General features: G+C 39.7%; 1 protein-coding gene across 5 annotated transcripts; it reads right to left on the bottom strand.

Moving 5' to 3' along the window:
• Nucleotides 1-29,096: 29,096 nt before the first annotated feature.
• Nucleotides 29,097-133,518, bottom strand: LOC110948487 (protein shisa-6). Of its 5 annotated transcripts, none has more exons than XM_022190031.2 (9): nt 133,052-133,518; nt 131,760-132,643; nt 126,094-126,251; nt 113,956-114,051; nt 113,460-113,528; nt 44,586-44,648; nt 43,647-43,667; nt 40,076-40,228; nt 29,097-33,893 (listed from the first exon to the last, which is right to left on the bottom strand). In XM_022190031.2, exons 2-9 carry the CDS (start codon nt 132,314-132,316, stop codon nt 33,286-33,288), a joined length of 1,725 nt encoding a protein of 574 aa, XP_022045723.2. In that variant the 5' UTR covers nt 132,317-132,643; nt 133,052-133,518; the 3' UTR covers nt 29,097-33,285. The 5 variants fall into 5 exon arrangements, with proteins under 5 accessions (XP_022045723.2, XP_022045725.2, XP_051797074.1 ...); XM_022190033.2 differs by having other exon boundaries at nt 40,100-40,228; nt 133,052-133,517; XM_051941114.1 differs by lacking the exon at nt 40,076-40,228.
• Between the last annotated feature and the right edge of the window lie 10,661 nt (nt 133,519-144,179).

Genomic DNA, 144,179 nt, shown 5'->3' with positions numbered 1-144,179 from the left:
CAGACTGGAATTTGCAAAAATGCATGTTGACAAGCCACAAAGCTTCTGGGAGAATGTCCTTTGGACAGATGAGACCAAACTGGAGCTTTTTGGTAAGGCACATCAACTCTATGTTCATAGACTCAAAAACCAAGCATACGAAGAAAAGAACACTGTCCCTACGGTGAAACATGGAGGAGGCTCAGTAATGTTTTGGGGCTGCTTTGCTGCATCTGGCACAGGGTGTCTTGAAAGTGTGCAAGGTACGATGAAATCTGAAGACTATCAAGGCATTCTGGAGAGAAATGTGCTGCCTAGTGTCAGAAAGCTTGGTCTCAGTCGCAGGTCATGGGTCTTCCAACAGGACAACCATCCAAAACACACAGCCAAAAACACCCAAGAATGGCTGAGAGAAAAGCGTTGGACTATTCTAAAGTGGCCTTCTATGAGCCCAGATCTGAATCCCATTGAACATATGTGGAAGGAGCTGAAACATGCCATTTGGAGAAGACACCCATCAAACCTGAGACAACTGGAGCTGTTTGCTTATGAGGAGTGGGCCAAAATACCTGTTGACAGCTGCAGAACGCTCATTGACAAATACAGAAATGGTTTAATTGCAGTGATTGCCTCAAAAGGTTGTGCAACAAAATATTAAGTTATGGGTACCATCATTTTTGTCCAGCCCTATTTCATTAGTTTGTTTTTTTAAATAATTATGTTAATCAACAATTCAAAAGTGATGGCTGATTTTGATTATTTAATTTTCAATAAATTTTTATTTATTGTTACTTTTGTGAGTTTCAAGTGATTTCAGTGAGAATTGTGGGTTTTTCCTTCTTTAACTGAGGGGTACCAACAATTTTGTCCACGTGTGTATATGTCCTAGCAGAACTCTGCATATTCTTGGACGTATATGCACAACAATGGCCTGAGGTGGAGACAGGCACTGCCAAGATGGCAAACCCAGAACCACCATACTGAGCTTCAGAACTCCTCTTTAGGTAACCTACAGGTGACATTATGGAGGGTCTATCCAGCTAAAATACACACGTGGACAAAATTGTTGGTACCCCTCAGTTAAAGAAGGAAAAACCCACAATTCTCACTGAAATCACTTGAAACTCACAAAAGTAACAATAAATAAAAATTTTTTGAAAATTAAATAATCAAAAACAGCCATTACTTTTGAATTGTTGATTAACATAATTATTTAAAAAGCAAACTAATGAAACAGGCCTGGACAAAAATGATGGTACCTCTATAAAAGATTGAAAACTATTTGACCAGAGTGACATGATTAACTCAGGTGTGTCATTTAATTGACATCACAGGTGTTTCCAAACTCATAATCAGTCAGTCTGCCTATTTAAAGGGAGACAAGTAGTCACCCTGCTGTTTGGTGAAAAGGTGTGTACCACACTGAACATGGACAACAGAAAGCGAAGGAGAGAATTGTCCCAGGACATCCGAAAAAAAATGATAGACAAACATCTTAAAGGTAAAGGCTATAAGACCATCTCTAAACAGCTTGAAGTTCCTGTGACAACAGTGGCTCATATTATTCAGAAGTTCAAGACCCACGGGACAGTAGCCAACCTCCCTGGACGTGGCCGCAAGAGGAAAATTGATGACAAATTGAAGAGACGGATCGTTGGAATTGTATCCAAAGAGCCCAGAGCAACCTCCAAAGAAATTAAAGGTGAACTCCAAGGCCAAGGTACATCAGTGTCAGATCGCACCATTCGTCGTTGTTTGAGCCAAAGTGGACTTCATGGGAGACGACCAAGGAGGACACCACTGCTGAAAAAAACTCATAAAAAAGTCAGACTGGAATTTGCAAAAATGCATGTTGACAAGCCACAAAGCTTCTGGGAGAATGTCCTTTGGACAGATGAGACCAAACTGGAGCTTTTTGGTAAGGCACATCAACTCTATGTTCATAGACTCAAAAACCAAGCATACGAAGAAAAGAACACTGTCCCTACGGTGAAACATGGAGGAGGCTCAGTAATGTTTTGGGGCTGCTTTGCTGCATCTGGCACAGGGTGTCTTGAAAGTGTGCAAGGTACGATGAAATCTGAAGACTATCAAGGCATTCTGGAGAGAAATGTGCTGCCTAGTGTCAGAAAGCTTGGTCTCAGTCGCAGGTCATGGGTCTTCCAACAGGACAACCATCCAAAACACACAGCCAAAAACACCCAAGAATGGCTGAGAGAAAAGCGTTGGGACTATTCTAAAGTGGCCTTCTATGAGCCCAGATCTGAATCCCATTGAACATATGTGGAAGGAGCTGAAACATGCCATTTGGAGAAGACACCCATCAAATCTGAGACAACTGGAGCTGTTTGCTCATGAGGAGTGGGCCAAGATACCTGTTGACAGCTGCAGAACGCTCATTGACAAATACAGAAATGGTTTAATTGCAGTGATTGCCTCAAAAGGTTGTGCAACAAAATATTAAGTTATGGGTACCATCATTTTTGTCCAGCCCTATTTCATTAGTTTGTTTTTTTTAAATAATTGTTAATCAACAATTCAAAAGTAATGGCTGTTTTTGATTATTTAATTTTCAATAAATTTGTATTTATTGTTACTTTTGTGAGTTTCAAGTGATTTCAGTGAGAATTGTGAGTTTTTCCTTCTTTAACTGAGGGGTACCAACAATTTTGTCCACGTGTGTACATGCATATGGTTCTGACATTTTTGCTCTGGTTAATATTTGTATATATATGTGTGAAGCCTTGCAGTTATATTTTGTACATTTAAAAAAAAACTCTAATATAAATTTCCATACATATACAAGAATCTGTGCAATATTGTGTTTTGCATTTCCAGTAAAAGATGTGCAATCTAGATAACGTCTGTACAATACCAGTGTTTTTTATATTAGCACTTATACTTTTAAAAGAATCTGAGCAATACTACGGTTTTTCAATATATAGATTTGTGCAGTGTTACATTTCACACCCCCAGTCTCAGACAAATAAACTAAGGTTATTTACAGGTGAAACAAACAAAAAAACTGCACAAACAAACAGAAAATGGGGTCTGTGATCTAAAACAGGATAGGGTATGGTTAAATCCCACTATCCCCCACTAAATCTATCAACAGTGGTAAAAAAAACAAAACAAAACTGAAACCCCTCAAAGAAAAAACATTCCCCAAAACAAAAAGAAGTGCTGGGGTCTGGGCATTAATGACACAAAGACGCTTAGGTTTCTGGAAAGCAGGCTGACTGATGGTGTCAAACCTTACAGGTTGCCTACCCACAACCAACTGAGCAGCTGGGAGATCCCTCCTTATATCCCCGCCCAGCTGCTTTTCAACAACACACAGCTCAATCACACAGGTGCTGCAGATTGAGCCTGATCTCAGTCAGGCTGGGAAATTTCTAAACCCATAACAACAGTACTGCTGTTTCACCTCCAGAGGAATCTGTGCAATGTCTACATTTCGACAAATAGAAGAATCTATCCAAAATCAACCATATGTACGTCTCTTTCATTTTATACTGATGTATCCTAAATGGTTGTATTTATATAGCGCTTTTTACATGATATGTCACATTTACCCATTCACACACACATTCACACACTGATGGTGGAAGCTGCCATGCAAGGTGCTAACCACAACCCATCAGGAGCAATTAGGGGTTAGGTGTCTTGCTCAGGGACACCTCGACATGAGCACAACGGGCCAAGGATCAAACCGGCAACTTTCCAGTTACAAGACGGCCACTCTACCCACTGAGCCATGCCGCTCCTAGACATTTAGATTGTCCCTTATGTTGCTATGACATTGCAAAATTCCCCACTGTTGGATTAATAAAAGCTTATCTTATCTCATCTTATCTTAGTTTAGGCAGGCACACATTCAAGCCCCTTTCACGTCCAATCTTTTGGAACGTCAGCCCAGCCAGCCCACTTAGCTTTTTAACAGCATTCATTCATTTTGCTCTGTGTTCACCACATTGCTGCTTCACCAGCCTCTACAAATCTGGAAATCAGCTCCTTCTCCTTTAATAGTGTCATAACTTCCCAAGAATGTTCAAATTTTAGCTCAAAATACTGCTCAGATTGGTAATTCTACGCCTGTAATACCCCCGGTTTCAGCTCTGTTCCAAACAAACTGCCTCAGGTAGCTTTCAGATGCCTAGTCTGCATCTCAACAGTTTACACACCAGAACAGCTCATTCAGAGACACACCCTCTAATCTAGCAATAAAGGAAAGGAACAAGGAAAACAACCATTCCTCATATTTTGTGGGGCTGCAGACCCAAAGGAGTCTCATAATTGCCTTCTAAAACAATGAAAAGCTGAATTTTGTATAATATGACCCCTTTAAAGTTGAATTGTTCCAAAGCATCACTAAAGCACAATCACCTGCGAACACAAATGCATGTCATTTTGAAATAAAGAGTTAAATCTGATCAACTTTCCTGTCTGAAATAGGACACATCAGGATCATCAGCACTGACCATGTGGTACATCCTCATACTGGTAAGGAGATGCTGACAGCGCTGTCAAGATGTTTGGTTACTGCTGTGACCATTTTACCACGGAGCCTCTCCATTAGATGTTTGATTGATGACATTTATTGATGAAATTCCTGCGCGATGACGGAGGCCTCACTTCCTCCGTGCCGCTCGAGCGTTAAAGATTTCATTCAGTACTTTCTCTGACAAACAAGCGGAGCAACACTTACTACCACAGATTACATCGATACAATTGATTTTTTGCCCCTTCATTTTCATCTCTCTATCGAGACAGCCATTGATTTTTTCGCTCGCTTCATTTCAGAAAGAGGAACAGGATTATAATTACAGCCTCTCCTCGGTGTCTGCAGACTCAAAACAAACCATTTTTACCCCAGAATGGTTGTTTACCTCAACGTGTTTATTGTGCAGTTACACTCTTAAACTGTATATCTGATGAATTTGTCACCTCCTCTCCGCACACTCACACTCGTGCTTGGTAATTGACTCAAAACATTGTCAGTACCAACACCTTCTTGGCAGCTTTACTTTCTTACACCTGAAACTGAATTATTCATGAGTGTACTGTTTTTCTCCCGAATCTGTTGTTGCTTTCTCCAAACTGTCATGCCGCATTTTAATTGTTCTGCAGCCTGCCCAGACTCATAGAGCCAACACAAACAGGTTTGACCTTAACGGGGCAATCTTTTTGCCATTTCAGATCAAAACATTTATGAGTTTCTTTATTTTTGTTTCCTCGTGGGGCTTTGCGGGGACAGTTGAAAGGCCAGATAAAGTGAATTCACAGAGGAGACTGCTCCTTTTTCTCACCGTTTCTTTTTCTCTGTAGTACAAGCCAGTTAAGGTCAACAGCCTTTTATCAAACTCGCTGAGAACTTGCCCATAAATCCGGTGAGAGGCACATATTTAAGAATTTCTTCCTCTCAAATCAATATATGTGACTGTGAATGATTCTCCCAAAGCCAGAAACCACAGAGCGAACCCTCAAAAATGTGATATCATCAAGTATACAGCCTGGAGCTGGGCCACAGAAAGTGAATTAGAAAAGATAGCAGAGTTGAGTGTTAAAGCTTCCAGGGTTGTTTTCTGGTGATATCTGAGTGCATCTGACACCACGACTAAAGTATGAAGCAGCAGCAAGGAAAACCTTAAAAACAAAAGCGGTGAGTTCAAAAAGTCTGACATTTATTTTCTTTTTAACAGTGCAGGGATTACAAGGCCTATAAAAATGGAGTTTTATTGCTTTTAAACACTGAATTGTGCTCAGTTTAATTCTATTTTTTAGACAAGAATTGACTAAAAAAAGATTCTTTGCTCTAGTAGTAATATTAGTTAATTAAAAGTATAAATAGGAAAATAATTGTTTGAAAAAGTATTTATCTCTTTTCAAGAGACTCAACTAATTCAATACATTAGCACTGAACTATTAAAATCACAGAAAAAAGTAGAAAATGCATTAGTTTACATGTTAGCTGTAAAACAAAAACAGGCAAAAGCTGTACCTAATGTCCACATTAAAAATCTGTATTTTTATAAACAGTAATTCTGTTCTGTTACAGTGCATGAGCATGAAATCTAAATTGATATTTTAATCAGATAAATAGTAGTATTATTTTAGACACGCTTTTCCTGATTTGTTAAGCTGCAGATAACAACTACTAAAATTACTGAAAAAATATTAGAAGAAGTATTTATTTATATGTCGAATGTAAAACAAAAAGAGACCAGAACTGTACATAACGTCTACATCAAAGATATGAGTTTTATAAAAAGCGATTTTGCAGTTTGACCAAATTTATTCATTTGTTTGATATTCAAATTGGCTCAAATGTATTATTATTTTACCGATATTTCCTTGTATTTTCATCCATTTTACATTTATTTAATGTTACAGTAGTTTGACATAGTAATTTTTAGTTTACTTTTTTAACAGTGTTTGTAATTTTGATAAATGCACGTGAGTTTTGCAGTTTATTTGATTACTGGAGATTGATATCAAATTATTTGAAAAAAATTCCCATCTCCGCCTTTGACATGTCAATGCTGCTGCTTCCTGCTCTTTCAGTCCTTCTACACCCCCAACACCCAGCTGTTGGCTCGATCAACCAATCAATCAATGAACTTTATTCATCCCCAGTTGGTGATGCATCAGTGGGATGCATAGATTTCGTCTATTTGAAACACAGGGCACATACATGCAAAAACATAATTATGCAGCATAAATACAAAGATAAAACAGCAATTAGTTCAAACCTTCTTCTGATAACTCACTTCTCCTTCCAGAGTTTAGGAGGAAGATGGCAGGAGGTGTACAGAACTGTTTGAATCTATTGGTTTTAGCTGGTGGAAGTGTGAAGAGGGCGTCAGATAACACGAACTGTTGATGTAACGGATAGAAACAATCAGACAGGATGGATTGTGCTTTATTCTTTTGAGTGTTTGTTGTAAAGAACCTGCAGAGATCTCTGTGGGGAGTGATGAGCTCGGAGCAGAGATGCCAAAGTCTAAACTTCATTCTGCTGCTGTAAGAAAACATGAGTTGTCTGACTGAAATATAGTCGTATTCTGTACTGTGAAGATTTCCCACTATTGAATGCAAAATGACTTGCCTACCGGAGGAAATATATCCACCTACTTTTGAGTTTATAGTGTGCAATTGCATGCAATGTTCCAAACTGCATCCTTAAACACAGCCACAGAGGTCAGTTGAAATTTCTGATACATTCTAATGTTTAAATACAGACTTTTATATCCAGGTTGGTGAAAATATTTATATGGAGACCACTGCTCAGGTAATCAAAAGCAAATTCTCTGAATCCCTGACCTACAGTACATGAAGTCTACACCCCTGTAGTAGACTCCACACTGCTTCTTTTAAGCCAAAAGCGTTGACTATCATTGGAGGTTGCACATAAACACACAGCAGTTACCTGGAAACAAGAAAAGAGACTTTTTTCAGGCTTTAGGTAGCTTGTGCAGTGCTGGGTGAAATTAGCACTCTCTGATTTCACAAATCACAGGAGGGAAAACAATGTTAATTAGGTTAGCAGTTAGCCTGGTTTCCACATCTCAGGAATTGAACGCAGCACTTTTCTTTTTTCTTTCTTTCTTTCAGCAATTCGTGAAGTCTGGTTTGTCCCCCTCTCTGAAATGATTCTACAGTCAGTCTTTGAATTTTTTATGGCGTCTGACCTCGATTTTAGGTCCTAAATTTCAGATGACCCCAGCGGAGTTCTCAAGTTGTTGGGTGATTTTGATAGATTCTGTTTAATGGAGAAATCTCAACCATATTCACATAAGACAACACGTAGCTCCATTTTAGCACGTTCCCTTTCAGCACATCTACCTAGAAAATGTACAATTTCTTAGACTTGTAGCATGAGTTATTATAAAACCAACACAGAGCAGCAGCATGATTCTGACTTAATGTAAGCTTTAGTATAAGCTTCTATGATGTCTGTAATTATATGAAATTCTCTGCATCAGCTCTGTTTTTTAGTACTTTTGGTGTTAAAAAAAAACACTTTTTTGTTGGCTTGCTACACCTGTGATCGAACTACGTTTCTTGATCACGAACCTAGTTGGATTTTTCGCTGTTTTAAGGGATATCTCGACAGAAATTATCACAGATTTTTAACAGAAATGTTGCATGGCGGGGGGTCTGTAGCTACAGGTGCAGATGAGAAGATGAAACACAATCTGGGAAGGAAAGATAGACTAATGGCTCCATGCTGTACACGAGCAGATATCTAATGAGGTGAAAATTTTGTTTGATCATGAGATCTTCCACATACAAATATGACAGTGCTCCTCCACCTTCGGAGTCTTACGAGCGTACTGTCGGCATCAATAAGCGTAACCTGCTCGCTCAAAGCTGAAATGGGCATCACACAGCTCAAACACACATGCAGCTTTTCCTATAAGCTTAAGGAAATAAATCAGAGCTCTGTAGGTTCCCCTGCCTTAGAAATCAAGGTCATACAGTGTCTTTCAAATCTGGGACACTTCGCCTCATGAGACGAGCTGTTCATCTACCTCGTATTACCACGGTGGCACCATGCACAAAAACCGCACCGCCAGTTCAGATATCACGGCACAGCTGGACAGGTTTGTGCCCCAAACCCCCTGAAAAGTTTGAAATGAAATATATTTTGCTTTGTTCTCATGTAAATCCCGACATCTCTGCAGCAACAGGACCTGGTGATCCACAGGCGGATCCCTGCCCCGTGTTGTTCCTGCTGTTGCATCAGTGCTGTTGATTGATGGATTTGTGATGTGAACTCTTGAACATCCAACCTACTGGAGGCCTCCCAGAGCTGTTTACTGCTGAGAAATTTATGGACCATGGTAAGTATTTTCTTTTGTGTGCTTACTTTGTGCCCCTCCAGTAAATTCCTCTGAGAGGCTTCAGCCTAGTTGCCCAGATTAAGTCTCTGCCTGTAAGTGGTCGGTTTTGAACTGGCATGCAACTTTTTACCAAAGAGCAGCTTCCCTCTCTGCAAATAAATCTGAAAACTTTCGGACAGAGTAGATGTGTTTAAACCACTCACTTACAGTCCATTGCTTCGTGGACACTTGGACCAAAGGAAACAGTGTGTGAAGAAACATCCCCAACGCACTTCTATTGACGAATGAGCACAATGAACACATGTGCAGCTCTAAACAAGTGCTGGTCTCTGTTGGTGGCTCCCTCTGTCAGACAGATCTCAGCAGGACACAATCAGATCAGCAGCATCTTGGTGACGGCTTGTGAGCATCCTCGTTTCATCATGTTCAAACAGTGGGAAGCCTCACATCTCACCTCAGCCCTCTCCTCGTACAGAGAAAACACATACTTTATACTATTGTGTTGCCTCTAGAATGCAGACTTTTATACTATCACATATAAAATTGACTTAACTCATACACTTCATAACCCCATGCTGTTTTAACATTTAAAAAGCCCATGAAAACTACCCACCCCTCCTTGGAAGTTGCTAAGTTTCACTGCTTTTCAACACAGAATCATGATCATTTTAGGGAGGCTTTTTGGACAAGAATTTGCAAACAAAAGAGTGTTTCATTTTTAAGTGAAAACAGTGTTCACCAAAGTCAATTAATTTTAAAAAATGCAAGACATAAAATATATGATTGCATTAGTATTCACCTCCTTCATGCCAGTATTTAGTAGAGGCACCTTTTGCTACGATTACAGCATTGAACCTGTACAGATAGTTCTTAATCAGCCTCGCACATCTGGACACTGCAGTTTAGCCTCATTATTCTTTGTCAGGTTGCACCAGGCTTGTGAGTGAACATTTCTTTTCAAGTTCAATCACAGATTCTCTATTACATTAAGGTCTGGGCTCTGACGCGACCACTCGAAAACATTCACCTTGTTGTCTTTGAACCATATCGGTATGGCTTTAGTGTCAGGTTATTGTCTTGCTGATGCTGCCAGTACCATGCTTCACAGTGAGGACAGTGTGTTTGGGATGGTTTGCAGTGCTTAGCGTACTCCAAACATAGCATATAACCTGATGGCATAAAAGCTTAGTTTTGGATCTCATTAAAAATCTGTTTTCACTTTGGCATAGTCTTTTGTGTGTGTATGTTCTTGACGATGATTAAATGATTCAATGTTGAAAAGCAACAAAAGGAGAAAACTTCCCAACGGAGTGATTGGTTTTTAGAGGACCATAATAGCTGGACAGGATATGTACTGCAGATCTTCATAATGAATTTTTCCTCATCTAAAATAACATTTCAGACATCCACAATGTCATTCTTCTTCAGAGTAATGATGTTGCTTTTACGATTCACGTGTATTGGATTTTTTTTTTTATTACAGATATCTACAATTCAGCCACAGATAGATATTTGTATCTTAAATTCGGTTTAACTAGTCACAATGACATTGAAGATACTTTGGATTGGTATTATGACTACTGAAAAGGATATTTTAGATAGATGTCAAGCTGTGCAGGCAGAGTGGAGTGGCAAGAGATGTTCGAGGTGAGCTAGGGCAGATAGAGAAAAAAGTTAGAGACGGGAAGGACTAGCAAGAAGCAAGATCAGCTGTGTTGCTCCTGCCATATAAGCAGACTGAATGAACTGAAGAAGAGTAGAGAGCTGGTGTTTAAGTACTGCAGGATCTTAATTGGTGGATGAATGTAAGCTGGTTGGCAGTCAGAGTAAAAGTAGGTCACCACTCCCAGACATACCAGCAAACATGTAGAGAGGATGCAGTTCTCTTGCAGACCTCCAGGATTTTAGTATACTTTGCTGCATTCGTTTTACCATCTGCCTTTACAAGCCTTTCAGGGCTTTCTACAAAGAAGAATTAACTCATCTTGATGCTGCCACCACCATGCTTCACAGTGGAGATGGCCTGTTTTGCAGTGTTTGGGGAGAACAGATGGGACAAACGAGATATGAGGGAGAAGAGGAAAAATGGCAGAAATACAAGGAAATAGAAGTTGTGGGAGGAAGAAAGGTGCAGCTGAGTCATGACAAACAAGAGTTTCTTATTCAACTATCAACAAAGCAATATAACAACCCCACTGAAGTTATGTTTGTGTCACTTCTATTGGGGTATATAAAGTCTCACATTTCCAAATCTGTATCAGTTTGTACCAGCAGTTCAGAGATGGAGGTTGCTGTGCTGCAACATCACCAAGATTTGTTACAGTTGGCAGTTGCGTATGCTAGACACAGAAGAAGAAGGCATAGAATGAGACGTGCAATCTGGGTGAAATCATGGATTGGAAGGCGGCGTCATTTTTGGCCTTTATGACCAGCTTATGGTTGAATTGAGAAATGAAGATCAGAGAGCCTTCAGGAACTTCCTACGCATGCCTCCAGAAATGTATGATAAACTGCTTGACAGTGTTGGTCCCAACATCGCCAGCTGTGTACGCTCCTCATATGTTAGGCTGACGTTCCACATACGTTTCTAATACGTCGGAGGTACGCTGATATACGTTACTCATACGTCGGTATACGTCCAACTCAAATACACATCACATCACATACGCTGACATACGCTACTCATACGCTACTCATATGCTGACGATACACTAGGCTCACGTTACTCTCACGGTCATTAACTGAAAATCGACCCCATACGCTGAAAAGTTGTGCGTATAAACAATTTTTAGAAATATTCGATACGTTCCTCAGACGCTGGCTCTATACACTAGAGTGTGACAGGGCCCTAAGGAGCTTGACACAACTGTAGACTGGGTGAATAGTCTGTTGGTTTGCCACAATAAATGAATCCTTTCACATTAGGCACAGTCAATTCAGTGTACAAAGGTTTAACAAAAAAGTTCTGAAATAAAACAGCCTCGGAAAGAAAAAAGTCATTGATTAAAATTTGGCCGTCATCCTTGACAAAGTAGTGTTTGTGTGCAGCATTGCACTGCTGCAAGTGCTCCTGTAACACTTGTATGGCTCCATGGAACTTCACTGATGTAAAAATATGAATCATCATCTGTAATTAACACTAAATCTCCTAAACTGCTTTAAAATGGCAACTTGACTTGACTTTAATTTAAGGAAAGAGGAAGAAGTTAGAAGAAGCCAAATCTAGTGAGCAGGGCAGATGGAGAGCGACAATTGTGTTGTTGTGGCCAAAAAACAATACATAAAATTTGACATTGCTTGTTATATTGGAGTTCCTCCTAAAAGAACTGTCAGTGAAAATTTCACAAGTCGACAGTCCGGTGCTGGTTTAACCTTGGAGGGAAGCTCAACCTTTAACCAACAAGTCTATTCAACACAGTGCTCATGTTTTGACAGCCGATAAAGTGTGACCAGGTTAATAAACCTCTGAGTGCTTTCATTCACGGTCACAAGGAATGAAAGGTGTTCTCCCAGGTTCCTTTATATATTTATGTATTTTTTCTGCTGGCATTTGATCAAATGAATAGACACACGAGCTGGTCTCAGACTCAGGAGAGGGTCTGATCTCTGGTGTGCTGCTCATTGATCCGCTCTGTGACCTGAACTGTCTGAAGTTTGGAGTATCTGTTCTGCTTCACGAAAAAAAGAAGAAAAAAAAACTCAAAGTGACTTTGACCAGAGGTTGGAAAAAATAAAGGTGGAAAGAGGAAGGAAGGCAGTAGAGAATGACAGAGAAGAGTAAGAATCCAGCGTGTGTGAATTTCGCAAACCATTGTTATCTTGGTAGCAGATGGGGAATGAATTGTGTGTATAGTTTGTGATTAATGAAGGTGGTTGTCAATAAGACAATGCAGGCGGGATATTAATTCATCAGTTTGGCAGGAAGCTCCGTCTGCAATTGAACAATGCGCACTCTGAATGTGGAGCAGATAGAAATACGACTTTCTTATGGCTGGGAATGTACCTGGGAGTTATGCTCTATGTCATAGCATATCATGGCAAATTATATTAGACACAAGTGTCTCACATAAAAGTCTAGTAAGCCTCTTTTGGAATTTGCAGGGTTCCATTTATTTTTGATTTTCTGTGCATTTAAGTTACCACAGAATTCTTTCCGTGCACATTACAAAGTATATCATAAATCACTGAATTAGAGTTAGTAGTTTTAAATTAAAGTCCTTTTCACACCAGGATAAATCTCAGCCTGAAAACCACAACACTGGTAGACTGTTTAGGAGGCTGAAATGACAAGTCTTAATGAAGGTGGTTGCATTAATAACTGTATATAAAGAAACTTGTCTCAAAGCCTCTGGTATCATCTCTGTCCCTCCCTGGTAACCGAGAAAATGGAGAAATGATTTGCAGATGTGAAAGGGCTGTATTTTAACGCCAAAATGATGTGTTTTCTCAACCTGATCAGGTATTTATCTGCCTAAACAGTAACCAAATAGTAACTGAGGAAAATTTTTTTGGTGCAAACAGAATATGTCAGCTACATCTGAAATAACAAAATTTCACGTCAGTGTTTGAACACATTTGTGACATTTGCATTTAGTGCTAATGAGCAGTTGGCTCAAATGCTAAGCTACGATGGCAGATTAAATGTGTCATATAGAACATTATATCTCAGCAAGAACAGTGTGTCGAAGTAGAGCCTTTTTTCTTCATTTTTGTGGCTCCACTGAGGGATTTCTGCTAATCTCACATCACTGCCATATACTTTTGTTTAATGAGTAAATACATATTCATACTTATTATAAAATCAGGAACATTTGATTGCATAATGAAGTTTAAAGCAACATCTGCTGTGATTTGCTGTAAAACTCTGCAGCTGCCGTCATAAACATGAGGCTTTCTTTGAACACAGTGCTCACTGACGAGGATGTTTCCATGATATTTGATGAGGGATTTAATAATAACTCCCATAATTGTTGTGATTACTGTTATGACGGTAATTATCATCATCATTTCTTGGACGGAGTCCTCATCCCAGATACTTTGCTCAGCGGCCCTGTAACTTCACTTGGCGGGTAAAATTGGCCGAGGTGATGAGGTCTGAGCTGAGTCGAGGTATACAGCTGATCATCCGTGGTCCGGCGGTGCTTTGCCGAGCCTCATTAGGAAAGGACTGTAATCATATCCAAGTTATGGATTATTACCTACAGGTAGCCACTTCATAATCAGCCAATTCTTAATTTGTAAAGGCTCGGGGTTATAAAAACATTAGGAAGCCCATTTTGTGGCTCTTATTGAGGATTCACTGTGAAATATCTTCCTGGCACAAGGGAAGTAAAGAGGTTTGTGTTAACTGCAAAGAACAACACACCTAAACAGACCACAAGAAAACCAAGACAGACTGCATAAATCCTGCACTGCCAATCGCAATGTGGTGAAAAGAAAGTCCTGTAAATTATGGTAATGAGACTTGAGCCTTTTTGTAAAGGAATTTGTTGGCCTGGAGAAAAAAAGTAATCAGAAAATGGTTCATTTTTTTGCAGCCTTGGTGTCAATTTTATTTATTCCAAGAATACACATGAAGCCCACAAACTGAGCAAAAGACCATCACATCACTATACAAGATTAAGTCGTCATCAAATTAGAAAATTACTTTGCAATAGACTGAAAGTTTTCACCAAACATGAACAATAATTCACTGCAGATGCAACGCAATGATCCAGATGCTCTAATGCAGCTTTCCTTTCACCATGGGAGTCAACCGACTGCAGCTACTGCTGACTAGCAGGTCAGTCCAAGTCTCTGTAGCTTGTCCCTGGAGCCTCTTACATTTTTTTCCTTGAAATTTCTACTTATTAATAGATGAGGTGTACAATACTCGGCAGTTCATTTCTCAAGCTGCAGTTCCTCGAATGACCATTAGAGGCAGTCTTCAAAAGTGAGTCAATCCCCATAGATCTTGATGTAAAAATGCTCAACTTTACCAGCAGAAACAAACATGTTTACCACCAGATAAATTAAGCTGTGTGGTCTCTTTAGACAATTTCTCATGACAGCTATACGGGAGGTACATTTACATATAACTCATAGTTTTCATCGTTTGATCTTGAAGTAATGCACAATTAATCTTCTGAATCCCAAAGGATTTAATGGAACAAAAAACATCACATTATTTGCCAAATAAAGAAGCTTTAAAAATCTTCAGGTTTCTAATTATTTTTGAACTCATCCATGAGATGTGAGTCCATTGGAAACTTGAACCAAAGCTTTTGTGCTTTTCTCGTGTGTTCTATGGCATTATAAATGTGTTGTTTTACACAGACATCTTAGTGATGGTTGTGATATTACCATAGAAGTACATGAGTATTGCAGAGAAAAATTAGTCCGAAGTAAATAAAAATGTGACAGGAGAGTAAAAAAAAATGCCTGGAAATGACTTGGGATGGCTGCCATTAGAGCACAGTCTACGGTCTGGAAATGCTTGCATGATTCTCCTCCATTCATGCTCCACATCTTTGCTCATTTTTGGATTAGTGAGAGTCGAGCAATGCCAGAGCTTTAAAATTGTTCTTCAGGAACCCTATAGGCAAAGAAATGGAAGGTTCATCCATCTTTATGTACAGTCAGTGAGTTCGGCGCCTATTCAAGGTCAGTATCAATGAAAGTGTACTAATACATGGAGGAAAAATAAGACTTCTTCTTCCTGTTATTTTGGCTGTGATAAAAGAACATATTACGCTGCACAATCTCTATTATGACTGTAAGAACATCAGGTGAAGAATGAAGGTCACTTATAACAACTCACACAAGCAAAAGGGAAAAAGAGTCTGACACTGAGGCTGTGTATGTTTACAGAATAGACAGTGCAATCGATTTTATGGATTTCACTCTTTATACCGTAATTACACAAGCTACCTTTAAAAAAATAAAAATAAAAAAAATCTTCCTCTCCTTCCTCTTTCAACAACTATCCATTCTGCTGCAGAAACACTCGGGGCCAACTCAGAGACAGCTCTGCTATTGACTGCTCTCATTTAAGGAATGGTGAAGCAGTATGTCAGAGGGATCGATACCAGCCGCCCAACACCACCATGCGTGTGTGTGTTTGGCAACGAGAACAGCCTCGGCCTATTAGCTGCATTCATCATCAGACTCCCATGGTGGTCCGGTCGCTGGTGAACGCCACGGTGTTTACACAGGCTCCTTTAGCATCGTATTAACTCCCTGCATTTACATGATGCCCACATTCACTCCTCCCTGGAGGTGAGAGCTTTGGAAACATAAATTACAGGAATTGTTCAGTTCCTGCTCAGGTTGGATGCCGTTGGTGCGATTGCAGCTCAGATAATGGCTCCTGTGTCCAGCCAGGTTATCACAGAAAGTACATTTATTATTTGAGTATTTCCTTTTACTGCTAAATCTCACAGGTAAATATGCCATTTTGCAGTTTAACACTTTCATGTGACACCTATAGTGGGAGAATTTTAAATGAAAGTTTGAGAACATTTCAGAAGAAACTCAAGAATACACACTGCCTGTCCAAAAAAACAAAAAAAAGTCACACCCTCTAATATTTCATTGGACCACCTTTAGCGCTGGGAATGACACACGTTCACTGTGGCACATTGTTTCAATAAGCTTCTGCAATGCAGCAGCATTTATTTCTGTCCAGAGTTGCATTCATTTTCTGCCGAGATCTTATATTGATGATGGGAGAGTCAGACCGCTGTGCAAAGTCTTCTCCAGCACATCCCAAAGATTCTCAATGGGGCTGAAGTCTACGGACAATAGAGACAATAAACTGCCCCCCACCCCCCAATAAAACAAAACTGCACCTTTCAGAGTGGCCTTTTATTGTGGGCAGTCTAAGACACACCTGTGCACTAATCATGGTGTCTAATCAGCATCTTGATATGGCACACCTGTGAGGCTGGATGGATTATCTCAGCAAGGGAGAAGTGCTCACTATCACAGATTGAGGGGTCGTTTATACGAGGACCATCCTAACAGAAAACGCAAAAGTGGCGTCTTGTCATTTCACGTTTAGACGAGCGGTTTTGAAGGAAATCTGCGTATATACGGTGACTCTATAGTGTGTGGAATTCGATTGGATATGCATGCCAGGCAGCTAGGTGGCGCTGTGATAAAACTTTGCCATGTCTACGCGCATGCTTACTGTCTCCCTTTTCGGATCTCCGCCGCGGTAAATGTTCATGAATGGAATCTGTACAGATTCTGTACGTTTGTTGGTACGACTCCTGTAGTGTACATAGAGCTGCCAGAGTTGCTTGAAGGTAGGAAGGATGGAAATAATCACACATCTTTGTTTACGTCCTTGTACCGGCCGGCAAACCAAAGCACGTATGTGACGTAATCGCGTACGCGACGTGGTCAGATCTCGGCAAAGTTTTGCGTTTTGCTGTTTAGACGGAAACGTAACGGCGGAGCGTTTTCTACTTTTCCACTCTGGAGGCCGGTTTCAAATTTTTGCATTTTCAAGCCCCCAAAACGCCGTCCTCGTATAAACGGTAGGGTGTTTTGTTGAAATATTTTGCCGTTTTCACCTGCAAGCGTCCTCGTGTAAACGGCCCCTTAGACAGATTTGTGAACAATATTTGAGAGAAATGGTGATATTGTGTATGTGGAAAAAGTTTTAGATCTTTGAGTTAATCTCATAAAAAATGGGAGCAAAAACAAAAGTGTTGCATTTATATTTTTGTTGAGTGTATTTGCTTAGTTAAATTCAGGTCTTGACTCTTTTTGGACAGGCAGTGCAGAACGAAAGATTCACTGTGGGGGTCTGCAAATGTTAAATGCAAGAGCAGTGAGTGAAATATTCATCCAGTTTTATTTCATGTTGTGCAGTGTGTGAGGTAATTCCGGGCCCACATGCAAGACACAGAACTCAACAGTTGAATAAAAAACTCTGAAAGTAGAAGGAGGGTGAAGGAAACTGCCAGTCTCCTGGAGAGTGTTTCACCCCCTGGAGATGGCTGTGGAGTGGAGAGTGAGCCGAAGACAAGGAGACTGAGATCCTGAAGCAGAAAAGAATTAGCAAAGCTTCAATACAAACACAAAAAGGAAACAGGCTTGGCAGACGTGTTGTTACCACAAAAACAGGCTGAAACAATCTGGTGTGGAGAGAGGTGTAGAAACAGGGTTTAAATATTGAGGAGGGGTGATTGGGGAATGGATCTCAGGTGTGGAGGTGAATTGGCAGCAGTTCACACTCACAGACAAAGACACAGAGAAAGAGAACAAACAGGGGACCAAACAGGAGGCACAAGGGAAAAGGAAAAAACAATAGAAACACTGAGAATGAGGAGCAAGCATGCCAGGAACATTGCAGCAATGAGTGTGTATGTGTCTGTGAAAAAGCTATTATATTATATTATACTTCAATAAGCCAGGAAAAAAGACATTGGTATCCAATTTGCAACATAATAACACATTTTATTTGATTAAAACAGTCTTTGGTTGACACGTTTTACACACTTTTGAGTTAAGGCCCTATAGTACAAGGAACTGAACAAACTAAGGGATCCATGGAACATGTCAGAGTCGGTTTGTGTGATGCAGGGCATCTAATCTGCTAGAAATCCACACAAAAAAGAACCATAAGGTGTTTCATTGTTCTCTGCACACATTCAGAGTGACACAGAGGTGTAGTTCAGTGTACGCTAACACAATGTGCAGTGACATGCAACCATTTAGGCTCTGTGCATGATGGTTCCACCTCCGTGCTTTACAGTGAGACAGGTATTCTTTTCATAGATTCTTTATTTCTCCGAATTTATTTTTGCTCATTGTAAACAAAAGGTTGTATTCGAACTTCCTATGTCCACAGCATTTGTTTGAAAAATGCATTGGGATTGTTTAGATGTTGATTTGCAAACTTTTGATACTGAATTCGTTGTGAGGATGCAGGAAACATTTCCCTCTGATGACTCGATGACGTTCTTGTTTGTGAAGTCCAGAGTGTTATATCTTCCTCAAGGTCCAAGTGGACTTTTGATTTAAAATTCTGGCAATCCTACAAGGAGTTCTCTAAGAAAGTTTTCCTGTCCTTCACTGTTACTCTTCACTGCCATTTCATAATCACATAATGAACTGAGGAAATAGCTCAAAGTAAAAATACTTTGCTATCTTCTTACAGCCTTCTGCTGCTTTGTGGGCAACAGTTATTTTAACTTTCAGAGTGTTCGGCAGCTGCTTTATGTGAGCAAATAGCTGCTGATTGCTGGGATGACGTTTGAGTTAGAGTATTTGTAAAACTTTAAAATTTGCATCACCTGACCTTTCCTAATGATTGTGAACAAGCCACAGTCCTAATGAGCTAATTAGGGCCTCTGACCCTGATGTCCAAACTTTTTCATGGTGCTCCTTCTGTCACTCTAAGATGTTATGAAACGACAAACAAAACATTGATTTTGATTGAAATGTTTAACAGAATGTTTCATCTTTCTGCCTTTTGGAGATCATTTCATTTCTACTTAGTTTCTGTTCACCATAACAGAAACTTTTGCATGCCTCTGTACAGCTTTATAAAGAACAGTGTCTGCCTGGTTTTAATTGGCAGTAGAAACACATTGTCAACATAATACTGACCGATCATCACCTTGTCAAGTTATAGACTAATGTTATTTGCAAGCAGCTGCTTAATGACAAATCAATCAGTTACCGACCAACTTCATTAATTTAGGTACATATTTGTGTCCATATACGGCAATGGAGTCCAACAATAACCCTATTTTAGCTCAATTTTGGTCTCTTCCACCTGTTAAGGGAAATACCTGATTTTTTATGGTGGGTAGGAAACATTGAGACAAAAGTTGGGACCTGTAAACCAAAACAATGAGGTAAAAGACACTAAAATGTTCTATGAAATTGATGGGATTGACAAGATTGTTATTTTGCACATGCAATCTTGCAAATTGCTAACGTTACAAACTGTGTAACCTTACACAGTCTCAGGTGATTAATTTGCACATTTCTGCACACAAGATTGTTACTTTAGTAACTTATATCTTGTATTTGCTACACTTGCTGCTTGTTTGACTTGTAACAGTCACTTTATTGTTCTGTTTGCCAGTGTTAACTGTTATGCACTAAAACACCAAGTCAGATCCCTTGTATGTGAAAACTTGCTTGGCAATAAAATTGCTCCTGATTCTGAGTCAGGTGCCAATTTGATCCTTTGTTAACATAAAAACACTGATTTCTATGGCTTTAAACAATCACTGCCAGTGCCTCCATCCCACTGTTTCTGTTCAGACTGTTTGTGTTGCTGCCTAGTTTCCTTCTGTCCACTCTGTGTTGTGCACATCAATCAATCAAAGCAACGCTTTGTCCCTCACGGCGCTGCGACTTCTGATCGGATCATGGCACCGGTGACGCATAAGGTCAGCTGCAGCCCTTTGAAATCCTTCTTTCTGTCTGTCAATTCAGCCAGCAAATTTCAAGAAATATTATAAGATCAAATGAAATGAAGTCATAAATTTCTGACACCATCTCATTTTTTTTATACAAAATGAAAAGGGCATCCAATCAGAAACAGACTTCGGGGCAAGACATCAGTGACACACATTGACTGTATAAGAAGATTTATGGGCAAACATTTTTGAAATTGTTGGGATGGTATTTGGTTTAAATAGACAGATTCTATTTATTCCTGGAAGCAAAGGCTGATATCTCTAATGGTTGAATCACTGCTAATGAGAGTGATTATGTCACAATGCACACAACATCAGCCTTTTGGGTAAACAATGATGCTGACGGCTGTCCAGGATCATTTAAGCATCCCACTGACCTGATAAAGGACACAAGGAGAACAGAATTAAATTGTTTAATGGCCAAACATTTGACCATTGCTCCTCCATTTGGGCCACACTTGTCCAAATAACCTTGGTTCTTTTCCCATCTAAATGCAAATAGACGGGTGTTGAAGAAAGTGGAAACCACTGCTATTTGCTATCTCACCATTTATGTGTGCACTTTTGTGACCATAAGGTTTTGTCTCGCATTCCGGTACTGACTCCTCTATGAATTTCAAGAGGGTTTCCGATGGCCCTGGACCCGATGGGAACAGTAGGCATTAATACATGTGTCATAAATGTAATAAGAGTCTGTGGGCTTTTTGTTGATGGTGTCAGTGACCAGATGTATGACCTAGCAAAGGTTTAGTCGGGAAGCAAAGGGATTTTTTTGATTTGCATTTTTAGAAAAAAGGAAAAGAAGCAGCAAGGTAAGAAAAACAGCGCTGCTGGCACCAAAGACATGAGCTGTGTTCAGTATTGAGTGTGTTACCTGTATCTTGCGCAAAGTTAGAATCAAAGGCACAAAAAAACTAGCTGACATGTATAACATGATTCAACTTCACAACTAATATAACATTCAGGTAAAGCTGCACAATACTGGCAACAACTGGCACTACAATGTTTTGATTTGCTGCAAAAAAAAGTAAAAAATATGAATAGAAATAGATTTTTGTCAAGAAAGAACAAGAGAGGGCAACTGAATGAAATATTTAACATGAGCCACAAAAGAAACTTTAATTAAAAGAAACATTACTTGCAAAGAAACCGCCCAAAAACTGCTGTATTGTAATGGAAGGAAGTTGCAAATTACAATTTTTCACCAGTTGACTTAAAGGGAAACTTCGTTTTTTTTCAACTTGGGGTCCGTTTTCATTTTTCATTTCATACATGTGAGTGATGGAGAAATGAATTTTCGACATAGCTCCAGTATTTAGCCAGGCAGGCAGCTAGCAGCTCAGCTAGCGCAAAGTATGGGGCAACTGGCCCCCCCGCATCAAAGTCCGCCCTAACGTGCTTTTTTTCCCCACACTGACCGGCTCGGATAGTCTTAACGAGTGTCCCACAACATACTAGAGATGAGAAGTGAATGAAAACCTCCACATTACTTGGCGATTGCTATTTGTTGTGGTCTGTATCCAAATCTCGGGATGCTAGAAACCAAATGCCGTTCCAAAATCGCATGATAGCTTCTGCCAAAACACCGGTGATAGCGCGAGCTATCGCGCGATTTTCGGATTTCATTTCTCCATCACTCACATGTATGAAATGACATATGAAAACAGACCCCAGGTTGAAATAGTTAAATAATTCTACTTGGTGTAGCAGGATGAATGAGTGCTGCATCCTGGCCTTTGGTTGGCTGGTGTTTTGCTCCTGTGACTTGCTTTAACCAATCACATTAGGAGGACGCACTATAAAGCTGGGCAATGGTTACTCACCGTTTTCTTGCTTTGATGTCAAGGCCACGCCCCGCTCCCCGTTTGCCTCACTTCCTGTTTATGTTTTGGTGACAGGTATGGTAGCAGTTCCTGCATTGTTTGCCCGTTGTTTGAGACTGTATTCGTTTGTTGTGGTTACAGTAGCCATTTATCATCCTCATAGGTGGGTGATTTGTCCTGGGCTCCTTTGTGATGCCCGATGGCCCAAACCCCTGCCATAGAGCCCCTCGCTCTGATTAGTCCCTAAAAATCTTCATTTAACCGTCCTGGGTGAATGGTTGATATAAACTGATTTTAAAATGAGTAATTTTTTTTGACATTGTTAAATAAAATTTGTATTCTTTTGCCTATACTTGAACCACGTCTCCTGCCTCATTAATAGAACAAACCTGAGTTGCCTTCTCGTTAGGTTATAATTCCCTGGGTGAAAGTCCCGGGGTGGCGTTGTCTGGCTGGTGTCTACAGTTGGTAGTTGTAGCACCCTAGTTTTTCTCTTGAAGCCCTCCGCTCACCACATTGGTACAAGTTAATATTTCTACATTGATTAGGGTGGTTTTGTAAAGAAGTGCATCTACAAAGGAAAAAGCAAAACAAAATACTTTAAAAAATGCTGAAAAGGTTTTTACTATTATATTTTACTTTTTAAATGGTCAAGGAATGCCTTGTGTAATGGATGACACTGCAGACGGAGTAGCTGTTTTTGGTCAACATCGTCTTTTGACTGATGTGTTTGTTCTTCCAATCCAATCTTCTTTTTCAGTGTTTTTCTCTGGTTCCCTGCTTAACTCACTGTGCACATGCAGAGCCTGCATGTCAACAAACTCTGTCTTCCTAAAAAAATAAACGTTGCGCATCCAAAAACTCTTAAATCAGGGAAAATAATCTGACAGACTTATCTTGAGGATTCATCACAGTAAATGGAAACCATGCAAGTTTTCTTTTTGCACTATTTTACCTGGAGGAGCTTACATTGCAGAATTTTTCCTTAATTGTGGAGATTTGCTTGATGTGTGCTATTAGAAACAAGTGTACCTTTCTTCAGATTCCTTGATATGGTCTTTCCCGATATCTATCCCTAGGAAATTGTACAGAAGACTTTCTTAAGATGATGGCCTTGAATGTAAGAGAGGCTTAAAGAGTAATTACACAATAAAGAATGAGTGGAGAACAATGTGTAGAGTTGCATCAATTTGACCGTGAAATGATAGCTGACAGCAGCACAGACAGGAACAGTTTGAAAAACCAACACCTGTAAAAAGATTGCCTGAAGTTTTGCTAAACTTTCCACGTGTAGCGACATTTGTGACTCTTGCAGTCTTTTTCAGAGCTACAGTGACAATGTGCAGAAGCTGTATAGCGATACTAAAAGTCCAGAAAACCTCTAAAATCCTTTTCTTTTGGTTGGTGTTAACCTATGAGTCCTGTAAAATCGTTTCTGCACCACCTCAATGTCAAAGTGTTGTTAAAAAAAAGTGAAGTGGAAAGACGTGTTGCATTTAAAACATAAAAATCCAATTTCGAGACAAAAGCAAAGAACAGAGTGACAAGAGAGTGACAAGAGAAGTCACGGAAGACTAACTCAGACTGTATGAAAGTCTGTTTTCTCCAAGAGAATTTGAGGAAAAAACTTTCTGCACACAGTCACAGGGATGGACTTTCATTCTTGGACGTAATAATGACAGATGGAACAGCAACAAACCAAATGGGGAAGTTAACTTTCTCACCTCATCTTTTAATCACATGTAAAGATTAACGGGATTAAAGATAAAGTGGGTATTTTAGAAAATGTTGCTTTGGGATTGTTTTATTTCAATCAGTCTGTTGATAGAGTAAGAAATAAAAAGCACAACTTTGGAAGGATCACATTCAATCACATTGTTTAAGGTTGTATAAACCTGGGACTAGTTTTTTTAAACTAATCTTTGATTAAATGCAAAAATGAATCCTTTAATTTAATAAACAGTGAAAAAGCAACAGTAAGACTCAATTTCTCCAGTTGCATGAATATATACTATGTATAAATAATTTATTGAAATCTGAAAGAGGAAAAAGACATGTCTGGTATGTGCAATAGCTGTAAGTAATAATTATTTTATGCTGTTTCATCTTTCTGATGAAATGTCAAAGCTTTTCCACAGCTCAGACTTTAAACTTGTGGCCAAACCTCCATTTAAATGCAGTCGGTCCAGTCAAAAGAGGCCACAGTGTAATAAACATGTTGGGAATCAAGGCTGGACCATACAATCACGAGTTGTAATATTTAGCCCATTACTGTAATTTCTCTGTGATTAAAAATAATAATTACGGCTGGTAGCTAGTGCACTTGCTAATATGCCTGAACATCCCAAGACACTGATAGAAGCATATTCTGAGAGTGTGCAACCTTGCCACAATGCAAAACCTCTATATTTCACAACTTTACTTCTGGAACAATGGTAATAAGTTCAAGCCAGCTAAGAAAATTAGGTCTTACCTCATGAAACTAGGTCCATAGTCAGCTTGTTATTCAGATCATATCCAGAACCTTTTCTGGGTCACTGTTTCTGTGATTTGAGAACAATGTTCCTACACACTAATTATCCATTATTCAACATTAAAACCACCTGCTTAATGCTGTATGGGCCACCAATATAGTTAGTCTGGACACATGACCTCTGAGGTGTCCAACTTTCTCTCCAAAAAATTATGTTCCAAAACAACTTAACTGCATTCTCAATGACAGTTTGAGGGAAATATATTTTCTGACTGATTTTTTTTTTTTTGTTTGGGACATCTCACAAATATGCTTTAAGTCAATCTGTCTTCTACATTTATTTTATTCCTTTACTGTTGCTGATTTTCAGCCAACTGGTCATTTATTCTATGAGGTAGCCTAAGTAACCAAGAAAAAGGAGTAGAAGCTTCAAATGTGTTTTGAAAAGGTCATTTTTTAACTGAGTAGGAGCTATTTTCCTAAACCTGCTCAAGTTCTTTTGGTACCTTAACTTAACCAAGCTTGAAACAAGTAGTTATCATTGCTAAAGAAATAATAGATGGTCTGCACTTGCAGCAACTTTTAAGCTTAGCTAGTTTTTGCACAGCGAACAACAATGGGGGCAGAGCTGCCATGAAAGTGCTGGCCAGCCATTGATGCCAACTTGGGGTTCAATGTCTTGCCCAGTGGCACTTTAGAGCATGTACAGGACATGCCATTGGTGGACGACTCACTCTACCACCAGATAAACCAGTAGAGGTTCAACTGGACAATAAAGTTCTCTACTCGTTAGCCCTCTGTGATCCTTAAATTTCCAGAAATGCAAACATTTTTTTCATTTTATTTACTTGTATCTTTGTAGCTAAGCTTAATTATGGAAGAGTTACCTCAGGGTTCAACAGGTTTGAGGCCAATCAGAGAAGATATGTTCACCCTAAAAGGTTCTTGTCTTTGCAGAGATGGACTCAGCATTCCTTAGATGGTGTAGGGCACCCGGGTCGGACTTGATGTTTGAAATACTGACCGACAGCTCAGATTAACTGTCTGTAGTTCCTTTTATATGGATGTTAAATTTTCACTCAAAGCTGCCAGGAGCTGGGTCTTTAAAATGACCGCCATCTCGTTACAGAGTGAAAGTAGCAGTTCCTCCTTAGGGTGAGAGATTGCAGCATCTCAGGGCCTCTTCAAAAGAAGACGTAGTTGATGTAGATGTTCTCCAGCACGGCCAGAAAGACCATGACCAAGCAGCCTTGACATCTTAGGCAGCGTTTCCCTCAGGTGGGTGTCAACGGCGTTCACGGCGAACTGGCTCAAGCGTAACATCACTACTAATCGCTGCACACATTAGCACCATGTGTTAACTGTGGCTAAAGAACCACATTTACCAAGACAACTATCCAGTACAAAGCCCTAAAACACACCAAGAAACACACTAAAGAGGATTTTACTGCTGGAAGCTGCAAGCCAACACCTAAAGAACAAACTAAAGCAATGGAACCAAACCCGGTTCAGTGATGAAGAGAAGCAGAGGAAATGTTTGACTGCAGACATAAAGCAGGAAGACACTGAGCTGCTCAGGTGTTCCTGATAACACCAAGCAGCCACCTGGACAGCCAATAGGAACACAGCTTACTGGAAGTCCAGAGGGCTGGCTTAGTGATGTAAATTTAAAGTTGAAGCAGAAAGTTAACAAAGAAAGTTGAAAACCACCTTCTGATACCTGAAATCTCTTGAGTTTTCACACATAGAACGCCTGAACATGTCAAACTGGTTTCATAGTAGAACCCTTACTGTAAAAACATGATAGTATGGTGTGTTGCTCAAAAAACATTATGACCCGGCTGTCTATGGTCGCCGAGGAACAACACAAACAGGACAAACACTGGTTTCCAGGGGGTTAGGCTGCTATTTATTTAAAAGAGTAAGTTTACAACAACACAACATGTGAGCAGAAAAATCACACAGTCTGTCTTTAGTTCGGGTGAAAATATTAGTTTTTGTCTTTTTTATTGACCAAACTTTTCAGGAAGTAGATGAAGAATAACTAAAGCTCTCATGTAGAAGTCCAACTTATTTTGGATCCTTGTGGAGAGTTTAGTCTTCATGCTTCATAGCAACATTTAATAAACCTAAAGCTTCCCTGTTGGCTCATTGGTGGAGTTTGTTCCTGAGCATCTGAATCTTAAATCCAGTGAGAGGACCATCTTCAGTCAGAGAACTTCAAGACCTTCCATCGGCTGGACCAGATGTGGCATCAGCTCCCTCTGAACATCTGGATGACAGGAGAAAAGACAGAAATCAAACACAGATCACAGAATGACAATTTATTCACTTTCATCATTTTATAAAAGTAGTATGAACTTTATTAAAACTGGACAACATCAGTAATGAAAGTAAATGTTTTTATCTCATCCTATTCCCTTTCAATTGTGGGCTTTGTGTATTTACTATCTTTTAATGATAGAAAATAAAATGGGTCAGTACTATCGTTTGGGCATAGAAAGTATTGGAAATAATGCTTGCTTGTTCACTCTGTTTCAACAGCTCACCTGTCCTTCCATACTGACAGCAGTAATCTCATCACTGCTGGCTCTGCCTCTGACACTAAATCACATTTTTAAAATGGTCAAAATTCTCAGCACAAATCTCTACTTTTTACAAAGCCGTCAGGTCAATTTCATGAATGTAGACCTGAATCATCTAGCATCTCAGGGCACTTCTCATATAGAGCAGGTCTACACCACACTCTTCATTATATTCATTCTAATAATATTCACTCAATGAACAATCCTACCTCCCTCTCTGGACTTGCGGGCTCTTGGCTGCTGCTTGGTGCTGGATCTTTCTTCTGACTCTGAGGGGCTACATGACAAAGTTTCCCAGTTATGTGGTTGCATCATACTATTATTTAAATTATATAATTTCATGTTTTACGCCACAATGACACACAATTAATTGACTTGATAATTAACTTGAACGGTGGTTTGCAAAGTTCAACAAAGTCCGTATCTGTTTCCTCTGCATCATTTGTCGTTTCAAACCGCGAGCTTTAGTGAAAAAGTTGCCAATTTCTGCACATTTGGCTGCGTCTGTTTCCAGAGCTTTCCTCTTTTTAATTCTTGCCTTCTCAGCACCACCCTTGTAGCCTAGCTGCGCTAGACCCATGCTCTGAAGACGCAAGGGTCTAGGCATGCTCGACAGGGAGGGAGGTGGGCTAAATGGCTGTCTATCAAATCACTCTGTAGCAATTGGGTCGGTATACAACCAATCAGCGCAACGAATAGGCTGACGGAGTTCCTAGAGCGCTGGCGGATTGTGGCTAAGTCCCATTAGCTTCCCAACCAGCGGAGCCAACTGGTATATTAAGGATTTGCCATATCCCGTCGGCATAAGTCCAAATACGTCTTTCTTCTCAGTGAAACACTTCAGTGCCGTCCTTTGTTTATCTTTCAAGTAGAATTTTAGCTTCAAATCTTTAAGGGCTGTGGCCAAAGCCGAGTCAAAAGATAACTGTTTATTGTGCGCCGGTTGTTTCTGTCAGAATCGTCACGCCTCTGTCGTCACTTAGTTACACCCGCCTTCTGACTCTACACTTCATGGTGATTCGTCCGGCCAGTTTTAGGAGAATCCAGCCTCGAGCCTTATGGAGGGTAACTAGACCCACCCTGGCAGAGAATTAAATTCGTTGCCGTGGGTTGTCTAGCATGGCTAGGCTACCACCCTTGCTCTTTCTGTTTTCTATTTTTCAAACACCTCTGACCAAACATCAGACCGGCCCACCAGGAATTGTCCTGGTCCTCCCGATTCGCCACCCCGGGCCTGTTCTGTAGGGTTTTAAATTGTGATTGTTCTGTCACATCTCACTGATGCTTGGTCAGATTGGGATGTGGGGAATTTGAAGACCTTGGGCTTTGTGTTGTTCTCCTTGAGCGGAGTAATTTTTTGCAGTGTGGGAAGACATATTGTCCTGCTTTCCATGTGTCTGGTCTGCAGCAATGTTTAGGTGGATGATATGAGTCAAAGTAACATCAACATGAGAACCAGGATCAAAGTTTTCCCAGCAGAATGTTGGATTGTAATGAGATGATCAATGATATTGACTATACTTGTAGGTGGTTTTAGTGTTGGCTAATCGATGATGATGTGTGTTTGGGTAATGGGAAATATCGACACATCCAGAAATATAATTTTCTTTTTTCAAATTATGATGACGTGCAAATAGTGCTGTCACATTTCTTACCAAGGCTCATGGAGACTGAGCACATTGGTGGGTTTCACTGATTTTTTTTTTTATGTCAACAAAAGGGTGTGAACGATTTACAAAGTAGTTAGCTTTAACTTTTCACAAAGACAAAGGAACTGCAAGGATGGTAACAAATGAAAATATTAGCTTAAATCCAAAAAAACTTCTCTTTCACATTTCATTATCACCTGCCAGTAGCTCAACATTAACTTCATTGTCCTATTTAAGTCATCATATTTCAGTTTTACTAAATCTGTTCTTTGATGCCACTTACTTCACACATACAAGAAAGAAAAAGTGATTAAATCGATGTTATACAACACACATGATGTGCTTTAATAATCTGTAAAGAAACAAAAAAGCACAAGAACAGTCATATTTAGTGGTTTTGAAGCCTTTAAATTAGTCTCCAGTTATTTGTGCAATTACACAGACAGCGTTTTCCATTCACACCACATTTATCTGTATTATAAAAAATGTCTCTTTGACTATGAAAGACAATACAATCCTAAAATCAAAAGGACAACAAAAGGCTTTATGGCAGCAAATGAACCTCACAACGTTTTAAAAAGAGTAAGTGGCTATTAGAGTTATACTGCATGAACAGGAAATATTGCACATAGAGAAAAAGGCTCTTGGGATGACATCATTATTAATTAAGTGAGAAGAGGGAGCAGAAGTTTTGTGAGATTAGTTTAGCGAGGTGGGTGGATACAGATATCAGTCTAAAGCAGTCTACTGAACAGGTAACACCCCTCCCTCACCCAGAGCGACCGAATGTTCGCAAGCACTCTCCAGTAAAGAAAGAAAAAAATCATATGTACAAAGACAGTAATCCTGGAAAAAATGACAACCTCTAATTGACATCATTAAATGCAGACCTGGCATAAAAAAAATAAAGTGGCACATCAAGTTAAAGAAATACGTTTCTTGATACATTTGGCCAGCTTTCTATTTACCCCTACAATGTCAATCGATAAATCATGAATTCATTGTTATTAAAAAATGGAGTCTACTTAAGAAAAAAGTGCAACAAGACATGAGCGTATTTAAACATAGTCATAGGTTCATGTGCAATGAGACACTGCTTTCCCACCATTTAAATTACACAGTTCAGACCACAAGTAACATTGTATTCAAGTTTTTATATACAGAGGCCGACAACTTAAATATACAAAGAAACAGCAATTTTCCTGATGTCCAAAATAAGGTCAATCTAGTGAATGTTTTTGCTAATTTTATACTTCTTGGCATTTTAGGGAAAATTTGTTCTGAGGACTGTTTTTGACCTTCAAACAGTAAACTCTTGTTTTCAAGGCTTGTGGACTCTCCAGCAGAAGTCTTCATGGATGCAAAATTTTGGACACATTGGAAACTGACTCAATAAATCAACTAAATTGCTTTTTTTTAAATTTTTTTTTTATAAAGAAGTGTGGATCTTCATTGGACTAACTTAAGAATTTGCAGCTATATTTGGGTTGACTTGGGACATTATACTCATGACTTGGGATTTAATTATGTTAAAGACGCCAAACATTGGACATATTTGCTTCACTGACTTGAATAAGGACTTCACAGCTACAAGAAGACTTAATTTCAAAACAATTCCTTTGCCTGGCAATAGTGTGATGCTCCACCAACTAACTTGCAGTTGTAATTGAAAAGTGCAGTGATTCAATTAGCATTTTCTGCACAGAGGAAGAAATTTGTCTTAAAAAATGTATTTTTCTTGTGATTATGACACACTGTGGCGAACCCATCTGGGACCACTGATGGTACGTGTCCACAGGATCTGTCATCTCAATGCTTCCAATCCATTATCTATGTAAGGAGCCATGTGATTCATTCTGGTAGCGCTGTGTTGCATTTCGAGAGATGGGGCTTCTCGTTAAGCACTTCTCATTTGCGTGAAGTTAAGGTCTTGGATAGTTTAAGCAAAACAGAGGAGTCCACCGCAACTTGCCGCCTCTGGAAACTCCTGAAAACCTTTAAGACTAGTTGTCATCAAGCGGAAACTAAGACCGATTCAGTGGCTGCATGGTTTTTATCTCTCCTCAAACATATCTAAAAACATATTTTTGCACACCTTTTATATATATATATAATTCAATAGAACCGATGTTTGTTTAATTCAGCATTCAAGAGCAGATAGCCCACAAGTAAGAATGCTTGTCCAATAAGGTGCAGCAGATGTTTGTGTGGTTGTAGGAGCATCTAACGAGCATTAGTTTCCTGATGATAGGATTCTTCACTTCTGTTTTGACACTACATAGTTCGATGCCCATCAAGCGGTGCAATATTGACTCTGTTTACACAGTTTTAAAATACATCTTGGGGCTATCGGATCACAGCGCTAAGTACAAGTGTAAACAACAACCAAGGTGCATTGTAATCTCATCACTCAAACCTAGGTGGTCTGGGATGCATTTTGATCACATATCTTTTGTAATACATCCTAAAGCATCCCAGACAAGGACTTACATTAAAATACAGGAAATGTTATCAATGTAGGATGTGGTGGTTGTCATCCTGCAATCTTTTCCAAGGTGTGAATGACTTTATCCCACCAATATCAGTACATCTATATTAGTCCTTGAAACATTTTGGAAACAAATCTGGCACCTCATTGCTGTCCATGTTGCCCTTTGACTTTCTAGCAGAAGTTATGTCGGTAATAATGTGAGCACAAGTGGTCAGTTGGACACTTTGGAGGGGCCTGATAGGCAAAGGTGTGAAGGGCGATTTGTCTCAGCAGTCTCAGTGGTTGGATCGCTGTAATGCATTTTAAATCCAAGTGCAAACCAGGTCATTGAAACAGATCCAAGACTTGCAGCCATAAAACAAAGCTCCTTCCAACTCATTTGGACTGTATATTATTTGGACCATGTCCATCACAGTTCCTGGACTGGGTCCTCATTACTAAGAACCAAGAGAACCAGTAAAGAGTTTTACTTTCCAGTTCATCTGATTGAACAGCAGAAAATAAAAGCACTGTATACTTACATATTTATGAGCCCATAAACCTTAAACAATGCTAATTCAGGTAATGCGCATACTTTAACAAATTTCCAATAAGAATATGAACAACATTGTACCTAATGATTGTTTAAAGTTTGAGACTTCTTCAATTGAATTTAGTCTTTTTGAGGTATATGTACTGTATCCTCTATCACTACATGCTTTTACTGCTGGTTCTGCTGGTAAATTATAATCAGTTATATTGCACAAAAAGCTTAGACAACAAGACATGTGACAAAAGCATGATTGTTCAATTAAGAGCATATGGGATCCATACAATAAGGCATTGCTTTAATGAAAACATCCGGACAAACATTTCACAGTAATGCTTGATCGACGAGCGATTATGACGTCCTCTTTAGCACTGATTGTTTCAGTCATCACATCGACACAAAACTAGAACTTGACCTATAAGCTCCCAGACACCGAATACCTGATATGTAGAGATGGAAGAAGCTGGCCAGTCACAAACCGAGCAGGGCAGGCAAGGGAAGGGTCATCCTTGTGGATGACAAAGCAAGGGAATGCATGAATAAAAAAATAAGCAAATTCAAATGAACATCAGGCTCCATTTTCACCTGTGGATTTATATCTGCAGACTGCTGCTGATCGACACAGGTAAAAGGTTGTTTTGAACACAATCATTCTATGCTACAAGCACAGTTAGAAAAGAAAAAAAAACTCCCCATATACGTATTAGATCCACATATTTTGCAGACATCTGTGGAAATAATACTAATTTGGGGACTTTGCCTTATCTAAAATCAAAATTGTTAAATTGGAAACCATAATAGATTCCAGGTGGGAGGGAAAATAAACAAAATAATAATGCCAGAGGGCCAGCTTTTCTTGTTAAGTGCTGCTAATATAGCCTATTTACAATCATCTATTGTATGCAACAGAAATAGCTTCTCTTTTTACTAACAAGCTGATATGTTCTGGCCATTCACCAAAGAAGAAGAGAAAAACTTAATCCAAAAAAAGGGAATTCATACATTGTGCTTTTTAACCCACAAATCCACTTCATCTTTGAAATGGGACAATTTCAAGAGGCACCACTTGAAGTGCTTACATCAGTTAATGAGAATCTCTAAAGCTATAACAAGGACTGAAAATACAAATAGTAAATATAGTATATTTATATATTTATAAAGTTGATACAATTCTCTTCCAGTCTCATGTCCAGTTTAAAAAATATTTTCTTCACATTGTCGACAATGTCCGACATGAAGGATCTTTGTGTCAATGCGCAAAGCCCTTATGATGCTCTAAGAGAGAAACGTCTTTGCCAGGGTGGACTTTAGTTACCCAAAATCTGGATGACACAGAAAGCTTGTGCTAAAAAGCAGGAAGAGTTTTTTAATGTAGGAGGTCGTTTTGACGAGAAGATTGAACAGTTTTACCGAGGAGACTTGCTGATATTGTAGATTTCTGTAGATGTTCGTGGTTGTGTGTCAGGAATCCGTCCACTCTGCAGTTAAACAGTTACCTCGTTCTTACTGGCAGTGCGGTATGTGTGGTGGTGGCCAGGAATGTACTGTAGGTGGTCCACCGTGTGTGTTCGTCGGGAAGCAAACGCCTGCCGCTTAGATGTGGTCGCTTGGTGGTTGACTGTCAGCGTGTTGTAGGAGTCGTTAGAGGCACTGGGTTGCGAGTGCATCTTGGTCATCTTGTGGCGGTCCATGACGGGCGTGGTGGGCATCAGCATGTCGGCATGGGACAACGCCCGCGCCATCGCCTTCTCCCGGAACTTGTCGCGCCTCATCGCCGGAGACAGCAAAGGATCCTGGGAGTGCAGGCGGTCCGCTGAAAGTAGCTGCTCTTCTGAGAGGTGGCGACTGCTTCCATAGGCCGCTGCCGCCATCACGCCGTATGAAGATAAGCCGTAGTCTCCACGACGAGGCGTCCTCGGAGGAGACAAAACATGGTCCTGGGACATGGCCCTCTGGACCCGACGGGGACGCTGCCGCTGCTGGTGGTGCTGCTGGGGTTCTGCATTCAGCTTCACCATGTGGGTTGGTCCCCGACCGCCAAAGTCAGGATGATGATGCTTCCTTGTGTAGTAATCGTCTATGTCTTTATCACCTGAGGAGTTAGAAGACAAAGGTACTCAGAAAGAGATGGCACTATCAAGACTTACGGGTTTTGCTCTGAATGAATCCATCCCTGGATACATTGGCTTTATCATTTATGTCATTTTTAGAAACTCTGTGCATTCTATTCTCACGAAGGATTCTCACATTTCCTAGAATATTCCACAATAGCTGGAGAAGTAGCTTTCTTCTTCTGTTAAGTTTGGCAGTTTCCCTTAATCTAAAGAAATATAATTAATGCAACTCATGCATGAGCATGCAAAAGTCTGGTACCACCAGGTTTTAGTCAGATAGAAAATTAAGAATTTTTCTTCAGTTGCTTTACATATTCCTGAAAGCTTTCAAAAATCTCTCTGGTCAACCTTGTTAACTTGATGCTCAGTTGGTAGAAGGCTGACCACTGAGCGTAATCACTAGTTTTCCTTTCTTTTGTCTGTGTTTTCAGATTGATTTAGAAGTTGCATGTGGCAGGAAAATCTTTATTCCCCTGTTAGGTTTGACACTTTTTTTTTTTTTTTAATCAAAACACACCCAGTTAATGAAATTCATGAAAGAGCATGCAAAAGAATGGTAATGATAGATTTTGATTAAAAAAAAATTTAAGGAAAAGACTTTGAAATTAAACATTTCTTCTCCAGTGGCTACATGTATTCCTGATTCACCTCCAGAAAAACTCTCTGGCAAACCTGTAACTTAACATCCAGCTGATAGGAGGCTCCTTACTGAGTGTAATCACTAGTTTCCCCACTGTAACTGTGTTTTCCGAGTGGGAAAGCACCTGCAGGTTGGACTAACACTGGTGTTTGAGAGCCTCAACACAGCTGAGCTGAAAGAATACATCTCTGGACAAGTTGACTTTATTATTCGTCACATCTGTCTTAGAAACTCTGCATTCTATGCTCCTGCATGAAAGCAATTCATGCAGAAGCATGCAGAGGCCCAGTACTATCAGGTTTCTGGTCAAATTTCTTTAAGGAAAAAGGAAAGAACAGCAAAATTCTCTGGCCAATTTTGTAACTTGACACACAACTGGACGAAGGCTTCTTACTGATCAGAATCACTAGTTTCTCTTTGTTTCAGCTGTGTTTGTGTGGAGCTCTGATCGATTAGTGGGAAAGCCTGGTGTTTGGGAGGCTCAACACAGATGAGCTGCTCTACAGTGTATCTCTAGTGACATGAATAAATCAAATGGCAGAAACATTCTGATCAGCTGTGGTGTCAGATCCAACTGTTCACTTACAAAAAAAAGGGAAAAAAATTGGTTGGATGTGATAGTTGTAATCACTACAGCAGCTGCAGAGTCCTGTTCAAACTGTTTTGAATTGTTTTGTCCTTTTCCTTCATGGAAAACGGGAAGCTCTCAGCAGTGCTCTTCAGCATGGAGAGGACTCATCAGCATACCACAGTACTCAACAGTTCATGCGCCTGACTGGACAACCAGTCCTCTGCCAGAAAGCAGGTCGTCTCAGTGCCGTGTGCACATTCCTAATGATGAAGTCATTATGGCAGTATGAACCACAGGCGGCTCTCAGCAGACCTCTACCTGTGTTTTGGCTGCACTGGCACACAGGGGAAGGCTACGCAAGAAGCTCTCTGATTAACTATTGCAGCCGAGGGGTTGTTACCTCTGCAGTGGTTAATTATTGCAGAACATGGAGGTCAAATTGCCACTTTAGGACTATACCTCGCTTCACCGAGTCATGGAGAAAAGGGATGATGGGAATTGTTTGTCTGGATGCTTGTCTCTCTGGGAGAGATGTCATGCCTGGATGCAGAAGGTCACCTTATTGTCCCTCCGTAAGGGGTTTTCATGTCCACTGCTGTGTGCATTCCTAATGAAGGAGGCCCAACTCTGGCCTGTGGCTCTGTGCCCCAGCATTTTTCCCTGAAGGCCTGGTTTAGATGTGACATTATGGCAGAAAATGTCAACCAAACTCAACCAGAGGCTACAAGGATACAGACAATCAACAAGCCGCAGCCCGTAGCTCCATTCATGAGCCAAACGGAAATAACCAGTCACCGTGACTGATCTGTAGTGATTATACACTCAAATGGTAAAGAGGTAGCAATATGTGATGCTATTATCAGAAAACATATACTATATCGTACTGTAATTATCAAATACATACATATGCAAACATATATACGTACACAAAAAACACACACACATATGATATGTGTATATAGACTAGAAGTCACACAAGTAGTGAGGATTCAATGTTGAAAGCAACAAAGAGGGAAAACTTCAAAGGACTGTATATATTGTCATTTATACAAAGACATACATACATACATACATATATATGTGTGAGTCATGTCAATACAGATTGGCTAGAGTTAGTGATGTGGAAAAACAATTTTCTGAATCTATTATGACAGTTTCATACATGGAGGCAGTGTTGAATTTCCATCAGCAGTAATCAGCATCAATCAGAAAATCAAAACATGAGCAGATCAGAAAACAGGGAGGCTCCTTGTCATAACATGATAAATACGTGCATGAATCAGAGACCAGTGGACCCTATTCTCTGTGCCATTGTTGTAAATGAGGGCTACAAATGTCTTCCTCTTCCTGGATAACCGCCTCAGCTGCTATTTGATTTAAGCCCCGCTTTTTACGAGTGTTCACACGTTGCTCTGTTTACACTTTAAGTGACGGAAATGATTTAAGAAGGCAGAGGAATATTGCTCGATCTCGTCTCTGCGGCACTGATAAATGCAGCACTTTACTATTAGCGTGATTGGGAGAGGCTGAAGGGTCCCCAACGTGAAACGGCGCAACAAACACAAGAAATTGCGAACAACGGCTAATTAAACCCCAGCTCCCACTTTGCTAGATTACATTCAGTGCAGCCAGTTTATTTATGTGTCAGCTATTGATCACAGCAGACTGTAATCATATAATGCACTAACACTCGTGAAACTGGTGGAACATCAATTATAAAGTGATCTTTAGAGGTTTGGAGCAGGAGTGGTGGAATTTAAAGGAGGGAAAGGCAATATAATTTAGTTTTTTTGTGGGGGGGGATTAAAGGTGGTTTGTTTGTTCTGAAAGGTGTTTTAATCCCTTTTAGGGTGATTAAGGTGAAAGACAACATAACCAAATAAGATTTGTTTCTCCTGCTTTTTGCTGCTTCCTTGGAGGAGCTAAGAGGGTTACTTCAGAGCAGTGTCTTCAGTCTCTGTCTCGTTGACATCGGGGAAGGACAAGCGGATCTCTCACACACAAAGACCCACACACACACACTCTCAGTTAAAATCGCAAATTTTAAATTGCAAATAAACCAGAGTAATTAAATTTAGTAATCATCATCTCTCCAGATGGTTTCATTAAAAAAAAACAACTAATTATATTACTTTTAGGCTTGTTTCCAAAGACCTCACTCATGCTTGAACCTATAGATTTATTATTATTTTCTTCAAGGTCTTTCTTCAAGGGACAACTTTGCTCACTGGTTTGACAAATTCTGCTAGGCTCCTGCCTCAAATTCAAAAAGCTCCTTTGTAGTTCAGCGTGATTCATCTCTGTGATTTTCTGTGTGTGTACAAGACTCCAGCAAGATAAGAGCAAAGCCCTGAGTTGATAAGGGAAAGAAGAGGCAAACATATAAAAGAAGAACGTTGAATGCGCTGCGAGGAGATTGCACTGATGCATGTTTTGCTATCACATAAACACATAGTGAAAAGGGGGACCACTGACATTTAAATGGCTTTTTCTCTGTTTCTCTGTGTAACTTCTCTGAAGATTCAAGGACCTCGAATGGTTGCAATTTGAAAATCTGTAATGCATCACATCCATTTCTGCTAATAATGCTTTGAAGGGAAAGTACAGCACAAGTATTCTGTATGTGGATAAAGGACTCTGCGATGTTTTCATTGATATGTCATATTAAACCATAAGTATCTCCTTGACCCTGAAGGGAATGTTTTTTCGATACATTTCCTCTCAACAAATCTGTTAAATGTGATGACTCACAACATAACACACCAGCAGGCATCCAGTGTGTTTCCACTGTAGTGCTTGAACTACTCAACTGACAAATAGGCAGCAAAGATGACAAACGTAGCAGCACATATTCATGTCTGTTCACTTGGGTGCATTAAAAGAAATGCACATCTGAGAGCCGCGTCTTTAAGATAAAAGCTGGTGAGAAAAATGTGCCGTTCATTTCAAATTTTCACGCTCCGACAGGAGGAATCCAAGCAAACTGTGCCTCTCTCCGGTGATCTCATTGCTCTGCAGTAATTCAAAATGGTAAGCTTGTCTGAAATCAGTTCATTTCAAAAAATGACACATAAAAAATAGATGGTCCCAAGAGAAGAATCTGAAGCCTGAGCAAAAATGGTAGATTGTTTTAAAAGTTTTTTTTTTTAAATTCTTTTATTTTGGGATCTTTAAAGTTTGTATTTGATCCAGGTTTGAAAAAAATCTTACAGAGCTCCTGCTGAGTCTGAAACAGAAGGGAGATAAACACACCCAGAATTTTGCTTTTGAAAGACTTCGGTGTCATCCAAGCAGAACATTTAAAAAAGAGAGAGAGTTTTCTACTCAGGATTTCCTTGGTGGCTTCTTTGCTGTTTAACTGCCAAAATGCTAGTCAGCAGTTGGGTTTCTCTGCCAGTCTGTTGCGTCTCTTCGTGTGAAATATTGGAGGTGAGGCTAAAAAATGGGGATTTTATTTTTTTGAACCAAAATTACTGCAAAACCTTTAAAAAAAATGGAAGACATTGGAATCAACTACCTGTATACTGACTGTAGCTACTTTGTCAGACTGTTGGGTTTTCTGTTTGCATTGTGAGCAGCATATGTATGACTCATCAAGTGACATTTTGTTTACATGTTAACACCATGCCAGCTGCCATGCATGTGACACACATTCATGCTACCATGGTTACAAAATCTTGAATCTTGCACAAAAATATATGCTACTTTTACAGACTTGTGTTAAAAATCTGTTTACCATTTAAATGCTAAAGTCACGTAGGCAATCCATTTTGCTTTCAACCCACAAAGGTGGTTTCAGTCCAGTTGTTTGGTCCAAGTAAAACTGTGACGATGTTCTAACTAGCCAAACAAGTCAAATTAAATGGGTAACCGCACCAAAAAGGTCAGGTGAGAAAGCACATTTACCTTTTAATGTTGGATTACAACTTACTTTAAAATTAAAATGATGTAAGAAACTTGAAATTTTGTCTGCCTCCATATGATGTTTTTCCCTCAATTTCAAACAGCCATCAGACCGAATAATTTGTATAGATAACCTTTTGTGTTTCCAGAGTGGGCTCAGAAATTGGTAAAGCTGCAATTTTAATGGAATAATTTACAAGATAAACCTTAATTGGAAAAGCTGCCTCCATAGCAGGCATTCAAACACCGCATTCAAGCCTTGTTTTATACAGAATTTAACTATAAAACAGTCAAGCTCTCCTTTCAATCCCTTATGTCCTGTTTTGCTGCTATATGTAAGTGCTGCAAATTAATTGACTGTGATTGCTGTTGTTCTATGCTGCCTGTGTTTCTCTTACAAAATATAATGCATCTCAAGAGACTGTAATAAAAAAATAAATCAATTAAAGTACATTTGAATAATCATGGGAAACATGCAACCGATCTAGAGAACACTACGCATGCAGCGGTCAGGAGGTTCAAACAGCAGCATCCACTTCATCATCAAACTGAAAATGCCACAGCGAGGATAATGGACTGTAGTGTTGCTGAGACATTAAAGCGCCGTCGTGTTGCCATATAGAAGCCATTCAGCTGGGGGGAAAATAAAAACGACTCTAAATATGTCATTAAGAGACATTAGCAACATGACATGGGCCGCAGATGGAGCCAAATTACTTGCCAATTAGATGTCAGTCGATGAGCTGATAGATGAGTCAATGGGATTGGGTATGGAGGCTCGGAGCGTGTCGTCATGCATTTTAAGGAGTTTATTACCCTAAAAAGGTGAAAAAGTGAGAGGACGATCTGCATGATGGGCCACCAAACATCTGGAGATACTTATCATGATGCGTGTCTCTTTAATGGACATGGAGATGTTTTATCAGGCCAGGCGCAGTGAATGTGGCGACCCTTTAATGCACGGGGCATAAGGGTGACGTCATTCCTGGTTTTCTTAGTGCATCAGGCAAAACACGGCGATGGAGGACGAATGAAGGACCACCTACTTAATCTGTGCAGAGAGTATTTACTTAAGTCAGACTTGAGGGCCAGCTCGTAGGAGGGCGGCAGATGGCTCAGGTTCTGGAAGGATCTGGAGAGGGACAGGTCGTAGGGCTCCGTAGCCGAGGTCAGGATGTTGTTCATCCGCTGTGGTCGCTCTACAGGGGACAGGGGGAGGAAGTGGTGCACTGCAGTCAGCACACAGTCAGTCAGAAAGATGGGTTATACACTGGGAGTCTTTACTGGAGGAGAGAAGGAAGCAGGGAGGGAAGGTGATGCAGTGAGGAAATGTGCTTTGAGTAAGACTGAGCTGGACTACGCAGCGTTCAGGTGATGTTTGACACACTCTGCTGGACTTTATTCTGCATTTTTTTCTTGGATCATTTGCTAAAAGATAAACAGTGTCAGAGTATTAACTACAAGATGGCAGGCAAGGAGCCACGTGAGGTAAATAAAGATGTTCTCAGAGTAAATACAAAGCTCATCTTTGACTCATTTTATTCAACGACTCCATTCCAGCTGCATTTGGGAAAAACAGTGAATGCATTTGCAGAACAGTTGTTGGCAGCAGTTAGCTTTCAACACCCACCATACAGGGAGTTACACAGCCTAGTCTAATGTAAAATCTTGAAAATAACAGAAAAACCCTGTTACTTCTGTTGTCTTTAAAACTGAGTGAAACAGCTTTTGAATACTATTATCTTGTTCATATGTTTATCTTAAATTTGGATCCATTTATAGGTTTTTGACTTTTTCACATGTTGCAACATGAGTACCACTGACTTCATGTTCAAAGCTGCCTCCATTTACACGTATACTGATGACCTGTTGCTCTATATAGATCTCCAGCAATATCTTACCAGCATTTTCTCAGCAGTGCTTTTTGAGTCAGTAGCCATGCTTTCATATAATTTTTGATCAAATCTGAAGTAAACGTTTTGAAATTTCAAAATAAAAAAGAAAATTGTGCATCAGGTGTTTCCAACTAAGGGTGCTTTCACACCTACGCCTTTCGGTCCGCTTAAAGCGGACTGGAGTCCGCAACACCTGCAAGTACAGTTCGTTTGGGCTGGTGTGAAAGCAGACCAGATTTTTTTGGTTCGGACTAAAGAACAGGACCGAGACCACCTCCCGAAGGTGGTCTCGGTCCGCTTCTATGTGAACTCCAGTTCGGTTCGCTCCTGGTGAGAACACAAACCTGTCTCCATTCGGACTGTCTTGATGGTGCAGCAGACTTTTTGGTCTACGGGAGCTTCCATAGCAACCTGCACAGGTTGTGGAGCATCGCCCGCTTTCTCTGATAACGTGTTGCAATGCATCTTCTCCGTGCCAAAAACGACTGTGTAATGTTCTCGTACCGAATGCGAGCTTCATGCTGGAACAACAGCAGTATTTGTGCTTGCTGCATAAAGCAATGATACGAATATATGGCAACAAGAATGAACAGGAGAGCATAGTTCATTGTTTACGAATAAACCTCGATCCATGGAATAAACACAGCCTGTTTTCTTCCGGGATTTTTCCCTCTTCACATGCTGCGCCAATCAGTGTTCACCTACGTCATCTAAAACACCTTATTTTGTGAACAGCGCCGCCAAACGACTGGGGGGAGATATAACATTCATCGTAGTTGGTTCAACTGCGAAAACACTGGTGTGAATGCGAACTGAACCAGTTGAAAATAGCAACATTGTAGCAACTTTTGGGTCCAAACGAACCACTCTAATGGACTAACAGGTGTGAAAGCACCCTAAGATGCATGTGTCATCAGAAGGTGGCAGTATAGGTGACACAGCTGTAATAAACAGAGTAGAAGAGGCTAAACGCAAACATTGGTGTTTGCCAACCACTTAAAAAACTGAAAGAAGACGAAGAAACAACAAAATTTTGGCCATCTAATAGAAAGAAAAAAGGCAGGTCTTTAGAAATTTGTTTCAATTGGGAAAGTTGGTATCGGCCATGTTTGAGCTGTCTAGAGATAAAGACAGTGAAAGAAGCAGCTGATCAGTCATTTGACTTGAAAATGTTCTCAGAATTTATTCAATGAAGGGATTCCTACCTTCCATCATGCATAGTCATGAATGCTCAATAAGGGATCGAAATTGCATCAACAACCCCTATCTGTGCACAATGTGTCCAAGCAAGTAAGACGTGATCCAGTTTCTTGCCATTTCTTTACACTCCTGTATAAACATTGGACTGAAACTACTTTCCAACTGGGTATCTCAAGTTTATTGTTACTCTGTCAAGGAACGCAGCAGAGCTATGTGACGATCGGCGTATATTTATTTGTCTGTCTGTCTGTCTGTTTGCAACATTGTTCAACTACAGAATAACGAATTTGGATGAAATTTTCAGGGAAGGTCAGAAATGACAGAAGAACCAAGTCATTAAATTTTTGCAGTGATGCGGTTTATAATCTGGATCCTTGGATTTGTTAAAGATTTCTGCATCATTGCAAGTGCATGGCATCACTGTAACTATGACAACAAGTGAACACTACATCAGCTGCCTGCCGACAATCATATTGTGATCTACTATAAATCCACCGTTGTGGACTTATCCTTCAGAAATAATACAAAGAACAAGTGATTAAATTGTGGAGGTGTTTCAGAGTCCCATCAACTCCTGCCGCCTGCTGGATTTTTTGGCTAACACATTTCGGTATCTGTACATAACACATGCCTGTGCTCAGTGCAAGGTCATTTTGTTTGTGGGCACATCTATATTAAATGGACACATTCTATGTTGGCATGATTTCTGATCATCAATAACTAGTAAATAAAGAAATGTTGCATTTCTAAAAAAAATGCTGCATTTCTGACAATGTCATATGAACAACTTTGGTGGAATACTGTGTTCTCTGAGTGCTTTTCTTGTTTACTGGTTGTTGGAAAGTCATATCATCAATGAAATAGACTCATCTGTCTTTGCCATTGTGAGTCAGCTGGAAACTGCATCTGTCAACTGCGCCTAAGCAGCCCGAGCGACGCTTCACCGTGGAACTCTTTCGACAGCTCGTTTTGGGAAATCAGTGATATGTATGACACCATTAAGGCTCCCTGCACTGCGCGGAGCTCCTGTGGCTTCAGTATTTGGGACGCCCAGTCATGGGTCAGGAGGCACAGTGGGTGGGAAGGACTTGGATACGGGCAGGGACTCTGGTGCTGGATTTAAAAATAGGACTTGGGCGACTACTGCAGCAAGGAGGACAGGGACACACAACACTAAGGAACATATGGTGTAGAGGGGAGACATTCATTGAGTCTAAAAGTGTGTGTTTGTGTATGTGTGTGAGGGGAAGATAGAGCTGGTTAGGTGGAGTGAAGGAGGAAAAAATAATGCGTGAAGAAAAGATACTGAGATTGGACTAAAGGTTATGGATTGTAATGCAGCAGCGTGAAATTTTGTGACTGCAAAAAATACACAAGCGCTTTAAAAAAAAAAGTAGGAAAATAGAAATGACCCCCAGTGTGCAAGGAAGGAATCTTGATCTCTACTGTACATGATACATGTTGGATAAAAGGTGATGGAAAAAAAATACACATAAACACCATGTGTATGTGTATTACTTACCGTATCTCATTTGTCTGTGGGCTAACAAATCCAAGTGAGAAAGAAAGGATCAATGACAATCAGTGTGCACATTATGTTTCAACCAAACCTTCCAAACTTGCCCTTGGTCAAAGCCACTATTGCAAGAACGTTGCCAAGGGTTAACACAAAACCAGCAACTTCTGAATTATGCATTGCAGCTACGATCCTTGTCACAAGCTAAATAGACTTCAAAAGTGCTGTTTGAAGAGTTTTATTTGGTTCTGAAAGTACTTTTGAAACCCATTTTCTCACTGTCCTGTTTAAGAGGGAGACAAGCACAGGCAGGATGTGGACCACAGTGCTCCATTAACGAGAAAAATTTTGTATAATGACTCAGTGACGATCTCTTAGCTTTAACCTAAAACACTGACACAAAACATTGGCCTCGGCAGTTTTGCAATATCATGGGGAGGATACTTTGAAACAAAAAAGTCCCGATTCCCTCTTTAATTACACGGTGTTTCATTTCATTGTCATTTCGATGCAGGACCATTCAGTAATTCCACGCTGAAAGCTGCTCCTCTTTCGCAGAAAATCACATTTAGAAAAATAGATGGGATGCCATAACAGTAATTGGGTTTTCAATAACTTGAGCAAACTGCACAGATGATCCTTTGATTATAATGCACTTTTTGCTTTTCATTTTCTCTCGAATAATTCTCTATCAGCTTCTCACATTTTAATTTCCCTGTGAAAGATTTTGTCTTTGTGATCTGAAACAATCCATCACAAGAACTGTTCGTCTTTCTTTCACTCAGACACAGGCAATCATGCGTATCATTTTTGGAAAGTCAAGTCAGGTCAATCACCACACTCAAAGCTTGCCATTTCATTCTCATTCTGCGTTTATAGAGTGAATTTTGGATTTCATGCAGTGTTAAATCAGCAGTTAAGGACTACATGACTGTGTTTTCTTACCCATTTTAGGTGTGAGCGCAGTCAGATCCAGGTGGCTATGCTGGTAGTCAAGGTGGTGGTTTCCTATTATAAGAAAAACAAAAGGAATTTCAACATGGTAAGCTTCAAGCATCAGAAAGAACATGAGATATAGCAGTTATTGATGTCCTTTTGGATTGTGCATGTTGTTCACTCATAGCATAAGAAAGTGTTACTCAGAGTGGTACGTTGTCTCAAATATTAGAAATGTGATGGTACCAACCTGTTCATCAAATATCCACACCCTTGATTATGTATAGCTTTAAGTCTACAATTTAAATGGGTGAGTTGTTCAAAAATTCACCTCCTGTACAGATGTCATGAATGGGAAAATTAGCTATGGAAACATTTCTTGAAACAGGCTGTAAAAGAATGTTTACCTCTGGTGTAAAGTTGGACATTTTACCAAGAAAGCCTATGAGCATCATTTTACAGGCAGCATCAAATGGTCATTCACAAAACTGTAGTTGGCTTCATTTTCCAGACCCAGATGTTGGTCAGTACTGAAATATCGTTCAGCTATTTTTGTACTGTTATGAAATTTTGTACAAATATCCATGATTCCACAAGGTCAAATCTTTTGGAATCATCTGGCTTCACTCTATTGCCACCATGAGACTGATTGTTATTTTGGGTGCAATGTCTTGACGAGATTGCCATGAAATTTCACAGAGACATGTCCTCTTTAAGATGAATTATAATAACTTTACTAATCCCGTAAGTAATCTAACTCCAAGCAGTTTCTGGGTGTTTTTGCTTCTATCACATTTGTTTTTGTCGCTGTCGTCGATTTTTTTTTTTTTTTTTTTTTACTGTATAAAGTTTGCACTTCTGTGGAAACATCACAACAATGTCTAGAAGTGGAGAAAACTCAAAAAAAGTTTTTTGTGCACTTGGAATGCAATAAATCATGAGTTTTTCCAGTTACAAAACTTTAAGAAAACACTATGTTGACTATAAATATTTTATTTACATTTTGAAGTTATTTTCGCTCTTCTTCCCTATTAAATCAATGCAAACATAACCTGCAGTTCGGCTTAGTTTAGCCAGAAAGTCTCAAGAAGTCTCAAGTTTTGTCATCTGTTCTCTATGGAACAGAGAACTTTTGTTGCTTGTTTAGAAAATGTGGTTAGAGCAAAATGAGACATGCTGAAAAAAGTGACTGACAAAATATTGCAATTTTAAGCTTAGATTTCCCAATGGATTCCTTCAGTTTATACAGTTTATGGGTCTGGTAAATGGTTGAAATTGGATATTTTAAAGAAAAATAGAGTAATATGGTTTGCCAAATCCCTACAAAAGTGTCAACTATAATTATCATGCTGACATGCTGCTATGGGTTGAACTAAGATGCTGCGCTTTCTAAATGTTCTACATCTGCTAAAGAGCAGCATTGTTAACATTTAACTTCAGCTTTCTCAGTCATCTTGTTCCTTTTCTTTATGAATACACTGGCTGTCTGGTTATCAGTGTGTTTTGGAAGGAGATGAGAAGGGATGTGATTGGGTTCCCACAGATTAATGAGCCAATCACCAAAAAGAAGCTGCTAGCAGTTTGTGCTGCTGTAGATCTGCAGACACTGTGCGGTATAAATAACCTTGTCTCATCTTGACAGTCCTCACACTTGGTGCGTTATCTAGATAGTATGTCACCGTGGGGAAGAGAGGGAAAGCTGACCCTTAAATAATGTCCCTTTATGAGTTCTGTCCAACAGGCCCAGCTATAACATTGTCTGACAAATGCTATCCTGTATTTCAGAGCATCAGTTGGCTTATCCATCCACTCAAGTCACCGTTTGCCATTTCCCCAGATATGAGAGCTTTGATTTGTTCAGCGTCTCAAGTGAGCAGTAAACTGCCACCGCTCACTTATGAGAGGGAGTGTTTCTTCCATTTGACAGAATCCACAATCCACCTCGGCTTTACCAAAATGATTGATTGTAGCCGCTTTATACGAGAACATGGAAGGAGCTACACCTCATGGTGATCCATCTGTTTGATGCTGCGCTAATATTGTTATGTAACAGCAACATCTTCTGAGCCCTCCGTCACTGAGCAGCGATGGGAGTTCAAATAATTCCAGAGAAGGAAAATATTGCCTTTATTCAATTAGGGTTTTCTGAACAGCATACAAAGTGTGGAGATGTGATCGTTGTACCTTATTTACATTTAAATATGTTCATCTATCATCCAGTAGGAGTACTAAAGACAGTAAAACCACTGCTCTGATAGCCTAAAATGATTTGTATGAACGTTTTAAAAGGCTTTGAACTGACGACAGGGGGTTGAGTTGTGCTTTGTTAAAGATCAGTGCCTGTATGTCAATGATGGCGCTTTCCCAGCGGGTGGATGTGACATTTCTGACAAATGTTATGTGACTTTTGCTAATATCCAGACTTAAATGTGGTGTTGTTGGGACTGCTTTTTGGTGTGGAGTGAAAATGATATTTGGGAATGCGAAGACTTCTCCAGTGAAATGGTTTTATTGCATAATTACAAAACAAGCCTTTGGTCCGTTCTCCCTGCAGCTGTATGTACTCTGCTTTCCAATAACACAGGTTTGATCAAGGGACCAATTATAGCAGCTCCAGAAAACTCTGCTAAATTACCCTGCTATGGACTTGAAAAGAAAGCGGCTTTGCACCAAATAAATAACAGCCTTTTACTATCTGCACAGCTGCCCCCCCACCCCCACAGCAGAGAGACGAAGTGCAACATAAATTTCACACATTAAAATGTATCGCAAGTGTTTAACCAAGGTTCAAAAGTTTATCACCCTGTGAGGATGGGTTTTCTTTGAGGTAATCTTTGGTTCATGGCTCAGATGTGTGTGATCCAATTATCCTTTTTATGTGTCTGTATTTGAATGTTATTGGTAGTATTGTGCAGCAAATGCAGCACTTAACTGAACGCGTATTGAATAAAGAAAGAAAAATAGTTTGTTCATGTAGAAGGTGAATCTAAGGAAAAAAATCTCATCTCAGGCATGAGACAGTGAGCAGTCCCACCATAAAGCAATCAGAGGCAGCACATTCACAGAAAATACAGTTATTTCTGAGGCTAAAGTGTTTATTTCTTTAGTTCTGTTTGGTCAGTGGCAAACAATGTCATCTGAGCTCAAGCTGCAGCAAAATGCTTCAAATTGTATCTGTGTCCTCAAGTACACTGAGAACTAAAGGATCTCACAACATGGTTAGAGTTTAGGGGGATGAAAAACGAAATGATTGCAATCTGATGCACATATTTAATCATTTCTTCATTCGCTTTGAACAACAAGGAGAAGAAAATTACACCAACAGAGAGTAATAGAGATGACTACATCATGTAGAGTTGAGATCACAGGTAGCAGAATCTGATTTTTTTGGAGACATTTCTCTTCAAAAGATCTCACGAGAAACCTCAAACCCAGCAGGATGACATGTTACCAAACTCCTTCAGGCTATGCAACCTATTGCAACAGCATCAGTCTCTTTCCACTGTTCATCGCTTCACATTTTCACTCACCCATGCTGGCATATACAAAGTGTGTTTTACTCAATGATCAGGTGCAGATACGCCAAAATACATCAAATATTTACATAAAAGAAAGAAAATGCGGATTGACGCTGCAGGGTTTTGCTCACAAGAACCTCAGTGATATGTTGGGCGATATGGTCTGGCTCACAGTTCATCCCAAATGAAAAGTCAAATTCTTCCACGACAAATTGAGGAAACCGTTTCTTGATGGACCCGGCTTTGTGCTCAGACACACTGTCATATAGAAAGAGGAAAGCTCAACCATAGAACACGACTATAGCACAGGGTGGATGTTACTATATCGTATTGATGTTTTGCTGCTGCCCGTTACTCTGCATGATTTATGCACTGCCTAATGCTTTCTGTCCCTGTCCTTTTGCTGTCTTACTGTACTATGTTTGCAGATCTCGCCAAAAAACTGTAGATGAAAATTAGCCAGCTGGCTAACGCTGGCACATTTGCAAAACAAGCTGATTAATGCAGGAAAATGAAATGGAACAACAGTCAGAGTTATAAACAAAAATCTAAAAATCTAATAAACGTTACATTCTGTCCCACCTGTTTGTGAGGAGGAAGGCATCAATTCTATATTTGTTATTTTAATATTTACAGGTAAATAATTACTGAGGAAGGTAGACAAACTTTTTTTTTGGCAAATATGCAGGTTGGTTGTCATCAATCTTGAAATATTCTCAAGGAAAACCTGATTGCAATACTGTGAGAAAATCTTACAACTCCAGTCTAACGAACAAATCTGCAGCAAGCCTTCTAGTAGGTGACGTTAAAGGTTTAAACTGCTGCAGTTATACAAGTGGAGCAAATGCCAGAATTTCTTTCTCTTCTTCAGGATATCAGCTTTATCGTTCACACTGGTATTTCAACATCCTGAGTCCGCTCGACAGAGATCCGCAGTATGTGAGGTCAATGGAAAAGAACACGCCTGCTAAGTGTTAATACATAATGCAGGAGCTCTCACTGACAGTAAAGTGTGTCACATGGATTGGCTGTAGTAATGCAGGCAGCTCTGTCACAAATGAATCGAATGCTTCCAGGTTCCGGCGGGTGGACAGAGGGGATCCCACTGTGACCCAGATCCATTTTAAACGCCTCGCTCTGGGGAAGCTGATGGACAGACGCCGGCTACGGAGAGAGCCCCTGCTATATCATTAGGCTGGCAGAGTGTGAAGTGCCATGTGGACTTGGTGGGACACATCACCTCGTTTTGCCCTTGTGCATATGTATGTGTAATGGAGAGGCTAAGTGACATAAACAAGCACGAGAGGACAAAAAAAATGGGACTTTGCCCTCATACTCAGTATTACATTTCCTTTGAGGTGCCCGTTTTGAACTCCAGTCAATTGCCTGTAATTGTTATGACCAGGCAAACGAGGGCGATCTTAACAGACTGAAATATAGTTTTGTTTGAGATATCATTATTGCAAATGATGAGAAATAAAACATAGTAATTGTGTTCTTGAATATTGCAAAAAAAAACAAAACAAAAAAAGCATTCTCTCTAAATTACATCTTTAGCTGGTAACATCTGTTTCTCATCACTGGAGAAACAACTGGGCCATTGAATGTGGGCCATGCAAATGATCACAATATTACACAGTACCCAAAAATGAGAGTATTCAGTCCCTTGAAATGTGCCCTTGTCTTCCTTTTTTTCCCCTTACACTGAATCATTGTCAGTATAATGCTTTGCAGACTATTCTCCAGGATTTCTCTACACTTTGATGCATTCAGTTTACCCTCTGCCTGTACAAGCCTCCTGAGGAGTGCTGGAAAGAAGCCTCCACACGTCATGATGCTGCCGCCACCATACTTCAGTGGGAATGCTGCATTGATGCATCGATCTCCACCAAATAAAGCATCTAGTCTCATGGACATAAAAGCCGAATTTTGGTCTCATCAGACCAAAGAACTTTCTTCCTGTTGACTTCAGAGTTTCCCACATGCCTTCTGGTGAATTCTAGTCAACATTTATTTATTTATTTTTTTTCAAATAGTGGTAATTGCCATTTTCTCATAAAGTTTTGACTGGCGAAGAACAGGCAACAGTAGTTGTATGCACAGTCCCTCCCATCTCAGCCACTAAAGCTCAGTCTTGGTGGTCTCACTTACTAGCCTCTTTCTTGCGTGGTAACTCAGTTTTTTTTTTTTGAAGATGTCCTACTATCGGCAAATTTATGCATGAGCCATATTCCTTCCGTTTGTTTTATATCAATTTATCTGTACTCCAAATGATTTTCAGTGTCAATGCCCTTTTCATTTGGAGTGTTCCTTTGTCTTTGTGGCGTAGTTACAGCCAAGAGTACTGATTCAACAGTGACTGGACCTTCCAGATACAGGTGTCATACTACAATCACTTGAGAATCGGTGCATTCAGATGACTGGTTTTCATTATATTATGCAACTTCTGGCATCCGTTGGCTGCACTTGTGTTGAATAAGTTGAGTCACTTTAAAAAGGTACAAATATTTATGCAATAACTTATTTTATGCATCATCTTTTTATTAATCAAAATTACTTTGTAGAAATTTGCATTCACTTTGACATGAAAGAGCCTTTAATTATATTTTACTTTATTAAATAGATCATGATTCAGTGTTGAAAAGCAAAAAAAAGGGTAAAACACCCAAGGGTAAATAATACTGAATAGTGTTACGACCCCTCCCTTTCTGCTCATGCTGGTGATCAGCTCCTGCAGGAGCTGGCAGAAAGGGAGGGTCGTTAGACTAATATGTGGCACCTGGTAGAGCTTTAGGAGGCTACAAAAGCTCACCTGGTCTCACCTACTCTCTCTCTCCCTCTCCTAGGCTCCACAGCTTGGTTTGGTTTTGGTTCAGCTGGTGATTCCTTTTGCACTCAACACACATCTTCACTCACTCATGCACTCCCCTCATTACTGATGTAAACATTTGTCAATATTTATTCCTTTTGTCTTAAATTACTTAAAATATATTAAAATATTGTGTTTGTATTTGAAAACCTGACTGGTCTCCCTTCCTTTGTCACATTCACTGAGCCGGTTTGTGACAACAGGCACTGCATACTGCAAATTGAAATTTTACACGTTATGATATATTTTCTCACATGTCAAGTGTAAATAACTGTGTGGCTTCTTCATATGGTGAATTACATTTCTGCAACACTGACAACAATATAACAAGAGTTATTAAAGGCATGGTTATAAAATGAATCAGTCAACCCTAGTAGGTGGGATTAAAACTGGTGACAGCATGTTTGTGTGCCAGAACGCAAAATAAATCTACAGAAAAATGGCCAAAAAAAAGCAGTGTATGATCGAGATGCTACCATAGAAGCGTTGTACAAGCTGGCCTACAGAAATAACAAATCTTTAACTGGCATCTTTAAACTCAGTCATTACCAAATAGTTCCCACACAGAATTTGACTTCTGTGGGACGAACCCAATGTGAAGCTGAATAAAAGGACAATGGAAACTGAGGCTGGTTATCAAGCAAAGATTAAAGTGGCAGAATTGTAAAACATTCTGAAAATAAAACACTATTGTGCAAAGCGGTGACAAAAGTCCATTCCACGGCACAAGCTGATGCTGTATTATCATTGTCATTATTGTTTTCTTTTCAGAGTGCAAATTATCTGCCACTAATTAGGAAATTATCTTGGAGGACAAATGTTGCTGCAAAAAATGAATCTTTTCATAAATGTTTTGTTTCCGACTTAAAATAATAAAGACGAGACAGCAGCATGAAAATATAGGAGTGACTTTATTAAAGGCTTCCAACTGATGCTCTAATTAATCTGTTGGCTGCTATCTGTCTTTGATGATTTCTGACATCTTGTTGACACCACCTCTGCATTCTCTGTCATCTTTTCTCGAGAAAAGCACAGAGCTTATTAACGGCAAATCTCAGTTTCTTGGGTATAAAAAAAAAAAAATTACACTTTCTCGGTGGCATTTTCCACTCTGTGCACTCAACTTAATTATGGGATTTCTCTCTACACATGAATACATCTTAATTCGATCTACAAGTAAACAACATCTGACTGAAATCCTCACATTCTTTAAAGACTGGGATATTTCAAGAAATGTTTTTGCCAGTGATTCACTTTGCTGACAACAAATCGCTTCGTTTTCCATCTCACAGGCTGCGGAAGATTCAGCGTCTCTGTCCTGCTTTTATTTGAATGCTGGAAAAGCAGCGAACAGCAGGAAGCGTTGATCCACACAATCCGAGTCTCTAAACCTTACCCATGCACTGTCACAAGCTTGACCGACGGCATCTCAGGAAGAGCAGCTTCTTGGAGTTTGTGAATTACTAACAAGGATAAGCACAGATTTATCTGATGTCTTCTTCGATATGTCAGAAGTAACATCACACAAAGCTGCCGTTATCCTTGCCGTGGAATATGGGACTCCATGAGAACAGAAGGGAACACCGGAGAATCCAAGTTAGCAGCCGAGGCTAGAAAAGTCTGGTGTCCAAATGAAAAATCTGCTGCATGACAATTGACCAAAACAGTTTTCCCTCTGAAATCCAAAACCCACTTTGTAAAGCATCTTATATTGAAAGAAAAAATTGCCAGAATTACACCATTTACATATCTATGAACAATAAAAACAGAATTGTTGGATTTTCAACTTTTCATACATTTGAAATTTTTTGGAAACTTCACTAAATCTAAGATTAAAGTTGTGATATTTAATCAGTACGTAAAAATGTAAAAATTGTCCAAATCTGCGCTTCTCAGTGCAACTGTAAAGCCACTGGTGGCACATTTTCAGCAAATAGTCATGGGACAAAAATTTATGGACTTTTGTGCTGAACTGAGATGAACTGTGGGCAGTGTTTACACTTAGCAGAAAGAAGAAACGAGCAAAGAAAATACAAAATGTGAAATGTAAAAGTTCTAAAGCATGCAGAGTCAAAAAATTTTTTCCAGTATTGGTAGCACAAATACTTACTTGGAAAAATGGTAATTCCAAGTTTTTAAACTTTTGGTTTCATAAAAAAATTAATAAATTAGTGAAATTCAACTTTCATTTATTTATAGCCTTGTATCTGTGTCATATTTCACAGAAAATACTTGCGTTTCTCTCCATCGAGACATGGTTGTGCTGTTTTCATAGAGGTACAGGACTTTATGCTGCAGTTAAAATGAACCCAAAGTGAGTAAAAATGAGACAGAAACAAAAAAAAAATGCCTGGAAACTGCTTGGAGTTCAGGGGGTTAAACTGGAAACAATGAATCAGAAATAATGAGTACAGTCTTTCTATATTAAAACCACTGCAATAAAGCTGCACAATCGTATATTTTTAGTTTGGGTCTGTTTAGGGTCAGCACCGTAGCTCCACTGAAGAGAAACATTTGTGTCTCCAGCCTTTTTCGACTCTTTTTTGTTTGAGCAAAACCTGTTCTACAATACTTTTTCCAGTCTGATGCTGGAGAACTTGACAGGGCTGCACAGAGTCCTGACCTCCAACCTCATCCAACACCTCTGGGACGAACTGAAAGCCCAACAGAGACCAGCCTTAATGGACCAAAAAGTGCAATCCATTAAAAGAAAAAACACTAAGGCTTGCTTTGGAGTTAGTACTAATGAGATGATGAAATATGATATAGGAAAGATAATTTTAGTAAAAGATCTAATGTTTTTTTAGATATCAAACTTGATAAATATAGTTGACCAGGAGGTTAAGAGTCAACACGAAGTTCAGTCAAGAGTCCCTCATGTAAAAGGTTATAATGGGAATGTAGAATATGCAAAGCTTTTGATATTTGGCAAGTAGACTCTGACCTTTTCATGTCCCGAGAGAGATGGACACGGAGCTCAGCACAACACAGAGTTATGATACTGACTTCCTGTGTGGGGGGGGAAGGTAGAGCCGGTAATGTATTCAGAGCTATCTGAACATCAGCGGCAGCATGTGAAAGCACATCTTTCAGGTGAGCGTGAATCATCGACGGCTTATGTTTACAAAGAGGAGTTGTGCCACCTGAGCATAGCAGCAGATATGAGCCGACTGCCTGCTTCACTGAGAGTGTTTGAACATTTTACTGATCATTCTGGCAAAAGATTGCAGCTTTTTTTTTGTCAGAGCTCTTGCTTTGACTGCTTTGTACTCACTGATAGAAAAATGGAGGCTCTCTTGTCATGCAAAGCTAACGCTGGTTTAAGTGCAACCTCATCACCCAGCATCATAATTTGGACTTTAAAAATGCTCTGATGGCTGAACGGGAGCAAATCTCTGCAGCCAGGGTTTAAAAATCTGCTGGAAAACTACAGCATCACTGAACGTATAGTACAACACAGCTAGAACTAAACCACTCTTTGATTGCTTTTTAAATTAGTTCAAGAAAAGTTTCTGCTCCTTATCTTTCAGCTGAACTTCTACAGCACTTTTACAGCTTTTTTGTGCATAAAGAACATTGACAGAATAGAGCTCTTGCTTGAAAACGCAAACCTAAAAAGTCGAATTTAATAAGGCTCATGGCACAAACAGAAGACAAAATGTGGCAGAAGTAATTAAGTGAAGACACACAAAGCATTTTATGACTTATCTTATTTGGTGTAAAGGAAAGGCAGCAGAGTATTCCAAAAATGAATTAACCAGTAAGTTATTTTCCATAATTACGCTCCATGTTTTCCCATAATTACGTTGGTCGTTTTGGCACAGAGCAACTGTTGATAAGCAGACTGATGAGACGATTAAATGGAGGAGAAAAGGCAGGCTTTGTCAAGACACCGCAAACTGGAAAATTACAACTGAGATTCTTTTAGGACTTTGTAATTATGAGCCAAGCTTAGCTGCTTGTTGGCATTTAACGGGAAAGCGCTCAGAATGCTAAAACTGTTTACATCTTTCACTTCAATTTGGGGAAGCATTTCATTTCCGACACAGCTAATTTGCGTTCAGATGGATCAGACGCAGTCATGTAAAATTCTCGGTAATCTAGAGATTCAGCCTGAACAAACGACTGAAGAATTCTTCATTTAGCCTCTGATGTGCACTTCAACACCTTAGAAATGGAGGAAACAAGAGATTGTTTCCAGTCCAGGGGATTTTTTAGTTGTGTCTCGCTCTATGACATTCAAGCCTTCAGTTCCAACACATCTGTGTGTGTTCGAGCAGTTCTTCTTCCTCCCAGAAAGAACAGAGGCAGGAAAACCAAGGCGACTGTCTTGGCATTACATGACGACTTCCCACTAGGGGCCCCTGAGGCAGAGGATCTTTGTTTCTCCACTATTGATTAGGGATTGTGTGTCGCAACTCCTGAATCCATCATGCGCTCTCTGACATGCTTTTTCCAGTCAATAGGAGCCACAGACTGTTGTTTTTCCCCTCTCAGGCTGACCTTGTGACTTCTTAACAGAAAAAAGAAATACCCGAGGACCCCGCAGGCCAAAGGAGCAGCGATTAATGAGTGTGGAGGGACGGGGAAGCAAAACAAAGCTGTGCTTTAGAAATATGCACTGTGTTTTATTTATGTCTTAGCCAAGGCTTTACCCACAATGTGCTCTGTGTTTTGTAAGTTATGGGTTTCAGAAATCTGGAGGAGTTTAGTTTCTCAGATGACAATCTTGTTCTTTTGTCCATTTGTAGCAAAACAATAAAATAAAAAAATGCATTTTATTCCTGGTTGTTTACGGAAGGCAAACAAAAAAAATTGCCACAAAAAAGTGCTCTTAACTTCAAAGTTTCCAAAATTCTGTATCCTAATATCAACTGCTTTGACCAGTCATTACACTTAATATCCCAGATTCAATGATTTGAGTTGATTTTGCTCAAAATCCTTTGTAAACTCAATTGACGCACACACTGACTCAACTCAATTTTGAAAGTGAAAACAGTTAATTGAAAATATATAATTGAAAAATGTATGTACATTCAAAAAAAATTAGGTTTCAATTTTGGAGTGGTCAAAGGAAAATGGAAGATTTGTGAGCAATGGATTTGCTCATAGCTTCACAGTCCTGAGGTGCTGTCCAACACATTCTCATTCCGATACTGTCAAAGCCACTTGTGTCTGAGAGATACGCATAAGATGTCCTTTGGTGTCAGCGACACCCACGTCATCAAAACTACCCCAAGAGGAGGGGTGGAAGAGGTGTAGGTTACAGGACTTTAACAGAAGACTCAGGTTTGTGTCCTATGTTGGACTGGTGTTTTAGTTTTATTTAGTGACTTATGACTTGTTTCATTCACTCTTTGGTTATATTTCCCCGAAACTACTTGGTTAAGTTCACAAATTTCTATTTCACCAAAAACCCTTTCTTATTTGCCAAAATTAAAATATTTGCACAAGAAAGATTCTGTCAAAAAAAATAAATAAAAAATTCCACACCGTTACAGTGGTGAGACTTTTCAGCTGAACTGTGATTAAACAGAGCAGATAGAAGACAAGGAGAGAAACTAAATAAAAATGGAAATATGTAAAAAAGTAAAAGTAAAATATAGTATGTAGAATCACCACAATATTTCTAAAACCTCTGGGCAACTGGAAAATGCTTTACATGTTAATTCCTGGTTTTTATTCAGTTTTTGCAAAAAGAAATTCAACTTTCACATCATACTGCAAAGAAGACATTTTTCTGGTTACTTCTTGCCACGGTTACTCTGTTTCCTTACAGTTGCAGGATGTTGTATTGCAGTGGCGAAAAAAAAAAAAAAAAAAAAAGAGTCCACAGTGAGTAAAAATGTGACAGGAGCATATACACCCACAAACTGCACAGATGGTCAATTCTCTTTTAAGCTCTGGTTTTGGTCTCCACTACCTTCAAAGGGAAATCTGTTGTATTAGCTGCTGCATGCTTCACTATGCTCACTATTCAGTCTTTACCTGTCTCCTGTGGGTGTTGAGTAGGTGGTGAACACTGAACATTTAGAGCTTTATGGGATGAAAACAGATTTTGCTTAAAACCAGACTAATAAATGGCAGTATAAAGTTGTTGGCTGCAGTTTGGAGAAGGGCAATGATGATAATAATTCTTAAAGTTGTAGTTAATTTGATTACTACACCTTTTAATACCTCATTGCAGTTTGATACATCTTACAGAAAAAACACTGGCAATGCAGCTGTATCTAAACAGAATTTATCTGACGATCTAAATACAGTCTCAGACTGTGAGATTATCTTTAATCCTATGATATCCATGTATTTTTTGTGCCACAAACTGCACAAAAATACCAAAATAAGGTTTGAAGACATGTTTTTTTCCCCCACTTGTTTTAAATAAGACTTGCATTGCAGAAAAAAAATGATACATTGCAATGAGACTGGTGAAATGGGGGGAAAAAGAAAATGCTGGTTTGCATTTGTAATGATGAGCTGAGGCAGCATCAGAAGCTGTGACCATTACTCTGAAGATGTGTTGGCTTTCTGATTTCCAAAACCTAACCTTGGCATCGTTGGAGGAAAAACAAAAGAGAAATGGCATCAGTGTTCAGTCATTTACTGACTGCTCAGAGAATCTTTTATCAGGAAGCTTTGGAGTAAGTGGGTGTTATTTTACAGCCGTTTCCGTCAGTGGAGCATTTCTTGGCTCACCGCTGCATGTCTTTGAGTGGCTTTTTCTCCTTCACACTGCTGCCACTTTCACAGAATTAAAGCAACAAGCGCCCTTTTCTTCCCTGCCTCATGAGTAATGCGTGATGATTACAACAGATAATTACATCTATTTACATCTAAATGTGATTGATACTTGTCCTACAGAGTTAAGCTTCCTTAAGCTGCTGCCGAAGCCGTTTGCCACTGATCTCGTTCTAATCTATCCATAATATTTGGATCCTCCATCTGAAGTTACCTAATTAAATGATCATTCGCGACAAGTAAACAATTGGGGATGATGATGATAATTAACGCTGGCTGAACACTGAGGCAGCTCGTGTTGAGACGCCGCCATCAATGGTGTTTATTACAAGACTTGTGATTAATACGGTTTCATAAGGAGTCAGAGTTAGATCTGTTTTTCCCAGCAGACTCCCAATGACTGCAGCACCGCACACTGTCTGAGAGGCCACGGTTAAAAAATTGATTAGGTGCTGTCATCCACAATATCGACCGCCCTCATAAGAATCTCAAATGAACACTCCAGTGATAATGCCAGCACTCGTTAAAATTGGAGCGCAGTGGGACTTTGGAAATGTCAAGACAGACCCAAATGGTTTCAAAACACGGGGACCTTTATAAATAGATGCCACAAACCCCATTTTCATAACTAGCAACAATGTCTTGATTGTGTATTCATAATTTTAAGGTATAATCAAAATTCTACTCCCTCCTCCCTGCTGTGCTTTTTAATTTTTATTGGCCCTTTCTGAAGCCCCAGGGTGGAGGTGTTGAGAACATTTGCTCACCCTGTGTAGCTGTGTGTCAAACATGCCCTGTAGTCAGGTTGCGCCTCAACAGGTACACAGTCAGACTGCTTATTAAAACTTTGGCTTCGAGCCCGAGGAGCTTCTGGGGTTTTTCAGATCTGTAACATGCCTCCAGCTTGCCAGTGGGCTGCAGGTGCAAAGTGTTTGCCAAAAGGTGTCAGGTTGGAGGTCTGACCTCAGATCAGAATGAGTCTTCATTTCTTTTGACACGCCGTTATAATCCTGACACACTTGGGAACATTTGCTCATATATTCTGTTGAGATCGTGGTGCACCATGACCTTTGAAGAAGAACCAAATGTCACATCTGTGAGATGGTTTTATATATATATATATATATATATATATATGGAGTGGCTATGGCTCAAAAAATGACTACAAGTGTGCACTGAAGGGGATTTATGGGGAAAATTAGGAGGACTGTTGACAATTTTATGGCGCTTTAAAAGGCTTAGTTCAATTCATAAATCTCAGACAAAAAATGCAGACATGCATGTTCATTAACTGCATGGCAACTAGAGAAACAAATGAACTGGTCATATTCTCAGGTGCTGCCCCAAAGTTTAAGGTTTCTGTAGTCAAACTTAGCACCTTTGATAGCCCTTTCCATCCTTTCACTTCAGGCAGTAAAACACAACATGTTAAGCTGATTGGCTCTATACAGTTCAGATTCATTCAGCATTGCTGTAAACTTGCAGTTGAAAATTATTACTCCACCAAGGAACGTGACTGAGCTATGTGACCATTGGCATACATTTGTCCTTCTGTTAATCAGTCTCAAAAACGGGCAAACGGATTTGGAGGAAATTTTCAGGGAAGGTCGGAAATGAGACAAGGATTAGAGTTTATTAGATTTGGGCAGTGATGCGGCTTATAGTCTAGATTCACAGATCTGTTGAAGATTTCTGTATCATTGCAAAATAGCGTCACGCCGTCGCTGTAACTATGACAACAAGTGAACACTACGTCAGCTGCCAGCTGACAAACACATGATTGCATCCTACTACAAATCAACCACTGTGGACTTATCAGGATTTATCTGTTCGAAATGACAAGAAACAAATGACTAAATTGTGGGGGTGTTTCCAAGCCCCATCAATTCCCACCGCCCACTACATATTTAATTACATATTTAAGAAATGATACGACTGAGCAGCCTTGGCGGAGTAATGCGCTCTTTTGTTAGAAAAAGGTTCAATTACAGTGTCACTGACCTATTGTTATAACGTCACTGTTTACTTTGGCTAGGCTTCAAGTGTTTCGTTTCTCCTGCAGCCAAATTTCATATCTGTGAGATGGATTTATGTGTATTTACATGGTGGTTATGGCTCCAAAATGACTACAAGGGTGCACTGAAGGGGTTTTGTGGGGAATATCTGGTGGATTGTTGACAATTTTAGGCAGCTTCAAAAGACTAAATTCAATTCAGAAATCTTAAAAAATATAGCGAGTGTATATCCATCAACTGCATGACAACTGGGAAAATAAGTGAGATGGTCATTTTCATAGGTGTTACCTTAATGTTTAGGGTTTTCATAGGCAACTTTAGCACCTTGTTTCAATTCCTTTCCAGATTTGCAGTTAAGAATAATTAGAAAAGGATCAATAACAGCATCACTGACTTATTGCCATAAGGCTGCTGTTTACTCTGATTTAGCATTTTGATTAGACTAGAAGAAAAGTGCTTAGTTTCTCCTGGAGTCACTGTGTCCTGGTGATTGGGAGTCTCACTGTATCATCCATGAAAGTTGTTCTGTTTGGCCTTAAGGTTGCGGCGCCGTTACTGATTGAATTTGGGTGTTTTTCCAAGCAGAAACTTAAAAAAAAATTACCCACCGGCTTAAAGGGGTTGAGGTCAGAGAAAGATCATCTTGTACTTTTAGAGAAACCAGTGTTAGTCGAAGGTGCAGTGCAGGAAGTGAAACACATTCTTTGGTGTCACCGTTTTAGATGCATTCATCCTGACCCCATCTGGAAGGTGTTGTACACAGTTATAGGAGTCACACCACTTCTACCTTTGGTACTGAGAGACAGAGTGCAATCTTAATTTGCATGACTCAGTAGGTTGCTTTCTTGTACTCAAATTATTTTCCACAGTGGGGTTTTGTTTTCATTGCTGCTGTTTTCCGCTGATGAGGAGTGTGTGTTGTACATAGCCATTTATCATTTTTGTGTTTGACTGATTGAGAAGTTACACTTCCAAATTTTTGGAACTGACAAATGCTGTCGTCTTCTTGTGATTAAGCAATGTAATCAGGAAGGATTTGATCCAAAAGTTATCCAAAAGTAAGCATCAAATCTAGCAATTTTTCAGCATTTAGGCAGCCAAATCTCAAGTGAATCAAGTTTCCCATCTCACATTTAAAGCCCTTGTTTTTGGGAGTAAAACCTGACAGTCTTGATAAAACACATTGACTGCTCCTTCTCAACATGTGCTGCTGGCTTCTAACAATGCAACACTATACAAACCTGATAAGTGTCCTCATTTTTCACCTCAATATAAAGTCCTGCACATCTAAGGAAATAGCACAACCATTGCAAGAAGTAAAGAAACCCTTCATGGAAGGTGTCTCCTATGCAGAACAGCAGTTATATTGCCATAAATTGCAAAAACAAAACAAGACAGTTGAATTTCTTTGATGATTCAGTTCATGAAAATGTAAAACACTGAAAGCATTCATGCATATTTACTCCACTATTCAAAGTGCCCACACATATTGTCAACAATGAAAAAAAAAAGTGTTTTATTTTTGGCACATGATAAAATGGTTGCACAAATTAAAACAAACAAAAAAAGAGAGACACGTAAAATAAAGAAATTTTGATGAATAGTCTTTTGAACTATAAACTTTGATTTGGTGAAGTTTCGCAACATAGTAGCAGATTACAGATGAGAAGTTAAGGGACCATCAAAAGAGATTTTTATTTTTTAAAATACAGTTTCTCTTTCTGATAAATGATCTAATTTTGGTGATTTTATAATAATAAAAAACATAGCTTTCAAACTCACTGGTGAGCTTTGGGGTTCAGGGGGTTAATGCTGTTTTTTTCCCTCTCTTTATGTGCTAGTAAGTGTAGACTGATGGGCAAAAATGACAGCTGTGTTCATTTCCAGTGTGGAAAAGCTGAATGGTTCTTTCAGGATTACTAGTCCTAAAGTTTCTCCAGTGAAACATCTAATTATCCTGTTAAGTGGGACCCAGCAGGCATTTCTCACTGCGCTCAGTGTTTATGGAACAGCACTTTGCACACTGTAATTTCCCCACTACTGAAAGGTAAACATATGTATGAACGTATTAACAACTCCACAATTATAGTGGCCAGTAGCTACACTACAGTCCATTTATGAAGCAAGTCGATTGACTTATTTCTCAGGGAGGTCTCTTTGTGCTCGCCGTGTGTCCACTGTGGTGGGTTGTCGACCCCACGCTCACAGCACCACCCACAGTCCTCACTGCAGGAGAACCACTAATTATACAACACCAGGGGAGGAGGCTGTGAAAAGGTAGCTGCCTTGCTATGTAACTTGGAAAAATGATTTTAAAAAGGCTTATTTCTGTTGCTTTTCTTTTGCATAATCTTTTGTTGGAAATATGATATTGACCCGAGGCTGGTGGGTGTTCATATAAAAGAAATGAAAACCGATCGGATGCAGTGTTGTAGCCTCCCAGCGAAAGCATGCGGTGAAATTAGATCATCATAACAGGAGAAAGAATTTATTTTGATGGATGGAACAGAGAAATTGTTTTGGGAACATTCCTGAGGAATGAAGAAAATGCATTCCTACCAAAATCTGAAAGGCTGAATCTGAAAGGTTGAGATCAGATAAGGTGCAGAGGGAACAAGGGAAGATAAGGAGCAGGTGAGAGGCCAGGGATGAAAGAGAATGAATGTGTATGAAACAGTGCAGTGATTGTCAGGCTTTGTGTTGGAGCTTTTGAAGAACTGTCTGGTTTGTACAAAAGGAGGGGTCAGTGAGCAGATAAGGCTGGAATGGGTGGTCTGTCATATTCACAGATGAAGCAATCCCACACTGCCAAACAAAGAATGAAAAATACAGGTGAGAGTGGAGGATGGATGCAACCCTCCCAGGGAGGGGAGACATTTTCAGAGCTGGCAACATCAAAGAGGTGAACATGACAAGCAGAAAAAAGGCCTTGTTTTATAGGATCAGGTCTCAGCTTATACATGCTGATGACTACAAGACATGTTCACCCTGAAACCACTGGTGTCCTGAAGATCTGTAAAACCGCGTGTTTGATTTGTGTGAAAAAATATAAACTGTAAAAAGATGTAAAGTGTCATATTCAAGCAACTGGGGTGCCAAAAAATACTGTAAAGAATAGTAGTTTTTATATTTGAAATACATTTACAGTTTCTAGCCTTAATTTTACATGAGATCATGTACACACGTGGACAAAATTGTTGGTACCCCTCAGTTAAAGAAGGAAAAACCCACAATTCTCACTAAAATCACTTGAAACTCACAAAAGTAACAATAAATAAAAATGTATTGAAAATTAAATAATCAAAAACAGCCATTACTTTTGAATTGTTGATTAACATAATTATTTTAAAAAAACAAACTAATGAAACAGGCCTGGACAAAAATGATGGTACCTCTATAAAAGATTGAAAACTATTTGACCAGAGTGACATGATTAACTCAGGTGTGTCATTTAATTGACATCACAGGTGTTTCCAAACTCATAATCAGTCAGTCTGCCTATTTAAAGGGAGACAAGTAGTCACCCTGCTGTTTGGTGAAAAGGTGTGTACCACACTGAACATGGACAACAGAAAGCGAAGGAGAGAATTGTCCCAGGACATCCGAAAAAAATTATAGACAAACATCTTAAAGGTAAAGGCTATAAGACCATCTCTAAACAGCTTGAAGTTCCTGTGACAACAGTGGCTCATATTATTCAGAAGTTCAAGACCCACGGGACAGTAGCCAACCTCCCTGGACGTGGCCGCAAGAGGAAAATTGATGACAAATTGAAGAGACGGATCGTTGGAATTGTATCCAAAGAGCCCAGAGCAACCTCCAAAGAAATTAAAGGTGAACTCCAAGGCCAAGGTACATCAGTGTCAGATCGCACCATTCGTCGTTGTTTGAGCCAAAGTGGACTTCATGGGAGACGACCAAGGAGGACACCACTGCTGAAAAAAACTCATAAAAAAGCGAGACTGGAATTTGCAAAAATGCATGTTGACAAGCCACAAAGCTTCTGGGAGAATGTCCTTTGGACAGATGAGACCAAACTGGAGCTTTTTGGTAAGGCACATCAACTCTATGTTCATAGACTCAAAAACCAAGCGTACGAAGAAAAGAACACTGTCCCTACGGTGAAACATGGAGGAGGCTCAGTAATGTTTTGGGGCTGCTTTGCTGCATCTGGCACAGGGTGTCTTGAAAGTGTGCAAGGTACGATGAAATCTGAAGACTATCAAGGCATTCTGGAGAGAAATGTGCTGCCTAGTGTCAGAAAGCTTGGTCTCAGTCGCAGGTCATGGGTCTTCCAACAGGACAACGATCCAAAACACACAGCCAAAAACACCCAAGAATGGCTGAGAGAAAAGCGTTGGACTATTCTAAAGTGGTCTTCTATGAGCCCAGATCTGAATCCCATTGAACATATGTGGAAGGAGCTGAAACATGCCATTTGGAGAAGACACCCATCAAACCTGAGACAACTGGAGCTGTTTGCAGAAATCGTTTAATTGCAGTGATTGCCTCAAAAGGTTGTGCAACAAAATATTAAGTTATGGGTACCATCATTTTTGTCCAGCCCTATTTCATTAGTTTGTTTTTTTTAATAATTATGTTAATCAACAATTCAAAAGTGATGGCTGATTTTGATTATTTAATTTTTAATAAATTTTTATTTATTGTTACTTTTGTGAGTTTCAAGTGATTTCAGTGAGAATTGTGGGTTTTTCCTTCTTTAACTGAGGGGTACCAACAATTTTGTCCACGTGTGTACACTGTAAAAAAAAGGCAAAATATCTACAGTTCCCATAAAATTACATTGCAGGTGTTAATCAGAATTACACATATTTATAGTTTGAAAACATTGCCTGAATATAAAACATTACATTGAAAGTATAAAATTAAAATGTTATCTTTTTCTTTTAAAGGAGCATATTCACAAAAAGGAAATATATGTGAATATTTCATATATTTCTCTTAAAGAAAGACATTTTAGGGATGTTCAAAGTTCATTTTGTTATTTTACACTGGACATGTAAATTAAATGTCTATTTTAAAAATTGTAATATGTCTATTTCAAAAATATGTTAAATCTGTAAAAAGGAAAAATTTACTTTAAGACTGATTTTTTTATAATGTACTTGTTTCAAAATGCAAACGTTTGTGGGTTTAGAATTGAGACAGTCCCAGTGAAAGTGATGTATGCTATATTAGCATTAGTAGTAGGGGTATATCAAGATCATATTTTTCAACTGTCACATGTTTTTTTTCATTATTTTTTCATATTTTTTTGCATATTTCAGTTAAGTGCAGCAGCCATGTTATAAATATAGTTTTTGCTCTATTATGACATTTGATCATGAATATTTTTGCAATTTATTCTGTAAAACATTTTTGTTTTGTTCCACCAAAGGTCAAAACCCCAAATATTCTCAACACGATGGAGTAAGCCGGAAGTCCTCACAATTCAGAATGACTGATACTTTTGCTTTTCCAGATAGCAAGCCTCAAAATGGAAAAAAAACAAAAAACAACACAGCTCTCTTCAATGCTTACTCTCATTTCCACTTTTAGTCACTCAATCTATCACACATAAAACCTTCTGCAAAGGCTTGTTTTGCCGAGCAGTGGTGAATGAAAAACATCCCCGCCTCCCGCTGTAGTGACATTTATAAAGTCATTACTGAGACCTGCTCCGTCCACACTCCTCCACATTCAAACACATGCTCTGCTTTTTCAATTTAATACCTGAAATGTGGCGTCAACGGTAAAGCTTCAGCCTTAAATGGCTGTAATAACATACCATGCTCCTTTCTGCAGAGAACCGGGAGTTCAGAGCAACACAGCATTTACATAGAGAGATCTTCAGGCGTTCATCTAGAGATGATTTGCGCCAGAGCAAATGAACTTCTTGCTACTTCTTGTCTTCTATCTGAGGACTCCTGCTGTCAGCGAGCCTCCACGTCTCACAATTTGATCTTTGCTTTCATGTCTCTCGGTCCTGCTCTCTCGCCTCTAACCAAACACATCTCCCTTTTTAATTAGAGCCAGGAAGAGGCTGTGGTACTTTTTGTGTGCATTTTCTTCTTTTTACTCGAACCTAAAATATATTATTCAATCTGAAAAAGGAGATGGAGAATTTTCTCTCTGTGTTTACCGCAAATATGGGCCCTGTGGCTAATACACTGTGACGATCACACAGACAGCACTTCATATATTAAAAAAAGAGAGAGCAGGAAATTGCACTTCAAGGGGCCTGATAGATGAAAACTAAATAAAAACTGAACCCAGCCAAATGTGAGAGATGAAACGCTCGAGGAAGCAGGGCAGAAGGGAGTTAAAAACACACCTGTGCATCTACGGGAACAAACAGCATCCAGGCGCTTCTCACAAGACAGAGCAATGCACTAACAAGCCCTCAGAGCGCCTCGTTTTTCTCCCCTCTCACTGCTTTCTGTTCATTTTGGGTGCCAGACACATCAGTCTGTGAGTTCGCTGAGGTTATGACTGGTTGGAGATGGAATCCCAGTGGGCATTGCATGACCAGAATCCATGTAGTGATTCAGGTGTCTGTCTGTGGCGGCTATTGCTCCTGACAAGGAAACATAATGTCCAAACAGGAGCTTTCGAGGATAGCGGGGGAGTAGCTGGAGATAAACGAGAGGGTGCTTTTCGAATTAGGGTAGAGGTGCCAATGTGCTGCACGGCGGAATGAAATATATCAGCCATAAATCAGGACTATCTGCAGGGGATTGATTAGTTGATACTAATGAACTCCTGCCAATGTCTTGCATTAATTGCTGAGTGATGAAGGTCGGGGTTATGAGTGAGCAGCAGGGTGCTTTATTTAAGACCAACTATTCCAACTATGAAGCAGAAAGTGTCTAGAAGAATTAATAAAAACTATCCACACAGATTTATGAACTTCTGGTTTGGTTATCTGGGTGTGAGGAAGTAAGAGAAATAAGTACTGCAGCATACAATAATATCTTGGATTGTGTGCTTTGTGGCAGCAGATCAGTTGCGCTGAGCCTAAAGTCAGACTTTTAATGTCTCAAAGGTGTGGTTAAACCTGCTATATCACCATGGTAACTGACACTACACAGTTAACCTGTTTAAAAGGAGCTTTGGATTGAAATTGGCTGTAAAAAGCGTCTTGAACCAATTTGTTTCCTGATGATTCTCTATGAACAATGCAGCTATGGAAATATGTTACATCTGCAAACGTGTTGAGCTGCATGTTAATAGCACAACTGACCAAAAGTCCTGCATTCACACTATTAGACACTGTATCGCCAATATCGACAATGCAACACCGCATTATAAAGGCTGCACAGTGAATTGGGAACACCACTTTCCAGACTGGACCCAGTCTATGCTAGCCAGCTAAGGAGAAAGGCCAGCATCCTGTTTGCGCCCCTTCCATCGGGGAAAAGATTCAGGACTTTAAAAAGCACAAACCAGCAGACTGCAGAACAGCTTCTTCCCCACAGCTGTTACCTCCATCACACCTTATAGTCAAATTCAAACAGCTGCTGATTCCTAGAAATTCAACACAAATGCTGTTGGATTTTCACGAGGACAAATAAAAGCCTCTACCTCCAACTATCTCTACTGTATGTATCTGCATGCATTCAGCTCAGAAAAAGCATCATCATTGAGCTTGACGGTGATTTGCTGCCAGGTGATTTGACACTGCTGGAATCACAGCTAACATAACGCATATTAGAAATTTGATCAGCCATTGATATTTATCACAGAGAATTTTCAATCAGTAACACTAATTTCACTCTAATTTGGCCAAAAACTGTAAGTGTTTTCCACTTATCCTTCATTATGGGACAGCGTCAGATGTAAATGCATGTCTTGAGTGTTTAAATGTATAGGTTTTAAAGTTTAACAGCTCTAATGTGCAGCTGCCTAATTAGAACTAAGCAGCTGCATTTAGAGTGCACTAAGTGGACAAATAATCGTATTAACTCACACCATTAACTATTTCCAGCATTCCTCCCTTGCATCATTTGCAGTAACGGTTGCTTTTTACTGTAATACATTTTTATGTTTCTTGTGACTCTCCATAACAGCTTGTTCCTGGTGAATGAAGGAGGGTTAGGAACAGTCAAATGATGCATCAAATGCACATTTTTAGGTAAACAAACGCAACACCTTATTTAAAAAAAACGTAGTCGTTAAGGAAAGGTGATGACCGTCTCATGATACACATTGATTGATTGCATTTTGTTGATGCAGCTAAAGAAAGCCTGGCTGTGACAAACTTGTTTCCTAGTCCACCTACAGAGATCCCTGAACTCAACCCCTTTCATTTTGGATAAACTGGAACCCTGACTTATCATCTAACATCAGTAACGGACCTCTCTAATGTTACTCTAGGTGAATGGCAGCAGCCAGATTCCAACATCTGGTGGAAATCTGAACAATGGCATTATGTAGTGTAAATTCACTGTGACATTACACACTTTAACATGCACTTACAAGCTTTGGATGATGAAAATATCACCTTGACAGGAGATATTTGTATTTAAAGAGATTTCATTTCACGTCAGACTCAAACTGAATATGATTTTAAATAGTAATGTGTCTAATCAAGTCAGTTTCTGCAGTCAAACATTTTTGAGAGTTGTGAATTTGGATGGCATTGTCACAGTCATCGCTCTTTCAAAAGAAAGAAATGAAGGAAGCAGCATCATTTACACATTTCAAACAATACTGTAAGCAAGCAACAGTTCCAATATGAAGCCGCAAGCAAGAGAAATCTGTTATTCTGAATCAAACATAGCAAGTTAAACACTGAACAGTGGATTTAACTGTGCTGTCACACTCCCAGCGCAACTTTTCTTGCACGTTCTGCATCTTTTACAATCTGATTTGTGAGCACCGATTGTATGCAGACGCTGGAACAAATGATTTTTGCTCACAAGCTGCAAATCCCACAGAGTTCTGGCGTGTTTGTGCCAGTGTTTGCTCTGATGAATGAAACGTGCAAAATGAGCAAGAGGATATTATCTCCGGTTACAAATCAGTGCTAAATTTGCTGAAATGGACCCCAGAAATGGAAAAATGTTTCTTCTCCTCGCTTGAAATTCGTGTGCAATAACTGCTTGCTTTATTCTTCCCCGCTGGTCAAATCGCTATTTGCCTGCGAGGTTGATAAAAGGTCATAGGGATTAACTTTGAAATGATCCCGCTGACAAAACAAAGTTCTTCAAAAAAAAAAAAAAAAAAAACACAATTGAAGGTGGAGATTTAAATTTAATTATAAAAAAAGGTCTCCACCAACAAGTTCCCAGAACTGCTGATCAGGGCGATGTGAAATAATGAGGCTCCATTATGAAGTGGCGGGCCCCCTTCTTTACTGCTGACAGGGTTAGAAACCTATCATCGCCTTGGCAGATTAAAACAATCGAGCACAAACATTTCAGATTCATAATTCATTTCCAGGGTGCAGCGTTTGACGAATGAAACTCGACTGGAGATGATCGTCCGAGAAGAGAGCAGGAGCTGTTACATTAAGGTTGCAGACAGAGAGGCTCAAAAATAACAGCGCAGAGGGGAAAAGACCATTTCAAACAATATCCTGCTAATTAAATTTCTCCAAAAGTTGAGCAAAAGCCATTAAAATGACTTCCGTGCTGTTTGAGCAGAGCATTATTGGAATTGCATTCATCTGAAACACATCAAGTGATAAAAATGGCGATAAGTGAAAAAAGCCTGAGCCGCTGTTGAATCACATCATTAAATCAGCTGCTCTCCTCCATAGAAGCGACTGCATCACTTTTTACGCAGTGCATGATTTAAAAGCAGAGTCTTCAAACATAACTTTATTCACACGGTCCACTTCTGATGCACACCAGGGGGCAGATGTACAATGCATGAAGCCGTGCATTCTGGTCCACTGTTCACATAAAGCCGTTCGTTTATTGGCTATTAAAGTAAAATATGGGCCTATCTAGCAGTCAACGGGTTCATGGCTTTAGGCCGTTTCCCTTTGTTTCATAATGTCCTTTTTATGTTATCTTTTGTGAATCACTTTGAGAGGTCTTTGTTAGTAGGAGCGCGGTAAATGAAATGGATTCTCTTTCAAACGTTTGACGACAGGGCCTTAAATACAAAGTGAACGCCAAAAAATTGAAAATGCTCAACCAAACGCCACAGAGGGTGGCAAATGTTGACATGTATCAGACCAGAAATCATGAGAACAGTGTTCAGGCCCTTGCAAACTATCCCTTGCAGTGATATGAAAGTAAATGTACAGAAATCAATTAATTATTAGCCATACATTATGAAAGTGCATCCATTTGGCTGCTCTGATGTCGCTGGAGGAACAAAGCGACATGATCCAAGGAGTTTGCTCATGTTCAGTAGATGATATTGAAAACACTACAGTAAGAGTGTTTCTTCATCCTTCTATGGCTAACGAGTGAAGATCTCGTTCATGAAGTACGGACTATGGTGTTTGCAAAACTTAAAGTGGTTCTGTCACAGTGATTTTTTTTTCCATCCATTCTGTTCCCCCTCTTCAGTCCTTGCTTCCCCATATAGTCACCTGAGCAGCGTGGGATTCATGAGGGCTTGAAATTATGTAAAAAGGAGGAAATGGGCGACGCCAACTATACAACAGCATCAAAAACAAAGTAAATTTGGACTCTTCTTTCATTCATAGTTAGATCAGCTGCACAGTTGATCACTCCCTGCTTGTGACAGTACAGTGTGAAAATGTTTTAGCAGACTACCCAAAGTCAGGGAACAAATGGACATCTGTCAGTCCAACAGAGGCATTTGACTGAAAATACACTCAACAGCGAGCAGCCACAAGCTGCTACTTTATACCATCCATACTTTTTTGTACATTTTGTGAAAGACAGCACAAATATATTTGTACATCACCAATTTTTACTATGAACTATAGGCAAGTCCGTCAAGAAAGTCTCATGCGCTTAATGATTTGACGGTGCAACAGCCTCATGCACTTCATGAATATACCCCTCAAATGTAAATGTGGAGATTAGGATTGGACCATTGTCTTAGAGCTTAGCGCTTCAGCTTTCCAGCATTGTGTTTCTTGCTCCTGATCAGCGGCTTGGTTTGCACTGGATTCTGCTGCATTCAGGATTTCCTGCGCTCTGTTTGCTTGGATTTTGTAACTTTGAACCTGCTTTATAGAGTAAAGCTCTTTTTTTGCTTTTTTTTGCTTTGTCCAACCATAACAACATTGTTTAAGTTGTCTAAATGCAACAAATCTTAACCTACTGTATATGAGGACACTCCTAATTTGATGACTTGCTGGGGTAAAGTTTTTGCAGTGCTGAGAAACTCACTTCATTTTCAGCATGGAGGGTTTCATTCGCTGAAACAGTGGTGTAGCAATTGTCTTGGGCTCACTCCTATGGCCTGACACTAAAGAATACTTTAAGAGGGAAAAAAAGCTGAACTTGAGAAGGAGATAAGGGCAAATGAACCCGTGTGGGAAGTCTTAAAATACGCCTTTAACTAGGGCAGCACACGAGGCTCGGGGTGTAGCACGCTGCATGGAGAACCTGTCCACGCAGACGGGACACGAGTTACATAAACCAACATGAGACGCCACAAGATCCTGCTAACTGGAGCCTCTGATAATGAAGAGGCATGGCGAGGGCCTGCCAGTGATCAGACCGAAATGTCATCATCTCACCTGCTGGAAGGCGACCCAGTTGGCTGCGCAGGTACAGCGCATTGCTGGGGATTAATTCCGGAGCTTCCACTTTGAATTTTAGCTCTGCAACTTCCACAACCGGGGTGTTTTAAAACAACTGAAAGGAGCAGAGGTGGTTAAAGATTCATGGGTTCTATATTCACAGCCATCCGTTTCACTGATGAGGTCTATAGCGAGGGATTAAGGGGAGCCTTGCATATTGTTAAAAGTAAATTGGTGTCTTTCAAATCTCGCAGCATTACCCAGTCTGTCCTGCACGTATAATGAATTCCAGTAATGAACTGGCCTTATACAGGAGAGCACAATATAGGCTGTAAAGTGTTGTACTATGCAGACCACATTTGTCACCATTACAGTCAATATTTGGTGACTGCCACAAGATGAATGTGGCTCTGGGGAACAATGAAAGAAGCTTGGTCTAATCTAATGTGAGTCATGATAGTCTCTGTGGCTCCTGTTGGCCCAGGTAATAGTCTGCATTACACAATGCAACACCAGCTATTCTCCATCACTTCGCCTTGATGCTCTGCTGTATGCATCACACTGTAAAACATTAATATGAGTCTGAGAAGAAGAAAAGGAGCAAAGAAGTGAAGCAACAAAATGATGCTTTTATGTTCAAACTGAGTACTTCCTAATGCTGAAATGGAACAGATGAGTTTTATTTCTGAGTCGAGGCAGGACTGACCCAAATATTAGAGACACAATCACCTCCTTTTCTATTTGTGCTGGTTGTCTCTGGTGACTGAGCTTCAAGGGGACTGATTAAGCTTTTCATTTACTGTCATATATACCGTTTTATGTCTCAGTGTTGGAGAGTCATTTTAAATGTTGCTAAAGTTCCAAGCAATGAAGATGAAGTAGATGTATCCTTTAGATTGTTAGCTTGTCACAGATTTCTTTATATGATCATCTTGTACCAGCACAGCTTTCCTGTGAAGTCATACTATGGTCTTCTGGGTGAATGTATATACATGTTTTTGCACAACAGTGTAATTGAGCCATTTTATGGGCATTTAAAGTACTACGGCATACAAATATCTGATGCTGCAGGGAGACACTACGCAGTCGTTTGGTGACAGCAGATTTGCATTTTACTACCTACATTAAGTTTGGTATTTCCTGAGAGATACTTTCCACTTCAGACACCTTTATATTGTGTTTTGCACATATACACCTATTAGCAAGGGCAAATAGAGGAAAAAAATTTAGAGAGCTGGTGATTAAATGACAAAATCTACTGCTAGGTCACAAATAAGGGCAGTTAATGAATAAAGTTGGTTAGAAATAATCTCTAACCTTAAATAATCTGTTCCAGTCTTGTTTTTATCTCGCAATCATTGATTCTATGGTCCAAGATAATACAAGTATTTTAGATTACCTGTACTACCTAGTTGCCTTTTACGACTTAATACTGCAGCAGCCAGAGGGCAGTTCTGAGCTGGCAAACAGAGAGGATTTTAGGGGTTTCGGTAGTAGAGGGGCACCATGACAAAGGCTTCTATGATGCTTAATGACAGGTATAGGGTTTAGGTTCATATCAGTACCAGTGAGTCAAAATTTGTGAGACATTCCAAGTATGTGTTTTTCAAAACTTACTAGTTGGATTGAGATATCTGTGATCCAAAACAAAATAAGGGGAAAAAAAAAACCCTTTGTTTAATACTGATCTCAACAGAAGACTGAATACAGAAACAAAATGTGAAAAACCTTTAAACTTTGTAGAATGTTTGTACCATGTAGCATATATTTATGTCTTTTTGCTATAGTGGCATAAACAAGGATTTTGTCCCCATAAAATAAAAATAAAAAAAATCCCCCAAGCAACTGTAAACTTCAGACAGTTGATCTCTCCACAAATGAAGAACTCTGATGGTTCCTTTCTCAGCCTTCTTATGACCCTGAATCATATTTGTGAGAAAAGTATTTGTTTCGTATTTGTTGTGGATCACATGAAACTAAAAGTAAATAAAAATGGAAGTAAACGTAGGTATCGTTTCATTGTGCAATTTCTGAAAATAAAAACATTAACATTGACCCCATGCTGGCTGCTCTACTTATTGTTCTTTACATAGCTAGTAGCTTATGATTTACATGCAGTCCCATGGCAATTGTTGATAATGTGGATTTAGTAATATTGAAAAACTTGCATCTGCTCAGGTTGATCCAATCTAATGTTGCTTTGAAAAACCAGCACGGAAGTAAGACAGATTACCTCATATTGGCTAGCAACAGGTGGGATTTCTTCATCTTTAAATTCAGCTATCTGAACTACTGAGGCCTGCTTTAATCTTAGTAGCTCCAATTTCATGTTCCAGATCAAATTCAGGATCCAACATTTGTGGGTGGATTTGATGTGACTTTGTAGGTTCACCGTTTGCTTCAGAACCTCCAAAGATGTGATGGTGCTCATGAGCAAAGGCTTCTGCAGGGCCTGCCAGTCAGAAGATAGCACTCTACTCTAGGAAGCTATGTAAACAGCTGCATATAGGGCTAGTAAAGGATAGACATAATTTCATTGAACTATGAATCATGCAAAGCCACTCTGGTAGGGTCCCAGAAAATTAACTTCGAGCTGAAAATTAGTATAATAGGTCCCCTTTAACATACAGCCAGTTCAGCCATTTGGAGACATTAAATGGAATTGTTCTTCACCATCAACTGAACTGTTGTCAAAACTGTCTTGTTCAGCCAGTGGAAAACAAATCAGAGTGCTACATCTATTTGGCCTATCCTCAGTGAACTTCTTACACTCTTTATTAACTTTTACATTTCTCTGTTAATATTCTTTAAATCAAGGGGTCAGGAGAACCCGCTTCTTACATGAAGACACTAATCCTGTATCTTTGAGACCTCTTACACCATAGGTCAAACCCCATCTTGCATTTGTTTTTCACCAGTAAACTGATCTGTCTTGAAAAATTCTCACCCTGAAGTGGTGCATTTTTACATTGCAGTCTTATAAATATTCACAATTGGGTGCAACCTTGTGGATGTGCTCTGCTGCTCCACAAAAACAGATGCACTGTTGTGTTTCATTACCATATTTAACATGGCATTACAATACAAAACTACAGAACTTCATTTTGTTCACATGCACAAACTGCTCTATGTCTACTCAATATTCTTGTAGTTTAACAGGTTTCACACCAGCCATGCCCCTCAAAGACTTGCCTGAGAATCAGCACAATTTTCAGCTTTGAAACAATCCAGTGATGGTTGTCTTTTTGTGCAGGGGTTCACTGTCAACTGGAGCCAGTCTTAGAAAATTGTGCTTATTTTTAGTGGGGCTAGTTGTGCGGGGCGGGGGGGGATTTTAGCAAAAATAGGCTAAAATGGGGCTTGGGATGTAGTCCATAGTGCAACACAGTTAGGGAAACAGAGTTTCCATCTCATCTTACTCGCAGACATAAACTCACCTGTAACAGAAAACTGTATTTATACACAGCGTCTGATCCACTATCAGCTTAATTTCTCTGTCTTTATGGAAACTGTATCATATTTACGTAATGGTCAAACCAGCTGCAATTCATGTTTTTGAGGCCTGCTCCATTCTATCAGCTGCACACTCTTTATTCAGACTTTTCCTGTTTAGGCTGAAAGCAGCTGCAGATAGTTGCACTCGGGTCAGGATCAGGACAGTTTCTACACCTGGATTTAAAATCAACACCTTTTGATCATTTATTATTGATTTACAGCTGTATTGGACTGAATGCATGCAAGTCTTCCAAAAAAACAAACAAACATGAAAAAGTAAAGTCCACTTAATTCCCTTTTAACCCAGAGGTAATTTTTCTGAACATATTTCACATACCAAACCCTTTGAGCCAGCCAGGCTCTCCTCAGAGGGCAAGAACTTGCGATTAATGCTGCAGGCTATTCCTTTAGTTCTTTCCCCTCTGACCAGGTAAATCCAGCCACAAACAAGCTAAAACTGTCTGGCCATAAAGCATTTATTTTTCTGCAGCGGCGTTAAGGGAGCCGTCCTCACCTCCCTACTTTTGTTTTCGACTCTTGAATCCTTCAGCTTCACAGAAATCCGACAGCCACTCCCAACACAAGGATTGTCAACAGCAGAGAGAACGCCTCGCGGCCGTTTGCCTTCTCTGGACATTAACATGCACATTGAGTACGAAGCTTATGTCCATATCACACCGTGTATGTGCATCATATCTAACCTCCTCCAATCCCACACACACTACAGGCAACCACATTAACAAAAGCAATGTGTTGTCATGGCTACCAGACACAGACCAGCATGCCAACAATTGTCATGAATTGTAAAGATGCATGTGAATCTTTAACATTCTGGTCTACAATTGTTATGCTTATGGATGAAATTGTGGAACATGCTTCTGCACAAATTGGATATTTTGAAGCTGATAAATGACATCGGATCCAATCAATGTATGATGATTACACATGGTGAAAAACCTTCCCCTGCAGTTACCCTCAACCCATAAACATTCTATTGTCCTTCGGTTCCTCATTTTGGTTATTTCGCTCCATATGTTGCTTTTCCACTCTTGAACTCCAGTCCTAGAAGCATGCAGCTCTGATTAACCTATTGCTAACCTGCTTACACAAAATGGTGCATTAAGGAAAAAAATGGCACATGTATAAAATCCACACCAGGAGAGTGAATATTGGACTTAAATTAGGATATTTTGTGATGAGAGAGATGAATGTTAACATTACATTTTGTCTTTTGAAAGAGTCACTGGCAGACGTTCACTAATATGTTAACCACAGCGGTTTGAAATGGCCTGTTTAGTCCATTTTAGACAGTGTGTAAGTGATAAATTATTAAATAAATTAAAAATCGAAGTAGAACGATATCTATAGTACGTACAGTTATCCATTCCGGTAGTGGTAACAAACTTGGGCACTTGCAAAAACTTGCATGTTAATTCAAAGGTTTTTTTTTTGTTTTTATACATTTTTGTGTACCAAATAATCCAATAAATACAGCTTATTTCTTTTGTTTTTAAATGATAAATGGAATAGAACGTTTGTTGTACTTCAATGAAGATATTTTTGAGGTCTAGGGTTGGGTTAGGGCTGTTTTCATAGGATTTTATATTGCTTTGAAAAAATGAGCCCACCGTGGGTAAAACACTGGCAGGAGCAAATAAACACCTAAAAACTGCTTGAGGTTCAGATGGTTAAAGGGGAACTTCGGTTTTTTTCAACCTGGGGTCTGTTTTCATTTGTCATTTCATACATGTGAGTGATGGAGAAATGAATTTTCAACATAGCGCCAGTATTTAGCCAGGCAGGCAGCTTCGCAGCTCAGCTAGCAGCTCGGCTAGCGAAAAGTATGGAGCAACTTGCCCCCCCACGTCAAAGTCCGCCCTAACGTGCTTTTTTTCCCCACACTGACCGGCTCGGATAGTCTCAATGAGTGTCCCACAACATACGAGAGATGAGAAGTGAACGAAAACCTCCACATTACCTGGCGATCGCTCTTTGTTGTGGTCTGTATCCAAATCTCAGGACATTAGAAAGCAAATCTCGTTCCGAAATCGCGTTTTGGCACGACTATTAGGTTTTGGCGAGAGCTATCGCGTGATTTCGGAACGAGATTTGCTTTCTAGCCTGTCCTGTCTTGGACATTATAAATACTGTTGTATAGTTTACATTAATGTGGCTTAATGCTGCAAGTTCTTGGACCAAGGAGTATTTAAAACACCACAATGCAAATACAGTATGGAAACATTACATGTACTTAAATTGAAAATCAAAAGCTAATTCATGTTTCAGCTTTACCTTCATGACTTGTTTCTGTGATTGTACCTCAGAGAATGATGTTTAAAGAATAATTTTCTCAGCTGGGTTAGAATGAGACCTTTGTGTTGAGGCTACATTTAGCAATAATCTTAGAAAAAGAATCTTGAGGGGAAAAAAAGGAAAAGATGTAATATAAAAAGGAAGCAGAGAGTTGGCGAGTAGCAATATCATAAGCATGCAAGTTATTAATTCAGCATCTGATCTTGACAGTGTGGGTATCGCAGCAGAAAGTAGGCCATGAATCCCAACCAAAGATCATGTAATTTTCTGAAATGATCATCGTCAGTGCAAAGGCCAATAAAGCGAAGGCACACCTCTCTGCTCGCTCTTCATAATGGGGTCAAGTGTTAAATATGCCGCCTCTCACAGTGAATTTCATTTCCCCTCTGATCAGCGTTGTACTCCTTGTCTGTGTTCTTAAGCCTTTTTTTTTTTAACTCCGTGACATTTTAATTGCTGCAATAGCTTCTGATACAACTCTATACAAATATTTCCAGTACAACATCAGTTAGCAAGTTATCACAACCACTCACTAATCATGACACAAGAACATCAAAGCCATCTGTAAGCAAATTATGAATGAACGGCGACATTACAGCAGCAAAAGGTTTGATCGGCGAGATGAAGTGAAATAAAGGAGCCAATTAAAACTAAAGGATGTTTTCTTTTCTGTCAACTGTGCATGAGTCACCGATACAAAATTAAGCGTTTGACTGACACTGTAAACCCAATAAAGCACCTGTTAACCTCCTCTAATCCCTCTTCAAATATGCTTTAATCACTCTGTACCAGTTTTGTTTGCTAAGCTATACCAGTTCATTTCCAGAGCATTTCTCAGTTCCCTTGATATCGTGTAAACTCATCATAGATGTGACTTTTTGTCTACAGTCCCTGCCGACTGCTCAGTTAATTGCATTTTCCTCCATGAAAACAGATCCGTGTATTGGGCGTAAGTGAATCAGTGACAAATCTCAGAAAATAGGAGGAAATTTTATCTATATTTTATTAAAGTTTGTGAGGTGTGCTGCACAGCGGGAAGGAGATATTGTGTGAATATTTAAAGAGGCTAATGTGCGACAAAGAGGTTTAGTAGGAGGGTAAAACAACTGATGTAACTGCAAATGAAGCATGTTGTATTTAGTTTGATTAGATGTTCTTTACCAAGAGGAAGCATTAAAAATGTGTAAAGAATTAATGGAGTCAGTGTGTCTTGATTGCATCAAGGTGGTTTTATATGTAGGACCGCTGAATAAATCTGATATTTTATCAGCTCCGAGTTTAGTTAAAGCTGGAGTGGGGAAGTTTTACATGGAAATGAACGCCTATAACGTTGAAGCCACAATAGTCATTAAACCCATCGGTGGCAGGTAAATCCTTTTAAATTTCACAGCGTATTTAAGTAACTTTTTGGGCCTTTATAACATTGGAAAGTAGAGAGCGAGACAGGAAACGTGGGTAGAAGAGTCGGGGAATGACATGTGGCAAATGGCCATGGGTCAGACTCGAACCCATGACCACTGCATCGCGGACTATAGCCCTTTTTATGGGTCACCTGCTCAACTAGCTCAGCTATCGCCCTGAATACTCGAGTTTTAAATCTGTTTTTTGTGGTAACTTTAACGTATTGACACCAGTAGTGATATGTTTTACATCAGCAAGTAACAATGGTTTTGCCAGAGCAACTAGGAGTATGAAGGAAAAACAGAGAAAGTATCCAAGAAAAAGTTTCAGATGCTCCAGGTTCACAGGAAGGAATACAGTGATCGATTATGAGGTGACTGAAGCAGCCAAATGCGGTTTTCAATTTTTGCTTCATGCACCTTACTCATCTGAGCCGCACCATCTGATGTCTGTTTCCCAAACTAACGTCCTATTTGCATGGTTGCCATTTTCGGAGTGATAATGACATCACGCATGCTTGAGGAAGCTTTAAAAAAATGACCTTCTGTGAAAGGATAGTGAAGTGAAACACTGATAGAACAGGTGCATTGAAGTTAAATGAGAATATGCTGAAAAATATTTAAGAATAGTCTTTGTGCTGAGGAGTTTTCTGGTGAGGGCGAGAACTTTTTGAAGAACCCTCATGTCATAAGTATGCAACAATGGTGTTGGTCTCACCTCTAGAAGCTAGAGACAAAAGTTCTTTACAGCTGGTTAAAGCCTCAGAAGAGTCTACAAAAGAAAATGTAGCACAAAAAATATACCATCTCGTTTTAAATCCTGCAACAAGTGGTGTAAAGACATTATTCTGCAATTCTTAAGTTCTGGATGAGAGTTCAGATCCAAGTCTGAAACAAGTCATTCTCTGATTTTTAAAAAAAAGCAGAAACACCACAAACGGCTTCTTGAAGTTACTTTCAAGTTAATGAAGAAACTGCAGTTGGTGTGAATATCATGTGATAAATGTCATGTCGACACCAAATATTGACTCAGAACGTCTACATCAATAAAAAAAATGTAAAAATGATGACCTGTGGTTTTAAGACGCATCCTCTTTATAAACGTCATTTTCAATCTTTTGGAAGTATATTGGTTCCTGTCAAGACAAGCTGGTTTCATTTCCACTACAGCTACAGTTATGAAATCTCAAATGGTAGCACATAAAAGTAAACACTTGAGATGTTTCAGTTCCATTACAAAGAAGAAAACAGTAGATTGATGGCACTCTACCCACTGTAATAATCAAACACATAAATTCACATTTCTGGCTTTTAGTTGCACAAAACCTTCCCTGTCTGCAGATAAGCTTTTAAATTCACCTGGGGGGAGAAAATAATTACACCGAGAGTTAACCACATGCAACATAGTGCTTCTTTTTCAATATTTTCATTCAGTGTATTGCAGAAAAAATAATTTCCTCAACAGAAAACACCAGGAGCATGATGTATACCAAGATATATTCTGCTACTTATGCGTAATGTCTTTGAACCATGGTGGTATCTACGGTCGACATGCAACAATTAAATTAATTGGCAATCACAAAAACAATAATTGGCCCAAACTCCCTTTAGGAACAAAGACTTTTCCTTTCTGCACTACAAAAACAATCTACCTAATTACCAGATTGATGCACTCATGTGAAAAACTTCCACTTTCAAGTGCAAAATCATGTTTCCACAGTTTATTAGAACCAGGTGTAATTTTCTCTATCCTAGTGCAGGAAACTAGACTTTTTCCTGAACAATGAGGGTTTGTTTTTAGAAAGAAATCAACAAAAAGGAGATTGCAGGAAAATGGTGCAGAATTTTCAGACCTTTCATTCACATGTTCCTCTTGTTTTCAGACTAGAAAGGCTGGATTTGTTTAAAATTAACTAGCTTTTGAAGTGTGTCACCTCAGCTTTCCAAGATGGGCTTTGTGCTACAAGCAAGTTTGAGAAAGAGAAAATCAAGTCATTTGACCTTTTCATCTCATCACCACTGTTCTGACGGACCGCAGAAGAAAGTCAGACGTCACGTAATGCTTCTTTAAAACCCTCATTAACCAGCAAAGCCCCTTCATGACTGAGGAGAATTGAATAGCCAAGGTTAATAAGGAGCCACAGTGTTCATCTGCATTCATGCAACCAGGCTGCAGCAGAAAGAGCAGGTGGAACTTCAATTTTCCAGCACCGCACAAACAAAGCCGTTTTTCAAGCCAACAAGGATTCCTGATGGTGTCAGAGAGGAAACGCCATCTGTGCACAGCTGTCGGGCCTGTCAGGACACTCAGAAAGATGTCAGAGCAGGATTACAGCGAGATGCTTTAACCACAGCAACAACAGACCAACAGCAGAGGAGGACAACGGTAAATGAGGTGCAACCAGTGGAGAGAAGTCAGTGCGCTTCAATTTAACAGAGAAAGCTTGAAAAACATTCTTCTGTGGCTACATAGACTGCACTTTACTGCTTCTTCCAAGTAGGCATACCAGTTTTATTGAAATAGTTCTGCAAGAGTTGGTATCTGTTTTGAATGCGATTCCCTGCAGAGCATCAAGGGATGAGACGCTTATAGTTGTCAATCAGAATCTGTTGTATTCCTAAAGACGTTTTCACACATGACAAATTTTGACTTAGTGTGTTGGTGCATTACGGCAAACACCGACAAATACTGAATTTTAAAGAAGTATCAAAGGATTTTAAAAGCAAGCAAAAGTGTCACAAGTCTGTTCCAAGAAAAAAAAGTCTAATTAAATGTGCCTGCAGACTGCTTACGGAGTTTTTTTGCATTGAAGGTATTTTAATTTTTTTAAAGCACTAAAGGAAAATTATTTTAAACATATTTCCAAGACATAAAATCTAATTTCCAAAGCATGCAGTGGCTTAAAACAGGCTCAAAAGTTTAAAGAGTAAAGCCACAAAAAAAAAAAAACTAATGGAAAAATGGCCCGCCTCCTAACTTTAGCATTCAACATGTTTTTGTTTTCAAGTTTTTGCACAATTTGATAGTTGTGTTAAATGTACGTAAGATGCTTTTGCCATTGTGAACACTGAGATTTGTTTGCTGGTGTGTCTATGTTGCTCTTCAGTTAGTGGTGGGGATTCTGACACTGTGCTGACATCAAACATTGACAGTTAAAACGGAGGGAATCCCACTGGAGTTTAAGCCAATAAATTTCTAACTTCTACCAAATTTAATTGCGATGTAGAAAAGACAGAGGCCATTGGACTGTCTACACACAGATTGGTGGAGCAGTGAAAATGAGGAAACATATGACTGCGCTGGTGCTTGTGTTTGCATTACGAGCACACTGTGAAAAACAAATGTATTTGAGCTGTTTGATGAATCTCTGATGAAGGCAGTTAATGGATTCCATCAATGTGAAACCACACTTTGTCCCTTTAAACTGTTGTTCTAGTTTCAGCAAAAATGCAAAAATTACATTCACTGCTCCTTTATTCTAGGTTTCTTAATTTTTCTGCTGGCAATCAAATGCTGTTTTCTTTGAGTATGATTACAGAGTAGAGAAAAGAAAACAACATAAGCTTAAGGACAAAATCATGTTCTACATTTTACATTTGGGCAAAACAAATATTTTACTTGGAAGAAGTGGAAACGTGGGGCCTGTTTCACAAAGCAGGCTCATTGAAAACTCCGAGTTTCTTAACCCTAAAATGAGGGAAACTCAGAGTTTTCCGTTTCACGAAGAGAGGTAACTTAACCCCGAGACAGAGGGGTAACTCAAGCCTGTTTCACAAAGAGGGGTAACTTAAACTCTCGGTCAGTTACCGCAGTAACAGACTGACTTTAACCTGGTCGCCAGGTCACCTGGTCAAGAGTTTCTCTCTGTCTCCGCCCTCTTTCAGTCACACACGCCGTTTCATTTCCTCATTCATTCAGTCAGTAAGTGAGCGAGTTTTGGCGTAGAACAGCTTTATTAACGATCCAGTGGATAAAGGAGCAGCATTACTGCACAGATAATTAAATATTCATCGGTAGATTGTTATCAGACCGCGCATAAATGTTCTCGCATTTCCGGACAATTATCTGTTTGAGCGGTACTGTTTCAAGTCCATAATCTACATAAACAACCTAATCCGTCCTTACATTTACATTACCAACCAGTCATGCTCTCACATCCAGCAGATATTGTGTGTTGCGCTGCGGTTCTTTGCAAATGGAAGTTTTTATATGATGTCGGAGATGCAGAGTAAGGCAACTGCATGGAGGACATTCAGAAAAGTGTTCCTGGCCCTGAAACGGCTTTAACTCATCATTGTGGTTTTCCTGGACACAAACCTGTCAGAGCATCAAGGAGGAGTTCCACAGGATTGCAGGTGAATGATGCAGATCTGTTAAATTCATTTTCAATCCTATTCTGTTAATGACATTGTGCTGCAGCCTCAGACTGGGATTAGTCATTTGAATTTCTTTTAGGATTTCCCAGTGTGATTGGCTGCATAGATGCACACACATCCCCATCACAGCTCCCTCACATCATGAATAGGAAGTCCATTCACAGCATAAATGTGCAGGTAGGCTACAGGTAGACTGACTACTGTTTCTAAATGTTAAAGACTGCATCATAGTTCAACCTCTGTCATTCTCTGCACTGTCCAGATCATATGTGATGCTGCATACATCATTTCTAATGTGGAGGCCAAGCGGTCAGGGTCTGTTCATGACTCCAGGATTTATGGAGAGTCTAACCTTGAGCAACAGACTGCAGCGTGGTCAGCAGCCTAAAGATTTTCACAATAGAATTCTCTTGTCTCTCTCCTTTAATATACTCTGATGTATCCACTATACATTACAGGAGAGTTTGATGGCCTTCTGCTGGGTGACAGGGGTTACCATGCCAACCCAGGCTGATGACCTCATACCCTGACCCTGAACCAGGCCCCCAACAGAACTTCAACCGGACTCACTGCAGGACCAGAGCCCGGGTGGAGATGACCATAGGCCTGCTGAAAGCCCGTTTCCAGAGCCTACGTCTCCTCAGGGTGACCCCTGAGAGGGCCTGTGATATTACTGTGGCATGTGTTGTTCTTCATAATATTACCACTATTAGAGGAGAGCAACACCCTGCCCTACAAACTGAAGACCCAGATGATGACCCCATTGACCTGCAGCTATCCAGGACAGCAGAGCAGTCAGAGACACCGTATGCAATAATCACTTTAGAGTTTAAGCCACCATCATCACCACCACAGCAAATAAAGACATGATACACATTTCATTTGGTCTTCTTTATTTCCTACAAATAAAACAGATAGTTCAGTTCATGTTCCAGTAGTTAACATAATTCACCATCACCACCTCTAACTTGTGCTCCAGTATTTCAATTTCCAGATCTGCCCTCCTAATCTGTTTTTTGGATTTTTCTCAGCAAATGTAGTTTGTAAATCTGTTTTACTGATAACTGGGAATACATAGAGGACATTAAATTATACAGTTGCATATGAATTCCACAGACTGAACCTCTGGTGTTTCCTGAACATCCATCTCACTGTGTCAGTCTGTGCAGTGGAAGTTGAGGGACCATCCTGCTGCTGTCCAGCCTTGCTCTGTTAAAAAAAGATGAGTGTGCAATACTTCAGTGTAGGCTAAATGTCACACTCTATATTCCACCTAAAATCTGAATGGAAAGAGAACTATCAGTGACATACCTCCGTAGAAAACTTAAACTACCATTTGGATAAATCTTTGGAGTGTTGCCTACTTACAGTTACAAGGTCTTTTGTGGTATGAAGGGGCCAAAAGACAAAAAAGACACAAATGAGAACTAAATAATCATATATATATATATATATATATATATATATATATATATATATATATATATATATATATACACACATATCCATGACCTTTTATACCACCGTTTTACAGGCATCTGCTTTCTTTCTGTTGGCTGAGCAGAAGTCTATGTTACTTTAAATAGGCTTAATTATTTAACAGGACATGATATGGATGCAGACATTTAGGCTATGTGTGGATAAAACAACTGCACAGTCAAACAGCTACTTAATATTTCGGCTACTTCACAATGTAAAACATGATCAACATGAAAGACCTCCATGAAGTAATGCCAAGGTCTAACGTGTTTGAACAATGTTTTTATATTTCATCTTAAGCTGCTGCCCCGTGCGCTTCTCCCCCGTGAGATTTCACCTAAATGAAATAACCTACTAGGCTGCCATTCAGACAGTTATTCCTTGTAATATTATTACAATTACAAAGGACTACATTTGAACTTACGCATTGATCCGGGCAGCAGTGTTCTCCACGCCGTCTCCCTCTCTTTTGCAGCTGCAGCGGTGTTGCACTTCTTTCTTAAAACGTGTTCAAACTCACCATATGAGCACGTTAAAAACTTCCAGTTCAAAAACGCAGCCTTTCGCTTCCCCGTTGCCATGGTGACTCGTAGAATTGGGATTCTATTGATGCTGTCTTTTCAGAGTGCTTAACTCCGGGTCAAACTACTCCGAGTTAAACCAACTCAAATCAGCCGTTGTTAAACCGAAAACTCAGAGTTTTCTATCTCAGAGTAGATCAACTCAGAGTTGAGGAAGAAACTCAGTTTCTTGAACCTGCTTCGTGAAACAGGCCCGTGAAGTTGACTTTCCCTAAAATGAAGTTGCACTGATGCAAACTTGAACCAGTGGAATTAATATTACTTAACTTAATTGAGATAAAAACGTAACTCACTACATTTTACCAATTAAAGAACTCATTTAAGTTGGTCCAACAATTCCCTTTTTTTTTTTCAGTGCGTTGACATTTTCTCCATCATTTGCCAAATTACAACAGAAATCAGCAGCACGAGAAAAAGACCATAAGGAAACCAAATGTTCAGTATTGGGACAAAAAACCGAAGAGAGACAAAAACAACTCTTTGCCTCTTCGTGAGGTACAAACTTCAAATTAATTTGGTTTCAGCTCAGGGGTTGATTGAAGTCAAATTACAGGGCTAATCCTGTTTTTAGGACTGAGCTTCTGTGGCTCAAATCATGTCTAAATCCCTCTATGAATCCAGCCATAGCATGAGCATTTAATGGAGTTGTCAACTCAATAAACAAAGATGATTACGGAGCCAAACATGCTGTCAGATTTTGGTCCGGACCGCTCTTAGGTCAATCTCTGGTTGATTAAAGGTCTTTGCTGAGGTGAGGAACCTCTGGAGGAAGTTATTGCTGCTGTGTGGACTGGCAGCTCTCTAATGATCTCAGTGGGGAAACTTGAGGCTCAAAGGTAGCTTTTAATGTGGCTGCAATCAGAGAGCGTCGAGGTTAGATCACAGCTTCTACCTGTCTGCTGAGTGGACCAGCAGGCACTCTTCAAAAAATATTATGCTTAGTTTGTGAAAAAAAAAAATATATATATTTAGAGGAATTCAGGCTGTAGCTGAAGGTTTTAGTGTCCATCAGTGTATCAGATGTGTTGCTTTCTGGAACATTTAGTTGGAAATATTTACTTGAGGTCTTTCCTCTGATCAACAGTTGTCACTTGGCTCACTTTCACACTTATTTTCACCCACTGCAACAGTTGTGGAACAGGAATCAATCCTGTTTAGCCAACATGGATTCATTCATGGACAGACTGTCACAGGTGGAACAGATGGCAAAACCCAAAGAGACCAAATGTGGTTTGGGTGTATAAATAAGTTTGCCTAGATAAAGGAGCTCTGGTTAAACAAGGTGAATGTGAAACACCTGTGTTGGCTGTAATTAGTGAAAGTACCCGAGGCTGCTTTAATGAGCTGGAATGGACCTAAAGGAGGGAAGGTGGAATCAGAGGGTTAAAATCAGAAAGCAAAAACTATTTCACCTTCTTAAATTCCGAGCACTTTCTGGGCTTTTCATCGCTTCTGCTGGCATTTTTCTGACCACCCACAGGTGTTACCAATACTGGAAAAAACTACCTGCATTTCTAATTTGGTTCCATGCTTGTCTTCTCTCTGCTTTGTGTAAACTCAGCCTGCGGTTTAGCAAAATATTCCGTGATTTTTTGTAATGTGGCCGTTTGTAATATCACCCCAGGGTTCTCTGTTGCACTCAGAAGCTTAGAATTCATATATTTTTAACTAGTTACTGCAAGTGGCTTATTCCTGGTGAAGTTTATCGCTCGGATAAATGGTGTCATTTTGGCATTTTTTAAAAGATAACTTGCAACTTAATTTGTAACTTTAGGCTAAGAGGGTTAAGAATACAAAGATGTTGCCAAAATGAAGGTACAAGCAAAACCTTCTCCTACAAATCTGACCTCATCTCTTAAATTGAAAGTCCTGTTGAGTGTCTCAACTTTGAAAAATATTATCCAGTAATTTTCCACTGCACCACTGTAACTGACTCACAACAGAGATTTAAAAGAAAGATTATCAAAATTGATGCAACTAAACCAGAAATACTGTCTTTGTTTCCACACATTCGTCTTCCCTTTTATAACACGGCAGCAACATTACCCGTACTGATTTATTTTTGCAAACTTATGTGTTTGTTTGTTTGCATTATTCTGTTTTTCAGGTCATTTTGGTCCAAAACTGGATTCAATCTGGGAAGCTGGCTTTTATGATTTCAGGATATACAGCACTGAACAGTTTATCCTTTAACCTTTAAGTGCTGTTTACACTCCTGTGTGCATCAGAGAAATCCCAAAAAGCATGAATACGTGATTCACACATTGCATCTGCCTCACCGAATATCAACCAATTCATGTTTTTTATTTTTTCAGATTTTTCTTGCTGAAATCTAGACAGACATTTCTAGGAAAAAAGAAAAACAAGCGGAGCACTCCGAGTTGTACTGTGTTCAAGGCTCTGCTCAAGCCAGAGAGCCATCCAATTATCAAATGAAAACAAGATTGTCCTTTAACAGATAACCCACACACTGAGACCTTGACAGCAGAAAAAGATCTTGAAAATGGAGTAGAAGGTAACAGTGCAGGTTGGGAAAAACAAAACAAAAAAACACTCAAGGTCTGTTCTGTCTTGGGGGGAAAAAAAGCTCATTTTTCTTTTTCCATTTGGCACCTCTTTGTCTAAAGGGGTGACGTTTCGTACGTAGAAGGAGAACACGTCTTTGGAAATGTGGCTTTTTTCCTGTGTGTCGTGCTGCCAGTGATGGGCAGATCGTACAGATGCCACATATGGTTGGATGTGTGTTCATGCTTGGAATAACTCAGACCGGTTTCAATTTCACACAGTGTTTGGTTTCTCCGTCGCAGCCTCCCAGCCTCCTCTCACCATTTGTTTCTTTTTCTCCTCCTCTCCTCTGAAGGATAAATTACAAATGATAAAAGTGTGTTTTGCGTCCAGCCTCCCGAACACAATGCTGACGCCTCCAGTAATGAGGTCATTATTATGCATATCACAGATTTCAAGAGGAATGAGCTTAAAAGCTTACAAGTTTAATTGATTAAGGCAAGCAGGCAGCCATGGCGCTTTGTAGCAAAGACGGCTGTTTATTCTGAAGGTCGTGATATTTGAGCAACGCATTGTACGAGCTCTAATTAAATATCAAAATACTTTGACTTCTAGAAATAAATGAATGTCATTCTGAGGATAATTTTCAAAAAGCAGACAGTCACATGTTTTTTTTTTGCAGCTGTATGAGCGACTTGTCAACTGAAGATGCTCTCTGGAGAGTCAGTGTTTTGCTATACTGGGGTTTTCAATCAGCTTTCATTTAGAAGATTTGTAATTTGAAACAAATCCCTGAACTTTAATGAGAAGCATTGGGTTCCTTGTTTTTTGTGCTGCAGAGAATACAGAACTATTATCTATTTTTGGTGCATCTTTACGTTTCTTGAGATTCACAGCTCGTACTCTTGATATGTTTAACATATTTAGATGCAACACTGCAGCTCTTTTTTCAAAAAGGTCTCTTTATTGGTCAGATTTTTTTGGGTGATTCATGAGAAATTTCAGGACATTTGAAGCCGAATGATCCAGAGCTGTAGACTCAAGACTTGGACTCAAATCAGAAAAATGAAGACTTGAAATAGAGGTCTTGAATTTGACTGCTGTGAGACTCAAAATTTGAAAAACCCTTCAACTGGCAGGTTTGTAGTTGGTTAAAGGTAAAGAGAGACTACATTCAAGTCTTCATACAATGGTCACGAGGCTTTTCAATGCAGGTAAATCTCTGAAATTTGAGTTTATAATCTGCTTTCTGTAGCGACATTACCATCAGAGCTGAACAGTGACTGTAGCAACAGACATAACGTCGGCTTCAGCATCCAGGAAAATGATGGAACCAATAGCAGATAAAACCCAGCAAGGGTTCAAGTAAAGTTCCTGATGCTCCAGGTAAAAAAAGAGACATTCAGAGAGAGGATTAGTGTCTTAAAAAAGAAGTAATGAATGGTGAGGAAGAAGCACACATCAGCAATGTCAACAGTAATAAATAGGAAAACAACAAGCCAGCAATAAGGAGGTCTTTGGTGTCTTGCAGTGTGTATAATTAGACATTAAGCCTGTGGTTTGAAGGGACAGGAATGTGAAAGCACACTGTTGAAATGATGTGACATTTTAATACTGAGATGTGAAAAATACGTGAAAATTACTTGGAAATTTGTAATGGAGCATTCTGAATTGACTGACATTGTACTGCTTGGATTAGGTGAGATGGGTGACTACATGTGGTCCTTGATATCAAACACTTCAAGAGGACTGGATTTTCCCCTTCCGGACTCAGGATTTGATGTTGTCTCAGTTTGACGCTACTTGACTTGCCTAAAGACTTTAACTTTGGACTGGAGACAAGCTTTCATTAATTTGAGATGATATGGAGACTTAATTGTATGTGACTTGACCTTGATTAGATTTGCATCGGTACTAAAGACAGTTTTTAGCTTTAAATCTACATAAAAATAAAAACGCAACACTTTTGTTTTTGTTCCCATTTTTTATGAGATGAACTCAAAGATCTAAAACTTTTTCCATATTCACAATATCACCATTTCTCTCAAATATTGTTCACAAATCTGTCTAAATCTGTGATAGTGAGCACTTCTCTGCTGAGATAATCCATCCCACCTCACAGGTGTGCCATATCAAGATGCTGATTAGACACCATGATTAGTGCACAGGTGTGCCTTAGACTGCCCACAATAAAAAGCCACTCTGAGGGGCCGTTTACACGAGGACGCTTGCAGTTGAAAACGGCAAAATATTTCAACAAAACACCCTACCGTTTATACGAGGACGGCGTTTTGGGGGCTTGAAAACGCAAAAATTTGAAACCGGCCTCCAGAGTGGAAAAGTAGAAAACGCTCCGCCGTTACGTTTCCGTCTAAACAGCAAAAACGCAAAACTTTGCCGAGATCTGACCACGTCGCGCACGCGATTACGTCACATACGTGCTTTCGTTTGCCGGCCGGTACAAGGACGTAAACAAAGATGTGTGATTATTTCCATCCTTCCTACCTTCAAGCAACTCTGGCAGCTCTATGTACACTACAGGAGTCGTACCTTTCCATAAACAGATGCTTCTTTCATGGTCCCTAATATATAAACACAACTTCTCTCCACATAGATATTACATATGGAATAACAAAGACATAACATATAGAAACAAATCTTTATTTTACCCTGCCTGGTTTTCTCGTAATATACTACTGGTTCACCAGCTGTTTGACTCCAATGGTTTATTACTCACATATGAAGATTTTATTTCAAAATACACCATTTCAATCTCTGCTGAGGAATTTAACATAATTATTAATGCAATTCCTGCTGGTGTTTCTTTATTATTTAGAGGCTCAGTGAACCAGATACCAGCTCCCTTGCCTCTGGATCCATCTAAGAGCGAAGTAGGCAGGATTTGTTTCTCAACAACACGTAACAGCAATAGTTTCATACGCACTTTGTTTCAAAGGGACATAGTGTCTCTTCCTTATGTAATGTTTTATTGGAATAAGCTATTACCTAATCTTGATTGGAAAAAAAATTGGATCTTACCAACTAAATATTTGATTAACAACAAAATAAAAGAAGTGTCTTTTAAATTAATTCATAAAATTCATCCTTCTAAAATATTTCTTTTACAGCGTTTTGGAAAACATATTGATACTAACTGCTCTTTCTGTTCAAAATGCTCTGAAGATAATTTTCATTTATTTTGGTCTTGCCCTGTTTCAAATGATTTCTAGAAAGATGTTTGTCATTTTATTTCTACGTCTATTGACAACAGTTTTACTCTTTGTTTTGAAAATATACTGTTTGGTTACACTTCTTTTACTCCTTCCAAAAGCAGACAGTATTATATAATTAACCTCATCATTTTACTAGCTAAATTTCATATTCATAAATGCAGATATATAAATAAAAACCCTTGTTTTTTTTCTATTCCAAAACGAAACCAAACAGTATATCTACACTATTAAGAACTCCACTAACACTAAAGCCATTAAAACTGTACATTTGTGTAATGTATTTAATGTTTTTCTGTAATCTGTTTCTTATTTGTGACCCCCTGGCAATACTTTTCTTTATTTGTTTTTTGTCTCTGTGTTGAACTGCTTTGTTCTATTCACTGTTCAATAAAAAAAAAAAAAAAAAAAGAGTCGTACCAACAAACGTACAGAATCTGTACAGATTCCATTCATGAACATTTACCGCGGCGGAGATCCGAAAAGGGAGATAGTAAGCATGCGCGTAGACATGGCAGAGTTTTATCACAGCGCCACCCAGCTGCCTGGCATGCATATCCAATCGAATTCCACACACTATAGAGTCACTGTATATACGCAGATTTCCTTCAAAACCGCTCGTCTAAACGTGAAATGACAAGACGCCACTTTTGCGTTTTCTGTTAGGATGGTCCTCGTGTAAACGGCCCCTGAAAGGTGCAGTTTTATCACACAGCACAATACCACAGATGAAATGGTGATACTGTGTATGTGGAAAAAGTTTTAGATCTCGGAGTTCATCTCATAATAAAAATGGGAGCAAAAACAAAAGTGTTGCGTTTATATTTTTGTTGTGCATTTCAGATTGCTGATTTTATATATATATCATCTGGACACTAGAAGCAGAATATGAATGTTGTGCTGACAGTATATTGATTCTGAAACTTTAAAACGTCTCAGTTTTTATGATTCTCAGGATGGGAAAAAAGCATCCAACAAAATATGGTTTTCAGCTTTGTTTAAGAAATTAACATTTTACTGATGCAGACAGGTCTTTGTAGCAGCAACCACAGGGGAACCTTCAGTTACTTTCTCAGTAAATCCTGAGTGCTGCTAGACAAACTGGTGAAGTCTGAGCTATTTGGAGCTGTGGCATGATTCAGTCGACCTGAAACACTTGGACCAACAGGCTCTTTGTCACGTACGCAGTATTTTCTCCACCTGAGCAGCAGCGGCAGAGTCTTGGAAGCCCTGCTGCTCTCTGTGGCGCAATGTGACCTGGATGAGAGTTGGAGGATCTAATGTGGGGCAGCGCAGATTGCATTGTATCCACGGGGCCGGGGACCACAGCGCCGGGAAACTTCAGGGACACAAAGTGCTTAAAGCAGAACTCGGATAGCGATGGCCTACTCTTCTCTCCAGTCTGTTCGACTCGGCCACTGGTCTCAGGCCAAAAGGAGAAATTAGAGAAATGTAACCGATTCATTTACTCCCCGCTGATTACATTTCTCCAGACAAGGGTTGGTGGATTGGAGACAGATGTTGCTTAACCCCCTTATTTATCATGTTTTTATTGATTTATTTTACCCCATTGAACGAGCACTGCTGGGGGAATATTAAATCAGATTAAGCTAGTTAATCCTGGCGTTAAATTGGCTTAAATTTCAGAATAGAAAGTGGCTTTCAGAAAAAACTAATAAGTGTTTGTCGCTTTTTGACTGGAGTCCTGAACCAAGTAAAACGAGATTAATTGCCTCCACCTGTGTTGGTCCTCGTTAGCGAGAGATGATCTCCAGCCTTGAGCCACATAATGGGACAGGAACTGATTGTGAAAGCTCATCTTTTGATGGACTCTGAGTAACAAAATACAAAAAAAAGGAAGCAACACTTGAACCTGAGCTCCCAATTTGACATCACCTCCACTGCTTTTTCTTTGAATGAATCTCAAACCTTCTACTGGTGTGTTTTTCTGGCTTCTAACAGTATTTTGCAGTCTCTGTTAAAATTGAGCTAATAATCCATCTGGCTCTGGAGTAGTTGTGTGGGTACAAGATCAGTTAATTTAGGATGCTTCAAACAAGGTCGACTGTATAATTACGTACTAAAAGAAACGTGTTTGTATCTGTTCAAATAGCCAAACATCAGACCACCACAGAAAAGTCTGCTCTCTGTGACAGACTTGGTGAATAATACGCTGTCAGACAGTCCCATCGAACACGTCCATTGTGCTGCACTTGAGTGTAACCACGAAAAAGTGCCAGAAGTGTGAAATATTAAGAAAAAGAGCTTGGGAGAGAAACTCTGCCTACTTTCACACCTCAGAACACTTGACCAGTCGCAGTGGGTGTGATTGACAGATTATCCATTTCAGAAAGTTCCATAAAAGGAATGTTGAACTGCTGTTGGAAGATCTGATGAGCATGTTGTATTGGGAACAGGTTGAACTAGTTTGAATGCATCTAGTTTAAAGGATAAATAACAATAACATTGGCTGGTGGTTTTCTAGTGTGCACACCTGAAATTTTGGTAGCGATCCCTTCATGTGCAAAAAAACCGCACACAAGTAGAGTAAGTTGAAGATGAAAGTAAACTGTTTAATCAGATACTTTGGGTAATAAAGGCATTGTTTTTGTGTTTTTCTTTGTAAATAAATCTAACCTGGACGTTTGACAACTTGCCTGATTGCCTCTGTTTCTCGTCCCTGCTGAATTTTTTTTTTTGGCAGAGTGATTGCATTCCCAGATCTCAGTAACGAACTTGGTAAGTATGATTTTATCATTACAGAGATAAATGATAGCCAAATTGTAATAAAACACAGTATTTCTTTACACCAACTCCGGCTCTTGGCAAAGAGGACCAAACCTCCAGCCAGAGAATCAGTCCTGAATATGGAATCATTATCTACAGATTCAGCTTGGCGTGATGGATCTGTGAGCAAATCCAGTTCCTCTATGAAATGATGCCTCCAACTAGGGCCAACAGCACGAGGGCACGTCTCACACAATCAGCTGCAATGTCACACAAGTCGAGTCAAACCTAAGCCATGTCCGGAGACATCTTGTCGAGGAAACTGACCGCGGATCCAGTCAGCGCCTCTGGGCTCGGCTGTTCCTTTTGTCATGAGTTAATGTAAGCATGGACGCACGCTTGCCTCCTCGGCCTGGGTGCTGGTCGCTACCCCTCGGATCACAAGTTCAATTAATTTCACAGTTGGCGGCATCCACAGTCATTTCACCGGGGCCTGTTGTCTGGAACTGCAGAGAAATGGGAAGAATATGATGCACCCGGAGCTGAAAACGCTCAGCTGCTCGGCCCCTCCTCTCCATCCCCTCCACCCATGAAGGCTCCAGTCGCCCGGAGCCACATCTGATCTGATAGGGCCGAGGCTCTGCAGCATATTAAAGCTCATATCGCGGCGATAAGAGGGAGATGAGACGGATGCATGCATCATTACAGCTCTTGCAAAGACATCTCTTTTCCATCTCATTCAACAGAAATTTCAGGATTTATCAGAAAATGGGCTTCATTTGGGACTTGGAGCTAATTCGTAGTCAGATCGGTTATAGCTAGTGGATGTGCTTCTGACTTGACCTCAAGTCAAGTTCAGCTCGAGTTAAACATTTTCAAATTTCCAACACAATCTTTAAGAGCAGTTCTGCAAAGGCCATAAACAGTTTAACAGTCTGCCTTCAGTTTACTACTTTATTTATACAGGCTCATGCGCTTTGTAAAAAAAAAAAAAAAAAAGCCTTCGTGAGCGCTGAAGCAACAAACTCAATCATCTGCAGGTGTGTAGAGGAGATACTGACTTACTGTAATCAATTTGAATTCACAAGACACCTGGAGTGCCGGTGCAATCTGTCATTAAACTCAACAATTTTACATCCTCTGTAGACTTTCGACTGTATATGTGCACTAAAATGGAGCCGCTTGGTTAACAGACTGGTGAAAACTAACTGGAATCATTTTCCTAATCAATCATATTTGATTAAAATTGCCAATATTTGCTCGTTGAAGCTCCTCAAATGTAAAGATTTGATGCTTTTCTTTGTCATGTATGAGAGTAAATGAAATATCTTTGGGTTTTTGACTGTTGGCATTTTTACGAATTCACTGTAATGGCATTTGGGGACTGATGAGAAAAATGAGCAGATTAATCACAATTGCAATCTTTTACTGTCTGCGGTTCAAATAAATCAAACATTTCTTTCTCTTACTCATTAGAAGAATTGAACATCTTTGGACAAGAAAAGCGGATTATAGTTGTCATTTTTTTTAAGGGCATTCAGCTGCACTCGTAATTACTGTCTCCACTGTATCAGCACTCAAACTCTGCCAAAACATTTTTCACAGATGTGTAAGCACTCATTTGGAAGTGTGCATCATCACAACACTGCACACACGACTCGAGACAAAAAAGATTCAGGCAGGTGACTGGCCGATCTTAAATTTTGTATACAACTGGTTAACTTCTTAACCGGTTATTAGAAAGCACTTGTGTTGTTGCTGTACCAGAGTTAAAGGAGCTGAAGGATGTCACTTTAGGAATCTGACGCATGAGTCACATACTGCTCGGCTTCGACTTGACACGGACTGTGTTTCAAGGGTGACCTGGTTTCACTTGTGCTTAGCATATCCTTACTGCTGGTTAGGAGGAAAAAAAAAATGCAGATATGGCCTCAGAACCTCAGCTGTCTATTCATCCATCCTTTTTCCATACTGCTTCACCCAGCATCACTGGAGCTCTGGACAAGTCTAACATAGGATTGACTTTCCACTTCACCAGACCTGCATTTCGGCTAAAGTATGGGGAGGCACCCCAGCTGGGTCAGTCCTCCACCGTATCACCGCTGCTCTGGGCTGCACATCATCTCACTTAGCACAAAACACCTACTGCTGATAGTACTCTGCAAACCACATTATACCCAATGATGAATGGGAGCAGCATCCGTAAATATTATAATGAACCATCATGCATCCCTGCAGGCACTCAGCTGGCGTCCACTCTAATGAGCACTAAGAGAAGAGGCCACACAGCTTGTTGAAACATCTCTGATAGATGTTTCACATTATAGGCAAAAAGGCCCCCTGTAGAATATCCAAGGCTTTGAAAGCACCCCACTCCCCTTCATTTTTCCATCTTTAACTCTTCCTCATCCTGCTTGTGTCACTTTGTCATGCAGGGCAGTGTGTGCTGGTTGATTTTCCAGGACAACACACAAGGGATGATACTAATCAAAGACCTATCAGTGCTTCCTGCTCGCAGCTCCAGTGCCTCAGTCTTAGTCCACAGATTTGCTCTGTAGTAAACCTGCAATCCCTGATCTCACCGTCGCAGCGTGACGCTATGCGGGTGCTGAATTTTTCCACATTCGGTGCTCCTTCACATCTGTGCTTTTAGAAGATTTGTGAATGAAGCCTGGCGTGTGAGTGGGAAGCATCACCCAAGTGATTGCAGGTCTGGCCGAAGGGTCACAGGAAGTCTGTGGGCGGCTCGGCTTCTTCCATTCACACAAAACATTTGGGGGAACTGACTAATGAAGCATTTAGAGGAGCAGACTCCGCTGGTGTCGTCAACCTGCAGATGAGTTGCAACCGTAATTTCTGACGCCATTTTACGTACAATTACCATCCATTTGTGCCCAGAGTGAAATCTCGCCACCGCTTGCAATTTGACACTCGAGCGGCGTCAGCGCCAGCCCTGCGTGGAGCGGAGTGGGAAAGAGTGGGAGGTTTGATGTGGAGCAAAAAAAATAAAAAATAAAATCATATCTCTACCCAACTCGGCGCCGATTTATTTGTATGGCGGTTTTCTGTCTCTCTGATGAGCTCATTGTTCTTTTACAGGGTTCTTTGTGTAATGTGTGAGTGTATTCTCATTATAGATGTGCAAGCACTCCAGATTAGATCATTGTGCTGCTCACAAATGCTACACTTGACTAAAGTTAGATTTTGTCACCGTATTGTAAAAACCATGCATCTCCAAAGAAAAATGAGCTTCGAGGCCAACAATCCAGAAGGTTTTAAAGTGGTTTAGGTAGTCTAAGGAAAAGAGAACTATTTTAACTCATAAAGCAGATGTAATCATAACAACCCCATCAGTTTCTGGCATTTTCCCACCCGACTCTAAAGTCCTGCACCTCTGTGGGAACCATTTGGAGAAGTAGCGAGAACTAAAAAAGAAAAAGGGCAATAAAACAAATACACAGAAAAACTGTTCCTTTGATTATTTGTTATGAAATCTTATTTTTTTTATTGGAATCAACGTGTGAAACATTTTTAAAGTGCCTACAAATGTCAACAGTACTGTGGGGAAAAATATATGATATTTTACCACTGTTTTGTTTCCATATTTGTCTGCCACACTCTGTGTAAACACTGCCTGCAGTTCTTGTTAGGAGACCCTTCATAAGGCTCAGTCACTAATGGCTTTTCAGTTGCAAGATTCTGGTTTGTTCAAATTAATATATATATTTTAACAAATTTCTAAAAAAAAAAAAAAAGTGTAGAAAAACAAATTTAATGAAACATTGAAAATTTCAAGATTAGATTTGGTTAATATGCCAAAGGAACCATCTACGATTTGATCATGGACCATCAGAAAGTAAAAAAAAATCTCATGATTCCATTTATTTTCACAGTTTGTGATTGCAATAAATGGTGTACTTTTGGTTATTTTTTCTGAAAGATGACGTCCCTTTCAATCCTGCCTACAGATTGTCATTTTCTATTGAAACTGGTCCTATTTTATAGTGTAGATCACAACAAAAGTTACCCAGTAACTGTGTCGACTGTCTGCTCAACAGAGGACACTGGAAAATCTTTGCTGCACCCAAGGATGCGTCATCCTAAACACATCTCAACATAGAGCAGTCAACCACCTGCCGTGTAGACAATATGAAGAGTGCAAGATTGCCTGTAACTGAGTGGCAGTGGTGGAAATACTCATTCATCTGTTCTCAGTGTGCGTCTGCACAGGAGGCGTTCAGGCACAGTATTGAGTTGTGGGCCATCTGTGTTTTATGATACTCAGAGAGCAACATACAATCACTGCTACATGGTTGAAATGCAAGGAATAGATTCACATACATTGCATAAAGAGGGAGTAAAACACGGGTCTGTGTTGACAGCTGCATTGATTAAAATAACAGCAGGTCTGTTCCATCACAACATGTGAGATGACTGTAAAACATGGATGACACATGCAGCTTATGTAGCTGTGGTTCTATAACAAAGACTGCCACGTGTCATATCTTGGCATTGAAATGACTGAAACGAGCTCAAATGCATGTGATGGAATGAGAAGAACAGGTGGGTCAGAGGGGTGTTGCTTCTTTCAGCACTAACCTTTGCGTAGGTTTGATTTTTACACCAAAATCCATCAGTTAAATGTCAGTGTGTATGCGTCTTCTCATTAAACGAGTACAACTATTCTGAAATCGAGGCCCATTTGTTTTCCAAATGAGAACATTGTCCTTCACAACGGAACCATTAACACTCAGCCTCTCCTCAACACTCAAACTCCTTTTTCATCCTCGACTATCAGCTTTTTCTCCTCGTTTTGGTCTGCATGCAATCCGTCCTCATTGTAAAGAGAGAATATTTCCCTATGATAAAAACAACGCTGCCTCAGGCTCCCTGCGTACTGTATCAGAGCTAATTCTTTGCATACCAATACGAGCCGTCCTCTGCTGGTATTTGGTTGTGGCCGCTGTGCTGACGGAGGCATTTCCATGTCCAGCTCTGCCCTGTCCTTGCCCTCTGCTCATAATAGATATTGACAGGTGCGGCGCAGATAACGCTAATCTGCATCCTAACAGGATTTTACATGTCATATGGCGCTTTCTCATCGCTGCAGCATTCAATTCACCACTTTGTTATGCTGCTAATAGCATTTCATGGTGGCACAGCCCACGGCCTTCAGAGGGGAGGATGTCACAGTGGAGCCCGACTCGATCACAGGTTTTGCTCTCCTGAGCCGTGGCTGAGCAGGTGAACTAATGCCTATTGGACGCAGCATATGGTCTATTAACGCAGATAATAATAATAAAAAAACATATCATTAAAATGCACCAGTGCGAAATTTATTCATTGAACAAGGGGGCTGAGAATGCTATTTCGCCTTTAGCAGCCACTTCTAGAATTAAATAATGCCCTTTGTGGGCTCTGGAGGACCTTGTAAAAATCAGAGATAATTAGAATTATCTAAGAAACTTTTTAACGTCTGTGTTACAAACTGGGGGTGTAGAGTTGGAAAGACGAGGCAGTAAAATACACGAAAAGGCTCCACTGGTTAGCAGTGTGAGAAAACTCGGGATACATTTGGACTCTGATGTTGTAATTCTGGCCCTTTCTTTTCTCATAAGTCTTGAGTGAGAATCCAGATATATGAATTAGGATTTTGCATCAGTCATACCTCTTGCTTTTTAACTCATATTTTTCCTCCTTATGATTTTTTTTTGGCCTTGGTTAGACCCCTTGCACCTTTATAACTTTCAAATGCGTTTCCCTTAAATGGTTTTGTCTCTGTGCCATAAATGAGAGTTATTAGCCACTTCTGATGCATTGTGCAAAACTGGGTTGACGCAGTACGTTTCTATTGAAGTTTTTCACATTTAAGTGTTGACAGTAATGCAACAAGTGATCGATGAACCCTTTGCACACTTGTACATCTAAGGATTGCATTTATATTGGCGTATTGACTCACATTTTTTCTTTTATTTATTTTTGATTTCCTTTTTTAAAGGTTAAAAATCTCTGTAGTAATCTGAAACTGCCGAGCTGTGTCACTAAGTTTGCCACGCTTTACCCATTTTATATTCTTTTTACGCTGTGACTGAGATGTTGATTCAGCTTCTGGATGTGTTTTAAAGGATAAAGTGTAATTAAATGCAGTCTAATGCAACACCAACAACAGTGCAACCTTAAAATCTGAGGATTAAGATGCTGCAGTAGGGACCAAATTATCTCAAAGAATGATCTTTACAGTAAAATACACAGTAACGTTTACTGAGCAAAGAGATCTTTCAAGTTCAGTCCTGAGTAAAATTTATATTCTCTTCAGTGATCACTAAACCTGATATTCAAAGGAATATTTAACTATATTCTGAAACGACTGACGAAAAAATCTGCAGTCATATATAGGAGCCTTGACATGAAAAATGGAAATGTATTTTTTTTTCAATTTGAGATGAAGAATGTATGAATGAAGATAGAGTAAGTAAGATAGCTCAGGTTTGACCCTCCATCAGATGCGATTTGGGTGTACAAACAGGTGCTCCATAATGCATGAGGGGAGGCTGGATGGGACGAGGTGTTAAGAGACTATCTCTGCGTGTGTCAGGATGCCATGAATGAATCTCAGTATTCAGTCCTGGACGCATGGCTGGAAAGACTTGTGGGATTCTCAGAGTGTGAGTTTTATCTAGCCGACCCAATCAGGTTCATTAGCTGCTATTTAATACACGGGCCAGATAAGGAGACGAGTCAATTCATATTGTGCATTTGGCAGTTGTAGATCGGTGTGCCGCGAGAGCACCGTCTCCCTGCTGTTCCGAATCACGCTCATTGAGGAAGAAACGGAAATTACCACTTTGCCAGACACTGCGCTGACTTAAAATGACCTGATAAAGACCAGTCACAGTCTTGATAGAGCCTGAAAACTGTCCAGTGGCAGAGAGTTTACACAGATTGTTACAGACCAAGAAGGTCACATACTGGGATTCACATTCGTTTGAGTCTGGAGCATGTAGAGCGTCGGTTTTCAAAACTCAGTGAACAGGATTAAATAAACTTGAGGTTTTGTCTGTGTCTACTTCAGTTCCTGCTACCAATTTCATGCATTTAATTTCTTTTTGTTCCGTTTCTAGATTTCACATCCCTCCTGTCTGAGTTATTATGGTTCATTATTGTACAAAATGTGTGAAAGTTTGGTCTCACAAAACACTTCGAGGTGTCACTACAAAATCCTGTTTTGATAAAACTAACCTGCACTCTCAGTTCCATTTTAGAGGAAACGTGTTATCTGCTGGATTACATTTGTTTCTGACATAGCAAATTTGTTTCAAATCAACATATCTGATATTTATTTTAATCACAAGGATTCACTGTGCGTTACTGTTATGCCAGCACATGTATTTACATCAGGTGGCACGAAATTAGTACTCTGGTACTAAATCTGATAGGGTGGGATTTGTCACCATGGTAAGACAGAAAATAGAACAAAAGCTTCAACATTGTTTTGAAAAGACTGTATTTTAGCCCAAACTGTGCCATTTTCTTAAACCTAATCAGGTAGTTTTGATGCCTAAATCTTACTAACTTACAAGTGAAAACAGAAAGTAAAAACAAATGTCCAAGAATGATGGACACAGGAGATCAAGGATGCCATCCCTGGTCTCCTGGGTTGGCATCCAGTTATGCCTTTTTCCTTCTTCCTCCTCTGATTCTCCTGAGACTTTTCATGATTACGCTATAAACAGCTTGCATTGTGAGACTTGATTTGTGACTATTGGTATTTGCACAGTGGGGATTTCACCATCGACCTTCAACTGCAGCAGTTTTTTTCTGTCTGTCAGCAGCCACAGGGTCTGTGGGTCTGCAGCTACCACCAAGAGGAGAGCCCACAGCTTCCAAAGCTAGACAAGATGCACTTGGTCTGGAGATCACCGGCAGCTTTGAATTTCCTTCAACATTTGCATGGTTGTACGCCGGGAATTCATCCTCCAGATTAGAGTTCTACTGTAGCATCCTGACATGTGTGAGGGAGAAAATTTGGCTGAAATGACCTTATTGGTGGCATGAAAGCACATGGGTGATCAAATATGCTATGTGCCCATTTACAACGTGGCATTTACCCAAGACCATTGTCACTCCTTACTGCCACATCCGACACTTGGCCAGCTGTGATTTGTAACTTTTCCTCAAAATGAAATTCAAGTTGAAGGTTGCCGTTTAGCTCAGATTTACCTCGACACATTTACACACGTGGACAAAATTGTTGGTACCCCTCAGTTAAAGAAGGAAAAACCCACAATTCTCACTGAAATCACTTGAAACTCACAAAAGTAACAATAAATAAAAAATTATTGAAAATTAAATAATCAAAATCAGCCATCACTTTTGAATTGTTGATTAACATAATTATTTAAAAAAAACAAACTAATGAAATAGGGCTGGACAAAAATGATGGTACCCATAACTTAATATTTTGTTGCACAACCTTTTGAGGCAATCACTGCAATTAAACGATTTCTGTATTTGTCAATGAGCGTTCTGCAGCTGTCAACAGGTATTTTGGCCCACTCCTCATGAGCAAACAGCTCCAGTTGTCTCAGGTTTGATGGGTGTCTTCTCCAAATGGCATGTTTCAGCTCCTTCCACATATGTTCAATGGGATTCAGATCTGGGCTCATAGAAAGCCACTTTAGAATAGTCCAACGCTTTTCTCTCAGCCATTCTTGGGTGTTTTTGGCTGTGTGTTTTGGATCGTTGTCCTGTTGGAAGACCCATGACCTGCGACTGAGACCAAGCTTTCTGACACTAGGCAGCACATTTCTCTCCAGAATGCCTTGATAGTCTTCAGATTTCATCGTACCTTGCACACTTTCAAGACACCCTGTGCCAGATGCAGCAAAGCAGCCCCAAAACATTACTGAGCCTCCTCCATGTTTCACCGTAGGGACAGTGTTCTTTTCTTCGTATGCTTGGTTTTCGAGTCTATGAACATAGAGCTGATGTGCCTTATCAAAAAGCTCCAGTTTGGTCTCATCTGTCCAAAGGACATTCTCCCAGAAGCTTTGTGGCTTGTCAACATGCATTTTTGCAAATTCCAGTCTGGCTTTTTTATGAGTTTTTTTCAGCAGTGGTGTCCTCCTTGGTCGTCTCCCATGAAGTCCACTTTGGCTCAAACAACGACGAATGGTGCGATCTGACACTGATGTACCTTGGCCTTGGAGTTCACCTTTAATTTCTTTGGAGGTTGCTCTGGGCTCTTTGGATACAATTCCAACGATCCGTCTCTTCAATTTGTCATCAATTTTCCTCTTGCGGCCACGTCCAGGGAGGTTGGCTACTGTCCCGTGGGTCTTGAACTTCTGAATAATATGAGCCACTGTTGTCACAGGAACTTCAAGCTGTTTAGAGATGGTCTTATAGCCTTTACCTTTAAGATGTTTGTCTATCATTTTTTTTTCGGATGTCCTGGGACAATTCTCTCCTTCGCTTTCTGTTGTCCATGTTCAGTGTGGTACACACCTTTTCACCAAACAGCAGGGTGACTACTTGTCTCCCTTTAAATAGGCAGACTGACTGATTATGAGTTTGGAAACACCTGTGATGTCAATTAAATGACACACCTGAGTTAATCATGTCACTCTGGTCAAATAGTTTTCAATCTTTTATAGAGGTACCATCATTTTTGTCCAGGCCTGTTTCATTAGTTTGTTTTTTTAAATAATTATGTTAATCAACAATTCAAAAGTAATGGCTGTTTTTGATTATTTAATTTTCAATACATTTTTATTTATTGTTACTTTTGTGAGTTTCAAGTGATTTCAGTGAGAATTGTGGGTTTTCCTTCTTTAACTGAGGGGTACCAACAATTTTGTCCACGTGTGTACATAAGGGGACTTCAAAGGTGCTGCAGGAGCATTCGGACCAATGTGTCACTGCACAAAGAGTATTATGAAGAGGATGGTTGCCAGGTTTGGTGTAATATCCACCCAACTTCAGTAAAGTCCAGGTTCACTTGCTCAACCAGTGCATAAACCCAGCAGAAGCACCAATACTTTTGAAAATCTAGCGGTGTCTTATCACCTAGTTCAGCACAATTAAACACTAGACTGTAAAATTGGTGTAACACTGTTTAGTCTGTAATCAATCTGCACACTATTTTCTGTCCACACCACAATCCTTATATCACATTCCTTACTAGGACCGAGTACAGTGGGCGATGCTGCAGAACAGAACACTAATATGACCATCTTCATGAAGACACAGGCTTCTGCAGACTGTTTCCTCCCTCTCCCTCCTGTTTTGCTGCACCTGTCAGGGCTGGACGAGTTGCGCATTTATCATTCTTATTTGTTTGTAGCCTTTTGTGACCGCACGTAAATCCAGCACGGCGCTGCACCACTTGAGTCTGAGCAGAGGTCTAATCAGCCACTATAACTGCAAACTGAAAGCAGCACAGCAGGTGTATACGTCCTATAAAAGTGGAACACGGTTGATTTATACTATCAGTTGCATTATCTTAATGTAACTTTGCATACGGGTGCAGTATCACCATGTGTTACACCCTTGCAAGGCTTTGACTTTGTTTTATTCTGTGCAACTATGACTTCTGATTCATTGTGAATAAGTCACTATTTCTCATAAATCAGCAAACATAATTCACAGTGTAAACATATTTCTGGCAAATTTTGTGTCAGGGTGGGGGCCATGCTACCACCTCAGGAGCTAGTGTTTTTTCCAAGACAAATGTTTTTAATGGCTTCTTCTGTTAAAATTGGAGTTTCTATGACATATAATTCCACGGTAGCCCAACAACATTATGCAAATGTTCCAATTACTGTTTGGAATAAATGCACTTTGGTTTTTCTGCAGAAGCACAAAATGCAAAAAATATCTCATTTAACCTTGTTACCCCTGCTCCCCTAATCTCAGTAAACAACTGCATAAATGCCTCTTATCCTGTATGACCCTGACTACTTAAAAAATATTTCACTTAGTCCTCTTTTTTTTTTTTTTTGCAGAAAATAGAAGATTTTCAGCTCCATCTGAGGGTTGTGTCGTTTGGTCCAAATGCCCAGTTTTACAAGATTTGTGTGCGTTTCATTCCAGATCCAGTGTGGGCTTTGCTGAGTTTCCACTGTCACAAAAAGCAGCAGGATGAAAGTTTGCAGCTCGGTGACGGGCAGGGGTATGCTGTTTCACTATCTGATGCCTCGTCTTTGAGTCTGAGCCTTCTGAACGCGCCTGATCGTCTCAAGACTTAAAGCTTCGGTTTTGACCTCTGTGCCTGATCCTGGCCTGTTTTCTGTCGTTTTCTTTTGGTGTTTTTTGTTGCGCTGTATGAATGTGGCCAGCCGGGAGATGAAGCTGTGGCTTATATAGGAGACCTGTCGCAAACAAAACAGCTTCTTTGTTTTCCATTTTTTTCTATAGCATATCAGCTGTGTTTGCTGACCAGTTTTTCAGCACCTGTGGAGACTTTACTCAGATGCTGTTTTCAGTCCTGCTGGTTTAGATAGGTTTTGGATGGGAGCTGTCTATCGTGGGCCGACACAGCAGGACGCCCATCGACTTTCGATCCTACTAATAGAACTCCTGTAGAATTGTAAGCTTAGTAAACTTTCTGACACGTTTTGGGGTACATTTACCAACTGTGGAACCATCAGCACTGTTTCTTTTTTAAAATATGGCATTTCAAGTTGAATATGTCTTATGAATCTCCAGCCCTTCCCAAAATTCTACTAATTACAGGCCTCCAGCTCTAGAACAACCAAGAAACTTTGATTATTGGCGACCCTGAAGGCCAAGAGGTTATGAAGATGTTTATCTCTTAAACCCTTATTTGCATTTGCTGTCATACAGCCAACAATCACACAATTAAAAAACAAGCTAACTAATATCAATAATTAACTACTTCTACGATTGGGCAAACCATTTGTTTCGGAACTGTCAAAATTCTAGAAGACTTTATATGCAATATTTTTCATGCTTTTAAATAGCAGGTTGTTACGACTGCATTTGTATCGTGTTCATTTTGTTTTCTCTCCCTTTTAAAACAGCACATTTACGCCAGGTATAAAGTGTGTTCCGACATGTAAACTGGGGCGTGCCGTTGCGAGCCTGTGATTGGTTAATCAGATGTCAGCCTGTTTGGCTCCTCAAGACTTCAAGACCTCAAGACTCCTTGAAGACAAGACTTGACTAAATGTAATTAACTACCAGAACTTTAAATTCTATGACTGCTTGCTTCAAATTAGGTAGACACGCTTTTCTTCAGCCTCTAACATCTTGCAGTGTCTTATAAAGAAAATATTTTCTTTTTGCAGTCATCTTGCAGTCTAACAGATGCCACAAGGCAAAATTCTGTCAATATTTAAGATTGGCAAGAGCAAGAAGAGTCCTTTTTGGGAAAAACATTTTCCCACTGATGGAGGGATTTGAGTGATGGAAGAAGAGTGCCAATAATCTTGGATGATCTGTTCTATAAAATCAGATAAATATAATTATAGTTTATCAGCTTAAATCACAAAATACGGCTGCAAAAGGAAGAGAGCGTCAGATCCACATAGTAGTGACGTTCTGGAGCTGATACAGATGCTTCTCCTTCCAGACAAAGTTACAAACTTCAGGGTGGATTTCAGGCAGCAGCCATGAGATCACTGGATCCAGAAAGAGCCTGACTCACCAGCGCTCCATCTCTGAATCAATGTAAGGCATCACAGACGATTGAGTAAACATGAGTCTGCAGCGCACTGATGATGTCACGTTACATGATGTTATTGATCAAAGTTTAAAGTTTTAAGTTGCCGTCTGCTCGAGTTGACGGCCACTAAGAGCAGCTCTAAAGCTGGAGACACATAAGGACTCCGTAATGGAGGCAAACTGGGCAAGTGATACCTACTTGGCACACTTTAACACCCCTCCATTTGCACTCACACTCAGCTACACAGCCTCACACATGCCCATGCACAGACACACTGTAGGCCGGGGGGGATTACAGCACGGGGAGGTGGGAGTGCTGCAGCATTGCGTCCCAATAAGACAAGGTCACCTTAAGTGGATTGGGATGAGGAGTAGGGGGGGGTGAAGCAATTCCCTGAGGACGAAAACAGGGAGCAACTCATGAAAAAGTAATTAAGCAGGATGCACATCAGTGGTTGCCACAGGCGGGGAAAGCAAGGAGAGATGAATAAGCCCTGAGGACGAGGGAAATGTTTGTACACAAGATGTCTGGGAGATGTTGGCTAAGTGCACACAGCGGGATTGTTTAGCATCGGACATCTTTGGGTTGGTCAACGCTGCGCTGGTGATAGTGAATCAACAGCTGCTCTGATAACTGATAGTGGTGTACTGCTTTGGGTGCAGTTTCACACCACTGTGCATTACTGAAAGCCTTTCGGTTTATGTGTTGGAAAGCGGACCTAATTTGTAGAAATGACAGCTCAAACCCTCCAAGTCCAACCTTTAAAAATGTGGCCCACTTCAACAAAACTGACTGGACTTGCAACCCTGTCGCCCAAAAATGGCCTGTCTACACCACTAAACTGCGTTCGTACGCTTGGAAATTAATGTATTTTGTCACCAAAAGGTTGGACTGTGAAGGATTGGGAGAGACTTACCATTTAAAAGAGCAACAAAATCCATATAAGGATGTGGGATGGAGACACAAATCAGCAAGAAGTCTGGGGTTTGTGTCCAATGTGGGACCATCATTCTTTCATTTCAGCTTCATTTTCAAACATTTATTTTAGTTCTTACTCACAGTTTGCTTAGTTTGAGTCAAAACAATGGTTAAGTTAAGGAAAACGTGATGCAAGTTCCTTCTCCATTGACGATTTTGGAAAAATTGGCTTCTGGTATCTCAATGGTCTTAATTTTTATTAATATTTTATATTTATTTTAGATCTTCTAACTTTATTTGATCTCATTTTACCCCAATCACTTCTTGCACTTTGCTGCCCTACTCTTAACATGCAGCCCGATCATTTCGTGGTGAGCGGCACGAAAAACATGACGAAATCGTGTTGGTGCGCACGAAACCGAAACTAAAACTTACGTGACAGTTTCACGAATCCCCGTGAGACCGGGTTGTAACATGCTTGATCAACTCAGGCTGCTATAGAAATAAGTTTGATTGACTGATTAGGTTTACACACCAAAACTTTGTGGTTAGCTTACTGAAAATACCATGGTTTACACTTTCACTTTGCTTGGTTAAGTTGAAGAAAAAGATGTAGTCATGCCTAATAAGCAGAAATACACCACTCTGGAGGGAAACTGGAATCTCACAGCAACACAAACCATTTGAACCACTAATAATCAACATACAGCTTGTCATTCAGGTTGAAGAATCTCATTAAAACATCTCTAGTGCGACAGCTGCTCGCCTTCCATCAAAATAAACCTGCTGACGTTCAGAGCTGGTAAACGGACACATCACTACACACAATCCATCACAGGGAACAGAGATGCACAGACTGGGCCAGTGAGCATACCGTCCTCCCTCACTGATACCTGACAGAAATCCAGCTCATAGCCTTGGAGGCGGCCTCACGCTTGAGCCGATCACTCGAGCAGGTAAGATGGGCGGACGGCGGCGAAGCAGCAGTGACGCTCATGTGTTTCTGTTCCATCCACATGAAGCTGCGAGTGTCGCGTTATGTCACAGATGCATGAATATTAATGCTGTTACTTGGGTCTTTGTTTAGCAGCTTGTTAGGACTGACGTACATTCAAATCTGTACTGTTTGTGCTGTTCTTTTCACTATGACGCTCCCACGCAAAAGAAAAACGTCGCACACACATGGCAGAGCTTTGAGGTCATAGTCATTCATGTTCAGATATTTGTTGGATTTTAAAGGAATGGTTGTAAATGTGTGTAATGGAATAAAAAAAAAAACTATTAATGAATTTGAGTGCTTCATGAACAAAACAGTTTCCCTTGAGTGGAGTGTAGTAAAAAAATGGGGGTCAAAGACTCATATCTTCAACTGTGGGGATCTAAAATATTTACAGATCAGTTCAAGGAGAAGTGAAGGGAAAGAAGAAAAAGAGCAGAAAAGAGAACCAAATGATACATGGAATAAGGAATGAGTAGACAAAGGAAGGATGGAACGGCAGAAGGAATTACGGACAAAAGAATATGTAAAAAGAAACTATAAAAGAGAGAGGAAGGAAATAAAAAGATGAAGGGTTAAACAGAAGTCAGCATGTAAGAGCCATAAATGAAGGCAACATGGAAGGAAGGAAGAGACAAAATGAGACAGCAGGGAAAAGGAGATAAAGCAAGAAATAGCAAGACATAGGGAAAAGAATAAAAGTAACTCAAAAATAGTGAAGGAAAGAAATAAAAAAATTATATCAGATAAATGTAGTGAGAGTAACATTCAATATTTAAAAGGAAAGAAGGACAGTAGAATAGAAGTAAAGATGTCAGAGCAGAATAAAATATTTAAGTTAAAGATTATATTGTAGAACTTTGTGCACAGATATTATAAAGGGAGAGACTCACCACTTAAAGAATCCTGAAAAAAAATAAATAAAATAAAATAGAGAGAATTTTCTAATGCCAAACATGGCTGTTGTGTGACACAAGCCGGCCCTGAAACAGCCAATCATCTGCCTTCTTATAGTTGAACTGGGAAGCATCCGGCCAATCATGTTGTTCCACTGAGTCAAGAAACTGTGCTCAGCTGTGTTCTTATAAAACAAACAAAACATCAAAAATATCCTATTTATCATGCCAGAATGTCTTCAAACAAAAAGTCACTGAATTTTCAAATTTCAATTTGATGATTGTTTTAGCTGCTCACCCGTCATGTGACGTTCCATTGCTAACCAGTCGAAACTAAAAATGTAATGCAAGTTGTGAAATATCTGTAGTATGTAAAGTCCGCCTTTTTACCGTTTTAGTAACATCTTTGTTCATTTGGAAAAATGTTCATGTTGATAATGTCAATGCCCCCCCCCCCTTCTTTTATGATTAATGGCACTATAATTTTGTTGTAGTGCATGATGACATTTCTCAACTCTCTACTTCCAGCCATGGTTGTGCTATTTCCATAGAGGTGCAGCACTTTATATTGCAGTGACAGGAGCATAAAAACGCTCAGAAACTGCTTAGAGTTTAGAGCATTAAAGAATCCAGAGTAGAAATCTGTGAAAGCAAACTTTCTCAGGCAATCATGGTGTTGCACTGATGCAATCGCGTCAGAAAAGCATTTTTAAAACTTTTTTTTTGATGCAGAGTCACTAAACTTCTGAAGCAGTTTTGAATCAGATTTGACTGGTGATTCTATACATGCAGTTTTTACATCTTGGTGACCATTCTTCTCATTCATTTTAATTTAGATCTCTGCTTCTTATGTGTGCAACATGCCTCCACATGGTGCCTAACTGCAGTAAAGCACAGTGGGTAAATGGAACTTTTCTACCCCGTCACATAAAACAGACGACCTGTGCAGGAATGCTCGCCGGTGATGTCTGCTAATATAATGAGCTATGAGGTGTTGTGGAGCAGATCTGGAGCGAGGGCAGGATGCAGTCAGCGGTGACATGCTGCACATCTGTCAGTCTGCTTCCTCCTGACAGGAGGCGTGCGAGAGGAGGGGGGTAGATAGCCCGCCGACAGCCAGCTGTTAAACTAAGACGTGTACGACGGAGGCTGACAGGACCTCCGCTTTGAAGTGACAGCTACCGCCATCAGGCCACTAAAGCGTGTCATCAATAGGTGCAGCGGGACGGTGACAGGTACAGTCAGGGGAGGGTCGCAGCCTCAGACAACATCCAAAACATTACTCTTTGGTTGAGGGGATTCATTCAGTTCAACCACTTCATGAAAGTTGACATTTGAAACCTGCTGTTCACTATTTGCTCCCAGGTGTTTGTCAAAATATAGTGTGCGTGTGTGTGTGTGTGTGTGTGTTAGCTCTCCTTTCAAATGGTAATGTGCTTCTTTTTAATTATTATCCAGAAATTAAAAGCAGAGGTATTTTTCAGCGATGGTTCAGCTCTACCTTCTTTAGAGTATAACTCACTAATTGGCCTTCAAGGTTGAGTTTGTTAACCTGTTACCAACAATGAATGTCAGTGAATTCATTACCAGCAGCAAAGCAGGCACTTTTAGAAGATAATTGTCTACATCTCATCGGGCCACTTAACAAACACTGAATACGCCAAACTAACAATGTTACACATTTTGAAGTGCATCCTTTCAAAGACTTCTTTGTCACCTTTCCAACTAAGTAAAAGTTGTTTAAAACTTAAATGTATCTCAGTTTCATCTACAATCAAACTAATTTCAAATCAGTCTTCTCAAATGCAAATAAGCTATACTGCAAATTTTTTTTACAGATATTAGTCATATCACAGAATAAAAGCATGTATTTATGTCAACCCTTAAAAAAGGTAAATAATGTCCACATAAAAGAAATCTGTATTTATACAAATGGTATCGTGTTCTTTTACACTGTCTGACCACAAAATTCTGACATTTTTATGGCGTCTTTAAATCGGCAAAAATAGAATTATTTTTTAGTTATTTGCCATGATTTTATTATTTTTTATCAAAATTGTCTATACAGAGGATTGAATGATGAAAATGTATTTTTCAACTTTACAAATTTTCCCAGTTTTTGTAAATTACAGAGATATAACAAAATCATAGACAAAAGTATAAATTTACATGTTAATCCAAATATATCTGGCCAAAACTGTAGTTGTTCCTTTACACAGCAGACAAGAATTACACTTAAATCAGCTGAAAAATATCATTTGTCTGTGTCTTAACAGTTTTTGAAGGTCACAGTTTTCCACTATTTTTTTGTTTTATTTTCTAGTGCTCTTGCTACCAGATATTTCTACAGATTTTCTTTACAGTGTAGTGAATGCACTTGTTTACTATATGGAGGCGGAAATATTGCGGAAAGTATGAGACTACAGTTACAGAACAAGGACAACACAGACGTAAATGCAGAAGGTCGCAGAGGCTGTGGAGACATGTGCTTGTTTACTCCTGCTGTGTGTGCTGTTAGAGACTGGTGATGGTTTAGAAATGTTCTCTTCTTTTCAGTAACACCAGAAATGTTTTTAATCCGTCTATGCAGCTTCGATTCACCACATTTGCTGCTCTTTCACTATCTTCTGACTCACCGGATGTAGACCGCGAGTATCAGAGTGCCATTTTTCACGCAGCATTCTTCTCCCCTTCCATTATCTGTGTGTTACAGTTTTCAAAATCCCTTTTATTGCTGGAAACAGCAGCCCTCAAACTGAAAAGGGAAAGTTATGGTGAAGATTTGTAAGGAATATATAATTGCAAAATTTGCTGCCTAAGAGGGACATTCAGACATGTTTGCTCACCGGTAATGGAAAAAGTTGTATTTTTCCTACCAAAATAAGTTCTCCCAACACTATTTTGCAGGTTGCGTCATTGCTGCAGTCCCCATACAAAGAAGCCAGAGCACTGATGAAGGGCGCAGTCAGACCACTTTCCAGCGCTGACACATGGACACATCTGGCTATGAGAGACTGTTATCACTCAGACTCTAAAATAAAACTGTCAGCTTCCAATCACCAGTTCAATAAAACACACCTCCTACCACAACAGTTTCCTCAGGGGAGACACCTTTCGGCACATGATTGTCTGGATATTTGTGCCACTTAAAGCAGCAACAAGAGCGAGTGTGGAACAAAGTGGAGCGCTTTCAATTTTTTTTTATTTTTTTGTTTTTTAGGAGGTTTTGTCCTCTGATTCAAAGCACATCCAGAGAAAATCTACTCAAAATGAACGAGTAAATAAATTATACATTCAAAAAGGCTCCAGAGGGAGTCCCAACCAATCGAACATTGTGTGGCTTTTTCTATTTAATTGTGAGTGGATGGCTTGTTTTCATGGTTCAATAAAGACCACAGTGTGACTGGATTATCCCAGTTAGATCTTCAGGTCAGTAACTTAGATCGATCGACTTAATTTTTCTAAGTCATTACTGACAGTTTAAAATCAAACAACGTGTAAAAAAATGAACCATTGAAAAACAGATCACTCATTTTATGTCGTATCTAGAAATAAACTGAGGAATTTGAAAGGACTCAGATTCAGTCAACAAATTTCAAACTAAAACTCCACTTCTAAAGACCTTTACAACACACTGAACATGAGCAGTAAAGTCACGCATCTTATTTGCTCTGGATTTGGAGTGTGCACTCAGGCTATTTCAATGGCAGTGCTCGGCTCCCTGCGTGCAAATTTTATACCAAAACAAGGACAATTTTACAGGAGCACCATTTCTGCATCCTGGGCTTACCATCACCCAAGATGATTGTGTGTGTTTTTATCCACTCTAGCAGGATGATAATGAGGAGCAGTCAGACCATTCTTCTACACCGACACTTCACTGTAGAGGTATACCAGATTATTATAGAAACAAGAGCTGCAGAGAAATGGTTCTGCTAAATATGTCTGTCAGAAAACTAGCAGTTACTGGATGTAATTTAAGTTCTATGAATACACGTGTAGCTATATAACAGGCTTCACCCGTTTGTGTGCCTTGGCCGAAGCTTCATTTCATCCCAACATATAAATAGGCGTATTTCACATTGAGTGTCTTTCACTTACCTTACAGACATCTAGTTAGTGTTTATCTGCTGCCTAGACTCACATTTAATCATGACAGCAGCCCTGTTAATCTCTGCCCTTCTTACTGTCCACAGGAGTCACACGAATAAAGCAGACTAATGCATTCATTCAAAGCTGCTGTTGAACAAGCAACAGTGGAAATATTTTGGCTCACAGAGCCACCTACTAAAAAATAAATAAAGTATTACGACTCTGGCACTACACACTCAGTGACTGTGCTGTGATTATCGGCCAAGGGCACTCGTCTGATCCGTCTGTGTGTGAAGTGTGAGCGACTTTTCTTATCAGGTGTGAGCAGAAAGCAGGTCGTGTGGCTGTAAAACATTTGGAGAACATACCGTAGGATAAGGGGATGTCCAGATCGCCCTGCCAGGACATCTGCCCCGACTCGTCTATGGACTGCTGCGCTGTAAAAACAACAACCTCTTGTTTATGGATCATTCTAAATCCAACTCTGCTTCTCATTTATGAGAACTTAGGAAGACAATAGCGGGGAAGTCTACTGCTGTGCCATGCTGCATTCACACTGGCTGCCTACAAAGTGTGTAAGTGTTACTTTGTCATTGGAAGTGTGGGTTTAATCATAGATAAGAAATGTGTGTGCATGTGTGAGGACTTTGCAAGATGTCACTTGAAGCCATTATGAATCGTAATACTTCCACTGCGCTGAAACAAAAGTCACATTCTTTGACTTTTTTTTTTTTTTTAACTGCACAGTCATTTGGCAGAAAGAGGAGGACAGCATGACACAGGGGCTTAGTTTGCAAGATCATTATTAGTCTGAACTCAGTTTGCACTGCAATGTGAAGGGAAAAACACATGAGGATGGAGTACCTTTCAAGTGGCCACGTCCAAGTGTAACGAACCCAGAGGAGATGAAGTTGTGCATGTCCTGGCCTCCACTGCGCAGGGTGTCTTTTCCATAATGCCCTGGTGAGACAAAAATTTTGGAAAAATCAAGATTTCTGCAAAATATTTGAGGGTTTAAAGTTTTTTTTTTTTTTTGCCTAAAGTTGAGGGACAGGATCGACGATAAAGACGACGGGTTGAGGTATATTGCTGAGATATATTTCAACTCGTCTTCCCACCGCCTGAGGCTACATCCACACTAATACGTTTTCATTTTTAGACACTTAACTTTTGCTAAGCTTCCGTCTAGCACACACATGATTATGATGCTCTAGGACACCTGAAATGGAGACTTTTGGAAATGCTGCTGACCCTGTTTCAGTTCCAAAATGGGATCATGTTTGTCTGGACAGGTAGACTTTGAGGTTTTCAGACAGTGTTCCAGATACCTGCGTGTGCTTCCTCACGGAGTCTTTTCAGTCACTTCATGTAACTCTTGGATTCGTCACATCCTCATCATGTCATGGCAATTTCCACGCTATATTTTGACCACCTAACAGTAACGCCCTCATTGTTGGTCCAAGCAAAGAAATCCCTGCTCTTTTCACGAATGCTGTGCCACTTCTTCCATAGTATGTTCTGCAACTAAGCAACCAGCCTTTTGCTTCATGTTTGTCCCATTTGTGGATTTGAGTAATCCTGGCATATTCATATGGAGAGATAATGTCTGAAATTGCGCTAAAGCATTCATCTGGATGGAGTTTTTAAATGAATGTAACCCTAAATACTGCAGAAAATTGAGGCACTCCTGGTTCCACAATTTCTATTCTTTTTTTTCTCGCAGACATTATGTGAATCAGAGTTTGAGCCTTTCTACCACTTGGATTACTATAAAATACTGCCAGTGAAGTCATGGGTGCAAAAGAGGAACAAGTGCACAACAAAATCTTTGGCTTTTCTAATTAAAAGTCATTTCAGGCCTGTGCATATAAAACTAGTCACATTCTCAAAATAATGAACCATAATCTGCATCTTAAATTAACTTTTCCTTCAGATTCTGAGTTAGAAGAGTTCAGCCACTGTGGTACCATTTTCTGCTCACAAATCCAACAGTGAAACCATCTGAATAGCAACAGCAGCTGAGGCTCATTGGCACTGTGCGTCCGTGCAGACTCTCAGTCGTCCAGGTCACGGTAATCCTAAGCGCTTAAATTGAGGGCAACTGGATTTCTTTTGGTTTTCAAAGATGTCTCACCTTCCTCGGTTTTAACTGACTGACGTGGATTTTCAGGTAGTTATTTAAGGCCATCTGTGGGTCATTAGCTCAGCTCACATGAATCAAGGCTCCTCAGGACAAGACTTACCAGTGTAGCAACTTCTAAAGAAAAGGGCTCCTTTGAGGACAGCAATGTCCACATTCTGGTTTGAGAGAAGAGTGAAAGAAGCTGGAAAATGCTGTCATTTAACAGGGAAGGTGTCCTACGGCAGTTTCACCACCACTCACACCTTGCAGTCAGTCTCGGTCATTAATGAGCCTTGATTCATGTGAGTTTTGCACCATTGACTAGCTCCAGGTGAGTAATGACCTGCAGGTGGCCTTAAATAAATACCTGGGGACTCAACTCACCAGTCAGGTAGAACTGAAGAGGACTCTCTTCAGAATCAAGAAGTTCAGTTTCTTTCTACCAAGCACCAAAGACTGTGGGCACAACCCTGTCTCAACAAATTTACAGTCTAAAGTGTAGACTGAATTATGTTTTGAGGGGATCATAATTTTCTTTTAAAATAAACATAATTTGTCACTTGTGACAGTGTAGGACAGCCAATTTGAAAGAACCACTAGATCTGCTTCTGGAGGTTGGAGAGGAAGATGGAGGAATGAACCAGAAACTATTTTGTGGTTAGGTTTAGGAACTAAACTGTGCTTTCTTAGACACCTTTAAATGTAGGAAACTTTGTTAGAGTTAAGCACCAAAATTATTTGTTTAGGATTGGAAAAAAAATGTCAAAGTTAGGGTTAAAATACAATCCTTTCTACCACATATCTGAAGCTGCTCCTTTATTTTCTAGGTTAGCAGGATGATAAGTCCTGACCCATCTAGCATTTGATTAGTTTGCTGAAAAGGAGCAACAGTAAAGCAATACGATAAATGGAAAAGATACGTTAACTAGAAATGCATTTGTGATACATTATAAACAAAGGTTATCCAGCAGACAAAAGAGAGGAAAAAGCCAGTTAAGGTGATGGCACATTGGACATTAACCAGATTCCTGTTTTTTCCAACATTAAAGGATATTAATAAAAGTAAAATTTTAAATGGTGGCACAGAGTTGAGATAAAATCCCCACTTCCCAAGCTGTGTAAGCAATTACAGATGGAGTCAGTTGTACAAAACCTTCAAAGGTCAACAATGTCAAGACCATTTGTTACTGGCCAAAAGTGCCAGACTCACCAAGACTGAATTTAACAGAACAAATTCACATGGATTTACACCACAACCTCGTGAAAATCCACTAATGGAAGCCATTCTGCTGAAAATAATTGATTTCACTGAAAAATTCTAAATGCTTTTGTGGCTAATCTCTTGTGGCTAAGAAGTATCCGTGCACTATTCCCAGCCCTTTCTGCCATTTTATAAAAGAGCAGCTATAGATGAGAAGAATACTAAACAGGGCTAAAATGGCATAACTGACAAAACTGACTCTCAGGTGGGATCATTAGCTCGTCAATATGTGTTGCTCAAGGATGCCAGGGATGCAATCAACAGATTTCACGGCTTTCATATCGGCCTTTTATCAATGCTCCTTCTCTTTCTCCACAGTAACTGAAAAATTAAATTTAATTGGACAGTAAAATTGCAGCGCTTTCAGCTCCTCGGAGGACGCATAATTGGGTTTTGATACAGTTGTTTTTAAACAGATTTTACTCCTGTTTGAGAAGTTGGAAGCTTGTGTGGAAGAATGCAATGCGGTAAACCTCAGGTAGACACCCTCTTGGATTTCCCCTGTGTTAAAAGATCGGTAATGCAGTTTGCACCACATCACTGTTAACTCTGCCCTGAACCACTGCTGTAATTGAGAGTGCAGTATGAACACAAAGGAGCAAGACAAGGTGCCTGCTAGCACCGTGACAGCATTCAATTGTCCTGTCAATCACGCACAAGTCTTAAAAGGAAATTAAAGAATGTAGCGTCAACCAAGTGAGAAAGAAATCCCACATCCGGAGAGCAGGTTTATCAAACCACTTCTCCTCTTTCTTTTACCAACTTTCTCTCGCCCTCCGTTAGTCTGTTTCCACATTAACTGGCCAACAGTTAAATGCCTCCATCTCCAAGGAACCACTTCAAAGTCAATAACATCGCTCAGACCTTCGGGCCTGGGGAAGGCGAGATCGAACAGCATTTCAAATTATCATAATGAGAAGAAACACCTGGGACCATTAGGCCTGGTCTTCATCATGCCGAAGGTTGGCGCTGAAGCCTCAGTAACACAGCTCATTTGTTTCTCTTTACCAAACCCATAGGATGACTAGAAACTGATTACTGACGCACTCTGACTATCACTGCCAATTTGGGACCTTCGACAAAGAAATCAGTAAATATTCAAAGAAGCGAATAAACACACAGTGTTTCCCTGCATGTAGTGATTTCAACAAGGCGGTGGTGTATCTGTGTAGATGATACAGCACATTTATGTTTTGTCTCCCAGGGTAAAATGCTGAGGATTCATAACCTCCGTATGCTCCAAGGACGACACCATGGAGCTGAAATCATGCAGCTGGAGATGCTGACTGTGATATAAATTGCTCTCATGTGGCAACATGAACCTTCAGCCCCTTATCATTTCTGAAAATGTTCCTGCCTTATCTACACTGCTTCATAAAAAAATCTAACCTTAACAGAAGTGAGATTGGCAAAGTAGTGCTTGAATTGGCCTTCGGGGAAAAATAAACTGTCATCAAATTAGCAACTCGAGTGTTTCCACATTCCCGTCACGCAGGCTAGCAGTTAATGCCAAAAGGGTCATGTATTAAACATGAAAGGTTTTCTTAAGTGACTGTTGCTGTTTGCACTGTTTGCATTATTGTCATCCTTCAGGAAAATGTAAGCATAAAGTTTGGAAACTGTTCTTTAACCAAGCAATCTTCAGTCAAAGATTAATAACTCTAATTTTTCCCAAGCTTTCAAGTACATTTGTGTTTTTATTAGCAAGAAAAGGAAAGGCAGCTTTATTTGTGTTGCACATTTCTTACACTGGGGCAGTTCAAAGTAGTTTAAAACACGGTAAAGTACACATATTTAACATTTTCAGTGAAATAAATTATTTGCAATTTTAAATTCACAATTAAAAGCTGCAAAAGTTCAGACATGAGATACACATTACTCCCTTCAAGTCTATTTAGTAAATGCGCCTTTGCATGCAACTACAGCATCAAACCTGTGTGGATAGGTCCCAATCATCCTTGCATATCTGGACACTGCAATTATACCCCATTCCTCTTTGCAAAACTGCTCAAGCCCCACCAGGTTAGACTGGGATCACAAATGAACAGCCCTTTTCAACTCTAGCCACAAAGTCTCTGTTAGATTTAGGTCTGGGCTCTGACTCGACCACCAGAGAACATTTACCTTGTCTGGAAACCAGCTTTGCTTATACACTTTGGGTCACTGTCTCTCTGGAAAACAAATCTTCTCCCAAGTGGCAGTTCTGTTGCAGAATGCATCAGATCCCTGTACTTTGCTGCATTCACATTCCCTCTAGCTTTACAAGCCTTTCAGAGAATGCTCCAAATCATGGTGATGCTACCACCATGCTTCATTTACATGTATTTACTGTATTTTGATGCCAAACAGCATCTAGTCTGATGGCCAAAAAGCTCAGTTTAGGTCTCAAGTGACCAAAGAACCTTCTTCCGGTTGTAGAAATCTGTTTTCACTTTGATGTGAAAGAGCCTTTTTCTGGAAATTATTGTCAAAAAAATCAAATACAGTGACTGTAATTCCATAATGACAGTCAGTAACAGAGGGAAACTTCAGTTGGGATGAATATTTTTGTAGGCACTATATCTCACAATCACGTCTGAGATGTATTCAGGCACCCAGTGACTAATACACAGTAAGATTTTGGAATTAGTTCTCTGAAAGACGGGTATGTTATGTATTTCTTTTTTTGTAACTGGAGTAATGTGGTCATACTTTATATATTGTTTTATTCAAGACGTCAGAAGCAGCATCCTGAATTTGCTAAAGTTTCCGAAAAGCCTATTTTGAAGCCCAATGAAAAGACCTGAACATAAGGGCGGAGGTGCGCTTTCCAAGGTCTTGCTTTGACGTTATTCCTCTGAGTGACGTTAGCAAAGCTTTTTAGATGGTTGGAAGGCAATAAAGTTATTGATTTAACGTGGTCATTGAAATTTAAATCTGAATCCAGGATAACACCAAGATTTTCTGCTTAACTCTTATAAATAAAAGAGAGTGGTTCAAGGTGAAAGCTGACTCTCTGTGTTTTTCTCTTTAGCTCAGTTTTACTTCAAAGCTTTTCAAGTTGGAGGGAAAGTAGCTTCAAATTTGGTCCGTATGGTGACTTTAAGATTTACCTGCTCATCTGGTGAAAGAACTATGTATATTTATATCATCTACATAATTATGGTGGGCTACTTTATCATTTCATCTGATTTGCCTTAACATAAACATATACAGATTGAACAACTGAGGTCCCAAAATGGACCCTCGAGGAGCCCCGCATGTCATGTTACTAATCGAAGGAAAATACCTGCTGCGATGAAGATATGTTTTAAACCATTGAAGAACAGCTCCAGAGAGTCCTACCCGGTCTTAAACATTTTGTAACAGAAGGTTGAAATCAGCAGATGGTATGCTATACATACATGTAAATATAAACAGCCATCTTTTTGTGTACTTTTAGATCCATTAAGGGACGTTTCAAAGGAATATTTTGACATTTTTGGGAATATATTTATTGAATTGGTCTGTTACATGAAATGATCAATACTTCCCTCACATCTCTAATGTACATATAAAGCCATATGCTGTCAGTAGCTTTGGCATGAAGACCAGAAACATCCACACACTACCACCACGCACAGTGTGTTCAAAAAGTAAAGCTAGTTTTAACTCACACTTCAAGCAAAATTGATTTACCTGAAAACAGCCAATTTGCGAACTGTCCAGATGTTTGCAGTAACTCCCGCCGGACATTCTCCAGCTTCACAAAGTTCTGTCAACTTTTGGCCAAGTTGGAACATTTTCAACTTTCTCACATTCTGTCCAGAACTCAGACACATGTAGTAAGACTCTCTGCATGAACATGTAAACTAAAGTATATACTAACAAGGCTCGTGGAGAGGACTACTGCATAGATGAAGACAGCGAATTTGGTAAAAAAAAAAACATTAAAAAAAGGGAAATTCTGCAGAATGCCTGGCAAAACGGTGGTGAAACACAGCCCAGAGGATGGCCAGGAACAGAAACAAATAACTGAAAGTTTTGTTGCAGGGAAACTGCATGCTGCAGTTTGCAGTTTTTATGCTAAGCTAAGCTAATTGGATGGTGGATGCAAGTTGAGTTGAACAAATAATCAAATATTGTCAAACCTGAAATATAGCACAGTGCCAATGTCCAAAATGCAGGAGCTGTTTTTGTGTCTGAAACACAGAATACTTTAAACAGTACTGTCCGTCCATTTCTGTGGCAGTTTGTGCCCTCTTGCAACAAGCCAATACCAATACACAAATCCAACTCCGTGAAGCATGGTTAAGTGTGGAGGAACTTGATTTGCCTGTTCAGAGCCTGACCTCAACTACATCCAACACTTTGGAGCATGGCCTTATTACCACATCAGTGCTACACCACACTGAATGGAGCACATCCCAGCAGCCAGGTTCCACCATCTGGTGCAAAGTTTTCCCAGATGAGTGGAAACTGTTACGGCAGCTCATTAAACTTCGTGATATTCACAATGCTTACTTCTGGAGCGTCCACACTTTTAGCCAAATAGTGAAAATCCTCAGTGTCAACGAAAATGATGGAAGCAATTAACAGAGTGTAAAATGGTAAGTGGCGCTTTCAACTGAATAAATACAGATACAAAACAGCCTCTAATTGTTACTCTACAGGCAAACTGAGACATTGAGACTCATTTTCATCAGCGACGTGACACCGACTTTGACAGACTTCATCCCAGAGTTGCTCTCATCTGAACTAAAATGAACCCCGTTGCTTTGAGTGTCCTACAGAGATGATTTCATTCCGTGTCTGCAAAGTGTGGAAGACATTTGTCGCCTATTTTCACAGCAACATAGAAACTTTAGAGGATGAAATGAGAGTGCAGAACAGGACTCCAGGAAATTGCAGCCATAATGCCCACTGTGGGACAGTTGTGGAGGAGTACAATCCTCACCAGAAGACACACTCCATCAGCACACATCTAGACATAATGCCTCTTCTGGAACAGCAGGCGCAATTTGTTCATATTGTACAATATACTGCTGTTGTTTGGAAATCAACCACTGCTGCACACCATCGGCCTCTTTTTAATGTGGTTTTCTGGTGTACGAATACTGTCCTTTTTCAGAAGAATTCTCCAAAATTGGCTTAAATGGAATCATTTTGAGAAGGATTTTTATCACTTTTTTCAAACAAGTAATAAAAGGATTGAGAAAAGGAATGAGCTACACACTATAAGACACCATCAACCGAATATGGCTTCTGACAGTAACTTTTAAACTCTTTTATGCTGCGACATCAGTCACTAAGACGTATTCAAATCCATCTTTATTCTCTTTGTTCATTAACGCTGATCGGTTGCTGTGACCCCGAGGAGGGATTCAGACAAAAGAATTGCTGCAGCAGCTGACTTGCTTCATAAGAGCCGACTTATATAAAGGAAGAATGTTCTATATCTTTTCTTTTCAGCTTATCCTCGGTGTGGTAAACACCGAGGGGTCAAGGAACCTGTAAAGACAGACAAACACTGTTGGTAGAGATGTGAACTGCTGCACTTTTCACCGTGTGACAGAAACATAAAATATTGATTGGAAACATATAAATCTTTATTTACTGAAGACCTCAAGGGCCACATAAACATTGAAAGCTTAGAACCTTAAATTAGCCTTGATCTCTTGAGGTGCAAAAGGTCATATTGATATTTCTCTGAGTGTAAAGGAGCCAGCTGTATATATTTATAAAGTGGGAGAGTACACTTAATCATTAAACATCTTAATGATTGCTTTTATCTATCACTATAATATTTTATACAACTTTTATAGAATCGGGCATCATCTGCATATTGTAGCAGTCTAGAATCACTAATTATTCCCTTAACCCGAAAATTACTACAGAGTCCTGTTGCCACTTTTCAAAATAATAATTTTCCTCAAATTGGTATCCTGAGAAATATATTCCTCACTTGCTCGTTCAAGATATATTTGTTTTGTGCACAAGCTGGCATGTTCTAATATTTCAAAATATGTCAGAAGAACATGAAAAGTATCTTTGCTTTGCACCATTGTATAAAATCATGCCTTAATTCTTTTAATGCCCATTTACCCCCAGAACCTCAAAATCAGAAATTGATAGGTCTGTTGGATTGTCAACTTTCCCAACAGTCCTCAAACTGCTCATACATGACATGCTGTTCCATGAAACAACAGAACCAAATCTAAGCTAAAAATCGCAATATTTCAATAAAATCTATTTATTACACGTATAATTGAAAAATTCACAAAAAAAGTGGCTTTTACAAGAATAAATAAATCTACACATTTCAGCACAACCATTAAGTCATCAGTGACGAAGCTGCATTACAAATATTACTTCACAGACTTTTCAGCTGAACTGCAGGCCGTGTATACACCGATTTTTTTTTTCCTGCATTGGAAACACCTGTGAGGGTTTGGAAAATTGCCATTTTTTTTCCTCAATTTTTTGCAAAAAAAATTAGCAGAAATTTAACTTTTGATTTTTCTTTTTTTATGTTTATGGCACTTTATGTTGTTACAACACAAAATACGTTTTAGAGTTGTGCTACTTCCATTCAAGCCCAGGACTATATATTGCAGTGAAAAATGGACACACACTGAGTGAAAATGTGTGCAAAAACCTGCCATAAACTGGTTAAAGAAGTGAAACATGACGAAAAATCTCATTCGGGTTGTGGAAATCTCTTTTCTTTATCTTCACAGAAACACATCACTGTCAAACAAAACACAAAACCGTTTAAACACATGTAGTTATACTTCCATACACTGCATTGTAATGATAACAACTTGTTTCATTGTAGTTTTAGAATATTTAGTAGCACAGAAAATACTGAACAGATTTTGGCCTTTCTGTCACTGAATAAACAATGTTTCTTCTTTTTTAACTCCCATTACTGTTATTGAAAATGTGTCATATCTGAGTCACGGCTTCCCTGAGGTGCGTTCATGCCCGCTCGGACACCCTTCCCCCATCTGTCCATTTAAAGCATTCACCCCTGTAATATGACAGCCTGCTAGCGATCACACAGAAAACAATAGCAGGCTATTAAGACACAGATTTTGTAATTCCCCGACATCTTTTCTGTGGGCGACAGAATAACAACATGTGGCTTTGTGAATCACACAGAGGAATATTCTTACTCCATGTTTGCACTTGTACTTCACTGCACAATGTGTGCAGCAACTGTTTTCTCTCCAAGTAGCGCTTACAAAAATATAAAAGCTCATGTACTAAATCAGAATCAGAAACCCTGCTTGTTTCATTTGTAGACAGTGTTGCTGCTGCTGATACAAGAGCTGCAACAACAAAAAAGATGAGCGGAAGACATGAGGACACATGACAGCTCTCAGATTGTCAAACAAATTCTGTTGCTGCACAGGAGGTCTCAATACCATGTTTCCCGGTTGTAGAACTCGTCTTTTTGAGCATTATTTCTTGGTGAAATTTCAACTTTTTGGTTAGATTTTGTGTCAGTGCAGTCACTGCTTTGGTGTTCCTGTACTGCTTTCCAATCTGTTGTTTTTTGACCAGTATAGTGACATAATCTCTCATGCCTTCACACCCTAAAGGAAGCATCATATATATTGACAAAACAGCCGTTCCGAAAGCAATTTCGACAGTATAACTCAGGCAACCTCTGGGCTACCAGACAGAGTCTTAACAATAAGTAATAATGCAGCCACCGGCCTACAAGCCTCCGATCGATTAAGTTCATAATCGGCTTTAGTGATGCATGCAGGATTATCAAACAAACTTGCAATGAACTAAATTTATTATCACATTGTGAGACTGCAATGCTTGAGTCTTGTGAAATTTGGGGCCCTGTGGCAGTTTGCAGTCCATTTTGTTGGGCTGATAATTCATTCTTGATGGTGCTACTTTCGCTGTCTTGTCACAGCCTGGCTTTTAGTTATGTGACTACTGACTCAACTACTTGTTCTTTTGCTTATTGCAAAGAAGCATTTTTTTTCTGTTTGGGTGGGTGCTCATTGTGTGCTGACATACTACCATATCAGAATGTGATTGTACTGGAAAAACCTACTTCACCCTGATGAATAATTTATCAAATTCAAACCCCACTGGTAGGTTTGAAAGGCATGGAATCATTTTTTTTTAAAATAAAACACCAAAGTAAGCTATATATTAGTGCTAGAAACTTTAAAAACAGAAAGATTTGTTGGATTTTCAACTTTCAGCTGCTCTAATCATCTACTCCATCTAAATTTAAGCTTAAAATCAATATAGTTCATCATCATGTCTTTATTCTGCATGTCTCATTTAAGAATGTATGAAAGTGTTCTGTCTGATCTAATCAAATTCTCAAAAAGCAAAATTTTTAGTGCTTCTCAGTGCAACCGTGAAGCCATTAGTCACTCACCTCCAAGCATCAGCCACATGACAAAAATTCAAGAACATTTCAACACATTAAAATATAAGCAGTAAATAGCACTAGCATGTTGAATTGACATTTTCTTTGTAGTTCTGGTAACAACTACGGACTCTTGTGCTTGTTCATTCAAGTTTTTTGCAACATAAACAACTTTGCAACTCTTTTTTTAAGCCAAAGTGTTGGCTTCATTTTAACACTGCACAAGAGGCATTTCTGAGTTTTCTTTACTTCTAGCCATGGTTGTGCCTTTCCATAAAGGTGCAGGAAAGTGAGTAGAAATGTGACACCAAGAAGCTGTTTGTAGTACAGAGGGTTAAAGATGCACTGATTTGGCTTTAACCTCTAATAGACCCCATACTTTTTTTTAATCTGCATGGTCTCAGCTGATGTTTTCAAACCTTGAAGCTCAAAACTGAATATCAAAGCACAAAGTAGGAAAAGGGTGGATAAAAGTAAAGAAGAGAATATTTAAGACCATTTAGACGGGCGATTATGTAATGTGTAAGCTACTTTTTTTGGTAGATCACAAACATACAGGCAAAAGCAGTTTCTCCTAATAACTGGCCAGCTCCTTTTTAATCATATACACCAATGAGTCAAAGTCACTCTGGTGCATCAAAGTGAGTAAAGCAGCTCATATCCTGCAGTTCTGTGTCAGCTCTGCTCTGACACATCTGCTCCATGTTGGGTGGTGGTGCTGATGGAGGGAACGGTGAAGGCAGGGTGACACGAGAGTAAAACATAACGCTACTGAATCTGGGACACCATACTGGGGCACTTAGCAAACGAGCTGATCCCTGGAGCAGGGATCTGGAGACCGACTGGATAAAAGTAGGAGGAACAGCGTCGCACACCAGATTTATCTCTGGACACAAAGCTTGTGTCGCCCGCAGAAGATAATAATTTGCATCTCAATTTTTTTGGAGCCAATGCTGAGTAGGCTTATGGGACCACAGCCTGAGAGAGGGGAGGATTCAGAGATTGGCCTTGCATTTAATAAGCTATATGTTTCCTTATGTTTCCTCTTAAGTAGGATTGAGGGGAAAGCATCTATTTCAGTGGATGTCAATCAAAGGCAGATTAAAAAGAGCGAAGGGGGTCTCTGCAGCATCATAACATAAAGCTGGATAGTAGAAAAATGCTGTGAAAGCTACACTTAAAGCCAGTTATTTCAAACACACTCACAGTCTGAGGTATTGATCTGTGTAAAAGCAGAGCGGAGGTGTCACCTACCGTGGTTTGATGCCTTTGTGTGAACAGGAGTGTAGTGATTCTTCAAAGTTCTGACCGGCGTGTCGTCTTTGGGGGACCCATCAATCGCTGCAATGTTTTCATGTTCATACTGAGATATTGGAACTGGTCCTTGTTGCCTCAGAATGTCTGCCAGGGCTCTGAAAGAAAACCAAACAGAAGCCGTTTTCTTTCTTTTTTTTCTTTTTTTTTAAATGAACCAACATGTTTCTCTTTTCCAATTACCAACATTTTCCCCTCTAAAGGTCTACCTAATTTATTTAGCCGCAGCTCCAATTTGAATCATGGAGGTTCGGAGCAAGACAGAGAGGAAATCCTAATTACACCCGCTGTCACGGAGGAGTTAGGTTTTCAATAACGCGGTACACAAGGTACAGACAATTATGTGAGCCAGACTCAAGCTCAAGGCCCATTTATTAGGAGTTAAGCTGGAGTCAGAAGAAAAGTGATATTTCCCAACACCATTTCCAATTCTTTGGTGGTATAGTGTATGAGATGGAGTGCCAGCGCAGTGATTTCTTAAAGGAAATGAAAGGGCAATTTAACTGTGTCAATGTCAACCTAAAGCAACCACACAGTCCACTTTTCCATAACTCTGTGACTTTGGGAGATATATAGTATATTAATAGCATTTCCCTTCCAGGGTGAGCACACTTTAGCTGTTTCTTTTTCGCAGACAGAGGCGACCTGATTTTGCATTGTCCCAGTTGACTACCTCATAGTGAGCAGGAGCAGCTACAGTTTGTAGAAATAGCCCCAATTTTTTAACATACATCTTAATAAGGAAAGAAAACTAATGATCAAGGAGGAGAAACCCCAAAATTAGTCCTCACAGTCCCCAAAGATATTGCACTTTATCTCTATCTTATTAGATGTATCATGTGATTTACAAAGACAGTAAAAGCAAAAAAGTTTCCACAAGTAAAAACAACAAGAGACAATAACACACAAGGATATTTGAATAAAGTTAAAATTTTATATATAATATAAAATTGAAGGGGAGTAGTGAGTATTCTTCAAGGTGAAAGATGCAATTTAAAAGACGTTTGATATTTGTTTTTGTCACCAATCCAGTAATAACTATTCAAGACAGAATCAGGCGCAGTTTTGTGTTATCTAACTCAGAAACAGCATGTAAACTGAAAACGACAGTGGGCCGAGGATCGCGCCCTGGGGAACACAACAATTAATTAATCTGCTGGTACAACATGAAGTTTTGTTATGTCACAATTTTAAAATATTATTCTGAAAAGGACAAGAATATGATGCTATTGCATAGGCTTTCATGTTGCCATAAACCTTTTAAAAGGTACATAATGCTGTTCATGTATCCAAAGTCGGGTTTATGTTTGAACTGCTATTCCACAAAACCTTATCAATGAGCCACATTGTTGCAAGTAGGACTACATCATTAATCAAAATATTATCAAAACTTCAATATGGCCAATATTTTACTTGCTGTGACTGCGATTTTTGATAAAAGTAAAGTGTTTCACAGCATACTATTATGAATGAAGCACAGTGGTGGTATCGCAATGCATCAATCTATAAATCATATTCTCCAGACATAAGGGAACATGCTTTCCATCATTTTGCATTATTTTTTACAGGAAAAGAAATCCAAAAAGAAACTTTTGTACTAAAATTGAGATTCATATTTTAATCACAATATCTTTGAAAATAATTAGACTTGTTTCTTGTTCAGCCCTACTAGGCCGAAACAATGAGAGCCAACCTAAATGCTCACTACAGCCTCATGTGGATGAACCTGTCATTGAAAGCAGCCACTTACAAATGGACTGTTGTCTTGAGTTTGAAGAAAACTTGCTAAAAAAAAGCTATAGTATCTGGCCTTTTTGTTGGAAATTTGTGGCCCATTTTTAAAGATCTACATCATTTGGAGGCAATGAACTTGGGTCTGGGAGTCACAGAGAAGCTGGGGATGCTTGAAAGTACTGAGAGTTGGACTAAGACATTGTGAATTAATTGGCTTATAAGAAGAAAATATAACCAGACAGTATGTCTAGATATTGTAGTAGTACATTGGGATCAACTCAGTCAATAGTGGGATTAAACTTGCCTGTCATTTTTGGACAAATGATGCTGCAGAGATGACCTCAAAGATATATTTGGCATTTCTGCACTGCAATCAGAGAGCGAAGCTTTGTTCTCACCACCTAGCTGGCATAAACTGCATCTCGGTTTACTCTGAGGAAGGTGATCAATACAACCTGTTCAAATCTCTGGCTTTGGCTCTCGCTCGCATTTCTTGTGTTTCAGTGAAGGTCACGGGCCAAACAGCAAAGGTCTGCCAACAGCTCAGTATTCTGCTCGCAGCCCTCCCCCTCGCCAACCGCTCAGCCACAGATACAGGCGTCTAAATCACTTTAGAGAAGCACCGGAAATTAACAGAGACGCTCCCACTTTTCAGGAGCAGACCCCTCACCAAATATAAAGCTAATCCCATGTTCCACTACTTCTTCTTGGTCACGGCTGTCAGCGTGAATGTCTGTTGCCAGCCTCTGAGGTCTATTCCAGCAACGTCATTACGGCAGCTCGATGTGCCAAATGGTGGTTGAAATAAACAAATCATAAAAAGAAGGGGGAAAACGCTACTGAGCGCGCAGCAAGCCATGCCTCCTCGTTTAATTGCCCTCGCTCTAAACTCTCATGGCCGCTGCTCGTATTGAAGTGGCGGCATTAAGCAGATTCACTTTAAAGTGCACCCTGTGGCTGCGACACAAGAGCAGCAAGACGACATGAACTTCATGGCTTCAGTTTTTCAGAGCAGAGATGGAAAACTTGCTGCATCATGAGAGCTGTTGGTTTGTGTCTGTTGCAAACTAAATAGTGTATTATTAAATCTCCAGGGTCCATATGGATATTGAAGGCCGACTGTGCCAACTTTTGAAACATTACTGGAGCTTGCATTCAATCTATAAGTGATCCACTGGGAGAGCTTCTTGTTGTCTGCACTTGAATTTGGACATTTTCTGTCAAGAACGAGTCACCATGTTTCTCAGAGGAAGCAGGCTGAGTAATTTCTCCTGACATTTCCAAAGCAGCAGGCGCCAAAGTTTCATGACCGAGGCATCACAATGTTCAATTATCTTCATATCATTAAGGCGACTCCTGGGCTCCGACTGAGGAGCAAGACGTCCTCCTCTGCTGTCCAAAATGGGCTCTGGATAATAAGAGGTGACTAAAGTGGCTCTTGAATAAGAGTGACGGTTAAGTGACTTCACCAGTGGGTGGAAAACATGCAATTTTAGTCAGACCTCAGCCCTATTAAATGCCCATTTGTCCTTTTATACATTTCAGTGGCTGTTTCAGTGGATACGAAGCACACGTCAGAGACACACAGGTGGACTTTCAGGTTACATCAATATTGTTCAGTCTGTCAAACAGAAAAACACAACAGCTTTTGGGTTCCCACTTCACTTGTCATGAGAGGATGCTCATCTGATACATACAACCTAAACGTAGAAGCAAAAATTCAAACTGCAGCAGGGAAATCCTTCCCAAGCACAGAACACCTGGAAGATAAACCCGCAAGTTCACAAAACTAAATAATAAATGCAAACTCAAGTTGCCTCAGGGGGGTTGGCGCCATACAGTGACCTTGAACGTGCAGTAACACATTTGTGACCTGTGGCAGCAGAAACAAGACGAGACACAGTGATTTTGCCTATTTACGAAACGGTTCCCTGTGTAGACATCCAACAGTGACAGAGAAACATTAGCAGAAATTTGGCCACATTTTATTTCATTTTATTTTATCTTTTTTATCTGGTTTTATCAGATTTTATTTTCCTGATATGCTCTATTGTTGCTTTCTTTTAATCGGCTTTTATTTCTTATTTTAATGTTTGTTTTTAACTGGAAAGCACTTTGGTCACCATGAGTGTTGAAAAGTGCTCTATAAATGAATCTTGATTGATTGATTGATTGATTGATTGAAAAATTTGGAATAGTATTTGAATGTAAGTTCAACATTTACTCTCCTTTCAGCTCTTGTTTGGTCTCTACACAAACAGAAATGTCTGGTTCTTCAGCTAAAACTGAAGTCTCCAGCTACCCTCCTGTGGTCTTGTACTGAGCAGGTTGTGAATTTTGCTAACTCAGTGGTGAATTGGCCGGACTGAAAAATCCCCAAAATTTAGCAGAAACATGACAAAAACACTTGCAGAAACTGGAGAAAGTTAAGATTTGGATCATAATTTTTCACGTTACCGCTGCATTCCACCCCACTCTGTTACAGCATTCTCTCATTTGTCCAGATTTGATAAAGTAGTGTTAGAAAACAATTCAAATTTCACGTAGCTAATTTCATAGTTTTTCAAATGCTTTTAGGAGCATCATGACAGATTTCTGAGTATACCTTTGCTGTTTTTCTCTTCTGAATGGTTTAAAGTGGGTGGGGCTCAGTTGCTAAATAGTAATCGCATGTCTTTCTGTGCACCAATCATATCCAAGCAGCATTTGACTCTTAATCTTTTGGCATCTCTGAGGCTGTTTAGAGGCGACTGTGAATGAAATCTGCTCTAATCACAAACCGGATGGTCTGGATAAAGCAATATCTGTCCTTTATTACATCTTTGACACTCAGGTTGACAAAGAAAATGAATATTTAAAGTTACTGCACAGAATATTTAATTTCAAGACAATTCAAATTTCAAAGTAACTTTTACAAAAAAACACTCACTATTGGCAGTGTATGACATACTGTACAGCTTATCAAGCAGCCAGCAGGCTTTCAGATGCCAAATTACACCCATAATTTGGTCATCTGACTTGTTTTTGGGCAACAAAGGAGCCACTGTGTAAATCAGTTGAGCCAGAGTCTGCTCAGATTTGATGATGCAGTCTGTCTGGGAGGTTTGATCCACGACACAAGGTTCAACGTAGCAGTTTTTTTGTATGGAAATAAAAATATAATTGGCAACATTGAGAAAAACATCCCCTCAGGTCTTTTCCCAACATCACCACTGCAAATTTGTTCAGCTGGTGACTGAAATGGCTACAGGATGTGTGTTTTTTTTTATTATTATTATTTTATTTTGTTTTAACGTTCATTGAGCAATTCAGTGGCCAATGCTGCTGCTGCTGCTGCTGCCTGGAGGATTTTAAAACTATCGTCGCTTGAGAGAGGACCACTCCCATCAGGATAAATGTGATCACTCATAATGGTTTTCAGTGGCATTTGTTTTATTCCCCCTCGAGGTTCAGTGGACATAAAATACCAGCCGCTCCCCCTCTGAGGGCTGACACAGAATGGGATATGGACCATGGAAAGGCGAATATCTTGACATTATTGGAGAGTTAAGATCAGAGTTATGTCAGGTTCTGGACTGAATCTGTGATAGTGAGTCATCAGTTGGTGGCAGCAGATGATTTATTGGATTTTTAAAGCTTTAGAGGGGAGAAAAAAGTCTCATTGTGGGCTCAAGACTTTTCACCAAGTACATCACAGGCGAAAATAGATGAGTTTGACAAATGTACTATTGCAGTGAGCACATTGGAAACACAGCTTTAGGGTCACATGAATGTACACCCCATAAAATCTTGACTTAAAACTGTACAAATGTGCAAAGTACAACTCATAAATTCTACAATTTTTATCACCCAGAATTAACTTGAAGTCTTACCTGTGCACATTCATTTCCTGAGGGGGCTTGGTGGCTTTATCATAGGCAACTTTAGCAGAAATCCCAATGGCAATGATGAGCGCAATGACCCCGCAGGTGATGTACACCGTGGTGTTGGTCTGGTCCAGCTCGGGGTCGTACGTGTCACCTGTTGGCGCTGGTGACGGGGACTGGGTTTTGATCCAGTCCGGGGTGTTGTAGTTGGTGCAGCTCTTCTGCTCCAGCCGCTTGCCGCGGTCCGCGCAGCAGAAGCGCAGGAAGCAGCTGCCGCAGCAGAAGCGGTGATCGGTGTTGTTGCAGGCGAACTCTTTGTCGTACTGCCCGCTCACGTCGTAGTAGCCCATGCAGGTGTCGTGCTGGACGACAGACGGAGCCTGGACCTGGGTCCCTGGGACGGCCGCCGCCGCCGGGACCGCGGTGGTGCTACCGTTGACCTCCCTCAACTTGGAGTTCTTCTTCGGCGGGATTTTGCTCTTTTTGTTGGCGGTGGCGGCGCACAGGACATTCAGCGGGTCTAAGTAAATCAAAATAAGCAGAAGGTGCTGTATCCCCATCATTTGAGGACGCGCTGGTGTTTGCTGGCCTCCACGCTCTTCTGGGTTTTCTGTTCCTCTGAATATCTTTCTCCCACTTCTTACCGAGCGGAGCTTCTTGCGGGTTTCTTCACCTCAGCTACTCCTGTCTGTGCCAAGCTCTCACTCGCGGACTTTGACTGACGGATTTGGCACTCGGCAGACGCGCAATGCATCTTCGGACTTCTCTGATCCAACAAGGAGCCCGTTTTCTTGAATAAAAGTTCGCTTCTGTGCATAAAAGACGCGACGTACTCCGGAGAAATCTGTCTTTTCTTTACCATCAGATGTTGATCTTGAGTATGACTGAGGCTGTGGGGAAAGCAGGGTTTTAATTTGTAAAACGGGACTCTGTGGCAGGCAAAGCAAAACTTTGTCAAAAAGCAGAAATGATAGACGAGCGAAGACTTTCAGCACCATGGACAGCGCCCAAGTTTTGGCTCCTTGGAGCGCTCCAGCAGCAGAAAAGTGAACAAAATCGACCTCTTTCCTTAAAAATATCACTTAAAGCATCAAATTTGAACACACTATGAAAAGAAAGATGCACAGGGATTAGAAATAAGCAGCTGTGGAGCATTCATTTGCTTTAGTTTCGTGCGTAAACTTTCTTTTTCCACGTCTTTCGAAGTGAAAACGGAGCTTTAACTTGCATCAAATGACAGATAAAGGTTGAATATTGTGATTAAAAAGAGAAAGAAGAGGAAGAGGAGGATGACTTACCGGGTTAACAGTGGCCGGTAACGGGGTTGTCTCAGCCACTGCCACTGAATCAAAGAGCCTCTGCAAGACAAGAGCCAAGACCTCTCTCTCCTCTCCGGCCCGCCTCCCTCCCTCTCTCTCGGTCTCTCTCTCTCTGCCTCCCTCCCTCCCTCCTCCTCACCCCTCCATCTTCCACCTACGTCACCGATTCAGGTACCTCAGTTAATTATCAATCGGCATCTCTCTCTCCCCCTCCTCACCCACCTACCCCTCTTCTCTTTGGTCATATGCCTCCAGGCTTCACTCGATAACTCGCGGAGGCGGGAAGGAGAAGAAAAAAAAAGCCAAAGATAACAGTGTATTAGAAGTTGTCTGTAAGAGGCGAGGTGCTGTTGTTGGTGTACATTTACGGATCAGTGCGCACACAGCTTGTATGTGTGTGTGAAAGCATCCTGGAGCTGGTTTACTTTAGAATTATAAATCAAATGCCTTCCAAGTGGAGGGTGGGGAGGTGGAGGGAAGATCTGGGTGCTGCAGAAATCACCAAAGTAAAACTAGCTGCTTTCACACTGGATGTGGGTTGTGGAGGAGGGGAAAGCACTTAAAATCTGAATATTTCTAGAACTATGACTCTCAGATAATTTGTCCCTGAATGTCAGATTCAGACTTTGATCACAGATTTGACTTTGTGCAAACTGACTTTGAATGAAAGCGCTGACTTTTAACATGCCATTTAGTACTTTTTGTTCTAAGACACTTTTCAGAATCCACTTTACTGTCAGAAATGAAAATAAAGACTCAAAAATCAGATTTTAATTCCACATTTTCTGATATTGCACAACTTTCAATAAGAATCTTGTCAAAATTCTAGCTAGACATCTCAAGATATATAATTTGACTTGATTTATTTAAGAGTATCTCAAGATTTCTTATTCTGAAATCCATCCATTAACCATATACTGCTTCGTCCTCATTAGGGTCACAGAGGACAGGAGTTTATTCCAGATGACTCAGAGCAAAGGCAGGGGTCATCTGAACAGGTCAGCAGTCTATCACAGAGCTACATATACAGACAAACAACCACACCCACATTCACACCTACAGACAATTTAGAATTTTCAATTAACCTCAGCATGCTGTTGGACTGTGGGAGGAAACCAGAGTACCCAGAGAAAACCCACGCATGCACAGGGAGAACATGCAAACTCCATACAGAAAGATCCTAGGAAAGTGGGGACATGAACTGGGGATCTGCTAGCTGCAAGGTGAAAGTGCTAGCCACCGAGCCACTGTGCAGGTCTATTCTGAAATCTTTTACCAAATAATTTAAACTACTTCAGGAATTCAGAAAATTTGACTTCATATGTAGAATTTTAACTTTGTTAAAGTTTAACTTTCTCCTAAAAAGTAAAACTTCATGCTATGAAGTTAAACTTAATCCTACTTGTTTTCAGACATTATTTTAGGTTTCAGGCTTAGTTTGGTTGTTTTGTTTAATTTTTTTGTATTGTGTATTTATTTTCTCTGTTGCCTTTATGATACTGGCATGTCTGAAAAAAATGAAATGAAATGAAAAAAAATCCAACTTTGTTGTCAGAATCCACTTTTCTGATTACTCTCACAATCAGAACTTTATTCTTAAAAGTTTTGCAAATCTAAGATTTGTGGCTTCACTCAGAGTTTTGTTTCTAATCTAAGAAATTGAAACTAAATTGTTTTACACTCCACTTGACTGTCAGATTTAGAGTTACTCTCAACAGCCTAAATTTGCACCATTCTGACTTTTTAGTGTTCAAATGTTCTGAGCAAAAAGTCAAATTCAGGTGATTAAACCGACGCTGAATCTTCTAAAGTCAAGGTGTCTGAGAGAGAAGCATTAAATTTGTCTTCTTGTGTCAGACATGGCACTTGTAATTACAGAGCACTGAATTTATGGAAGAATTAGATAATGCAACACCTCGTCTGTACAAAGACACGTCAAGGAGAAATATTGGAAGTGGGGGACAGTTAAGAGTATTAATAAAGAATAGTCTTTCCTATTTTAATCGTATTCACAAATGCGCTTTAATCGGGTTGAATCTGGCGCAGCAGATGGTGAAAATGACCACATTAAAACACCCAGACAGGTAATTTGACAGCAAAAGGAAATCGTATCAAATTGACTTTCAAATACTTTGCTGTCTTTGGCTGAAGTGTGCTGTTCTCATTCACACAGTTATTATCGGACATGTCAAAGCTCATCCATCTGCTGTGCAGACTCAAACCACTGCCAGGATTTATTTGTTTTAGCCAGCTTGAGTGCTGTTTGATCAAGGTGAATGGTGTTTGACCGAGGTCTGCTGTTATTGCTTTTACAGCCGAGAGGTTTCACGTAGCCTCCACTGGTCATTGGATGATATTTATAGTGATCCTCTGCAGCGTTTAGCGCATGAAAGTTATGATAAAGACCAGTGGCTCTTAAGGAGCAAACTATTTTTTAATCAATAAGCATGACTCATTAGGTTCTGTAACAAGCAGAACCCACCAGACACAGTGCTGTCAGTGGATCTCCTGAGGTTGAGATTTTTGCTTTTCTGAGTCAACCAAAGCAAATTTCTATCAAGTCAGGTAAAGGTAGTAGTACATTGGAGTAATTTCTATCTTAAAAAAAACTGCCCTCAGTATCAATTAATTTGTTAAATTTGAGATATCAAATACCAAATCAAATTAACTTCAGTCTATTTAAATATCACCTTTACAAACAACCCAAGTTGACCAAAGTGTCGCACATGTTATCAGACAAGCAGCAATAAAAATGTTCTCCAAACATCGAGCTGGAATGTAGTCTGCAAAATCAATGTGTACAACTAAATATATTTTTTTTTAAAAGGCAAAACAGGACAGCCTGTTTTGACTTTGTGCAAACTAAACTTTTGGGATCATTTTCTAAATAATAAATAAACATCAAATATTCAGACCTTTGAGAGCATCTGGATCATCTGACATAATAACACTTGTAGATTTTTCATATTAGCCTTAATGTGAAAAGATTTATTTATTTTTTTAAAAAAAGAACACAGTTCATGACACAACATGCTGACAATAGAAATATCATTTCATAATTGTGCAGAGGAGGTTGTTTAGAATTTGTAAATATCAGAATCATGATGTTGTGGTGCTGTGTGGCTTAGAAACTGGGCAAAACACGTGTTTGGTGCCCAAAGGAAAAAACATAATCACTGTTTACATACAGCAGCAAAGATCACAAACCAACCAAATATGTGCACTGATTGCAATATATAGATATAAACCTGTCTAGATATTAGCATGTCTATGAAATGACGGTTTCAGGAGGAATTCAAACAAGAATCATGGTTGTGGAGACAGGCAGCTTTCTACGCATGTGGCTATGAATGAATTGGATGTAAATTCAAAATAAACCATGTGATTTAGTTTAATATATGCTACAGATCACTGCAAAAAAAACTTCAAAAGCAAGTTCATTAGGAAGAAGGGATTCAAACTGGAACAAAAGATTTGCATGTATCGGGCTCAGAGGATTGAAAGTATAGAAAAAGTTTCGGGTGACTCAATTTAGGGTTTTTGTCACTAAAACTGAACAAATGAAGCCGCTACAATACAACATGATAGTTTTAGCCTCCTATAATGCTGCGTTGTATGAGTGATACAGATAAATCCAGGGGGAAACATGGCATTTTTACCGCCCGGACAAACGTCGTTTGCCGGAAGGTATTGTTTTGAACTGTGAGGTCTTGCTTGGTTGTTCCGTGTCTGTAACGATTTGGTTTGCGCACGATAACTCGAGAAAATATTGATGTAGCCTCACCATATTTGGTACACAGGTGTACCATAATAAGACAGAGGTTGAGTTCGAATTTGGTGACCGTGACCTCATTGTCAAGGTCACAGGGGTCATCTGTGTCGCCGGGCGGTCCAAGTTTGGTAAAACTTCTAGTTTTGAGTTATTTTTAAGTTAAAGTGTCATATTGACATGCTTGAGTGGGTCATAAAGCGACAAAATGTCACAGATCTCTTGCTCTTTACAAAGGCATCCAACCCTCATGTAAATAGCAGTTCCTGTTTCAACACCCCTACTTGACTTTCCAGTCGTCCAAAGCACTTTATCTCAAAGTGCCAATTTCAAATCATGGATGGAGAAGAAGAAGAGGAAGCGGACATTAATTTCCTACCCCACACATTACATCATTCGGGTGATCTCCCCACGCAGGTCTTTGAAATAAAGTGTGATCAACTCCACAGCGCCCCTGACAGCACAGTACAGATAATATGACGGGGAAGACAAGAAAAAGGGCACGGAGCTTTTGATGAATGTCTTTCCACAGTGGATGCTCAGCGAGACAGCATTTGCAAATTGGCCCTCCATTCCTCTGTCAGTCAAAATGGCACATCAGATGGCGTGTTGAGCACAAAGGGAAGAGGGATTGTCCATCAGTGTTAAACAGCTTCAAGTGCGCAAAGCTGGTCTCAGCGAAAAACGCTGACAGGTAACGATGGGGTCGGCACTGGCTGAAGAATAATGAGGCCATATTTCTTCAGAAGAATGAAATAATAAATGACAGCAAAGAGGTTTCAAACTCGGCTTTCAAAAGTAAAAGCACAAAAAACACAATCAAACAGAGGAAGGGATCCAGCCCTTTATGCCAGGAGGGGGCTCTCGAAAGTGTTAATTGTCATGTTGATTAGCATCGTTTACCCCAAATTCTGGCTCTCTGGTATCTAGTTGGTCTATATTTTGTCTTTCAATCAGGGATTTTATGTGGGTCTTGATTTGGCTTCGCTCTGAGTATCAACCAAAATGTCTGCCCCAGTTCTGGTGCAGAGGGGAATTGCTCTCCTTTGACACCGACTCTGTTCAAGGGTCCGTTCTGTTGGCTTTGTTAATGAGCCAGGCAGCCTCAACATGTTTCAAAAGGAGCTCAACACTGGAGGCAAACCGAGTCTCAGCAGTGTTTTGGTGCAAATACGTGCCACTGAAGAGGTGAAGCTGCTCGAATCTGGTCACCTTGAGGAGTCTGAGCTTCCTTAAAGGAACTAAAATGATCCCATGACAACTAGAAATATCCACTCTTTGGAAGTTATCAGCATATAAATTGTACTATTGTGCCAAGAAAATTTAATAATACACATTTTTTTCAGTTGGTTTAATTTGGGAATACACAAGCTAAGAAGCTTTGAAATGCTAAAGATTAAACATTTTTATTAATAAATAAACAGTTATGAAGTAATCTCATACTGGAAATACTTTTTTGTTCAGTTCCACTTTTAAAGCCATAATTTCTGTCATTTTTTATTTCACAGTATCTACTGCAAGACTACTGAATATTATGTGCAGAATGAAACAAAGCTAAAGCTTCATTATGAAAACTTTACAATTTAAAAGGATATTCCCATAATAAAGTAAAGATTTGAATTTATTGTGAAAATGCAAATTCTTTTTCACAAAAAACAAGTCAAATTCTACTGATTTAAAAGTAACTGTATATTTTTAAAATTATTTTTAAACTGTTACTTACTCCATTTGTTTTATTTTCCTCTTTGAGTTCAATTCCAAAAAACATTTCACCATAAAGGTTTATTTCATGAAATATACACAAATTAAAAAGATAGAAAACCTTTTATATACACTGACTTAATTTTACCTGAGGTAGTAATCGGTTTTAAATTTCTCCTCAGGCAGAACTGAACATTGCAGGTAACAGATGGGGCATGGGGCAGCATGGGGCGGCATGGCTCAGTGGGTAGAGTGGCTGTCTTGTAACTGAAAGGTTGCTGGTTTGATCCTTGGCCCGTTGAGCTCATGTCGAGGCGTCCCTGAGCAAGACACCTAACCCCTAATTGCTCCTGGTGGGTCGTGGTTAGTGCCTTGCATGGCAGCTTCCGCCATCAGTATGTGAATGTGACGTATCATGTAAAGCGCTTTGGATAAAAACACTATATAAATACAACCATTTAACAGATAATACTTTAGTGATGACAGTTTGCTGCGGCGCTCTGACTGACTGAGTCTGTTCAACCCACCTGTCATCAAGACTTTTACTCCCATGAGGAAGAGATCCTGATGATGTGATGAATTATTTACCAAATATTATTCAAATGAGGAAAATATTTGATTTGTTGCCCTTTTTTTCCCCCATCGAGAGTGCTCCTTCTGCCCTGCGGGGAATATGTCAATTTGAGCAAAGTTTTCTTGCTGTATAAACACATAAATGAATGTAAAAGGTTAACATATTTCTTAGTATTTGGTTTATTATACTTGTTTGTAGCCGTCGATGAATTATTCAGACACTCTGGAAAAAAGAAATTAATTTTCTTTTGTTTACCACATAAAGCTTAGAGGTGAGTGATGGAACATAAATCAGCTGATAAGTTTGCAGCTTGCTGTTTCCTTCCGATACCACCATTACCACTGGTGTCAGTCTATCTGTCCACATCTGCACTCATGAATGCGTCTTTGAGATATCTGAATGTCTTCTTCACAGCTTCTGCCTCTCTCTCCATCCATCCCCTTCATTTTCTGCAGCTCAAGCCCACCAGCTCACCTGCCACTCTGCTCAGACACTCAATTACAAGTGTAGAGTCGACCATGTATGTTCGAAGCAGAAACTGATTCTGAATAAGAATAAAGCGGACTAGTGTTCTCCAGCACATATAGGACTTTGTACATATTCTCACATAATTTTGATTATGACAAGGTAGCCTAATAAAATGTTATATAAGATCTCTTCTTATTGTCCAAACTCTCTTTTACATTTATTCCTATTTTGCCACTGTACAGAAACCAGCTGACCAAAACTGTCCCTGTCACACTGCTTCAGTATATAGAAAGCACTGGTAAACAGACAAATACAGTAGAAACAAATATATTACAACAGCTATTATTACTGATCAGTCATATATACAAATCATCAGGTAGGAGACGGCAGAATAGATGTAATTTCAGGAATGCTCAAATCTGTTGACAGATGTTTTGCTAAGTACTTGCAGAACTAGACAAGCCCTCAGTAGAGGGCAGAACCACACCCTCTACTGGCGAAAACCCTGTCCTCCCTATACAAATGATGCAATATGTATCAATTTTGATCATCCCATGTATATCCCTTCCTACTTGATCTGCTGACCTGTAATTCCACAGCTGAGCAGGGGACCTTAGACTGATCTTCAGTGCGAAGTTTGATTATCCTGACTTCAGCAGTTGCAGAGATATCGGACCGGACATAGCCACATACATACATACATACATACATACATAGCCACATACATACATACATAGGCACATACATACATACATACATACCCAGCCATATACCGCACCGAATGCAATAACCCCGCCGGGCGTGGTTAATTAAATTATCTCAATGTTATATTACACCAGACTATAACAATGTATTGTCTGTAGTTTATGATCTGAGCCACACCTGTAGAATAAACCCTCACATCCATTATCTATACACTGCTTAATCCTCATGAGGATCATCACAGGGCTACACGTAGAGACAAACAATCACACTCACATCTACGGACAATTTAGAATTATTAATTAAACTCTGCATATTTTTGGACTGTGGGAGGAAGAGTCTTGAGAAAACCCACCATGCACAGGGAGAACATGCAAACTCCATGCAGAAAGATCCCAGGCCCATGCTGGGATGAGATCGTCCAGCTGTGAAGTGAAAATATTAACCAATGACCCACTGTGCAGCCCCCCTCACTATCAGACAAATAAAATGAAAACCTCTGTGTATCAACGAAAACATTATATTGTTGAGTCAACCTCTCGGGCCGTGCAGTCGCTGGAGATCAGCTGTGGCATCTCGGTCCAAACACTGCATCCGTCTTCATCTCATGGCAGTTACGGTCGCCGACATTTGCATGAAGTCAAAGCAAGTAGGGATTAAGCGGACACAGCTTTAATCGCCTGTGATTGGGCAGCTCTGGTTCATCTCAAACAAGCGATTAAAAAAAGTCTAACCCCATGAGTTGACGGGATTGGTTTCTCTTTTTTGTTACAGATGAAACCCCTTTACGTAAGCAGCTGTTAGGATTTATTATTTTTAATATTTCTATTAAACTTCCTGCTGGCTTAATACTGGTATACACATTGCATTATATGCTACATAATAGAGTTGTGTTCATCTGTGAATGAATGAGATGGTCCCAAACATTATCTCACACTATGTGAGTTAGGATGAAACAAAATTGAATAGCACCAGGTCTGACAGAGTGAAAAGCACATCCGCTTACACTCAAGACATATCAGACATACGGACATGCACTGTAGACACACATACACCCATGCACGCTCACTGCACGCTCACACACACTTACTCAATACTCAAGGCCACTCGAAGACACCACATCCACCACACTTCTGTGTTATCAGGTACACACATACACACCACATTCAGTCCTCACAACACAGTAGAAACACTTCTACATTCACACATCGTCCTTCAGGGTGAAGATGGTCTGGATTGGCTGAAGACAGAAGATGTTTAGGGGAGTTCAAGTATAAACTGTGGATTCCCCCTACTATTGACCAATCAGACAGAAGCACATTTTCACACAAAACTCTGTGTAATGTTAAGTAAGGCATTCTTTTTGAGGAAGTTGGCTACAGCTACTCTCTTGTGTATAAGTCACAGAGAACTGTGGCTTTCCAAATCAACAAGGTCCATGTACATGTTTTCAATTCTCCAATGCATATGAAATATTCTTAAAGGAGAACTGGGACTCAGGATTCCTCATTATAGCAAGTAAACGAACGCGCTGACACAGCTTATACTGCTCATGATCAATCCTCCTGCATATAATAAATGCCATGTGGACGTGTTAACAATGTGAAAAGCTTGATTTTCACCTAAGAAGGTCTTTAGCATTAGGTTATTCTGGACGCCTCACATGCTGCTCCAACTGTACATTTCAGTAGAGCCCAACTAATAAAAAGCAGACAGAGCTGGAGAGCAGAGAATGATTTAGATGATTAACAGGGTGTAAAATGAACCCTGAAACAGTCGAGGTTTTAACTCCTCCTTCATATACATCCAAGAGGGATTAGAGTCAAGACGAATCGATGGTAACATGGTTAAACTGTCTGTAGACTCGGTCAGAAATGATTGTTCAGTTGTCAAATAGCTTCTATCACACCTTTCCAGTGTCAGACCAGTGAAGCATCAGACCAACAATCTGTTCATTTCACACCAGGATGGTCCACATGTGTAGAGGTCACACAGGAACCAGGGCTCTAACCTCTCACTTAGCCTCTCTTTTTCATCCTTACCCAAGCTCACGTTTTTCACGTGAACAAACGAGAAGAGCATGATCTTCCAGGAGAAATTACCTGAAAATGTACACACTGATCCGATTTGTTGTGGTTGGTTTAAAGAACACAAAGGTCAAAGTTCACGGCTTCACACTTGGCTGTGAGCCATCCCAGCGACCACCGAGGTCACAGACTGGTGAAACCAATAACAACCGCTGATCAGAGTATTGGGAAGAAGCAGAGAAACCAGTGAGAGGCCACTGAACCGGATCGACTCCATGAGAATCAGAAACACAATGACGACAAGGTGACAGTAGAGACGCTTCACCTTTCCGATCGATGCTCCTCAGATTCAAAGCAACACAACAGCTGATTATTCGGTTTTAATTCTCACATGGAACAAACTGCACTGTTGTTTTCTTAAATGTATAAAATTAGCAAATTAAAATGATTGAAAAAAATTTTTATCATTTTTTTTTAACAATTTACTGCCGTTTGACAGATTTTCCCTGTGTCATTACACAACAGACAGTAAGTACTAAAATCACAGAAATTGATTATCAATTTACATATTAACCCCAAAAGAAACTGGCTGAAACTAAAAATAAAATCTGTATTTTTACAAATAATAATTTGTTCTCTTACATTTAACATTTAAAAGTAAAATGACAGTTTTTGCTGTATTTAAATAAGCAAAAATATCTTTTTTTAAAAGATATGTCATTATTAAATGAAAAAATATTAAATCATATCCGGTAATATCACAGGAAAATGCATTACTTTAAATGTTAACTGTAAAAACATAAAATAGAAAAAGCATTTGAAATGGTAAATGATGAAAAATCTGTATTTTCTTATATACATAATAAACCATCTAAATATATAAAATATAAAAATCATTTTGATTTCAAATATATTTGTTGTTATCTGAATGAAGAGACTGAAGAATGATTAATCATTTTAAGTGTTATTTTACACATTAATTTACAGAAGTCATTCTTTAAGAAATTAAATTTTAAATCTTAATCAGCTAAAAATCTCATTATTTAAAGTTTTTCCTGTTTTGTTAAATTACAGATATCTAATAAGATCACAGAAAAACGGGTACAAAAAGACCACAAAAACTATATATAAAAAAAAAATCTTCAGAATCGTCGAATTATTTTTATATAAGTGATCAATAAAAATGTGTGCCCATAAAAAGTACACAGTTTTCCTGTTTTAAATCAGCTAAAAATGTATCTTCGAAGGGATTTATGTGTTTCAGGAGCCACTGTGCAACTGAATCATTTTAACAGCCATCCCCCTTTTGGCAGCTGTCCCATAAATTAAAATGAATGGAATACTTTTGTTAACTAGATGCTTGTGATGACTTTATACACAAGCAATTGAAGGATTTATTACATTTTAGGACTGACAGATTGCTTTGAGGATGATAAGTACCACAATTTGTAATATTTTAAGCAGCTTCATTAAGACACAGCCTTGTTTTTGAACAAAATGAAGATCTCATTTATCTAAACCTATATTATTCTTTTAGAATTATAGAACTTGTCGAGGTCTTATCACAATTTTGGAAAGTCTTACATAGTGATAGCTTAACAGTGGCTGGTTAAAGGTTAAATGGCTTCATTATGATGTAAACAAACTGAATTAAAGGGGAAAAAAAACTCTACGGTTGGTTAAACGTCTCTCAAGATGTTTAGTCTGAGAATGACAGGGGACCAGAATCAGACATCAGAATGGATAATATAAAGTTAGAGAAGCCTATTTCTGTCTTTTTTTAAATTAAACTTAGTAAAACAGCATGGCCAGAGAGACTTGTTGGCATGTTGATTCCTGTAATTAGTTTCAATTTGGCACACCTCA

This window comes from Acanthochromis polyacanthus, chromosome 21 (assembly GCF_021347895.1).
Source record: "Acanthochromis polyacanthus isolate Apoly-LR-REF ecotype Palm Island chromosome 21, KAUST_Apoly_ChrSc, whole genome shotgun sequence".
NCBI classification, from domain to species: Eukaryota; Metazoa; Chordata; class Actinopteri; family Pomacentridae; genus Acanthochromis; species Acanthochromis polyacanthus.
The sequence above is the reverse complement of the archived record's forward strand: the minus strand, read 5'-3'. Positions and strand labels throughout refer to the sequence as shown.

Excerpts from the sequence above, each read along its gene's own strand:
- LOC110948487 (XM_022190031.2), bottom strand. The coding sequence starts at position 132,316 with ATGATGGGGATACAGCACCTTCTGCTTATTTTGATTTACTTAGACCCG. Across the intron at positions 126,252-131,759 it reads CAGGAAATGAATGTGCACAG|AGCCCTGGCAGACATTCTGA; the intron begins GTAAGACTTCAA and ends GTTTTCTTTCAG. Across the intron at positions 114,052-126,093 it reads CACAAAGGCATCAAACCACG|GGCATTATGGAAAAGACACC; the intron begins GTAGGTGACACC and ends TTGTCTCACCAG.